Source organism: Phlebotomus papatasi, chromosome 3 (genome assembly GCF_024763615.1).
Source record: "Phlebotomus papatasi isolate M1 chromosome 3, Ppap_2.1, whole genome shotgun sequence".
NCBI classification, from domain to species: Eukaryota; Metazoa; Arthropoda; class Insecta; order Diptera; family Psychodidae; genus Phlebotomus; species Phlebotomus papatasi.
Window position 1 is genome coordinate 65847834 of NC_077224.1, and position 135809 is coordinate 65983642.

General features: G+C 33.6%; 3 protein-coding genes across 6 annotated transcripts; 2 read left to right on the plus strand and 1 right to left on the minus strand.

The window, feature by feature from the left end:
- Positions 1-3084: 3084 nt before the first annotated feature.
- LOC129807631 (nipped-B protein) lies at positions 3085-45902 on the minus strand. 3 transcript variants are annotated; one of them, XM_055857023.1, is made up of 22 exons: positions 45794-45902; positions 45293-45397; positions 45133-45215; positions 44896-45067; positions 44709-44830; positions 36597-37718; positions 33055-33350; positions 32845-32962; positions 32617-32778; positions 29586-30199; positions 25332-26202; positions 23051-23574; positions 19031-19315; positions 18452-18924; positions 14557-15005; positions 14237-14472; positions 14009-14160; positions 13618-13925; positions 9444-9609; positions 9205-9382; positions 8944-9132; positions 3085-4081 (listed from the first exon to the last, which is right to left on the minus strand). In XM_055857023.1, exons 3-22 carry the CDS (start codon positions 45197-45199, stop codon positions 3881-3883), a joined length of 6705 nt encoding a protein of 2234 aa, XP_055712998.1. In that variant the 5' UTR covers positions 45200-45215; positions 45293-45397; positions 45794-45902; the 3' UTR covers positions 3085-3880. The 3 variants fall into 3 exon arrangements, with proteins under 3 accessions (XP_055712998.1, XP_055712999.1, XP_055713000.1); XM_055857024.1 differs by having other exon boundaries at positions 3085-4078; positions 45794-45891; XM_055857025.1 differs by having other exon boundaries at positions 36597-37439; positions 45794-45890.
- Positions 45903-50244: 4342 nt separating this feature from the next.
- Positions 50245-68826, plus strand: LOC129806746 (dynein axonemal heavy chain 8-like). Its single transcript, XM_055855518.1, has 9 exons — positions 50245-50880; positions 51050-51858; positions 52440-53484; positions 53606-55075; positions 55136-59088; positions 59154-60790; positions 61110-63232; positions 63726-64571; positions 68274-68826. Exons 1-9 carry the CDS (start codon positions 50245-50247, stop codon positions 68733-68735), a joined length of 12981 nt encoding a protein of 4326 aa, XP_055711493.1. The 3' UTR covers positions 68736-68826.
- A 150-nt stretch (positions 68827-68976) lies between these two features.
- Positions 68977-95678, plus strand: LOC129807633 (fez family zinc finger protein erm). Of its 2 annotated transcripts, none has more exons than XM_055857029.1 (3): positions 68977-69621; positions 93955-94707; positions 94818-95678. In XM_055857029.1, the coding sequence occupies exons 2-3, from the start codon at positions 93967-93969 to the stop codon at positions 95391-95393; spliced, it is 1317 nt and encodes a 438-aa protein (XP_055713004.1). In that variant the 5' UTR covers positions 68977-69621; positions 93955-93966; the 3' UTR covers positions 95394-95678. The 2 variants fall into 2 exon arrangements, with proteins under 2 accessions (XP_055713004.1, XP_055713003.1); XM_055857028.1 differs by lacking the exon at positions 68977-69621 and adding an exon at positions 87217-87379.
- Positions 95679-135809: the final 40131 nt, after the last annotated feature.

Below are 135809 nucleotides of genomic sequence, written 5' to 3' on the forward strand. Positions count from 1 at the left end.
TGATCGGAGAATGAATTTTTCATATTTTGTTTATTTTATTTTATACAAATTTTTAAAACCTTACTTTAAGACCATTTTTTTGGTAATTCGTAAAGAAACTTCAATTTTACACCCTGAAAGAGTAGTTTTAAAAAGTTTTTTGTTATTATCAAAAATAAAGCATAACTAATAAGCTTACTAACGAACTCACATTTTTTAAGTTCTGTTCTCTAGAACCTGAGATATAACGGATAATGTAAGGCAAAACAGAAAAAATATAAAAGCATTAATAAAAAAAACATTGTCACGCTTGTCACATGATGGAGCAAAACCAAGGTCAGATTCTTAATCAGGGGACTAGACTCTATCAAACGTACCATGTGAGATCTCCGTTAGCAAAAAAAGTTGTGAATCTGTTGCATTGTGTTATTAACTAATATCTATCTCGTCTTTTAATGAATACATCCGCAATTAGGGGAAAGTGCCCATGCTTGATACGATCCAAGCTTGATAATAACTATTTTTTTCCTACGTTAATCAATAACTATGACTCATAGCAATATATTTTAATAGCTGGTGCTAAGCTTCACATTTCCTAAAAAAAATTAGGATCCCAGCTCTTTTTGCCTAGTTTCAGGAAGCAAAAATCAAAAATGGGTCCAAAACTGTAATTTCGATACATGATATTTTATAAGTATTTCTTAATTGATGTCGCTGTTCAGGAAAACTACTATCATAGGTACATAGAGGGTTCATCAGTATTAATATTTATGTAAAAATATTTTTACTTGGGGACACTGTTTTTGATGGTGGTGGCAAATTCATAAATTCTACCTGTGTCCATCCTATATTTTAAGTAGGGTCCACGAATGATAATTTAAATGTGGCAACTCTATCATTAGATGTGATTCTTTCATAACTACACCCTACACCTATTGTAATCCTCCAATTTTATCGACAATTGACATAACCTTCAACCCTATTGCCTGAATTTTAAGATTGCAGAGTGACATTTTCATGGACTCAAAGTGAAAAAATGGTTTTCGCTAGTGCCCTAATGTCATAAAAACATGGCTTAGAAAAATTACATAAAAGTTATTTTAAAACTAACAACCAGTCGTACAAACGATTTAAGCAGATAGATTAGAGTTCCGTCTAAATATTGATGTGCAATTTTTTGTATCCGGTGAATTTTTTGCAGTGAAAATGGGCCTCCGAATTGTCGAATCAATTATTATACAGGAAGGCCCCGGACCCAACTTGTATAAAAATCGCTACTGAATTTCCATTTTCTTCTTGAGGAAAATCTAAGGATTTCCAGGAACTATGTGAGGTAGGACTATGAACCTAATAAGTGAGACATTTTTTTGTCATAGTGGAAGAATCGCTTCGGTTTGTGTGTTAATCAGAATAAAATCACAAACCTTGGACATCATTTTACAGTATCAAGCATGGGTACTTTCCCTTACTGTTAAATAATATTAAAGAAAGCAAAGGTTATTATATTTATTTAAATTTGAAAACCCGTCAATTTCGTAAAGTAAATACTATCAAATGTCACGAGAATTTTATTCAATAGGAAATTGTAATTTTTCTTGGTTATTTGAACCCTTAATAGTGTTATGCAGATGAACAGTTGTAAACAATAAAAGCAGACTATACTGCAGAACTTAGAATGAAATGTGGAAACCTTTCAATTCCACATAATAAATCCTTTCAATTGATATAGATATTTTTGATAGAGTCGGTAGTGTTCTTAAGGTTTGAAACTCAACTCATTTGCAAAAAAGGAAAACAATTAAGTAATGTCTTTAGGATTTGAGCACCTGAGTTTGAACTTATTCTTTTTTTTATTTTGGCGATTATATATTTATTTTAAAACTTTTAAGAGCAAGGCACTTTTGAATAAATCCCTAATAAAATTACAAAAAGCTGAAAAGAATTAAATTGAAAATTGAACTCACCGAAAAGCTGTGATTTTTTTTAAAAGCCCATTAATTTCTTCGAATCCAATCTGCGATATTGTACCTGAAAATTTAATGTCAGTGTTAATGTTTTCTCTTTTTTGAAACTCACACAGAATAGAGACATTAAAATGGTACCCACCTTCTGTTTTTCTTGTGTATAAATCGTCGTCCTGCGAAGAAATGGGGGAAGTTTTGAGCAATAAATTACTCGAAAAAAACTGCTTTAATGCGTTTTTATAAACTTCTCTTCATTGAATATAAAGTCTGTGAGATTTGTTTTAATTTTTCCAGCATCTCTTCCCTTCGTCCCCCTTTTGAGCTGTCCTGCCGAAAGCAAATGAGCATCAAGTCAAATGTGATTTATTGCTGCACGTTAGAAATTCATGAAGTTTCCTCTGCGAATGCAAAAGAACCGAAGAGGAAAATGATGGATCGATTAAAGGGTCATTACCAGATTGAAAAAGAGGTCGATGGTAAGACCTTGTTAATTCATCATCAATTTATATTTCGTCTGTAATTTACATATTTCTCCCCCCACATTTTCCCTCATCGTACAATTACAATATAATTTGTATTTATCCTCACATAAGTCACAATTCATTGAAACTATTTCAATAACTCTTCCTTTTTTTTTTACAAATTGTTACGAAGTTTATGTGTTGATTATTTATCCTCTCCACTCATTTTTTTTTTTATTAATACAGCGGTTTCGCATTTTTTCTCTCTGAATCATTTTTTTTTGTATGTGAAAAGTTCCTATTAAATAAATTATATTTGCTCAGAGGGCTTTATTCTCTCATGTGTTTGTTTCTTTCTCTCTCTCATTTTTTTTAAATATTGATATTATTTTTCATTTTTTTTAATAGTTACCATTTTTCTCTCTAGATTAAATTTTACACATATAAAAATAGAAAACTCATTAATTTCTTTTTAATATTTTCGAAAAGGTTGTTTATCTCTTTTCATTCACTTCATTTTTTTTTAAATCAGTTTTATAGGTTTCTCTAAATTACTCTTTCATAAATATTGTTTTATTTTCTTTTTTTATTTATAATTTTTTAATCAGCGTGATGAAATAAAATTTAATTTCGCAGTGAATTTCACTCCTTTTTTATCATGAGAAAAAATATTTAAAAAAAAAAACACTAAAATAACTAAATAATTAGTTTAAATTTCTACGACTTCCACATATATTTATAATAAAATCTTCTCTCTGATTTTTCTTTCTCTCTCTCTACAAATGTTTTCACGAAGATAGTGAAATATTTATATTAAAAAAAAAGTTTTCATTTTGAAATAAATTAAGTTCCGTATGCCCATTACTTACAAATTTTACCACTAAGCTATATATATATATATAATTATTATTTAGAATAATAAGATTAATATTTCATTTATTTACTAATAAGAAAAATTTTAAATTATCTTGTGGGCGAAATTTCTTTATACATTTCTTATAGTTTAATTTCATTATTAATGAGAGGATTTCATTTCTTTTTTATAATAATAATAGTAATAATATATGTATAAAATCTCTTAAGATCTAATTATTTCTTTTTCTCTATTATATTTAATTCAATTCTTTCTTTTTCTTTAATTAATGAATAATTGGTTGAGTGACCTTCCAGTGATTCATTGTTTTTTTTACAAATCTGTTATTTTTTTAACAAATTAAAAATGTAAAAATAAACTGATAGACTAAATTCCTATATATCTCATTATTTTTTTTTTTAATTTTTACTATATTACACACAAATGGAATACTCACGCTCAGTTTTATCTGTTTTTTTTTTCTTTGTTGTTTTGGAGTCCAGTTGCCTTCAATCTCACTCTGTTTCTTTCTATCATTCATTTCACGGGTAATATTTCTTTTATACACTGTCTTTGTTTTGTTCTTTTCTTTCTTTTTTAGCAACGAAAAGTCCTTGTGCTCTCTACAGATAGTCACTATCACTATTATCGTAATCATCTTCATCACTGGAAGATACCATTTTCTTCTTTTTCTTTGCTGATGCCTTCCTGGCGGGTGGTTTTTTCACGGGTGTTGCCTTTATTGGGGTCTTTGTTGTCACTTGGTTGTGTGGTTGATGCGATGTTGAAAGAGGATCAACACCTGGTTGCGTATAGGATGACTGCTGTTGAAGCAAACACCATACAAAAAAAATTATATTATGCCACTGACTTTTTATCGCTTAACCCTTTAACAACGAGAAAGTTTTCGCTGACCGAAAATCAGCAATAAAAATGAAACCGATAAACAAAATCAGTAAAAGGTCTTATATCTAGCCTTAGAAAATCCAACAGAGTCTGATTTGGTGTATTTTTTGTCTTTATGAACGATAGGGACAGAGATAGCCCAAAAATTTAAGTAATTTTTCTGATGATACCAATGACTGATAATTTTCACTCTAATGAAAAATATTATGTTTGAGTATTGTAGTTTCTTTACCAAAACGGTTTTGCTTAAAAAAAAATGGAAGTATAAAAAAAAAAATTAAAATTAATTTTTAATATGAGAAACTGATTGAGAAACTTATTCTCAATCACAGACATTGAAACCTAAACGGTTTTGACAAATGGGAACCGGTTCAGACTTGTCAGGTATTTTAAGATCTTTACTACGATCCTAAACTTGCTAAAGCACGCTAAAACGTTCTGAAAAATAATGATCCCTACAGTCTTTTTATCCCTTGACTTTAAAACCCATTATGAAGACCGATTCAAGGATATTTAAATGTTTCCAGACTGATTGAAACCAATTCAGACTTTTCGGGAATTTTAAGAAATTTTCAATGAACTAAAAGTGACTTTAACTTTTTAAGGACGATTGGGTCACACGTAAGAAAAATTATTTTTTCCTGACTACCTAAAGTTATTTTTTATTAATGTTTGTACGTATAATCGTAAAGAAGAAGGTTGTAGAAATCCAGAAAATTTTTTGCAAATTTCTAACGAAGAACGATTTTTATTACTTTTTTTATATTTCCATTTTTTAAGGTAAAAGCCTCTTTGCACTAGAAACTATTACAACTATACAAAATATTTTTCATAAGAATGAAAATTATCATTCAATGTCAGAAAATTGGTTTATATTTTTGGGCTATTTTTGTTCTTATCGTCCATAGAGGCAGAAAATATACAGATCCAGGCTCTGTTAAACTTTTCAAAGTTAGATGTAAGACGTTTCCCAATTTTTGTTTATCTTTGCTTAATTTAAAGTGCAATATGTTCTCTATTGTCCTTATAACTTTGATATTGAACCACATTAAATGATTCAAGATAATTCAAACTTAAACAGTTCTTGACCGATTGGAACCGGTTCAAATTTGTCAGGAATTCCAAGACCTTTCTAAAGTACTGAAACATTCGTAAATTAACTTAGAAGTATACTCCTTACAGTCTTTTAAACCTGATCTTGAAAAATCGTTGTTAGAAATGATTCAAGGGCATATTTTCATATGGAGATATTTCATTCAAAAACTGACAAAAAGGAATTTGGGGGAAATTGAAGACAATGTAAACGATGTAAATACCGACTATGATGTGGGTCCTTCAGACATCTAGAATTCCTATTTTTAACTCTTTAGCGTTTAGCCTCTAGATCTGCTTACGACTAAACAGCGTGACATCCTTTTAGAAATCGTATTGATTGAAAGGTGAAAATATCGAGGAGTCAAAAAAATAAAGTGTTCATATACAATGTGTCCCAATTGAACTGCGCAATAAACTTAAGACAGACTTTTTTTTTATCTGTAATGGAACTCAAACGTTATATTTGACCGTAAAATGTCAAATGACTGTTAATTAAAGTGCTTTAACCCTTTAAGGACGATTGGAACACCGGTGTCCCATAAATAAAATAATTTTTCCTGACTACCTAAAGTTATTTTTTTCGTATGGTCTCTACACATTGGGAGCAATTTTTTGACAAAAATTGCTTTTTTGAAGGAAATTCCCTGCAGCGTTGTAGGGGGAAACGTCAAATTTCTGTCAAAAACGCAATTTTTGACGAAAATTGCTCTCAATGTGTAGACACCTTTATGTCTACATAAAATTGTAAAGCAGAAGGTTGAAGGAATCTAAAATATTTTTTGCAAGACTCTAGCTATTTGATTATGTAGTAAATATTTAAGTTCAAAAATGGCGAATTTTTAAATTTTCAAATTCATAGGGGAAACTGGGGCACCACCAAACAGGGGTACCACCAAACACTGCGATTTTTTCAATAGGTATAAGACTTCAGAGAATGAGACTTACATGAAATCATAGATACTATAGGGATGCTTGTCCAGAGAAAGAATGGTCCACATAATTCAAGTAGTTCAGAAATAAGAATCTTTTTTCGCAAAATTGTGAGATTTTGATAATTTTAGTCATTTATATATCTACCTGGAAAATAAAACTGAAATAAGTTACATCAAATTTCACTACACCAGTACTTTCCTACATGTTTCGGGATAATATTTATGTATCTACTAAAGAAATTAATGTTCACATTTTTTTAAAAGAATATAAAATCCATCACAAAACAGAGTTTGGGGCACCAACAAACTGGCAAATTTCTCACAATTGCAGATGTCGCGAGCGTAGCTTGAATGGCAAAATTTTTCCTCTTATCTTTCTTACTCTTCATCTCCCTCTTTGTTCGATTTCAGAAATTTATATCCATTCATGGGATTTTCATTCAAGACTCAAGAGAAATATAGTTTCAAGAACCCAATTTTGCATTAAATGATTCTTAAGTGATTTTAATCAAGGATTGACGAATGATTTCTCGATTTTATTACAAATAATAAGAAGAGCGCGCAAAATTTCAACTTTAGGTATAGTGTTTGCCACGGTTTTAGTGGCGCTGCTTTCCAGTCAGAAGTCGAATGATGTCAAAATGATGAAAAATCTATTGACAAATATGTTCGGTGTGCAGTGCTTTAGTTTTTTGCTATTTTGGTCACTAATTCTAAATTTTGCAGTGCTTTTCTGAGAATTATTTACATTTTCAATACATTCTTTATAATTAGGAATTGTGGTGAATGCCCAAAATAACTTCAATGGGTGAAAAAATGAGGTGTTTTTTGGTGCCCCAGAAAGTGTTTATTGGTACCCCGGGTGGTTGGAAAAAAGCGAAAAATGCATGGTGATACAATTTTCCTTTTTACGGAAAATTGAAGTGCTTCACGTAATCCTTGTATACATTAATATGCAGCCTATACCCAAGAGTATAACATGGGGTAAGCAACATTTTTCTAAAATTCACAGTTTTCTTAGGAAATTCAGTCAAAATCTCATCTTTCAAAAGTGTTTGGTGGTACCCCAGTTTCCCCTAATTGATTTTATTTATTTTTTATTTTCAGTCCGTAAAAAGTGTTTCGTCGTTAAAAGGTTATGAGCTAAAGCGTGTGCACGATAAAGGTCATACGATAATTAAAATCGTTCGTTATGGTTTAGGTTACCGTGAGATAACCGGTTTTTACTGGTATTTTGCACCAGAGCGTCAAAGTAAATGTCAAGGTGTATCGGGTAATTGTTTTGGAAAAAATTCTGAAACCATGGGCACTCAAATATTTTGATGAGAGAGAGTGAACCGAGTGAACGTTCCAACGAGACTCTAATCAGGCGTAGACTAAAGATGTTCTGTTTAAAAAATGGTTGATACTGTTTCCGAATGAAGGAAAAATCCATCAGGCTTCGCACACACTCTGGCTTCAAACTCTTTAATTTTTCCCTATATTCCTTTAATGAATTTGACCTTTTGGTAATGTGTTTTGAAAAAAAATTTTAAGTCAGATCAAAATTAATTATAAGTCAATCCTTCGAAGAAATAAACAGGTATTCCTTAAGTTATTTCTTAAGTCCAATTAACTTAAAAATGGCTTACAGAGAAAAATAATTATAAAATTGTTCGTAAATGTTTGTGAATTCCTACTGAGGACTTACGAAATGCTCGTAAATCGTATAACCTACAAATTCGTAAAATTTCCTACTTTTACAGAAAAATTGTTCGTAAGTTGCTTATCTTTACAAGTATTTCTTGTTCTATTACAAATAGTTGTTCGTAGATATTTGTAAACACACAAAAATGTTCATAAAAATTTAACATTTGTTGGTCTATTTTTGTTAGTTTGGCAAAAATTAACGAACACATAAGAAAACTTTACGAACATTTTTGTGCGTTTACGAAAATTTACGAACAAATGTTTGTAAAAAATACAAAAGAATGCTCGTCAAGTGCTCTTGTCACGAACAATGTCGTTTTTTTACAAACTTTTACAAACTTTTTTGTAGATTATACGATTTTCGAACATTTCGTAAGTGCCCAGTAAAAATTCGCACACATTTACGAACAATTTCAATTTTGTCTGTTTAGCAAAATCAATAATAATATTAAATTATTAAATTTATTTATTGATGAATATTTACTAAATATTCAAAAATACACAATTCCCAAAATTTTGAAGAAAAATATCATAAAGAGGCGTGATCTGTTTTCTCATGGACCAGATTCTTCACGATTTGATTTATTTATTTTTATACATTTGTTTTTGTGGATTGAATACAAATTGAGTAGTCCAATTCATAAGATATTATAATATTTTCTTTTAGGGTAAGATGGGGTAATTTGGAATCATTTCTATTTTGGAATTTTGAGATTTTTCACTATTTCAGATGGTCAAAGAAGAAAAAAAAACCACGAAGAAGTACAAGATCTGTCATTCGAGAGAACTTCTTCGTTGTTTATTCATTTTTCCATCTAAAACTGTTAAGAATTCTCAAAGTTTCAAATTACACATGATTCCAAATTACAAAATTTTACCCTAAATGTTTTCTAAAAATGAAAGAAGTCAAATTTACTTCACCAGATTTTCTGACAGGGGCGTGATGTAGAATTAAGGATAGGGGATTTTTCTTTAATCACTGAAATTTCATAAATTGCTGCCCAAGTTTTCTTCTAAACATTTTCAAAATCAACAAAAAAATAAAATAAAATTAATCAACTTACATTTGTCGAATTAACGACGTTGTTCACTGTGTTTGGCTGAATTGAGTTATTCATCACGTTATTGACATGGGGAGTTGTATTGAAGGTGTCAATTTGTTGTTCAAAATCAACAACCGTTCTCATTGGTGGTTTTGTGTCATCATCATCATCAGAATCCTCAGGATCCAACTTCAGCATCAGCTGCTTGAACTAAAATCCAAAATAAAAATTCTCGTGAAAAAGAAATTATGAAATATTTCAAATAATTGCATCAACACTTACATCCAAATATCTATCAACCAGCTTCTTCTTCACCGTATCATCCAATACTCCATCAATGGATTCCTCCTCTTTGATAATGTCAATCGTTGACTTTGGATTAAATTCTAAGATTGCACGCTTTTGCATTGCTTTCTCATAGATTTTGGCAGGTTCTGACGGTGAATACCGCGAGATTTTACTGCAAAAATATCAATAAAATTATTTTCTGCTCATAATGCTGCAAGATGGATGCTGTTTACCTATCAGTGATCCCATAGCAATCCTTAAGATGTTGCTTCAACAACAGCAGGAGCATACAACCCTGAGCAGCCGTTATACAACTTTGGAGATCACCCAAATCTTCAGGAAGTCGATTCAGAATAGCTTCTTTGTCGTCATCATCATCGTCATCCAAAAGATTTGGTTCTAAAAATTCAAATTTAACAAAAGATATGAAATATTTGAAGCAATCAAAGTGCCTATTTAGGGATTTGGTAACGGAACAAGAAGAATATTGTGAGCCTTATTGCATTGATCTTGCTTACAATAAATTGCAACACTGATAAAGATTAACATTCGGTCGAGATGCTCGAGACATTTCGAAATTCTAACAAAATCCAATTCTGCCGCCTCGCAGATAAAACAAGAAGTAAAAATGTGTTTTCTTTAGCTTTTGAAACCGATTTTCGAATATTATTCTTTTGGGTAGGGTAAGGGCTCATAATTTGGTCCAGTCTGCTTATAAGCATCGATGTTCCAAGTATGAAGTGCGATACTTTCAATAGAGGAGACTGGGGCAAAAAGTCATAAATCAAAAAATTCAAAATTCAATATCTTCCAAGGTAAAAAAAGATAACGGCTCAAATTTTTTTCTATAGATAGCCTCCATAGACCTTCTTCAATGTCGTAAGTTTCTAGGAATTCGAACAAGGAATTTAGAAAATTAAAAATATCGAAATTTTTAGCCCTATTTTTGAAATATTTTCCTTGCAGAAGATAACAATTATTACCTACTTATTTTCCAAAATTGATGCACTGGTGAATATTTTCTAAATAATTTGGATTTTTTGAATACGAATCCGCTATCTATTTTAGAATTTCACAAAAGTTCTTTTCTCCAGAAATCTTTTTTATTAAAAATGGCCACTTGGGGTAAAAAGTAACAAAAGTTATAGAGCAAAAAGTAACAAAAAAGCGAAGCAATTTCTGATGTTTCACGGCGAAAAGAAACGTCATTATTATGTCTCGTCGCTTGTTGTTTACATTGGTCAAACGATTTGCAGTCTTTTGTGTGTTCTTTTTTTTCTAAAATAGCTTGAAAAGCGCTTTTCTCGTTTTCTCACTTTTCTCCCAGAGAAAACGGTGTTTTACAAAGGTGTAGATGAATAAATTTTCTATGAAAATATGTCCTCTAGGTATTTTTTCAAAGGAAGCCCGTAATAAAGCGAATCAAAATATGATAATACCCAATGTCTGGTACTATCTGCCCGAGCATTTTTGAGAATAGTCACAAAATTACCTTTTAGAAAACGTATTTCCTTACAAAATAGAGGAAAATTACTTTCACAAAGTTGTAGAGCGGTAAATTTCCTATAAAACTACGCTAATTAGAAATTTTTGAAGCACTCGAGTACACACAGAAAAATTTTGACTCTAAATTTAAGAATATATAAGATCCTGGGAACTTAAATTGGACGTGAATCCCCGAGGCGTTTAAGTTTAGAAGCTCTGAGCGAAAGAAATGAGCTAGAATCCCTAGCTCTTTCAAATTAAGAGTTCGGGAACTTAAGTTCAGCATTAGCTGGAAAATGAAAAATGTCTACAGATTTGCAAGTAAAACTAAATGATCAAAGGATTTCGAATTAGGGCATTGGCATTCATTGGATGAGATTTGAAATTAAATTCCTGGGTGTTTCTATTTAAGAATTTCCCATTTTTCTGCGTGATTTTTATTAATTTTTGACCATTCTTTGAGGGCTTGGGGCCCTCCCTGGATGATATTCTCTGTATTTCAAAGCCATTTAGTGCGTGAAAATCTTTTTCCAACATTTAAGCCTGCGCCGAGATTTGAATACGCGACCTTTGTGATGAAAGTCGAGCATCTTCCAGCTGCGCCACGAACTCCTATAATGTATTCAAAGCATATCGGGAACCGTTGCATCGGCACACACGATATTCCAAAATGACATTCTAACAGCAGAATGGCAAATTTTACTGGCTTGGATAGTAATTTCAATCGAAATTACTATCCTCCGTTAAAATTTACTGTCTTCCAGTTAAATTCTAATATCTAATATGCGGCCAGTAAAATTTACTACCCGGATATTAGAAAATCCCCGAGGCGTTTAAGTTTAGAAGCTCTGAGCCAAAGAAATGGGCTAGAATCCTTAGCTCTTTCAAGTTAAGAGATCGGGAACTTAAGTTCAGCATTAGCTGAAAAATGAAAAATGTCTACAGATTTACAAATTTCAACTAAAACTAAATGATCAAGGATTTAGAATTACGGCATTGGCATTCATTCGATGTAGCTCGTATCGTAAAAATAAAATATCCGTTTTGTGACTTTTTGCCCCAGTCTCCTCTACTAATTGACTTTCTTTCTGTTACTCTCTTTTCAGAAGGGTTGTTTAGAAACTTGGCAAGGGTTTATTGTCTTTGTTTTTAGTAAAATTAGTCTTAATACGTTAAAAAATGATTTGATATGTAGAGGTGAATTTGACTCGAATTTTGGACAATTTGGTTATTAATTTGGACAACTTGGCTGTAAATTTGGACAGCTAAACCGCCGCAACAGGATGCCCATTGTTCTTCATTTCATGAACCAATCTTACCAAGTTTTCTTCCTGTTCATGTAAGGGAAACGTAGAATGTCACAAAAAGCCCGAAAACTTTCCATATCATTCATTAAAATGAGTTGACTTCGGTACTCCAAGTACTCGCGAACTCGCTCATTTCCTGGCCTTTCCCTGAGCCTTTTAAGGCTTTTCTCACTACATCTCGTTCGAAAAGATAATACTCCTTTGTTTCCCCAGGCATTTGTCCAACCTAGTCATCACAAAAGCTAAAACTTCACGAAATTTCGTAAAAAAAAACACCTGTCCAAAATAAGAAGTATCACCTCACTGGTGAACCTCGCAGAAAATTGCCCATTTTTCACACGAAAAATCTAATTCACAAGGCAAATCTCACTTCAGGGTATGAATTCTGAGATTCGTGAGTTTTTCACGTGAGAAACTCACGGCTTTTAGATTGTTTTCTGTAAGCGTTTTGTGAAGCTTTCACAAAAAGAGTCACGTGAAACACTTACAGCATTTAAGAATTTACATAAAAGCTTTTATAAAAGCCGTGAATTTCTCACGTGAAAAACTCACCATCTCAGAATTCATACTCAGGTCAAATGTACAAATCACTGCTAACGTGAATCAACACAATAATCAATGAATATATAATATCACTGAAAAACAACGAGGAAAGATTGTTAATAGTTCACCACAGCTAAATAACAGTGAAGTAAACACGAAGTTCTGTCATATTTCTCGTAAGCAATTGCTCACACTGAATTTTCAACAAAGCAATTTTAACTCAATACATATTCAAAATTTAACGAATTTAGTGTTAAAATCTTCCAAAAAAAAACAAATATTAAAATAGAATTCATTATTCATCAAATATTGGAATAAAAATTCATAATTTTAATCAATTTATTTTTAGTGTCCAATTTTACCCTCAACGTGTCCAAATTTAGAAACTGTCCAAAATTATGAGCCTTTTTTTCCATATGGCATTGCCAGAGCGTTACAGAATTTCCCTCCATGAGAGCTTATACGACGGACGGATTGGACGTACGACGACCAGGAAAAATCGATTTCTAGCGCATGTGATATTCGTGATCTATGAGTGTCAAAACGTGTCAATCCAAAATTTGGGCCCGATGAGGTCGGATTTCACGTCAGACCCTGATATTGCAAAGAATCTCAGCTAATAGGTATCTAAACTTCAATATTATTTATTTTCTATCTTCTTAAAAGTTTTTTGCAACATTTTGTAAATTTAAGAAGATTCCTGAAGGCTAATTTATAGTTCAGTCTCTTTTATTTTGTAGAATAATGTTTTTTGAAATTTTCCATTTGACAAACTTTGCCCAAGTGTCCTCTACATTAACTTTTGTTTGAAAATTCTTAATGGGCGTGGCCTATATTTTCGGAAAATTATAGAAATTTACCATAACTAAACCATTAGAATTAGGCAGTTCATGGGATATCACAATATCTAAATTTTAAATGTCAAAAAAGAGAAAACATAACTTGAAAAAAATTCTCAAGACTGGGATAAATTTTATGGGCGGAGCCTATTTACCAGGTTATGGGAAATAATGTTAATTTTTTTTTTCTAAAAAAAATGCAATATTTTGAGTGATTTTTTTTTTAAACTTACGTTGCTCTTCTGGATTTTCCGGCTGTATTTGCTTCAGTCCCTCCCGAAAATTACTCAGCAAATTAGTTCCAGTCACAGTAACCACAACGTCAATTTGGTGAATGATGTAGAGTGGTTCATCCTGAACGGCATATGGATAATATGCCAAATTGTCACTAAGGTACAGCATTTGACGCAGATTTACCCTCTGATCATCAAATTGCTTAATTATTGACTGAATCAGTGCCCTCCTCTGTGGTTTGGCATTCCTCAGCAGTGTATACAGGAAGCCCGTTAGTGCCGATGGTGGTTCATCTTTTGATTTCTCTCTGGAAATATTTTATTACATTTTTTTGTTATAGTGCAACTATAGTTTTTTTTCAATTAAAATTGTATCAAAAATATTGTGTACCTAAATCCGCGGACAATGCTGGTCTTCTCATTCAATTGCAGCAACATTTGCAATTCGAAAGACAGCTGAATACCTGCATGAGATTTCATGTTAATAAAGCCAGGATACTGCTTCTCAATCTCCTGCAAATGTCGATCGGCTGAATTTGATACCTAAAAGGTGTTTTTTATTTGTAAAAGGTGAAATTTTCCAGCTGAAAAAAAAATGTCCAAAGGAAAGATAACTTACTGAACCCTCAGGATCTGTGCTTAAGCATATGAGATAAGGTACAATTTGAATAGGATGCACAAGTCCTTGGGTGAGAACAGCATCGACAACTTTCATCGACCAAATGCGCAAATTAATGTCACGATTCAGGAAACACTTCATAATCTCCTTCAGGTACAACTGAATAACTCTCGATGCCATTCCAGCCTTTTGATCACCCATCTCCTTGAGATCCTCCTTTTTGGCCTGAGTCTCCCCTATTAAAGCATAAAAAAATCCCCCAAAAACAATTTTAATAAAGTTTTGTCCCAATCTTTGACAAAAAACCTTTCGAAACCTACATTCTTTCTCACTCTGATCCATCCTCTGATCCTCTTCATTGAGATACAGCAGAATATTCCTCACAACATTCACCTTAATGTCCGTCTGAATAGTTTCCGATGTCAAGAGATCCTTATAGAATTCTTTGAGTTGTGGCATCGTGAGATATTCATAATTTTTGACACAGAAACACCCAAGGGCATTCAGTATCTCCTTCCTTATGTCCAAATTGTTGCACACAACATAGAACATAAATGTATCAAATACTTCATCGCAAATCTTAGCTGGAAGAGCATTTCGACTGCTCTCGCCATAAACTTCAGGCACATTGAAGTCAAAGTATCGCATGAGGAGACCTACAGTAAAAATACTTCGACGGAAGGTGGATGATTTGAATGCTATTTCAAGGGAGAAATTTGGATTCTGCTGAACTTTCTCCCTGTACGCCAGCAGACTTGGGTAGAAAAACCTTTACAAAAACAAAAAAAACAAAGGAATTCAATATTTTTTTGCATAACTTTAAAATTGAGCTAGTTTAAGTTTATGGGTGTAAATTCATTCTGTACACTGAGAAAAGAACGGGAGTGCGATTAACTTTTTTTCCTCATAACTTTAACACTTTTTAGGTGTAAAAATATCTCAACGTTTTTTAATAATAATTTTACACTTTTTAAGGGTAAAATCAACATGAAATAAGGGTAACTTTAACCCATAATACACCTAAAAAGGGTAATATTTACACAGTTTTCGGATCAATACAGAACATTTCCGGAATGTTATTTTGACTTTTTCAGATTTCTCTCAGTGTATAAAACAATCATCCGCTTTTGAGAGTTATACGACAAGTACACTGTGAGAGAAATCCGAAAAAGTTAAAATAACATTCCGGAAATCTTAATTTTACCCTGCAGTATTGATCCAAAATCGGTATAAATATTACCCTTTTTAGGTGTATTAGGGGTTAAAGTTACCCTTTTTTATGTTAATTTTACCCTTAATAAGATGTAAAATTAACATTAAAAAATATTGTTATATTTTTACACCTAAAAAGTGTTAAAGTTTTGAGGAAAAAAAGTTAATCGCACCCCTGTTTTTTTTCTCAGTGTAAGGGAAAGCGCGGTACCTTCGAACGACTCAAGCTTCGGACAACTCATTTTTCTCTACATTATCAATGGATTTGCACCACGACTCTTTTCATGAAATTTTAGACATTTGACTAGCTATTAAAATATGTATAATATTAAAGGGTAAGTGTACCAAATTCCGGACAGTTTTCAATTCCGGCCACATTTTATATTCCTCGAATTTCCTTGAATTTTTAGCTTTTGCATACTTTAGGGACTTATAAAATGCAAAAAATAGCAAAAAATATCTCTTCGACGAACAAGATGATCTGAAAAAGCCATTGGAACAATTCCGGAAGGGCAAGGAACTATAAGAATTAAGGTGGCCGGAATAACGACGATAAAAAATAAAAGACAATAAAGACGATAAACTGTCTACAAGGTTCCAAGCAACACTCCTTATAAAGAAGTAACAAAAAAAATCAATTTGTATTAAAAAGGGACAGATAATCCTAACCGGCTTATGTGGGTGAGATTCTTAACATGAGTTAACTTGGAATGCATGCAAATTCGATTTAGGGCTGAAGTTCTAGGACGCCATTCAGTTATCTTGAATCAAATTCGTGAAATTATACAAATTTTGTATTAAAACCAAAATATCAAGGATTTGGATGGAGTGACAGAAAAGTGATATATGGGTGAAATGTAGACCAGAATATTCTCTATAATTTTGCCGCAAAACATGATCTCATCGATTAATCAGAAACCGAGATAATCGAGGTTGTTTATTTCTGAACTCGTTTTTTCGACCAGATCGTCCCAAGTGTTCATTTGATGAACTTCAACTATATCAAAGAATTGTTGCATTTTGTGAGACTTTCCATTTAAAACCCTATTTTAAGTGTCTTGGTCGAGTAGAAGCAGTCAAATTGGCATCTGAGTGGTTTCAAAGCGTTATTATGGGAAAAATCAATTTTTTCACACTTAAACGACAAAATCGGACAGATCGCATTATCTGATCGAAAAATGATGTATGGACGACATATAGACATAAATGTCCTCTACAACTATATCGAAGTAATCATCAAAATCGGTTCAGCGACAGTCGAGATAATTGAGGTTATGTGATATTGAAATTGGTTTTTCGACTGTGGCGCCCCTGATGTTGGTCCCACGAAGTTCAAATGTTGTAGAAAGTCTCATCAAAATCGGTCAAATAGAACCGGAGATATGATTTTTTGAATTTCGTGAACTATGATCCCTCATATCTCCGGTTCTATTGAAACCACAGCGAACCCACGCCACTTTTTAGAAACGCCATAGACTAGACTACAACACTCTAAAATTTGATTAACTTGCACAATGCCGTTTCGGAGAAAAATGAGTTTGAATTTTGTCGCTATCGCAGCGCCACCTGTGGTGACTTTTTGAACTTCCATCTGAAAGTGCTCATCAAGACGAAACCAAAGACCCAAAATTGAGGTCAATATGTTAATTAGAACCGGAGATAGAGGCCGGTCAATATTCGAACTTTGACCCCTTATAGCTCGGGTCAGGAATTATGGAGCGACTTAAGTATTTTTTTGTTTGATAGGTATAAACAGTGGGTACAACGTACTAAAATTTCAGCCCAATGCACAAAGGAATTTTTGAGTTATTTAATTTGGAAAATTTAAAAGTCTTCTTTTTAACAATAGCGCCCCTGGCGGTTGTTTTATGAACTCGTGATGTTAGAAGGGGAAGTGGCATTTAACGAGAGCTTTCCAAAACGCCCTAACTTTATGGAAATTTTAAGAATTTTTTTTGGACCCTTATAGCTCGGGTCAGGGGTGTCAGGGGACTTTAAGTTTGGTAATTATCGAAAAAGGCCCAGCTACAACATACTAAAATTTGACCCCTATCGATGATATAGGGGCGGAGCTATTGAGAAAATAAAAAGGGTATTCAAAAGGAGGGGTGGGGGGTGGGGGGTCAATGCACCAAGTTGCAATTTTCACCCGATTTTGCCGAAAATCGCAAGTCAATATCTCTCTTAGTTTAGGAGATATTAAGCTCCAAAGACCGGACGGACGGACGGGAACGGTTTTTAGCCATCCATATATTCCTGACTAGGAAGTGGCCAAACATTTTTTGCAAGTTTGAGCAAGGACATGAGATTTTGTCATATTGTTAAGAATCTCACCTAATACCGTTGAATCATTCTTAATATCGTTTCTTTTTTTAATCAACAGTTTGAAAGACTTTTAGAGAGTGTATTTCTTAACCGAATGGCGTCATGTTTAAGTTCGAAGGACTTGGAAATTCTAGTACGTCGGAACCGGTTTTAATCGGTTACGAACCGGTAGTAAACCGAATAAAAACCAATGTCTAATTTTTATTCGTTATTTAGTTGTATTTTGAACTAGTTCTCTAGTCCTTAAAATTGTTTTACTTTTGGATTTTTTTTCAGAAATAAGTAATTCAAGAATATTTTAGCATATGAAAGATAAACGTGCCTTGGTAACTTAATGTGATAGATTGGAGACTTTTAGGGAGTATTTTTCGTATAAGGACAAATTTCAAAAGTGAAATTAAATACTAAAGGGGGCGTGGCTTATTTTTCAGAAGAAGAATCCTTCTGAACTTGAATTTAAATTTGATAGAAATTATTTATTCCAACTATTTTATAATTAATCTTAACTTTGATTGATTTAATGCTCCAAAGGGGCGTGTTCTAAAATTTTATGAGGGCGTGGCCTATTCAGGGGTATATTCTATTTCAATAAAAACATGTAAAAATGTAAAAAAAATAATAAATTAAAAAGGAAAAATCTCGACATTATTTCAAGAAAATAAAAATAAATTGACTCACCTCTTGAAGCAATCTCGAATGAGGGTATAATTCTTTGTCAGCTTATTCACAATGGCCCCCAAACACGATACGCAACTGGTAACCACTGTCTTATTCTGCGTCACAATCAACATGGTCAAATGTGCCTCTAGATCTGCCAAGAAGGAATCACTGGGATGCTCCATGAGTGGTACGACATATTCCAAAATTTCCGCCACACAACTCATAAATTTAATCATGTAGTTGGAATTGCACTTGATATTCAAGTACGGTTCGAGTGTTATGGCGTGCTTCACGAGAAGCTGTGGTCGAATTTTGGCAAATAAATGCAGCATTATGATACAACCCAGCAACTTTCGACTATCTGTTCCCTCCAACTTCATTATTGCATCCACCAACCCATCGGCTATTTGTTCACATGCTGTGACAATTTGCTTTGGTGGTTCTTTTGGTGTCTTAGTTGTATCCTCCTTGTTCTCCTTTGGCTTAAAAATCTGCCAAAAGCATGTTAACAATTAGGAAAAAATCTTCTTTTTTGCCAAAATTCAAAAATAATTCTTGTTCTGTTTCTTTTTAAAAAAAAAGAATAAAAATACTTACGCTTCTTAGAAGTCCATCGAGCCATTGGGTATTTTCCGAGGAGAAGCTCACAACGTCGGTGATTTGTGTGATTTTACGTTCAATTGCATTTTTATCACCGGAAATAACTGGGGAGAACCACATGTTCAGAAACACTTCAGTCACCAGCTTCTGGATGCCCTCCTCATCATTCACCCGTCTAATCATTTTCACGCAAATCTCAGGGATTTTCTCGAAATCCGGGTACTCGAGACAGATATCACGGAGAATTTTTATTACACGCTTGCGTACTGACACTCCAGTGTCCTGCAAAGGTACACAAAGTAACCATTAATTACCTGTATGTAACCCTTATACATCGCGAGTCAAAGAGCTCCTTGCGGAGGACTTTCGGATATTGTTTGTAATCATAATAAAGCGGCATGGCTTATATTTTTTTAAAAATGTGGTCACTAGGAAATGTGGAAATAGAGCAACTTGTTCAATAACATCAAACATTACGTTATTTCCCAAAAATCAAAATGAGAAAATCCATTTGAAATTCTAGGGAAACTGTTTCAAATTTCGGACAGCTTACAATATCGGACACTTCTTTTAATTCTCAAAATTACATTTTTTGCTATTTTCACTTTCTTAGGAGATGAATGCCGAAGAAATATAAAAGTGTCGTCTTTATAAACGAGATACTGTGGAGAAATATTTGGAAGAGTTCTGGAAAAGCAAAGAATTTCAAGAACGTTGCTATCCGATATAGAACAGAAAGTAATATCTATATATTACTGCAGAAGATAACAGAAATCCGCCTTCTTACTGAGATTCTTTAAAATCTCGCCTTCTTTTCGAATTTTTACCGATATGGAGCTTAAGCGGAAAGAGATACTTGTTTTTAGTCTTCGGTGATCAATAAACTCTGTAACCATTCCGGTAATCAATAAGCAATAATAAATTATTATTATCTACAGACGTTTCTCCTTGGCTCTATGATAGAAAAACAAATACCGGATGCATTGGTTTTAATCAGAAATGAATCTGTAGAGTACTTGTAATTAATTAATCTTTCTTTTAAATTTGTTTTTTGTGTCCAAAGATTTATTATGTCATTCTCGCTTGTCCTACCACAATTATGTTTTTTTCCGGTTTATTTCGAAAACGGCTTCATAACGATTTCTTTAATTTTCGGATAAATATGACGGAAAAATATTCGAGATGGAATTTTCGAAGATCGGCTTATTCGAGAGCCTATTTCCTAATCGATTTAAGTAAAATCTGGATGTAATTTGAAAACAACACCTAAACTTACTTTTATTTTTCGGATATGATTTTCGGATAGTGCCTATAGGCGAATACACTCTGTCCCGGCATCAAGCCCTTCGGGATTATGCACCTGACGGAATTATGCACATACAATTATGCAAGTTTGCCTACCATTAGGAGTCAATTTATGAATTTTGAATGTAATCTACTCTGTGATGCGAGAAATTTGAAAACACTGTGCTTCTTTTTCAAAATAAAACTTTAATTTCTTTTATTATGGTAAAATTTTTAAATATTCTAACCATTTATTGAAGAATTCTGGCCAAAAAGTACTCTTTGTTAATGAATTTCTATTAATGAGTGGAATTTTTTGTTTTGACTACTTTTACTCCGCGCGGAATTCGTTCTATGGACGATTTATTCAAAATCGCCGCGTCATTTCGCGCGTTTTTTTCGGTCCCGAAAATGTGCATAATCCCGGGACTGAGTGTATATCGTCTATTTATTTATTTCTTCTACTGATTTTTTAATGTCAAATGTTTAATTATTTCAGAGCCAAAACAGGGTGAGGTTTCTTAAAATTTAAAAGATTTTTTTTTTAAAATAGTACTATCTTTAAAAAATATACTTTTGGGGTGATTTTATGATAATATATAAACCAGTTTAAATCGATAGTAAATCAATATAGATACGGACGATATGGACACAAAAACTTTGCCAAACATATCATTCACTGAGGAGTCTCGGTTGAAATCCCAATTTTCTAAAATCACGAATAGGCCGAAATCTTGAAAAGCCAGAAATCCGAAAGGGCAAAAATCCCGTAAATTGCATTCCATGATTGCACCTGTGCTTGCTGGAAGCAAAGGAACGTTTTCTGTGTTTTGGGAAATTATTATTATAAACATTATATTTCGTGTAATTTCGTCCATTTCAAAATTTTGACCAGTCGGGATTTGGCTTTCGGGACTTTGTTTTTTTTTTCAGCATTTTGTCCCATTCGGAATTTTGGATATATGGGGTTCTGGCTCATTCGGAATTTAGACCCATATTTTGACTCATTTCAGGAATTCAGCGTTCGGAATTTTGGCCTTTCAAGATTTTTTTAGCTTTCGATATTTTTGCTTTTCAGAATTTTGGCGTTAGGGGTTTTGACGTTCAGCATATCGAATTTTCGGGACTTTGGCTATTCGGGGTTATGGTATATTTGGGATTTTGGTTTTTTGGAATTTTAACCCATTCGAGAGTTCGTTTTTTTCGGAATTTTGGCCTTAGGGATATTAGCCCTTTCTTGATTTTGACTTTTCAGAATTTTGGCGTTAAGGGTTAGACGTTTAGACGTTAGATAATCGAATTTTCACGATTTTGGCTATTTGAAGCTTTGCACCATTCGGGATTTTGGCTCTTTGGGATTATAACCCATTCGGGAGTTCGTTTCTTCGGAATTTTGGCCTTAGGAATATTGGCCCTGTCGTAATTTTGGCTTTCGGAATATTGGCTTTTCAGACTTTTGGCGTTAGGGGTTTAGTAGACGTTCAGGTAATTGAATTTTCAGGATTTTGGCTATTCGGGGTTTTAGACTATTCGAGATTATGGCTTTTTGGGATTTTAATGCGTTCAGGAGTTCGTTTCTTCGCAATTTTGGCTTTATGGATATTGACCCTATCGAGATTTTGGTTTTCATAATTTTGGCGTTAGGGGTTTTTTACGTTTGGGAATTCGACTTTTCGGGACTTTGGCTATTCGGTGTTTTAGCCCATTCGGGATTTCGTTTTTTCAGAATTTTGGCTCTCGGAATTTTAGCGTTTCAGGATTTTGACTTTTCGGGACTTTGGCTATTCGGGGTTTTAGGCCATTCGGGATTTTGGCTTTCTGGGATCGTTTTTTCGCAATTTTGGCTTTTCAGAAATTTGGTGTTAGGGGATTTTTAACGTTTGGGTATTTGATTTTTCGGGATTTTGGCTATTCGGTGTTTTAGTCCATTCGGGATTTCGTTTTTTTTTGGAATCTTGGCCTTAGGAATATTGGCTCTTTCAGAATTTTGGCTTTCGGAATTTTGGCTTTTCAGGATTTTGACTTTTCAGGACTTTGGCTATTTAGGGTTTTAGGTCATTCGGGATTTTGGCTTTTTTTAAGATCGTTATTATTAATCTTATCGAGATTTTGGCTTTCAGAAATTTGGCGTTAGGGGTTTTTTAACGTTTGGGTATTCGACTTTTCGAGATTTTGGCTATTCGGTGTTTTAGCCCATTCGGGAATTCCTTTTTTCGGAATATTGGTCTTAGGAATATTGGCCCTTTCAGGATTTTGGCTTTCGGAATTATAGCTTTTCAAGATTTTGACTTTTCGGGACTTTGGCTACACGGGGTTTTAGCCCATTTAAGATTTTAGTTATTCGGGGTTTTGGTCCGATCAGGATTTTGACATATTCGAAATTTCGTTTCTTCGGAATTTTGAGCTTTGGGATATTGGCTCAGGTCAAAGCTTGGTCGCTTTGCCATGTCTTTTTTTTTAATTATTCAGAATTATTTTAGGAAAAACGAAGACGATAAAGTACTTTTTAAAGTCCCAGAAAACACTCATAACAAGGAAGTCGCAAATACAATTCTTATTGAAACTTGTACTATCTCATATTCGATTTTTTTAGGAAACGTACGATTTTTTTCTGAAACGGAGGGGATGCAACTTTTCAAACTTAGGACTATTAAAAAAAAAGTACTGACAAATTTTAAGTTGGAAAAATTCTTTGCAATTAGCTCTTTGAAGAAATAGAAAGATAAAACTTACCAATATCCGATATGATAGCACTTCATAATACTGATTGATCAACTCAGGACTAGTCAACACATATTTTCCTATTAAATCTACAGCAGCCTCTCGTACAGCGATGGATTGGTCGAGACACTTTTGATGTACCCCAATTTGCATATCCTTCCTCCTCAATATCGATGGGTCCACCTCAACAATGTTCCCCAAACATTTGATCGCTTTTGTGCGAATGGCAATTGATTGTTCCCACACAACTTTGATTATTTGCCTCAAATACAGATCAAAACTCTGAGAAAATGACCTGCGACTGCTCAAATATTGTGCAATTAACTGAGCATTGTTGTAATCAATGTACGTCTTGATATCTTGCACCGCCAAATTGTTCAATGAGTATGATTTGATATTGTTGATGAGATAATTTTTTCTCTGATCCAAAATACGAAAAATTTCGAGATTCAATTCCTGATCCACTGATGTCTTTTTCTTCTCTTCAATTATTTCCACATCACTGTCTTCGTCGCTCTCTGAGGATTCTGAGTGGTCTGAAAAGTCAAAAAAAAAATATTGTGCATTTTGCAAATGTTGGAAAAAAACAAAAATAATTGAAAAATAATAATTCTTGCTCTTTTCAACATCACAAAATTTTGAAAGTAAAGTAAGCACCGCCTAAAAAACTTCAGTTAGAAAATAATTTTGACCACGCCCCTTTCAGAACTTATGCTCAATGTACAATAACTTTTGTTTTGTAAACATATTTTTGGCCTTTCAATGAGAGTAAATGAAACAGAGCTCTAGTCATCTCGCTCAATCTTATGCCCAGCGCACAATAACTTTTATGACCAGTGCACAATGACTTTTGTTTGTAAACATGTTTTCTAAATTTTCCATGAGAATGAGCGAGATGACTAGATCTAGATCTCACTCACTCTCATTGAAATGTTAAAAACATGTTTACTAAACAAAAGTTATTGTGCGTTGGACCTTAGTTTGTAATTTTTTTTTTGAAATTTCAATGAGAGTGAATGAAATGTAGATCTAGTCATCTCGCTCTCTCTCATAGGAAATTTTGAAAACATGTTTACAAACAAAAGTTATTGTGCGGTGGTCATTATGCTCAATTTAAGTTGATTTTATTTTCGGAATACAAAAATCGCAGACAATTTATCCTCGTCTAAAAAAACCATGAATAAAGTTCCATGCTCACATTATTGTCACAAATCTGTTGAAGGCGTGGCTTCTTTTTTATTGAACGAAGTCATCCAAAATTTTTCCACAAATTAAACTGGCAAATGCATTGCGACAACTTTAGTAACTTTACCCTTCGAATAACGAGAGAAATATAGCTCGACAGAGATAGAAATACATTTTGTTACATTTTTCTCCCTTCACAAAAAGTTATACGAATTTTCTACACAAAGTTACGCACAGGAATTTTGACATTGCGTCGATTTTGATAATATTTTCCTTTATGTTCTTTTCTAATTATAATTCTGGGCGACAAATTTTCTCCATACACAGTCACACTATAAAAATAAATGGTATTTGTAATGATTTAATGAAAAGTATTTGAATTCAGTGACCATTACGACAGGTGTTTGACCCAATTTTGGAAATTAAATTCTGTTGTGAAAAAAAAATAAAGTAAATGAAAATAACTTCACGGAAAAGTCGATCAAATTTAGCGAAATATTTCTTGGTGTGCCAAATTTCGACATAGTTGCATGCAAGCGTCAAAGTCTCAAGTTTGAAATGTAATATTTTAAATTCAAATTGATTTTTTTTTATTCTTTCTTCTTAAAGAGTGTTGCTTGGAAACTTGTAAAGAATTTACCGTCTTTATTTATTCTAAAATCATTCTTAATACATTTTAAAATGAATAAAAATATAGACATAGCTTTGGTGCCCTATTTCGGTCACCTTCATTTTCATTGTTCTTTGCCCTTCGGGAATTCTTCTAATATCTTTTTCACGTCATCTCGTTTGTCGAAGCTACAGTTTTCGTTATTCTTTTGCATTGTATAATCTCTAGAGTACGTAAAATCTAAAAGTTCATGGAAATTCGAGGAACATAACAGGTGGCCGAAATTGCAAGCTGGCCGGAATTTGGCACACTTACCCCAATTCTCGAATTTTACAAATATTTCGTTTTTTGAATCTCTGAATTTTTCCGATTTTTCAAAGTCTTCTCAATTTCCAGCGTATATTTTCAAAATATTATTTAATTAAAAACAAATTAAAATTTCCAAAGAATTATTTTCTGAAATTGAAAATTGTAAATTATTAAAAAAAATCAACTTACTTCTTCGCTTCTTTTTGGGCGTCTTTCGCGTGGCATAGCCCTTCTTTCCCTCCGCTATCTCCTTCTTTCGATTCATAATATCTCTGTACCATTGCGTGAGGTAGAAGTGCCTCGCATGATCCCAAATATTATCATCATGTGCATTCACAGCCAAAAAGTCAAGTAGAATCTTTTGGAGAAATTCCACTCTCTCTTCATCGGGATCTAGTTGGGCAATTGAATCCACATTTGCCAGATCACCCTCCTTCTCCTGCTCAATCTTGATGTACTTAATCAATTGATCCATCGTGCTAACTTTGCATCGACTCTCAACTGTATCTTTTCTCAGTCTAGCCGTGACCAGACCCAAATACTCCAGAGACACCAACCTAATGGACTGTTCCACGGATTTGTCTGACATATTCCGATACAGCAACATACCCAACAAACTCAGCAGCAATTCAGCTGCTGGCCATTCCGGTTTGTTCACCGTCGTCAGCAGATCCTGAATGAAATTCTCAAAGAGTGGACGGAAGTCTGTTTCACCGGAACGAGGTTTGCACTTGCTCAGAAAAGTCTGCAGAAAATTGCCCCCAATGCATTTGGCCGTCTCGTATTTCTCCGATATAAAGAGATCCTTGTCTGTGCGTGGTTTTTGGTCACTGTTGAAGCGCTTCTTGTGATTCACACCCTCACACATACTATCTGGTAACACAACTGAACACTGAATCAACTGAAGCACCAGCGCAGTAACCATTTGAATGTTGCCGCCATTGTTCACCAATTTGTACGGTCGCAGCATCTTTTTTGATCCGTGCAGACGATCCAACGACGTCAGAATGTCCGCCAGAATATTGTTTCGATGTTTGGAGTATTTTTCATTCTTGAAGATCTGTGAGAAATTGCAAATGGCAATGCTCAACAACAAAACTTTTATATAAAATATTACATGAAAGGGATATGAAATGGAAAAATTTGTTCTTGTTTTTTAGATAGGGGAAATTGGGGCACTTTTGAATTAGGGTATTATCACTGAGAAAAAATGGGGGTGCGATTAACTTTTTTTACTCGTAACTTTAACACTTTTTAGGTGTAAAAATATATGAACATTTTTAATGTTAATTTTATACCTTTTTAAGGGTAAAATTAACATGGAAAAGGGTAACTTTAACCCCTAATACACCTTAAAAGCATAATAACTACACAGATTTCGGATCCAAACTGCAGGGTAAAATAAACATTTTCGGAATGTTATATTAAGTTTTTCGGATTTCTCTGTGTGACGTCCCGTCTCGTCAGAACGGAGAGAGATATCGACAAGCTGTTTTAAGCAAAGGTTAACCCTTTAAGGACGAGAAGATGTAAAATCGGGGGTCAGAAAAAAAATCACTTTCTCTGACTTTTTGGACACTTAGAAAAATAATCGAGTAAAACTTACTCGAATCGATGTTGAATTAACTCTCTTTCGTTGTGATTTTCGATTAACTATATTTTAGAGTTGATTTTACTTCTATTTAGGTGTAATATTCGAAAGAGTTGTTTTAACTTTTTTTTTATAAAATTTACATAAGAGTGTACATAACTCGTTTTAAAAGTTAAAATAACTCGTTTCAAGAGTTAAAAAAAATCTTTTTTAGTGTTAAAATAACTTTCAAATTCCAAAATGGTGAGATTTTGCAATTTTATGTTTTTTTAGATGTGATTCCTTCTAATCACACCTATTTTAATTTTATCATTTTCTTTATTAATATTTTCTTGACCTCATATTCCCTATGTTCCGAGCGAAAAATCACGTATAATGCACGTACATGTCTTCATGAAACACTGTTAGGCATATTTTTCTAGTTTATGTTCCATATGAACTTTGTCACACGAAAATCTTCTTGACTGAATTATATTCTTAAAACTAAAACACTTAAGCATATACTTCAGTCGAGATGAAATTTTACATCGAAAAAGAGTAAATTACATCGATATCCGACAAATTAATCCAATTCGCACGAAGAGTTGTTTCACATCTATTTACTAAAATTTACAACAAAAAAGAGTAACAATTACATCGATATTCGCAGAGTTAATTCAACTCTTCCATAGAATTGTTTTAACTTTTTAGGTTTTTTCTTAGTGGAGCAAAGCATAACTTTAGAATATCGTAGGAAAAATTTCATTTTTGGTCACCGGTGACCCAGTCGTCCTTAAAGGGTTAAATGTCGACAGTTGGCTAAAAGTTGGTGATGTCAGAACCACCTCCTTACGCCATTTTGAAATACCCCCAAATTTTGTTTTTTCAATAACTCAGCCTCTATGGTATCGATCGGGCTTAAATTTTAGTATGTTATAGCTTGATTTAAGACATTTTGATCAGTACTAAACTCAAGGTATCCCGCCCCCCCTGACCCGTGCTAGAAGGGGTCAAAAATCGAATTTTCAAATGGCCATATCTCTGGTTCTAATTATAGGAATTTGAAAGCTTTTGGTGTTTTAGAAAGCTCACGTGGAGTACTACAACTCTACTGTAACCCCAACTTCATCCGATTACTTCGAAAGCCCGATAAATCGAAAGATTGATTTTCGAAAATTCAATTTCGAATATTTCGAAAATTAGACGATACTTTATCCTTAAATTTTAGTGTATTCTAGCTGATATCGAGACCTTTCCAACGGTGGGTCGCAGGTCGCAGCCCCCCTCGATGTTCCCAGACCTGAGCTATACTAAAATGTCTGGACCGTACTGCATTTTCGGTGTTTAACCCTCTAACAGGTAAGACCGTCTCAAGACGGTCTTCACAAAAATCACACTGCGATTACAAAGTTTTTATTTATTTAAAAATGCTATAGTGTCCTCGGTAATAGTCTTACTAACATCTTTTGAAAGTTTGAGCTCATTTTAAATTCGTTTAGTTGCTATCCCCAGTTTTGTGTGACATGTTAGAGAAAAAGCAACAAAAAATATTTGTGCAAAAAAATTCATTTTCAATTTCAAGAGAAATATCGAATATATTGATTTTTTACTGAATGATATGTCATTCTACTTTGTATATTTCATTTAAAAATTTGAAAAAAACTAAAAATGTGAATTTGAGAAGCAAAAAGAGTTCCAACAAAAATTTATATTTTCTGACCTAGCGCCTAAACTAAAAGAGATAATGAAGAATGGATGGTTTTTTCGACCGTATTGGATCATAATTATCCTAGAAAACATTGTTTTAGAACTTTTTTCGCATATTAAAGAAAACACCGTTAGAGGGTTAAAGTGTGTACATTAAAGCGTATATATTTAAAAAATTATTTCACAAATTAGCTCTCTATGGTAGGCAAAAGTGCATAGTCTCGAAGTGCATAATCCCTGGAGTTATTGTAAATGCTTTGCTAAAGCAATCTCCGAATTACTCGCGATGCAATCCGCTTGATCACAGCTGGAGTTTCACAAAGAGAAAATACACAATTTTTTTCGAATTTCTAAGTGTCTCAAATATCAATATATGGTCTCAGTTTCCACTTTGTTGTTGGAAAAACAAAGTAACGACGTTCATAATATTTCAACGACATTTTGTGCAAACAGAGTGTAATTTTTCTTTTAGCGAAGACACTTCTTGAGAATCACTCTTTGGTTGTGAGCGTACCTTAATCGCTCTGCTCTCACCCACATTTTAATTCTACAATAAATTAAATAATTACAATTAATTGTAATTAATTAATTAATTTAATTAATTGTAATTAATTAAATTTATTAATAATTCTACAATTGCATTATACTAAAAGATAAATTAATCTCCTTAATCCCATTTTCATCTAAAGTTTGATTTTTTAATAGTGTTTATAAAAATATTGTTATAACTCGAAAAAATAACACATTTTCGAATTTTCACAACAGGCGAACTGGAGACAAAAACAAAGACTTTGTTGATTTAACTGGCAGAGAACCTCGAAAATATCATTTAGAGACGAATTTTTGGCATTTTAAATCTCATGTCTTTTAACATTTTCTAGCCAGAGTAAAAATTTTGATAATATAATTTCTGCAGCAAAAATAAAAACACTAGAAAAAGTTCGAAAATAAACATCTGATTCGTGTTAAATGGATTTAAATATTTTAAAACCTTCACTAATGCATAAATTTAGGAAAATATTTAAAAGTAAAATTTCGGTATTACATTTTACCCCACATTCCCCTACAATTTTTTTCACGTGTTATAATTTAAAATTTAATGTATTTTAGGAAAAAATCAAAATATTTAAAAATAAAAAAATATGGTAATTGAATAAAGAACTCACCGTTGTCACGAGATCCAGACAGACAAATTGAAGAGTATCAATGTTGTCCACAAAGAAAGGTTCCACCCCAATAGCCGATGCATGGATGACAATGGTATCTTCGAACTGGAACCTTGAGAAAATTGTCACCAGCACCTTTGTGAGATCGACAATCTTGGAATAGATCGCCCCAACTCCCCTAACTTGTCCATAACCCGTTTTTTTCTTCTTGCTATCGCCCTTCTTCTTCGTCTCGACGGAGTAGACAGGATCGTATGATGGGAAGATGGTTTCACGGAGTTGGAATTGCACAAATTTTATGATAAAATCGAGGTTATCCTCCTGCAAGAACTTCACATTCAGACAACTGTAGATGTTACAAACGAGCAGTGATGCTTCCAATGCATTGATAATTTTTTCAGTGTAGGTCCTCGAGACAATTTCTTCCTGCATATCTGGTCCGGCTGTCATATTTTTAGCCACAGCAACACTCCTCATTGCATACGAAATCAAGAGGGACAATTTATTCTGGGGCACCATCTCAAATGAGCCCTTGGCTTTCAATTTTGCCGCTTCTGCACTGATACTGTTCAATAGCGACGTCGAAATGCATTCGAAGTTATCATCACAGTCATCTGAAAATTTTAAAAGTTGCCAGTATATCTACAACTGCTCAAAATTAAGAAAACATTTCGCGGTATGCCTTGATGCGGAACTAATTGAAAGCCTTTCTCACTTTTCCGGAATTCAAAAAATATTTAGAGTAAGTGTGCCAAATTTCGGTATAGTTGCAGGCAAGCGCTAAAGTCTTAATTTTGAAATGTAATATTTTCAATACAAATTGATTTTTTTGTTACTTTTTTATAAGAGTTTTTTCTTGGAACCTTGTAGACAGTTTATCGTCTTTATTTTCTCTAAATTCGTTCTTAATACATTTTAAAATAAATAAAAAAAACATAGACATAGCATTGGTAGCATATTTCGGCCATCTTCATTCTCATAGTTTCTTGCCCTTCAAGAATTCTTCGAATGTCTTTTTCAGATCATCTTGTTCGTCGAAGCGACATTTTTTATTTTTTTGCATTGTATAATCTCTAAAGTATGCAAAAACTAAAAATTAATGGATATTTGAGGAACAAAAAATATGGTCGAAATTAGAAGCTGGCCGGAATTGAGCACACTTACACTAAATGCATTCGAAACATGTCCCAATCAATTAAAAAATATGCTCTTGGCAAATTTTTTATAATCGAATTTTTGAACTCAGTTGGTTCAAAGTTTCGAACATTCTTAGCTCTTCACTGCTCGGAGCTCCACAGAGAAAGAACAGTATATAGGGGAACTGTACCAAATTTCGGCCAGCTTGCAATTTCGATCATTTCTATTGTTCCTCAAATCTCTATGAATCTTTAAAGAAAAAACTAAGAAATGTCGCTTCGACGAACGAGATCATGCGACAAATACTTTGGAAGAATTCCGGAAGGGCAAGAAACTATAAGAATCAAGCTGGCCGAAATATTATCCCTAAGGATTCGCATTGTGGTAGAATTTTGGAAATCTAATATTTTTCCGTTTTTTGACGTCACACTGCTTTTTCTACCGTCTGTCTGAATTCCGCTGGCTCTAGAGGCCCAACGGTGAGAGATAGAAACTTCAGGTCTTCGCCCCCCCCCCCCATAATTTTATCCTGAGAGCATTAACTTCATTTTCCCCTCACCATATTCACCCACCCCGCCATATACGAAAATACCGTTGAATCATTTCTAAAAGCAGTTTCTCAAGGTTAAAGGGGTTAAAAGGCTCCAGATAGCACATTTCTCAATCGAATGGTAAAATATTTGAACTCGTTGGACAGGTCTTGAAATTTCGGATAAAACTGAACAGGTTCTAATCAGTTTTGAACCGGTTCATAACTGATAACTCATTTTTATTTAAAATTCAGTGAAATTACTGTTGAGGTGTACTTTGAGAAATGTTTTGAATGATTTATATCGCATTGTAAACCGCAAACCGACGTAAACGAGATGGGGATTCCGGAAATCGTTGGGAACATACAATTCACTCAGGGAAAATTCATCAACTTTTTCCAGAGCTTTCGGCTTGGTCTCCAAGCCTTCATCAATGTCTTGCAATTGTTCTGTGAGATTCGTTCATTAATTGGGTCAAAATGTTCGCAGGGCATGTAGAGGGAATATGGGCATTTTTTTTTTTTACAATTTTTCAGGTTTTTTGTAACGCCGTTTGTCGTTAACAGTGTTACAAAAAACCTAGAAAATTGTAAAAAAAAGCCCATATTCACAAATTATTGAAATAATTATTAATAGTATTGAAAATAAAAAATGACCAGTGATAAGCCAGATAAGCTTATGGTAGCTGAGATTCTTTACAGGTGACATCGAAATGTGTGCAACTCGGAATGCGTGAAAATTCAATTGTGAGTTGAACTTTGGGAGTAAATTTTCTTCATTTTATTATTATTTTATTATATTTTCATGCAATTTTATTCATTTCGACTGACAAAAACAGATTACTCGACGGAATTCTTTCCCCCAAATTTCAACTTAAAATAGATTTTTTACTGACTCAAGAGAACTCATTTCTTGAACGATTGGGGCAAGTTTGGCTTCAATAAAAAGGTTTTGGGATTTCGGACAAGATATAATCAAGTATCGATTCTTTATAAATCGGTAATGAACTAATTTTTCTGAGAATAAATTCTAAAATATACTTTTCCTTAAAAAAAATTAAAAATCAAAATTTTTGAAAATATTTTTTTTAATTGAAATTCTAATTTTTCTAATTTTCAAAATATATTTAATTAAAAAGTTTATGCTTTTCGAAATTCTAAAAATTTTATAACAAAGAATAAGAGCATTGTAGGGTGATCTAATGATAGTTTTTTTTTAAATTAAATATTACTAATATTTCAAAATTTTTCATTTGGATTTAAGCTTATCAAAATCGAATTTTAAAAATATTTCAAGTTGAATTTCGTTCTTTTAAAAAAAATAATTAATTTTTTGTTAAGGTAAATTTTTTTTCTGAAACTTACCAAAACTTAAATTCGCTTCAGTCTCATCAAGTTGATCGAAAATTTTCTCCATTGTGGTGTTGAAGTGATTGTATGTATTCGAGTTTAGAAGTTCATGGTCATCCAACTTCTTTAGGACAGGCATCAGAACCCTTTCAATTCGCCTCAATTTTGGCTTTGTAACTGCAAGGCAAAGAATATTAAATTATTAAGTCAAAAAACAAGAAAATTTCGAAATTGAAAACTCACTCAATTCTTCATCGGGTTTTTCGCTGTTTTGCGGAACTTTTCGTTTGCGTTCTGTTGCCTTCATCCTGGTAAATAGAGAGTCGTCATCGGTACTACCACCTAATGTCTTTTCCAGATCCTGCAGAAGATTTGAAAAAAACATAAATAAAATAAATCGTCCCTTTAGCATCAACTTAAGAGTCCTTAGAAGAAAAAGCTCAATATTCTCACCTCCTTTGTCAATCGATTGAGACACACTTTGGCCAATCGTCCTCCGAGTGCTTTTGCTGTCTCATCATCCAGCTCCTCCTCAACATTCTCAACCTTGTCATTGTCCGTACAATTCAGCCTGGTATTGTCCTCTGCCTTCTCACTCGGCGTCAGACAATTGCTCGTTAGCTGATCGGGAGATTTCTCTTGTGACTGGTGATTTGTGCTATTCTTAACAATCGGATAGCGTAAATCCGTATTGACACTGGATGATTCGGCCACAGTCAATGCATCAACAGCTTGTGCCGGAGATTGACCTACAAATTTAATAGAAACCACAGCTCACATTGAATTCATCACCATCAAACATTCCACTGTGGATTAACCATGTGGTTCTTTCTTTTTTTTTTAGAGAAAGCTTTTATCTCTCTGAATTGCATTATATTGAAGAATGAAAAATAATTCTATTAAATGTAATTCCCTGAAAATAAGAAATGTTCGAAACCAGAGTCTGTGCGAAGCCTTAACCCTTGAAGGACGACTGGGTCACCCGTGACCCCCGTGACCCATAGAGAAAATAATTTTTCCTGACTACCTGAAGTTATTTCTTTCTAATGTTTGTACCTAATCACGAAGTAGAAAGATGTGGGAATCTAGGATATTTTTTGAAAATCTCCAGCTATTTGCTATATAAAAAATATTTGAGCTCAAAAATAACGAATTTTCAAATTTTCACAGTGGTGCTTGAATTTTAATATTTTTAATATTTCTAATTTTTTTTAAGCAAAAACCTCTTGGGACTAGAAATTGTAATAACTATACATAATATTTCTCAACAAAGTAAACATTATAGTTCATTGGTATTTTCAAAAAAAAGCTTCATAATTTTCATGGGTCATATATGACCCAATCGTCCCTAAAGGTAAAAAACACCAAATTTGGCTCTAGTGGATTTTCGAAGATTTGATGTTAGACTGTTTCATGTTTTTGTGTATGTGTGCGCAAAATAGTTAATTATTCGTGTAATATTGTGTGATATATCAATTAGCTGAGATTTCCCAGTGAAATACTGACTGAAGAAGGTAATATTTTGATAATTTATAAAATACTTCTGCGTATATGTTGTAAATTCATAACTTTTTACTCTTGTAGATGTAAAAAAAAATTCATGATCAATGAACCCGAAATCATCCACATATTATGCCCGGAAGATAGCGATGATGCTGACAATCTTGTCCTGGACGAAAGCGACATAATATATTTGGAACAAGACGTGGATGAAGTGGATTTTGAAATCTTCATCGAAAACACATCAACTCCGGAAGCACTCCCAGATCCACAGCAATGTGCAACTGTACGTCTAAAATTCCCAGAGACAAATAACATTGCACCTACCCATTACCATCAAACATGTTTCGAAGAAAACTGAGGTGCACATGGTGCTATCAGAAAAAAGGATTATAAGACCAATTGTATTTGTGAAGCATGCGACATTTATCTCTGTGTTACCAGTACTCGCAATTGTTTCGATGAATATCATAAAAATTAAAAATGAAGTAAACAATAATGCATTTTTTCATAAAAATTATTGTTTTTGTGTACAAGTCTTCATGAGTCTTTGAGACCAAAAATTGAATGAGATTTTTTTAAATTAATTTTTGATCGTTTTAATTTTTACTCGTACTCTTAATATTTTTTATTATTATTACAAATATATTCAAGTTATTTATCTTTGAAAAATAACAGAGCAAACAAGTAAACTAGTCGTCTGGAAAATTTTGTGCTTTTTTACCTTTAAGGACGATTGGGTCATATATGACCCATAGTTTTCCAGGACTCCTAGGGATGGGAAAATTTGTTTTTGACCGTAAATCTCTTATTTCGGCTAAAATATCGAGGGAAACTTGATTTCATTGAATTTCACTCAGCGGAAAGCTTCTCGTCCTTAAAGGGTTAAGTGAAGTTCAAAACTTGACCAGAGCTGGATTTTCCAGAGCGGTACCCAGCTTGCTCTCCGATCAGCTTGTCCTTTACGGCAGGTACAGTCCTTCTAAATAGCATACTTTCAAACATTTCAAAGAGATGGCACAAAAAAGAAATAGGGCGGTAGCTCCTCGAATCATTGACATATTTTCCGGGCTTCGGAATTGCCACCACATAAGCTTCTCGCCACTCATTCGGTATTTTGCGATGATACAATCAATGATTAAAGAATATAAGGATCCAGTCAACAGTGACAGGTCCAAAATTCTTTATCTGTTCAGCGTACAGGCCCTCAATGCCTGCCGCCTTTCTGTTTTTCATCGCTTTAATAGCCGAAGTGAGCTCGTCCACACAAAAAGGTGCGGACAGGCGATCGACCTCTGAGACGACATTCCGAATTATTTTTGGCTTAGCAGCGGTCATATCAACTTTGCCATTCAAGAGCAATTGATGAGCGATTTGATTCGCAGTGACTTGTGGAAGAGTCTTGTTGATGGTGGGGTCGTTTTCGAGGTGCCGTATCAACCTCCAAGCCTGATGGCCACTGTGATTGAGGTTGAGACCCTCAGCAGTCGACACCCAGCGTTCTCGACGGTTTCTCGCAACAGCATCGGCTAGTGCACTACCAAGCTCTATCGAAGCATCACTAAAAGGATCCTCTTCAAAAACCCAGTAGTACTTCGACATCAAATCAGATGTTTCATGTAGCTAGTGCGACAGCCCCTAGAAATACACAACCTCGACATATTTTTAACTGCTTCCACAAATCGCTCATAATTCTCCGGTTTTGGATCGATGTCTCTCACAGCCAAGTCAACATTCGACGAGAATCTCTGCCAAACTGCTTTGCAGAAGTTGAACCTTCGTCGAAAAGGAACAACTTTGGACTTAGCGGCAGCCCTAACTTGGCACAAGATGGGTCTTTGTCTTCCACAAAGACAAGATCAGGATTGTAACCCTGACGCCATCTTGCGCTGTAAAATGATGCTCATAATTTAGCATCGTGAATTAACGATAAGCCCTTGCTCTCGAACCACTCCTCCAGAACTTCCCCCACCGCGCTTGTTGTACCGTAGCCCCAGAGAATATTCTGAAAGTTAAAGTTACCGAGAACAAAGCGGACAGGAGATATCGCGAAGTTACTCGGCTCCAAGAACTGAAAGTTCTCTTCCGGAGGCTTGTAAACGCATGTTACCGAGAAGTTTTCAAAGTCTACGGTCAAAATCTCTATGTTGTTGGAGCCAGTGAGTGCAACTGATTTCACGTCAATGTCCGATTTTACAAAAATGGCGCTACCATACTTCTCATGGGTCCTCTCAATAACCAACTTCGTGCTATTAATCCTTGATCGACGTTGCACAAGGCCCTTTTGGTCCTCCTGAACACAAAGGCCATCACATTTATATTTTACACAAACATCACAAATAAGATCTTCTTTGCTCGTCGACAGGCGCTCAATATTTAATGAGATACTAAGGGCCGGTCCTGAAAAGGACCTTTTTGTGTTGAGTGTAATCATTACCGCAAGAAATAATAAAAATAAATTAATTAATTTCAGTAATATTCAAAAATTAACTCACCCCTTGCATCAAAGTTCTTATTCTGTTGCTGCTGGGCTAGGTACTCATTATTTCTGGGCGCCAATTTTTGCGTAAGAGGCTCCGGATTGAGTTGTCTGATGACCCCACCAGTTTCACTCTGTTGCTGTACCTGAGCTTGAGGTTGCTGCTGTTGAACCTGTTGCTGTTGAGGTTGCTGTTGTTGCTGCTGCTGTGGCTGCTGTTGCGCTTGCTGTTGTGGTTGAGACTGCGGCTGTTGAATTACTTGAACCGTTTGCTGTTGAATTACCGGTTGCTGTGGTTGCTGGAAAATTGCAGATGTATTCTCCACAATGGCATTGTACGTGGGAAAAGTCTGAGATTGCAGTCCCTGACTCTGTTGATGTATTTGTGTTTTCAGAGCCACATTGGTTTGCCGCTGTGGTTGCGTTACAACAACTGACGTATGTTGTGCTGGTTGTTGATGCTGACTGTGCTGAGTGCCAGCATATTGGCCATCGTAAGGCGATTGCTGTGGTGTCATCACCAACTGCACCGGTTGCGTTTGTGGTGATGCATGAGACTGCTGCACATGCTGCACCGAATGCGTTGATTGCATTGCGTGCGTGGTTTGCGTCACATGCTGAGCCTGCTGCAGCACAGACGCATCGTAGTTCATGGTGCTCTGTATAATATTTGGCTGTTGATAAACTGGGGCTGCCTGTGTTTGCTGTTGCTCCAGAAACATCCCCTGGTGCTGCTGTTGTTGCTGCTGCTGTTGTTGTTGCTGCTGCTGGGATTCTGCTTGGACTGCCGGTACAAAGGGTTGAGTAGGTGCCGACTGTGTAGCCCAATTGAGCACAGAACTGGAACCAGCAGCTGATCCTGTCAATTGTACCGATTGTTGGGAATTGAATGGTGAATTAATGGCAGTGACTTGGGATTGTGGTGTGAAATGTTGCTGCTGCTGATGCACATAATTGTATGGATGCTGTATTATCTGTTGCTGTGACTGTGCTTGACTCATGTGATTTTGTGGCATGTTTGTCTGTAACTGTAGCTGATGGTGATGCATTTGCTGTTGCGGCACAATTTGCTGCTGTACACCACGTCCTCCTAGATGCACTTGTTGCTGTTGGAGGTGTTGTTGGGATTGTTGTTGAACTAAGCAAGAAGCAACAATGATGGGTGACAATTTGTGAGCACACAACACAGAAATGCATGGAAAACAAAATGTGGGCGCATTTGCAAATTTTGTGATCAAGCAATTAAAACACCTTTTCCATCATTACAGTAGAATCATATTAACTGTCAAATCCTTACCCATCACCATACAAAAGCTTCTTCTTTATTTTTTACATTTATGAATTATTTCGAAATTATTATGCCCAGCGCACAATAACTTTTGTTTGTAAACATATTTTCAAAATTTTCTATGAGAGGGAGCGAGATGACTAAGATCTAGATCTCACTCACTCTTATTGTAATGTCAAAGACATGTTTACTAAACAAAAGTTATTGTGCGTTGGGCATTAAACTTGATTATTACATATTTTGTGATGTTTGATGAAATGTAATAGATTATTACATAAAAGAAGTAAGACAAAAACACAATAAATGTTAAGCAAAGGTTGGTGGCTTGGATAAACCTGATAAACGATGCGGCTTTAAACTTGTATGATTTTAATTAATCCTTTTGGATGAGATTGTGATAAAAATGTTCTAAAGAATCTCATATTCACGAAAAATTAACATTCCTGATTCTGTCGTCAAAATTGAGTCCAGCTCGTCGTAGTGCCTTACATGCGGATAGCATTCCCCCTGCTGTTCGTAAGCTTTTCTTTAAGTTTAGCACTTAAAAAGATGATCAACCATCTTTAAGTTTTCCCCAGTAATCATCGTGTTTCAAAACCGTCAAATAGTCGCGATCGGTACCAATAAAAGGAAAAGTCGATTGTTCAAAAGCACATGAGATCAGTAGGGGAATTTTGTAATTTTTATGGCATTGTCACACGTGAGTTAGAAATCTGCCAATGTCAATCGAGCTTTTTCCTCATATATGAGTTCGAAATTGTAATTCAATCATGTGGTAAAGAAATTTCTTTACTTAATGATAAATATTATGCAAATTCAGTCCGCCTTGATTGATTTGCATTAAGAAATTCATTGTCATTTGATTTGGAAGAAATCTCTAATATATGACTTCTGACAATGTCAGATGGCAATGTCACGGTTATAGAATTCCCTTGTTTTGCACTTTTATACTCTACGGCATTTAGAGGATGGGTATCCTCTTCATCATGTGTCGAATATTACATGGAAAATCAGAAACAAGTGGGAATTGTTACACTACACTTGGACTTGAATCAGAACTTTTGTCATAATACACCGAGAAAAATTTGGATGGTATTTTCTACAAATCGTGTCTTTAAATTCTACTATCTCAAAAGATAGTAGAAAATACCATCCTCCATAGAAACTTTCCTTTAGAATCTACCATCTTGACATTTTAAAATTTACTATCCTATGGATAGTAAATTCTAACAGCCGGATGGTAAAATTTACTATCCTCATTTAGATTTTACCTTGACCTCTCTTAGATTCTAATATCCGGGAAGTAAATTTTACTGGCCGCATATTAGATGTTAAAATTTAACTGGAAGACAGTAAATTTTAACGGAGGATAGTAATTTGGATTGAAATTACCATCCAAGCCAGTAAAATTTGCCATCCTGCTGTTAGAATGTCATTTTGGAATATCGTGTGTGCCGATGCAACGGTTCCCGATATGCTTTGAATACATTATAGGAGTTCGTGGCGCAGCTGGAAGATGCTGGACTGTCATCACAAAGGTCGCGTGTTCAAATCTCGGCGCAGTCGTCAATTTTCACGCACCAAAATGGCTTGAAATACAGAGAATATCATCCAAGAAGGGCCCCAAGCCCTCAAACAATGGCCAAAAATCAATGAAAATAAGGAAAAATAAATTTTTCCGACATTTTTCATTCTAATATCCGGCTAGTAAAATTTACTATCCTGCCAGTAAAATTTACCATCCGGCTAGTAAAATCTAACATCCGGGGATATTAGAATTTACCATCCGGTTATTAGAATTTACTATCCATGCAATAGATTCTACAATTTTTGACAGTCCAATTTAATATCGCGTTTGCTGGGTGACTTTTTTACTATCCGGCCATTAGAATTTTGTATGGAGGATGGTAAATTTTACCATCCACATTTTTCTCGGTGTATTCACCATTTGACTGACACGAAAAGTGTCACCTAGGGCAGAAGTTGTGATCTAAGCCCAAGTGCAATGTAGTGATTCCCACTTGTACGTGATTTTCCCTGCAATATTCGAAACGTCACGACGTGGAGAATAAAATTATGAAGATCAAAAGAGGTTTCGTGTTTTCGTCCATCCCCTGTTACATTCCATCGGACCGAAAACATTCTGATTCTGATACATAAGAACATTCAGGTAAAAAAAACCAATCGAGAGAAAGGTTTCCTTTTTTCATTTGTACTGCTCGAACTCAAATAGAAAGCAGTTATATAATCGACTTTTTTTCAACTTGTCACTGTCCTGGGGCATAAACGGGGAGCTTAAAAAAAAACAATATCTAAAGACCCCCAATATCTTTTTCCCCCCACCCCCTCAAACACTATCAAAATCACGTTTCTGGTTTAGTTCGAAAACGGTTCCAATGATTTCTTTTATTTTTGAATACATTTCGGAGGCAATCCAAATGAATGTATGATCTAAAAAAAAATAACATATTGAATTTTTTAAGGAAAAAGTTTAATTACTTTGGAGAGCCTACTTTTCAATCGCGGTTTGGTTAAATTTGGATTTTTTAGAAAAGTCTTAAAATCGGTCATAGTCGGTTTCCAATTGACAAAACAATGTTTTCAACACAATGTTTTCCAACATTGTTTGTGTTGAATCCTTTTGACAAATTTTTAACAAAGGTTTAGTTATCCGCCGATCTATCTTAAGTGTCAAATTTGATTTCATAAATTTATTTCAGAGTAAAGTGAAGTCCCCCATATGCATATAAACTGGAAAATATTGGATTTTCCCATAGCCAAATTGCAATGGAAGAATCACATATACCATAAATTTATACAATCTTACCTCTAGCTCTATCTTTTCATATAATAACTGTTATCTTAAACATTATATTAGAAATTGTGTGAATGTAATATAAAAAAGCTTTAAAATTGCGCAAATACCCTAGAATTCTAAAAAAATACGAAATTATTAAAATAACATTGAGGTGTTGATGGTGACAGTAAGATTTGACGGTTAGTTTGATTCACTATATTACCACTTTATTATACAAAGATCAAGGGGCATAACTTGAAAGAAAATTAGTGGCATAATATTAAAATCATTATACTTTCTCGTAGAAATTTTCTCAAAAGAGTTGTGCCCCTAAAACTTGTAAATAAGCAATATTATTTCCAATTATTTACAAAGGAACATTTTTTTGGACATTTTTACAGGGTTTATATGATACTACTGACAATATGTAGAACTGGTGAAATAAAATGTGTATATAGTTCAAATATAAATTGATACATTGAATAGACAATTTTTTTTAAAATGTTTTTTGCTATATAATTTTAATTACTCTTAAAGAATTTTATTAATTAAGGATCTATATCGTGTTGAATCCTCCGATTAACAAACTTTTCTTACAGAGTAATTTAAAATATACTTTTTCGAATTTTAAATAAAAGGACCTTAATTTGACAATATACATCCTAAGAAATTGTCATTACAAAAAATACAATGATCAGGGAATAGATACAAGATTATTTATCAAAAAGAAAAAAAAATAAATAAAAAAACAAGATAATTCTTCATTATTTTAAAGATTTCTTTTCTTCAAATTATAAATTTACCGCATACTCCGAATAATAACATATTTTTCGAAATTGAATGGGTTAATGTTGCCCCAGTTACCCTTAAACCAAAAGATGGGATGGTGTGATAGATAAGATTGGATGTTAGATGCCCTATACGTGCGATACATTATTCAGATTAGTTTGTAACTTCGTCTTGTTAAAGTTTTCAAGTTGCCAATTTAGACATTACTCACGAGGAACATTAAAATGCATACGTTATGAGTTATTTGATGAGGAGGCATGCATATTATCAAAAGTAATTATAAAGCAACATTCAAAAACAACAAATAAATCACAAAAGAGATAACATTAAAACTTAAAATTGATCTTGAAAATAGTAAACATTTTCAGGTCTTTGCAATTAACCTACATTTTTATGACTTTTTGCAGATATGCAATTATTTTTCTTTTTTTTTTAATGAGATGCATTGCAATATTCTAAATAAGTTTTAAATATTTTTTTTACAAGTCTAATATGCTCATCGTTTTCTACGCCAAATTAAAGGATTTTTAGGAAAATCATCTGAGTTTACGTGAGAATAATAAATAATCATATTAATAAGCAATTGTCGTATCTTATGCCGTATGTGCAATTAATTATTTAATATTTTAAAAATTATATTCTTCTAATTTTTAATTAAGGCACACTTTATTTCGAAAATAAAGTTTCTATATCCCTTAAGTCTAACGCCTCTGGCACACCTTTTATCTCGGTAGAATTTCATGAAATCAAAATTCGCGTTCCTTTCTTTCTCAAAAGATTTGCATAAGTCTTTTGTCACTTTTTCGCACTCAAAATTAGACTGAACTAAATTTAATTTAGTGTGACGTTAAAAGGAAAAAGAAGAGTTCGAAAGAGTATAGGATAATACAGTAGACTCTCGCTAATTCGGCTCTTTTAAGATCGGGCTACTTTTTAATTGAGGCAGCAGTTACATTTGAAAAAAGTTTGTTGTCATTTTTCAAGTTTGGGTATTCTTGTTAAATGAAGCAAATATGTTCGAATTTTTCATGGTTTCTTTTAGTTATGATGTTATTTTGCATTATTACGAGCTTTTATGGAATTGAAGTTAAATATCGGTATGTAAACTTGACATAAGTAGGGTAAATGTCGTAATTCAAAAGCATTTTTAGACGCTTTAACTTTGACAGAAGATTCAACACATTAAGTTCATATTTTTTTCTGAAAAGAATTACATAAATTTGCTCCTTGACTCTTCTAGAATGTTACTGTTTAGTGAAAATTCTTTAGATATAATTTGAAAACTCCTTAAATACAAGAAAAATACGCGAGCGTAAAATGCTTCTATTGGAAACATATTAATCCAAATGGAGACAAGGGAAAGTTTCTAATTGGAGACAAACAGTGTAAGTGAAACCACGACGAAAGGCTTCCAAAACCTTGTTGAGTTGCTCTTTAGTGCAGGATTTGTTCTTATTCCTGGTTTTTTCTCTTTTCCCATCTAAAACAATAAGAAAATCTCTCCAAAAAAAAAATCATATTTCCGGGGTTTTCTATTGAAGCATTTGCAGATACTTCAGAAAACCCTTTTTGTTCATGAAATAAGTAATTATTTCATTTGAAAACTTCACGTACCATTAACAACAAAGATTAGCACTTAATTTAACTAAAATTAGCCAGATATATGACATAAATGTTAAATAAAACGAATAAACAACAATCACTTCATTGCGTTTTTCACTGAAAAACATAGTCGATCGATGAAAAATTCGATGGTGAAAAGGTACACTTTTAATTTTTCTGACAAATTAAAAAAATAAATTTGTGAATATGAATAGATTTTCGCTTTCTTTGGAGCAAAATTAACTAAATAATGAAACTGTAGTATAGAAAATATATAAATATAGTAATTTAGTACTGTATTTATCATGAAAACAGTGGCGTTTCCATTTGGAATAGCGAAAAATTTCCATTTGGAGCAGGTTTTGAATTAGCTTAATTTACCCTATGTAGATGAACAAAGTCGTTGCATTTCAAACATTTTACCGCCCGAATTTCTCTCTAATTCGGGTGACATTTGGGTCCCAAATGTCCCAATTTGAGAGATTCTACTGTAAACTTTTAAGGAAAAAAGGGATGTGAATTTTGATTTCATGAAATTTTTCTGATTTAAAAGGTGTGCCGCAGCCATTAAAAAACTATACTCATAATGTTAATATATTGCTTCCCTTGGTTCCTGATAAAAGCGACGAACCGGACATTTTTTTCAAATTAGCTCTGGCACAACTTTTAGATCAGGAAAATTTCATGTAATCGAAATTGACATTCCATTTTTTCTCAAACGTTTTGCATATCACTATCTTACTCTTTCGGACTCTTCTTCTTCCTTTAAACATCATAACAAATGCAATTTAGCTAAGTCGAATTTGGAGTGCGAAAGAATGAGATAGTCCTACGCAAAACGTGTGAGAAAGGGATGTGAATTTTGATTACATGAAATTTTCCTGACCTAAAAGCTGTGCCAGAGCCAAGCGCTAATTTATTCAAAATTAAATTTAAATATTTGGGGTTGTTCCAAAATTTAAAAAAGGTACTTTAACTTGGATCAAATTATGAACATTATTATGAAAAAAACGGGGGTGGGATTAATTTTTTTCCTCATAACTTTAACACTTTTTAGGTCTAAAAATATATAAACATTTTTTAAAGTTAATTATACACCTTTTTAAGGTTAAAATTAACATGAAAAAGGGTAACTTTAACCCCTAACACACCTAAAAAGAGTAATATTTACACCGATTTCGGATAAATAAAGCAGAGTAAAATTAACATTTCCGGAATGTTATTTTAACTTTTTCGGATTTCTCTCAGTGATATTTCAAAAATTATGCCAATAAATAATTTTAAAAAATTATCTAAAGTTGTGAATACAAGAAAATGAAAAAGCATGCATTTCAAGGAATTAATACAATAAAATGTAGATGATATTTGCATGAGATGATTTTTAAAAACAAATTTAGCTGAACAATCCTTCCCAGAAGATTCTCATGATCACTAAAGCCTCTGAAAAAAATGACTGATTTCCTTCGGGATTCTCTGGGGAGTTTTGCAGAGCATTTTTCAGCTTTGAAGCTAAACTAGAACTTCAAGAATTCTCTTGCGTGGCACTCGCGGGAAATTGGCCTCTAAATGGGGCCACGAACAAAATTACTGGAGTTCTTTGTGTATGAAGAGAATGTGTCTGGATGAAATTCTGGTAAGAAAAATCAACTTACCATAGGATGATCTTCCCTCTTGAAAGACATTTGGCCTGTATTTGTAGATGGCCTGAAGGAGTTCTGGAACATTATTCTGTCCCGAACTCGATTCCTGAACATTGTATTCATCCAGAATTTCTCTGCAATTGCACAAAAGGGAAGTTATTAATGGTTCTATTTGGGAGTTTTGGGCTGATTTCCTTACATGTGATCCGCATTGGTTTGCTCAAGGGCTCGCACGAGCTGCTGGACCCTATTGGCATCCTGCATGGCCAGGAGATTTCTCGCTTCCTCGGCCACGCGCGGATGGAACAGAAGAGATTTGTCCAGGAGCGATGTGACAAGAGCCGGATCAGTTATTGGTAATTCACTGAGTACTGCAAGACAGAGAAAAGTAAAGCAGGTCAAATGCGGATTTTCTTTGTCTCCCAGATATACTCACAGTCAGATAAATCGGTCAATCCGGCCAGTGTTGTAATGGGAACACTGGGAATATCCTTGTCTCCCATTTTCCCGACCGAAAACCTGAAAAAATCCATAAAATAAAATTGTTTTTTGCATCATAAACAGCCTCCTTCGATTTCCGGACTATGAAAACTCACTCTCAGGAATCCGACAATCTTCAGATTAAATCACTATTTTCCACCGTTTGACGTCCGATTGCTTGCATTTTACATTGGTTCTTTGATTTTCAGTCGTGTAACTCGCTTTTTTGGAACGGAGGAAGCCATGAAAAGAGAAAAAAGAAATGGCAAAAATTGGGTTCATATACTTTGATGCTGACACGAACAATAAATCTCAGGTGAAATCTCTCAAATTTCTCATAATCCCGCCAAAGCCCACTATCCGGATGTACATTAAATCCTTCCTCAGTTACCCCAGAAGGCTAATTCATCCCCAAATCATCCTAAAAGTGGTAAAATTCCGTGATATTGAGGTTTTTTTGACAAATATTTTGTTGTGGCCAGAAAATGACATTTGACCGAGAAAATTGCAATTGGATTTTTTCACACAAATCACCCATTTAAACCAAAATCTCCACCACCATGATCAAGAACATAACAAAAACCACCCATTTTACCGCAAGAACACCAAAAAATTACCTGATTTTTCACCAAATTTACGAAAAATTCAATTTTTTACGAGCAACAACAAAAAACTTTAAGAAATGGCCGCCGTACACAAAATTGCCAGATGCCATCAAGCTTGACGGCCATTGACGGGTTTTTTCTCCTGGAGTACTAGATTTGAAAAACCATTAAAATGCATTTAAATAGGAAATTTGAAATCAAATCCTAGGAACCACACTTCAACCGATTTTCAATTGGGAGAAGATTGTTTTATCTTTTTCCTGTAAATTTATCACGAAAAGAGGATGAAAAAATTCCATCAAGGATTTGTGGTCTCAAAAAAAGTACAGAAATGGCTGGGAGTACGGAAGACTACAAGATTTACCGATACATTGGTTAGTAAAGTCTCTATTTACGTTAAAATTTGGCTTGAAGATTCTTTACTGGGAGTTTTTCATATAATAAATTTAATTTAGTAAAGTCTCGAATTGCATTAAAAAAAACTAAACATTTATACATTAATAGTTTAAGAATATTTTACAAAACCAAACTTAACAAAATCATTTAGAGAACAATAGGATAAGCCATGATTATGCACATGAGCTACATAATGTAGGGGACGGTGGGGCTGTATTGAGCTACGAGCCTACATTGATAATATAATTTTTTACATAATCTCCAAAAGAAGCTGGACTTTACAATTATTGTTTTTAGTTCCACAATTGTTTTGCAGATCTAAATTTCATTACGTTAAGGCGTCTACACATTGGGAGCAATTTTCGTCAAAAATTGCGTTTTTGACAGAAATTTGACGTTTCCCCCTACAACGCTGCAGGGAATTTCCTTCAAAAAAGCAATTTTTGACAAAAATTGCTCCCAATGTGTAGAGGCAATTAAAGGCTATAGTTTCCTTTAGTTTAGAAATATAAGTTACAGGGGGTCCCAGGATTATGCATATTTTCGGGCCCGAAAAAATTGGGCGAAACGGCTTTACATGCACACAGAAATTTTGCATACCCCCAGGAAATTTCTTTAGAAGTTAAAAAACCGCAATAAAATATGCAAAATGTTATTGACGCCAATTTTTTGGGCTATTTTCAGCGCCAACTGTTCATAAAACGATTCAACTGTTTAAAAGAAATTCATCAAGAAACAGTATACTATTTGGACAGAGTTCTTGAATAAATGGTTAGAATATTTAAAATTTAAAAGAAATTAAAGTTTTATTCTGAAAAACAGGCATAGGGTAAAGTGATATAAGTTGGATATAGTGTTACAAGTTTGACATGGCTTTTTTTTCTTGATAAATACAGTACAAAATTTGTTTTTAAGCACAAGGAATCAAATTATAAAACTGAGCATTAAAAATATACAAGAAAAATGAAGTACTAAATTTATCAAGAAAAAGGCCCTGTCCAACTTGTACGACTTTACCCTAGTGTTTCCAAATTTCCCGCGTCGCGACATAGTATACATTCAGGCGTATTTCAAGAATAATTTCACAAATTGACCTCCAATGGTAGGCAGAATTGCATAATTGTATGTGCATAATTCCGTCAGGTGCATAATCCCGAAGTGCATAATGCCGGAACTGAGTGTAATAGAAAGCTAAGTCGACTTAGCGTGGTATTGAATGGAGCCGTCGATATGCATAATCCGGGGACCTCCAGTAAATAATATCGTATATCAATATAGTCCCACAACTCAAAATAGACCCACCTCCCCCTACAATTGCTGATCATTGAGAGCTAATTTGCTTAGGGGGAAGTGGGGCTATATTGAACTGTGGGGTTACATTGATATTCGAGTTTTTCTCATATTTCTAAAGGAAACTTTGCCTTTACGTAATATAATTTAGATAGACAAAACAATTGTGAATCCAAATAAAACAATTATAAAGATCAGCTGCCTTTAGAAATATGCGAAAAAATTGTATATCAATTTAGCCCCACAGCTCAATATAACCCCACTTCCCCCTATGTGAAATACCCCTAAATTTATGCAATTTTTAGGGCGGTAAATTCGAAATGCATTTATTTCGAAATATTTATATTTATTTCGAACTACAATTTATGAGTTGACTTCAAACAGAGCACCTTATAAAAAAATAATAAGCCGAGAACTATTAATGAATAGTCAGCTTCGAGAATTAACCGAAAAAATGGACTGAAAAGGTTTTGTATGATACAGCATTTTTGCAAGTCTTTCGAAAGAAATCTTGTGCGTATGCAAAACCTCTGGATATATTATGACGCTATTTCAGTGAAAGATTAAAAGAAAAATCTTTTACCTGAACATTTTTTAAGGCACAGAACTGTTCTCAAGTCTTTCTGCATAATCGACTTTTCTTTTTATTGGTTGTTGTCACGACTGTTTCCCCCAGTCCACGTCGTGTTCCAAAACCATAGAACACGTTATGTAATTTGAAATTTGTAACAGGATAACAGGAACCAAAATAAAAGAAAGTCAATTATGCAGAAGCATTTGAGAACAGTCGTATTAAAAAAATGTTTAGAAAAAAGAATTAGCCTGTCCATTTTTGATTGGAATAGCATACCATAGGGGGAAGTGGGGCACCTTTGAAGGTAGGGCACCTTTGAAATTGGGATTTTTCACCTATTTTTAAATAAAATTGAGCCTCATCGTGATATAATTTAGTTTCTCAATCTGTTTGTGCAGCTAAATTATATCACGATAAGGCTCAATTTTATTTAAAAATAGGTGAAAAATCCCAATTTCAAAGGTGTCCCACTTCCCCCCTACGACAATGGTCGACGCAACAGACGATATAGTCAAAACTTATGAGAAAAAATAATTTTTTACAAGATTAGAAAATTGAACTACATTTATGTAACTTGGAAATTATTATTTCAAAATCATTTAATTATATCTATTTACATAATTTTACAAAAAGACAATTTTCAAGACCTTAAATGTGTTTATTATAATTTGTTCATTTTTTCAAAAAAATTCAAATTAATGTTGGTCTACATTAAGTTACACAGAGAGAAATTTCGATTCGAGAAATGGTTTCTATAATTAATCCTATTGCGGATAAGAGCAGATTTATCTAAATTTAACTTATTTTTAGAAATTATAACTTCTAAAACTCAGATTTATCCTAAACAGGATTAAATTTGTAAATAAAGTTGATTAATTTTAGAAAAATATGGGATTGATTTTAAAAAATCTGAAGATAGAAAAATTTGAAGAGAGTTTTTAGAAACAATGAAGGGGTAGATAACTGTCCCGCTCACGATTTACTCAAATGCCGATCTGTCGATTTCTTCAAAAAATGATGCCGATTTGCCGATCTCTTGTTGATCTGCTGATCTTGTGTCAATCTGACGATTCCATGCCGATCTGCCGATTTCTGGCCAAACTGTGCCAATCTACAGATTTTTAGCTCCTTATCGACACTATTTTTCCGATCGTCGCTTACAGTACACTCTGTGAGAGCTACTTATTCACCCCTTTAAATAATTGATTTTATCTTCCCAAACGGTCAATACTAGAGATCTATTATTAATTTCATAAGTTCTGGATTGATTTTAGAAATTATGTAAGATTTATAGAAACCCTCTGTGTTGATTTTAGAATCAAAGTGCTTAATTTTGGAATTTATCAGATTGATTATAACAGTTTTTCAAAATCCATTCTTAGAAACATTCTGGGTTGACTTTATATATTGAACACTTATTTTTAGAAATGTTGTAGGAGCAATTTAAGATACTTAGGGGAAAGTACTCTCCCTTCGAAAGTTGACGCTTTCGATTAATATGAATTCCTTTTAGTTTTCCTAAGAGATTTATGGCCTCTACATACTACAGAAATTTATGTCCATATTTTAGAGTTTTTCCTACACAAGCGTAGGGAATTTGCTTCAATATGGACATAAATTTCTCTAGTGTGTAGAGGCCATTACACATAATTATTACATAACTATCAATAATTGGTAATAACATAACTAATATTTAATAGAAATGTGTAACTCTCTTAAGAAAAATAAAAGAAAATTCACATTATTCGAAGGTATGAACGTTCGAAGACAGAGTATTTCTCTGCAATTAGATTATTAATATAAGTTTTATTTATTTTTCTAAAATATTTTTATAATTTTTAATTAAAATCTTGGATTTCGTGTAATTTTCTAATTTATTTTATTTTAATTTTCACTTCTTTTTTTATAAATACAGAGAATCTATAGAAATGGTCGCATGAAAAGAGCAAGGACCATCACTCCCTTACACAATATCGTCTTCGAAACCATTGCAGAGCATTTTCATATTGATCCTTCAATTGTTCTAACTGGTTACCTGGATTCTGACCAAAATGTCAACCTTATGAGTAATTTCTTTGCAAAGCATGGGATTTTGGTAATTTATTTTACCTATAGTATATTTCCTCGAGCTCCTGAAGACTCAGGAAGATACAATTCCCTGATGGAATGGCAAGATGCTGAAAAAAGGAGTGAGAGAATCATTATGTCTTACAATGAGCCAAATAATCTTCATCCATCCTGTGTTATGATCTATCGTGTGAATAATGAAGAAGAAATCACCATTAGGAATCATGAGAATATCATTTATTCGAGATTTTTCAAACCCCTTGAAACTGGTGAGACATTGTTGACAAGATTTCTGGACGACTTTCACGGCTATCTGGAGTCTGATCCTCTGAAATCCGTTGAAAATGACATCAGATCCACTCAGGCTTCTTTAGGAAGTGCCAGAGGATCTCTGAATAAGAAATTTCTCAATATTGTGCATGATCTGAGAGCAATAGATGATGCTATTCAAAAGAGACCAATCTGCGAGATTGATGATGAGCTCTTCAATGGCTTTCTGATTGTAGACATTGTGATTGAAGAAACGTCGAATATGCCCAAGAAAGTGGCTGAAATTGAGGAAATTTTTCTGAAATGGTTAAAACAGATTAATACAATTCTCGTAAAATGTCATCAGATTTACAAAGATCCTCCTGGGGCGAGTCCTCTTGATGAACTGAAGCACTGGAGAAGTGTAATCATTGAGTACAGTTTTGTTGAAGATGAAATCAAGAAGAAGGAATTTGTAAATGTTGAAAAATGCCTCACATTGGCAAAATCCAGCCTTATAAAGGTAAAAAAATTGAAAAGATTGATAATTTAATAAAAGTTTTTACATAAATCTTTATTTATTATTATTTTTTTTTATTATTTTAGTAATTTAAAAAAATCAGTCAATAATTTCTGTGATTAGAATGTTTGAAAGTATTAAAAATTGCTGAAAATTTAATTTGGTTTTTTAGGAATGGAAGAAAACTAAAGAAAATTTGCATATTTCTCGCACTAAAGCAGATGATAAATATACCTTTCTCAATTCCATTGCAAAATTCTTCCATAATCTCGATGAGAAGTCTCCATGGGACATTCTGGATCAATTTAGAAGTCTCTTAATAGTGATCAAAAATGTCAATGATATGTCTCTATACTACGGAAAGCCCAAGAGTATTTGTGAATTTGTAAAAATTTTCATAAATCAATTGGTTTTGGCATGTCAAAATTACATTGAGGGTGAAGATGGATCTGTGTGGTCCCAGGACAAATCAAAAGTTTGCGAAAAGATCAGAGTCTCGAGACATTTACTCACAACTTTTGAAGAGAAGTACAATGAAATTGCTGATTGGGAATGTTCACTGCAGAGTATCTTCCATGAGAAGTCTTACATGATGAAGAAGATGCTACACATTGAAGAAATCCTTAATATCATGGAATCCTTTGCGGTTCTTGATCGAATAAGGATGTCTTCCATGGAAGGATATTCTAAGAAAATGAAGAGTAATTTTAAAGAAATGGTTAGTGCTACTCTTTCACCTTTTGACTGCAACAACAGAGACTTTGAAGAACAATATCAGAGGTTCTTGAAGGATACCAAAGAAGTCGAGATGCAAATTTCTCAAATGATGATAGAAAAGATCAAAGAATGTCCCACTTCAAGTTCAATGCTTCTGATTTTGAATCAATATAAAAAATTTAATTTAAAAGCTCTCTGTATCAGGCAACAATATGTCGAAGTCGTGAAGAAGCTCGAAGATGAAATTATGAACCTCTTTGATGTGTAAGGATTCAATGAAGATACCATAAATTAAAATGCATAAGTCTTTTTTTTTGAATATCTTTTAGTTATAACAAGGGGTATCATTCCAAAGAAAACTGTTCTTCTAAAAGAATTGCATGCTTAAGAAGTTTGTTAAGATCCGTTGAAGATCCGATAACAAACGTTCTTGACTACCATTCTGGGAAAATAGCAGGACCATTGATAGATTGTATGCTTCGATTCAAATATTTGAAAGACATCATTTTGATTGAGGAAAAGGATATCTACGAAAAGTGGAAATTGAAGATAACTGAAGAAGTCAATGCAGTCTTAAAGGATCCAGTCTTCATCAGAGATTCAACCGAATCCGAATACTCCGTCAATTTCAATGACAAAATTTACCAAGCAATTTGTGAGTCGGATAAAATGTTGAAAATGGGTTTCGAACTTCCAAAAATTTCAAAAATTCTTCTAAATTCGAAAACCAATCTCTTGACGAACAGAGATGCCCTTTTAGAATGCGTGAAGAAAGATAGGAAATTACGAAGGTAATATTTAGAATTATTTTTTAAATTTACATTAAATCTACTTCAAATTTCCAGATCAATTCCCTTGGTTTTCCTGGACATAATGACTCCTCATCTTAAAAAAATTGACCGAATGTTCATAGAGGGACAAACAGTTCTTTTCTGGATGTCCAATTACCTTCCAATTTTTATCGCTGATCTCAACAAAGTGCTAGACAATGTTGAACACCATGTCAAACAGATTAATGATCGTATACTCATCATTGAAGAAAATCTAAAGGACATATCGGAAATAACTCTAGCTGTGGTTCCAGAAGTTGCGCTAACAGTTGATGAGATCAGAAAAATGAATGTGGATCATTTGAACAATATGAAGAGCGTGATATCTTCAAAATCGAATTTGATCGAAAAGTTGGTAATCGATATGATCAAGAAATTTTGCGATTTAGTAGATTTTCCAGCACTCAATTCAAAGAATGAACCACAATTTCTCATAAAGACAGAAGCGAAAGATTATTCAAAAGATTATTCAAAAGATAGTGATACAACTATACGATTACCAATTGACAAGTATGACTGGATTGACTTTGCTGATCTTCCCAGGAAGGTCATATTGCCATCTGAAGAGGATGAAGCTCTGCTCCTGTACAAAGAATTTGATAAAATCATCTTCAATGTGAGATTCTTCCATAGATCTTGCATGGATGTCTTCAATTTTTTCTTTGATCAATTTTTAACGAGCCTCGTTAATGCTTTTCAAAGTACCCTTACCTTCCTCAGGAAATACTTCATCAAAAGATATGAAGAAAGCGAAACAATTCATCCAATTATTAAAGCTGATTTAATTATGAATTCCTATGAATTTTCCTTGCAACCAACAGTTAAAGAGATTGAAGCTGGAATTCATCAAATTCTCAATAATTTGATATTTTTCTTCAACAATATTGAACCTTGGGGCTTGATGGCAAAAACTAATGAACGGAAGAAGATGCGTCTCAATGAATGGGAAAGATTGTATCCAACAAATGTGTCCCCTTTTATTGCAGAACGTATTGATTTTGCACAGATTTTTGGGGATTTTTATTTGGATCTGGAGAAGGATGTACAAATATTGATCGAGGTAAGTGAATAACGTTTGGAAGTTTTTTTTCAGTTTAGTACTAAGACGGTGGTGGACGTACAAAATTTTGAATTTACTCAAAAGCTTGAATTTTATTTTTTTTTTAAATTTATAAATTTAGGACCTTAAAAATGACTATGAATATCTTTGGACCCTTAATAAGAAAGAGATCAACAATCAAATAATCCAATCAAAACCATCAACCATTGAAGTAGAAAAGATTCTTGATGAACTTTCAGAAGCCGTAGTTGATATTGAAACCCAGAAAACACGTACTTTTGATGCAATCCCTCTTACAATATCAATTGAAAAGGCAATGGATAGCATTTTGTATGAAATCTGGAATTGGAAGAAAGATCTCAATGAAGACATTCTTCGAGGCATCAAGAGGGAAGTTAACAATTTAGATAAGTCTATTCAGAAACATATAACTACTCTCAAAAGACCTCTTAAAGAAATCGATGATGTCCACAGGGTCTTTGAATGCCTGACAATTGTTAGGGAAACCGACATAGAGATAGTTAAACAAAGAGATATGGCATCAGAGATTCTCTATCTTCTAAAGTCCCATGGCTATATCGTTCCTGAGGGTGATTTTGATGCAATATACAAACTTGATCGAAGTCATAGCGAATTGATGATACTAGAAAAGGAGATGAGGAAGCAATTGTTGGAAATTTCAGATCGTATGGAAGCAGATTTGATGCAGAAAACCAAGGATTTTGAAGAGGAATGGGAAAGTTTTGAAGAAGAGTATCACAATTCAGGACCTCTTATACCAGGAATACCTGGAAAAGTTGCATCAGATCGACTTTTCCTGTTTTCAACTCGTTTTGATCAGATCTTCAAGCTCTACGAGACCATTCAGAGTGGTGAGAAGTTGTATGGATTTCCAGTGAGTGAAAATAAGAGTGTTATTGTGAGGAAAAAAGAACTTGAATCTCTCAAAAAACTATACAATCTCTACAATGATATTCAAAATCTGGATACCAAGTACCGTCAAACAAAGTGGTTTGAAGTCAATGTAGAGAAATTAATGGAGGAACTTAAAGAAATCCAGAGTAGATTCACAAGACTACCTTCTAGTCTCAAACAGTGGAAAGCCTATGAAGAGCTCAAAAGGAAACTAACAGAGATGAATGACATTTGTCCGTTGATAGATCTCTTGCGCAACGAAGCAATGAAGGATCATCATTGGAACAATCTCAGTAAATGTCTTAAGATCCCATTGGACATCAACAGTGATCAATTTACTCTTGGCACAATCTTAGAAGCTTCAATTCTTGAAGTCCGAGATGAAATTGAAGATATTGGCATAGCAGCTCTTAAAGAAAAAGAAATTGAGGAAAAATTACGTCAAATTGACGAAACTTGGACTAACATGAATTTCCCCGTTGCAGAATTTAAGGGTCGTGGAAATTTTTTGCTAAAAGGAACAGAAACTCAGGATCTTCTTGCACAACTAGATGACACCCTTTTGGTACTTAATTCATTGGCTGCCAATCGATACAATGAGGTCTTTATGAAACGAACCCGACTTTGGATAGAGAAGCTCACAAAAACCAGCAGTAATCTAGATATGTGGCTTCAGGTCCTTTACAAAAAAACAGTTCTTAAAATTTTCTTTAAGTTAACTCTTTATAAATTTTAGGTTCAAAATCTATGGCTCTATCTTGAAGCGGTATTTATGAGTGGCGATATATCCCGCCAACTTCCCGTTGAAGCAAAACTCTTTTCAAATGTTGATTTGAATTTCTCGAGAATTGTCTACAGAGCACTTGGAATTGATAAAGTTGTAGAATGTTGTACACATCCTGATTTACAAGCAGTCTTTCCCATAATTATGATAGATTTGGAACATTGTCTAAAATCACTGTCGAGTTACTTGGAGAAGAAGAGAAGGTTGTTTCCAAGGTTTTTCTTCATTTCTGATGCCATCTTAATTGAAATCCTTGGTGAATCTACGGATCCTAAAGCTATTCAGCCACATTTAATCAGTCTCTTTGATGGTATATCGAAAGTGAGTTTCAAAGAAGACACCCAAGATCAAATTGAAGCCATTCTGTCGACAAATGGAGAGAAGGTTCCCTTAATAAAACTTGTAGGGTGTGCTGATAGTGTTGAAATTTGGCTTGGAGAATTGCTCAAAGAAATGCAAAATACCATTAAGATTATTGCTGCAGATATGGCTAGAGCAGTTGTCGAGAAGAAATTCAACTTTGTGACGGAATTTGAAAAATATACCGGACAAATGGGAATAATAGGACTTCAAATCCTTTGGACAGAACGATCAGAGTTAGCCCTGAGGAAGAGTAAATATGATTCTTCCATTATGAAGCAAACTAATATATTTTTCCTAGAACTTCTAAATCAACTGATTGATCAAACTGCATCGGAACTTACACCATTGGACAGGATAAAGTATGAAGCTATGATTACTATTCATCTTCATCAAAGGGATATCTTTCAGACGCTTTATAGCATGAAGGTAACCAGTAGTCAGAATTTTGAATGGCAGAAACAACAGAGGTTCTACCTTATTGAAGAAACCGATGTCATTGCTATCAAGATCACAAATGTCAATTTCAACTATCAGAATGAATACCTTGGTGTTACTGATCGTTTGGTAATTACTCCTCTTACCGATCGTTGCTATATAACATTGGCTCAGGCTATTTCTTTGAATATGGGAGGAGCACCTGCTGGTCCAGCTGGAACTGGGAAGACAGAAACTACTAAGGATATGGGAAAGAGTCTTGGGAAGTATGTTGTAGTCTTCAATTGCTCAGATCAAATGGATTTTCGTGGATTGGGACAGATTTTCAAGGGACTTTCTGAATCAGGATCCTGGGGATGTTTCGATGAGTTCAACCGAATTGAATTGTCTGTCCTTTCTGTTGCGGCTCAACAAATAGGTATCCTGCTAAATGCACGAAAGGAAGGTAGACAAAAGTTCACTTTCAGTGATGGTGAATCCTTGAAATTGAACATGGAATTTGGTATATTTATTACAATGAATCCTGGATATGCTGGGCGTCAGGAGTTACCGGAAAACCTTAAAGTCATGTTCAGATCAGTTGCGATGATGGTGCCAGATCGACAGATCATTATACGGGTCAAACTTGCAAGTTGTGGCTTCAAAGAGAACATTATACTGGCTCGGAAGTTCTTCACTCTCTACAAATTATGTGAAAATCAATTATCCACTCAAATTCATTATGATTTTGGATTGAGAAATATCCTGTCAGTTCTTCGTACACTTGGTGTTCAAAAACGTTCTAACGTCAAGGAAAGTGAACAGGCTACTCTTATGAGAGTACTTACAGATATGAACCTATCTAAATTGATTGCCGAAGATAAACCCATATTTCTATCTCTCATCCATGATCTCTTTCCAAATGTAAAGCTGTACAAATCTCAGTACAGTGATCTTCAGAGTTCAATAAAGGAATACACTAAGCGTGAGAACTTGATAAATGCTCCGGATTGGAATCTCAAAGTGCAGCAACTCTATGAGACTTGCTTGGTCAGGCATGGCATAATGGTGATGGGAGAAACATTTACCGGCAAAACTACAGCTATGAAAGCTTTGCTTGAACATTTCGGAAACATTGGACAGAAGTATCAGACCATGAGGATGAATCCAAAATCCATAACATCAGCTCAAATGTTTGGAAGACTCGATGTAGCAACGAATGAATGGACTGACGGTATCTTTTCAATACTCTTTCGTAAGATCAGCAAAGTTAAAGACAATGAATATTTCTGGCTTATTCTGGATGGACCAGTGGATACCATTTGGATTGAAAATCTCAATTCAGTTCTCGATGACAACAAGACCCTTACTCTTGCAAATGGTGATAGGATTGTCATGTCGCCCAATTCAAAGTTAATTTTTGAAGCTGACAATGTTGACAATGCCTCACCAGCCACAGTATCACGACTTGGAATGGTCTACCTCAGTTCGTCAGTTCTTAAGTGGTCCGACATCCTAAAGAGTTGGGAAGTAAAGACTAAGAAACACATTGCTAAACCGGCTAAGAAATGCTTTGATGAAAGTTTCAAAGAACTCTTGGAGTTTGTTACTACAAAGTTATCTCCGAAAATGAAGATTACTGAAAATGCTTATGCTAGACAATGCACAGATATTCTGAATTGCTTGATCAAGTCTCAATCTGGTATCCTAGAAGAGGATGTTGTCCAGAAGCTTGCTCTATACTCAATGATTTGGTCCTTGGGAGCATTACTAGATACAAATGATAGAAAGAAATTGCAGAAGTATATTCAAAATCATCCAGCAAGTCTACCATGGCCAAAAGTCTCTGACGACCAGTCGATTTTTGATTTCTTCATTAATGACATAGGAGAGTGGGAGCACTGGAAAACCAATATTGCAGATTATGTTCAACCAATTGGAGAATCTCTGAGATTTTCCCAAATAATCATTCCTAATGTAGAAAGTATTCAGATGACTTATCTACTAAAACTTCTTTGGAAGGAGAAGAAGTCGGTTTTGTTGATTGGAGAGCAAGGGACTGGAAAAACCATTACAATACAGCAACTGATGAGAACGTTCAATCCTGAGGAATACACAACGAAAACTTTGAACTTCTCTTCCCTAACTACGCCAGATATGTTTCAAAGGACTATTGAGGGCAATGTGGACAAGAGAACTGGAACCACATATGGTCCACCTGGACACAAGAAACTAACTCTCTTCATTGATGATCTGAACATGCCGATGATCAACGAATGGGGTGATCAAACTACAAATGAAATTGTTCGTCAACTTATGGAGTTTGATGGATTTTATTCGTTGACAAGACTTGGGGAGTTCAATAAAATACACGATCTTCAATTCTTAGCTGCAATGATTAATCCCGGTGGCGGACAAAATGATATACCAAATCGTCTGAAGAGACAGTTTACGATTTTCACATGTGCATTACCGAGTGAAAATTCCATCGATAGGATATTTACTGAAATAGCTAAGGGGTACTTCCATCCTAGTCGATTTACAAGTGAAATCGTAGACTTTTACCCGACTTTGGTCAAAATGACGAGAAAACTATGGCAGATTACCAAGGACAACCTACTACCGTCTCCCGCCAAATTCCACTATGTTTTCAATCTTAGGGATATTTCTCGTATTTGGCAAGGAATCCTTCAAATTGAACCAGCTGAATGTCAGACAATTGAGAATTTGCTAAGACTCTGGCTCCATGAAACACGAAGAGTAATGGCAGATCGGTGTATTGTTATTGAGGATCAACAATGGTTTGTTAATGTTCAAAAAGATCTTTGTGGAGAATTTGTGAAAACTTTATCTGAAGAAGCCTTGGATGATGATATCTATTTCGTAAATTTTCTGAGAGACATCCCTGAAGTCGACGAAGCTGATAGCGAGAACATAGATAACGAAGCCTTACTGGAAGTACCTAAGGTCTACGAAGAAGTGAAGAACACTGATAATTGTGTCAAGAAAATAGAAATGTTTATGGGACAATTCAATGAAAGCGTTCGTGGAGGAAAGCTGAATTTGGTTCTGTTTCAAGATGCTCTAAAACATTTAGTTATCATTTCGAGGATCCTCAACATGGAAAGGTAAACTTCTGATTATCTTTAAAAGACAACATAGGAATTTTTATAGAATTAATGTAAATTTTCAGGGGTAATGCTTTGCTTGTTGGCATTGGTGGTTTCGGTAAGAGAAGTCTTACCAAACTAGCTACATTCATTGCGGGATATGAGTTCTATAGCATAACTCTTACAACTGGATATAATACCACAAATCTCCTTGAAGACATAAAGACAGCCTACAAGAGGGCCGGGCTAGGCAATGGTGTCACGTTTCTCTTTACAGATGCTGATGCTGTGGATGAAACTTTTCTGGACTATTTGAACAATCTTCTGACTTCTGGTGAAATTCCCAATCTTTTCTCCAAGGAAGAGTATTCAGATATAGCTAATGAACTGTCAACGGCGTTGATGAAGACAGGTGATCCCAAAGCGGTCTACACTCTTGAGAAATTGATTCAGATCTTTATGTCTTCCGCTAAGAAAAATTTTCATTTAGTCCTTTGCTTTTCACCTGTTGGAACCAACCTAAGGGCATGGACAATAAAATTTCCAGGCTTATTGTCGGGATGCACCATTGATTGGTTTCAAGATTGGCCAGAAAGTGCAAGACTAGCAGTAGCTCAGCATATTTTGAAAGACTTTGATATAATCTGTGATGCCAAAGCTAAGGAAAATCTTATAAAATCTATTACTGATATTCATGGGATTGTTCAAGGAGTTGCAGATGAGTATTTTGAGAGATTCCGACGAAAGGTATACATTATCCCTAAGAAATTTCTAAATTTCCTGGAAAACTACAAGGAACAGTATGTAAAGAAGAAACTTCAGATTGAGACAATGTCCAACAGGATGAAAGGTGGAATTCAGAAACTCCTTGACGCAGCAGATGCAATTAAAATTCTTAAAGTTGAACTCCTAGACAAGGAGAAAGATATCGATCAAGCTACAGCACAAGCAGATAAAGCCCTAAAACTCGTTGAGGAGTCTACAAAAGTGGCAGAAGAAGCTCGTAATAAAGTAATGGTGATCAAAACTGAAGCTGAAGTCTTGGTGGATGAAATTGAGAAAGATAAGGAAGTTGCTGAAAAGAAACTTGAAGATGCTCGACCAGCACTAGAAGAAGCTGCCCAAGCCTTATTGACTATAAAATCAACTGATATCTCAACTGTTCGCAAACTAGCTAAACCTCCTCATTTAGTTACCCTTATCATGGATGCCGTTCTCATATATTTCAATGAAAAAATTGAAAAAGTCTCTCTTGATAAGGAGAAGAAGTTTCTGAATGCTTCGTACAAGACTTCCTTAAAAATCATGGCTAGTACAAAATTCCTTCCGAGACTTTTGAACTTCAATAAAGATCGGATCAATGGTGAAACAATGGATCTCCTTGTACCGTATCTAAGATATAAGAGTTATAATTTTGCTGCGGCAAATTTAGCTTGCGGAAATGTGGCTGGTTTGTTGTCATGGACAATTGCTATGACTAAGTACTATGCCGTTAATCGGGAAGTACTTCCTCTAAAAGCTGCATTAGTTATTCAGGAAGCTAAATATCGAACAGCTTTGAAAGAGTTGGAAAAAGCTGAAACTATGCTTAAAGAAACAGAAAATGAGCTGGCTGTTATACAAAAAGAACTCAACGAAACTATGGCAAGGAAGGAAGTTGTTATGGCAGAAGCTACAGAGTGCAAGAATAAATTGGATGCAGCATCCCAATTGATATCAGGTACTGTGAATCTTTCTTAAGTATGCCAATAGAATAACTGACGAAGAATAAGTTTAATGCAATAGGGAGATGACTTGCTTCCAGGTGCGTCAGGAATGCTGATCTTTTCAGAAACCAAACAACAATGTTTTTTTGCCAAAGCTTTCGACGCGACTGAAGAAGGCACACTGTCGCGTCGAAAGCTTTGGCGAAAAAACATTGTTGTTTGGTCTCTGATAGGATCTGCATTCTTGACGCACCCGGAAAAAGGTCATCTCCCTATTGCATTACACTTCCCTGTTGGTATATTTACGTATTTTTGTTTTTGCCTTAACTTTAGGTCTTGGAGAGGAAAAAGTTCGCTGGAGTGAACGAATTGAACAATTTAAAGATGAAATTCAGATGTTAGTCGGTGATATCTTCTACATTTGTGGCTTCTTATCATATGCCGGAGCTTTCAATGAAGAATTCCGTAGCTTGGTGTTGAATACGCTAAAGAAGAAACTTGAAGAATATCAAGTTCCACATCAGGAATCCTTCAATTTGGTCAACTACTCAGTTGATCGAAGTGTTGTAAGTGAATGGATGCTCTTTGGTCTTCCTGATGATGACTTTTCAATCCAAAATGGCATCTTAGTGACTCAATCGGATAAGTATCCACTTTTGATTGATCCTCAATCTCAAGGAGTATCCTGGATTGAACAGATGGAGAGTAAAAATGGACTGATTATTCTGCAGCAGAATATGAGAAACTTCCAAATGAAGATGGAAAATGCCATTGAAAACGGGCATGTTGTATTACTGAAAGATGTTGATGAAAAAATTGATCCGTGCCTGACGAATGTCCTGGATAAAAATCTCGTAAAGAGTGGTACAACACTTAAAGTTGTCATTGTGGACAAGGAAGTGACTTGGAATGAGAATTTTAGGCTGTACATCACAACTAAGATGGAAAATCCATTCTATAGCCCAGAAATTTCCTCCATAACAACTATTGTTGATTTTACAGTAACAATAAGTGGACTTGAGAACCAACTTCTTGGACGTGTGATTCGTTACGAGAAGGCTGAATTGGAACAAGAACGGGTGAAATTAATTGAAGATATTACGAAGAATGTGAGAATTATGGAGGAGTTAGAGAAGAATCTACTTGAGAAACTATCTTCAATTGAGGGGAGTATATTGGATGATTTAACTCTTCTTGAGATGTTGAATAACAGCAAAGCAACTTCAATTGATATCAAAAAGAAGTTGATCAGTGCGGGGAAGACCGAAGTGAAGATTAACAGTGTAAGAGAAGAGTATCGATCAATTGCCACGAGAGGAAGTATTTTGTACTTCCTTATTTCAACTCTACCGGAAATCAATCATATGTACCGAACATCTTTGGCTCAATTCCTCGTTATAATTGATAAATCCTTAGTACAAGCAAAACCATCGACAAATTTAACAACGAGACTCTTGTCTATCATCAACAAGATGACCATAAACATCTTCAGATATCAAAGTAGGGGTCTATACGAGAAGCATAGATATACTTTTGCTCTTCTTATGGCCTTAAAAATTGATCTTCAATCGGGGAAGGTAGATCCTTTGGAATTTGGATATTTCTTGAAAGGTGGTTCTGCTATTGATCCATCAAGCGTACCAAAAAATCCTTTTAAGTGGCTCCAAGATAACGTTTGGCTCAGTACTATTGAACTGGCTACGTTGGAAAAATTCTCAACAATACTTGATGACATGGTGGCTAGAGAAAATGCCTGGAAGGGTTGGTATTCAAAGGCTAATCCAGAAAAAGCTGTCATTCCTTTTAAATTGAGCAATGGAGAGAATCTCAATAATTTCCATAAGCTTCTATTGATCAAGGCTTTCTGTCCTGATCGCGTTCTCAGTCAAAGTCAGAAATATATTAATGAATCATTGGGCAGTGATTTTCTACAACCGATCCTAATTAGCTTCAATGAGCTTTGTGAAGAAAGTTCGGCTGTAACACCTCTTATTTGTCTCCTATCAATGGGATCTGATCCAACAGCTGACATTACTGAACTGGCAAGGAAACATGAAGTAACTTTGTATAGTGTTTCAATGGGTCAGGGTCAAGAGATTTTAGCCAGAAAGCTCTACGAGAATGTGATGTCAGAGGAAGGTGGATGGTTACTTATTCAAAATTCGCATTTGGCGTTGGATTACATGAATGAACTCTTTCTGGAATTGACTGAGAAAGAGAAACACCAAAATTATCCAGATAATACGAGAATATGGATAACATCTGCTGAAGATGAGAAATACCCGATTAATTTACTTCAGATATCCATTAAGTATTCCAATGATCCCCCTTCTGGACTTAAAGCAGGACTGAAGATGACCTATGGAAACTTAACTCAAGACATGTTGGACTTTTCGAATTCGAAATACTACATTCCCCTTATTTATGCCATATCTTTCATGTATACCGTTGTACAGGTGCATATACATAGGGTAAGTGTGCCAAATTCCGGCCAGCTGGCAATTCCGGCCACCATTTCTGTTCCTCAAATTTCCATGAATTTTTAGTTATTAATCCAGAGATTATACAATGCAAAAGAATAACAAAAGAATGTAGCTTCGACAAACGAGATGACGTGAAAAAGATATTGGAAGAATTCCCGAAGGGCAAGGAACTATGAGAATGAAGGTGGCCGAAATAGGGCACCAAAGCTATGTCTATATTTTTATTCATTTTAAAATGTATTAAGAATGATTTTAAAGTAAATAAAGACGATAAACTGTCTACAAGGTTCTAAGCGACATTCCTTAAATAGAAGGAATGAAAAAAATAATTTCTTTTAAAGATATTACATTTCAAACTTGAGACTTTGGCGCTTGCATGCAACTATGCCAAAATTTGGCACACTTACCCTAGTCCTAAAATTAAAAAAAAAACGGTTTTGATAATTTTCTTTTTTTCAAAAATCAGGAACGAAGAAAATACGGCCCTATTGGATGGAATATCCCCTATGAATTTAATTCAGCTGACTGGCTATCGAGTTGTATGTTTGTTCAGAATCATCTTCAGGAAGTGGAATCAAGAGTCAGTTCACTAAATTGGTCTGCAATTCGATACATGCTGAGTCAGGTTCATTTCGGTGGAAGAGTTACAGACAACATGGATAAGAGACTCCTAACGGCCTTCACGCAAATGTGGTTTGAAAATTCCATCATCCAGGATGACTTTCAACTTCGTCCTGGATATCCTGTGATTAAATTAAAAACCAAAGAAGACTATTTGGATTATTTTGAGAAAATGGATGAGGCAGATGGACCAGAAATATGTGGACTTCATCGAAATATAGAAATTAATTACAATGTTATGGTTGTTGAAAATATTCTCAATACAGCCCTTGCTGTTCAACCAAAAGGTGCTGGTGGAGCTACCAGAGATGGAGAGTCCAGAGAGTCCCAAGTGACACGTCAAACAAAGGAATTACTCCAAAAACTTCCTGCCCAATTTGATATGCATGAGGTTGAATTGAGACTCGTGGAAATGGATATACTGAATCCAATGGCAATATTCCTCAGACAAGAAATTAACTCCATGCAGTACCTTTTGGGAGTTATTGGGAAGAATCTGAAGGATTTACTTTTGGCAATTGATGGGATGATCGTTATGAGTGCTGCCCTGCAAGATACCATGGACACATTGTATGATGGAAAGATTCCCAAGGCGTGGGAGAAATGTAGTTGGCCGACAACTGAGAGACTCGGGTTCTGGTTTGGGGACTTACTCAAGAGAAATGAGTTTCTTCGCTCTTGGTGCTTCAATGTGAGTATTCTCAGTGTTTCTCAACATTTAAGGGATAATTAATTGATTATATTTAACTCTCTGAACATGGAAACAAATTTAATATGGCCATTTTAATAACAGCCTACATCCTTTTTATTTTAATTGTCAATTTAAAATAAAATTTGATGATAAACGTTTAAGGATAGAAACATTAGATTTTTGGAAGATTTTTAGAATACTCGAAACCAATAATGTATTTTTGTTTGAAGAATTTTTTAAATCAATTGTAGGTCGCACAAGAGTATCTCCCCGTAATGTAGAATCTGAATATGTGCACTTAATTTTTTTTTGTTCAAAACCATTTGGGGGAAACTAGGGCATTGCCGAACAATTGCGATTTTTCAGTTAGATATTAGATTTTAAAGGACAAAAGCTGTATGAATTCATAGATACTATAGGGATCCTTGTCCTGTGAAGAAATTGTCGACATAGTCCAATTGATGTAGAATTAAAAATCTATGTTCGATACTACCACACTATCCCATGATCGGTAGTACCCCAGTTTATTCGAGATTTATTATATTTTATCACAAATACAAGATCTTTTCATCGTGCGGGATTCGAAACTTAGAATTTCGAGAGTCGAGATAGGGATCTTTCTGCCAAAGTGCTGACGTTTCAACCACTGGACCACAAGATCCCCAGTTTCGTTAGTAAAAAATATAAAATTTATCAGAAACGATATCTGAGACGTTAAGATAATTCATAAATCCTCAATTTTCAACTAAAAGTACGGTCTGGTAGAGTATAGTGGCTGGATTAAGGCGGATTAAGAATTGAATTGAATTGAATTGAATTTATTTCATCTCATTCTTGACCTTCCCATCTCCCTATGCGTCCACCGCGGTCTTAGCGTTGATTCCAACCACCAGGACTAAACGGTGGAAATGTCCTTTCTCTGGTTGTATGTTTCGGTTTTACAATATGTTTTACATTTTATTGGGGATCTTTCGGTCTCTTTCAATTTTTATTCGTTACTGTTTCAGTGATTCGATGTTCCATTCATCAGGTCTATAAAACGTTTTTGAACAATTTTGGTTCTATTTAAAAAAAAAGGATTTTCAGATGAAGGGGACATTGTATTCCTAAAACGTTAGAAAATCAAATTAATTTAATAAATAATAATAACAATAATGGTGCCACAACGTTCCTTACAGGAACAAGGCCTTCCCACAAGGGGAGTTCGGGACATCCATTATTATTTTTTTCTTATACAGGGATGGGGTTGTCAGTCCCATGTCCCGTGGAATCAAGTGCAGTGAAGCTCACTGGATGCAATTCGAACCTCTTAACGCCAGAAAAATTCCTGGTGACCTAGAGGGAAGTCGAACCCGGGACACTTGCATCATAGAACGAGGGCTCTACCACTTGACCCATTGAGTGCCCTTAATCAAATTAAAAGAAACGAAAAGAGGTCTTTACAATCTTTAATAAGTCCTTAATTTAAATATCAACAATTATTTATTACTATTTTTACATGCAGAAACTGCATTATTTAACATATATGGAAATTAATTACTGACCATTTTTAGCAATCTGCAGACAAATATGCTGAAACCTTTTTTTTTATATTCTGATATAAAAGAGGTTCCAGATTGATTTTTCTCTACCTTGAGCCTCGCTAATAAAAACCTAAATGCTACTTTAGAAATTTTAAATTTTAGTAAGTTTAGAAATGCTAATAGTAAATTTCTAATGCCTAAAATTAGTGGAATATAATTGGAAACAGAAATTTGAGAAATTAAATTAAAAATGCAAAATTTTAAAATAATTTTCTGAGTTTTAGAAATAATGCTTAAAGTCAAAACATAAAAAAAGTGTCTCAAACGTGCCAGTTCTCTCCTAATAGCAAATTTTTAGCGTCACTATAGAACATATTTTTCAAACAATTTAAGCGATATTTATTTTTTAAAGTTTTTTTTTCTATTTTTTTACGAATTTTATTTAATTCCAACCTACCCTTCACTTTTTATAAATTTACTATTTAATGAAATTTTATGCTTTCCTTTAATTCAGTCCCATTCAATCGTTATATTTGTATAATAGGGAAGGAAAAGTAAGCCTGATAGTACCCAAGTAGCTAAAACTGATCTTCACAACGAAAATTTTTATCAAGTCAGCCATAAATTTACTCGGTTTTGGTCATAATTTAAGGGCCTTTAAAGTCATGACTAAAAGCGGGATATCGGAAAAAAGAACTAAGATGTCTGACTTTCTAATCAAGTTCTTTTTCGAATATCGATTTTAGCCAAATTTGCAATAATGTACAAATTGCACTTAGTAAATCGAATACGTCTGCCAATTTTGTCAAGAATCGCATACACTCTGGCTTCGAACACTTCGTATTTTTCTTTTATTCCTTTAATGAATCTGATCTATTTTTTTTCAGAAAATGTGTGACTAGCTATTAAATATATTGCCACTAGGTCACATTTATTAAAATAATATGGGAAAAATATGAAGTGTTCAAAGCCAGAGGATTTGCGAAGCTGAAAGCCTTTCCATACTAACATGTATCCTGTAAAAATAGAAAATAGAAAAACCGAAGTAGAAAAGTATATGTACTAAAACCACTTTCTCATCGTATTAAGATGAAATTTTGGTACTTTATTGCACAAAAAAAATCTTTGATTTTTTTAAATTTAAAATTCTGCTGCTAACGAGCATTAAAGACGTTTAAATTACGTTTTCATGACTGTCGCCTGTAATTATGCAGTGCCACTTGGAATTACTTACGTGTTTTGCGAGATTACGTTGTGAGAAATATTTTAAAATAAACAATTATGAAATTTAACAAAGTTTATCTAAGGTAAAGTACCCTCGCTCGACCGGGTTCCTCGACTCGACCGGTGGGTCAATTTTTGAATGTTTGATGTCAATTTTGTCAATTTCTATGAATTTGTCACTGGATCGTATTATTCATGGAATTATTAACCTAATTATGTTAAATCATACGCAAAATATTATAACAAATATAAATAAATTGAATAAGTAAATCTACCGGTTGAGACGAGGAACAGGTCGAGCAAGGGCACTTTAGCTTACACCACTTCTATTTGTATTTATAGCTTATGGCTTTGTGAACGCTGTAATAACAAACGCGAATTAGGTGAAGTATGTATCGACTTTGAAGGTCGGATGCTCCTCCAAAATGAGTTTTGGAAAATTGTTCGCTATCTCTAACTACGAAATTTTGCAAAATGCGAATGGAACAGATTTATGCCCTAGACACACTTACGACTTAAACCGAGAGACGACTTAGTAGAAAATTATGGAAATGTAATTTAATCATTATTTCGAATATAATTACACTAAGCCGTCTGTCGACTAATCCTCAGGTCTTCGAGGCCCTTAGCCTCTTAAGCCCATTTGACGATCCGACCTTCAGTGTCGATACATGCTTTACTTAACTTAAGACTTATGGCTTCTACACACTAGAGTAATTTATGTCCATATTGAAGCAAATTGTCTACGCTTGTGTAGGAAAAACTCTTCAATATGGACATAAATTTCTCTAGTGTGTAGAGGCTATTATACACTAGAGAACTTTATGTCCATATTGAAGCAAATTGCCTGCGCTTGTGTAGTAAAAAGACTGTCAAATATATGGACATAAATTTCTCTAGTGTATAGAGGCCCTTCTACATTGTCTTTATTTAGAATTGTTTGTTTTTCTTATAGGGACGACCTAACCTTTTTTGGTTTGCTGGCTTATTCAATCCCAATGGCTTCCTAACAGCTATTCGTCAAGAAGGTGTCAAACGTCACAATGATTGGCCCCTGGACAGTGTTATTTTGGATAATAGTGTGCTCAACATGTTTGCCAGTGATTGCAAGAAAGCTGTTAAGGAGGGAGTCCTAGTTCATGGTTTAGTACTCGAAGGAGCTGGTTGGGATCGTAAAAATTCGGCTTTGTGTGACCCTCAGTCAAAATTGATTTATACCCAAATGCCAGTTTTTCACATTTTTGCAATATCTGGCAAAGTACCAAGGGATTATGACTACTATGAGTGTCCAGTTTATAGGACAAGTAGGAGGCAGCATTGTATTACGACATTGAGATTGAGGACTGTGAAGAAGGCAAAGGAGAAGGATACCAATTGGATTCTTAGAGGAACTGCCCTGATCACCAAGTCAAATTGATATGTATGTGTGTGTGTGTTCATGTGAAGAGATGGTGGGGGAATTGTGTAAATATTTACAGGAAAAAATAGCAACTGCCGGCGACAATAAATCATTGAAAAGTTGTGAATTGGGCGGAGTCTGTGAGAAGAGTACAGGGTGGCCACTGAGTGTGTGCGATGGCAGAAAGTGGGGTGCGCCTCGGTCCCAAAATGGCAAACCTCATTTTGTGATATTGTGGACTCGTTCTAGCGCTGCGACATGGCGCACAATACTGAGCAAAGAGTGGACCATTTGAGCGGTGGTGAGAATTTTCTCAAAAGAAGTGAATTGTGTGAGGAGGAGGATGTGATGGCATCTGCTGGAGCGTAAGCGGGATGGAAGGCAAACGCCCCGAAAAAGCGACGGAGAAATTTTCGCAAAACGGGCAGGATATATCGAAATGTCAGTTGTCAGGATGGGTGTTATGTGTGTGAGAGTGTTGGTGGAAAAATGTTCTATTTATCCAGTATTTATTCACATATACATCAGCGATCTGGGTTGAGATTGTTGTCGATGAGCAACGCATCGATGATGATTTCAAAACTACCTTTGAGCGTTTTGTAAATTGTGCCATTTCTTTGCTGGCGTCCTGATGGCTTTTTTGCGCCACGATATAAATTCGTCATTTCGTTCACTTACACCGCCAACAGTGTGCTCAATGTGCTTTGCAGACTTGATCTGAGCAGTGACTGTGCAATTTTTTTGTTTTATTTAAACTTGTGACCACCTTGTGACCATATTGTGACTTTTTTTTTACCAAAAGCAAAAAATTAATTAAAAACCCAATTTTTTGCTTTTGAAAAACAGTGAACATGATTCAAGGATTTTGCCGCAATCATTACTACATATCTGATCTGTGAAAAAGGTAATAATCCCAATGGACATGATTCAGTTACAATTTTCCGTCGGGAAGACCACATAAAAACGAAAAAAAGACCACTCGAGTTGCTCTTCTCATTTGCATCCTTTGTGTTATTTACAAAAGTGGAAATGTACCACTAAAGTGTTCTTTCTGCTGGAAAAGTCTTTGAGTGACAAATAGCCCATGGCATTTTTCTCAAGTGCACATACTCTCATCTTTCCACAACTGGCTTTTCCGGGGATTTTGAGGACGTAGCCAGACGTGATTTTTGCCCAGAAAAATCTCCACAATCGGTATTGTACCCTTGCTTTTGGAGTAATTAGACATTTCTTAAAGGGATGTTTTCGTCATTATTTTTCCAAGTGATGAATTGGGGATAATAAGTGATGTAGGATAAATAAAACACATGAATTTGGAATTGTTCTTTAACACTGTTTTACACAAAAAAAAATAACAGAAGCTTTAAAACTTAGAACCTTCCAATTTGTGCAATTTCTAAGACAGACAAATAGTTTTTTTTTTAACTTAGAATAAGGATAGGATTGAATTACTGTTTAACTTAAAACGCCAAAATGATTTAATACGTTATTTTTCGAAAAAAAGAGTTTTACTTTTATTTCTTTATTGGACATATTTTTGTAAATTTTTGTTAAAAGTTAGTAATTTTGAATGCAAAAGAAATAGGATTTTGAAATGCCAAGAATTCCAAAAACTTTTTTGATTTGATTGCTAAAGCTCTTTTGAACCGGTTTTCAATAGTGGACTAGTTTAAGCTAGCATTTTAAAATTTAAGAAAAAAAAACTGAAAATAGATTTTTGACTTTAATTCGTTCAGAAAAGTTTTATTATTATAAAATAGATTTTCGTTTGATAATTCTGTTTAATATTAAACCACAAGAAACATGAAACAGCCCTCTTATAAATGAAAAATAATGAAAATGAAAATACAACAACATGTGAGAAAAGGAATATTGCTCTAAAATATTTCGTATTCTCTCGAAAAACAAGTAACTAAATTTTAGAAATTAGTATTTTTCATTTTTTCACAATTTAAGGAATTTAGACATTTGAGTAAAATCGTGAATTTTATATCAAATATGACGTTTCAATGGTGTGATTTTTCATATGCTTTGAGGACTCTTGAAAGAATAAATCAGAATAAATAAATTAAACAAAAAATTTCTTAAATTCTTAGTGGATTTTATAAGTTATAAAAATTGACAAAAGAGATCTAAGATGTGATAGAAAGATCAAAATCAATATTAAGAAAATTTTAACATTTTGCTATTTTGAAATCAAAAAATCAAGATCATGATGTAAAATTTGTCAAATGTCTTGACATCTTGAAATCTAAGACACAAATCGTATGGAGTTCAAATTTTGCAATTCTGGAATCAATATTTCAAGACGTAAAATTTCCTATTTTCTTGAAATAAATCCGGGAACCTCTCGGAGGTGCTTGAAATTTTCAAGACTCTACAAATTTAAGAGCTTTAATACGGAAATCGCTCTCGATGAAAAACATTTTTATAAGAATGGGTTCAAAAAGAAAATTACTTTTTAAAATTATAAATTATAAAAAATATTGCGTTTTATCTTGTATTTTTTTCAAAATAGTATATATTTCTAGATGAAAATTTTGAAGTACAACATGATAATAACTACAAAAGAATCACATCTTGCATAAACATTTCAGGGTTTATCACGGGTCCCAAGTTTTTGTTTGCACTTTTTGTATTCAGGATTACGGCCTCTCATATATATTATATTTAATACGTCCTATAATTTTTTTTCTTGATTTATATAACAAAATTTCAACAAATTCAGAAGAGAAATAAAGGTAATTGTCAGAAATTACCTTTTGTTGAGTCACATCGTTAAGTACGGAAAATCTTGAAATTTTGTTTCATAGCTAAGATATTTTATGTTTCAAAAATCTACCGTGTCGTCAGAATATGAAATTTTGATGGAAATATTTGACAGCTTGATATTTTGATCTTCAGCTTGGTCTCATAATTGAGATCATTCTTTACATTTTACATGTAAATACAATTAACCGAATAAATCACAAATCTCTTTAAATTCTACTTTAACTATATTTAAGTTTTTAACCTCTAACAGTTTAATTTATCGATTTTCCTATCTACTGTCCGAATTTAATTTTTATTAACCTAAAAATTCCTAAAACTATTCCAGTCTCACTTCAAGTGTAGCGAAACTCGGTTTCAGTGAATTAATAAAATCAATAAAATGATGTTTTTGATTTTTAAAACGAATACTAATATATGATGAAAAAGGATTTATTTTATAGGAATAATGTTTATTTTATATTTGTATTGGGATTTCGCAGTAATTAGAATGGTTTTATAGGCAACAAAAAGAAATATTCAGTGGGTTAAAAATTTAAATTTTATGAAAAATGGAGAATTTAGTTTAGTCTGATTTATGTTGCCGAAACAAAGGAATTTATGTTTACATTAATAAAATATTTTCTGAAATTTTATTTTCGACTTTTCAAGAAGACAAAACAAAACAAAATATTTTCTCAAAATTCAGCGTAAAGGCTTCTATATACTGTGAGAAATTTCTTTAAAATGCCTTTTTTAAAGAAAATTTCCCCTATCCTTGTAGGCAGAAACGTCAGAATTTTTTTAAAAAGGCAATTATTGACGAAAATTGCTTCTAGTGTGTAGACACCATAACAAAAAAGAATCATTTAATTCAAGCTCCTAGGCACATAAAAGTACAACATAAATCTCCGTTTTATGTTGTAAACTTTCATGTTTTATGTTTTAAACTATATTTTCTGAAATTTTCATTTAAAAATATTCAAAAATAAGCCATTGAGACGTGATTTTTGAAGATTTTCTCTGAAAAAAAGAATCTTTTCAGTGGACAACATTTTTTAGAGTAGGGTTTTCCGTTAGATAACAAGTTAAACTAGTCTTTGAACGAAGGATTTTATATTCACTTGATCACAAACTTGTTCTACAAGACAAAACTTAGTGTGAAATACGTCAAAAATTGTATTTTTTTATAAAATATTCCCAAAATTTCAAATTTATTTTTTTTTCTTAAAAATGTGTTGTTCAAAGACTAGTTCGACTAGTTTAACTAGTCCCATGAACTAAAAATAGGAGGAAAAGGCTTATTTTCGAAGCCGCCCTATTTCAAAGGTGCTCGATTTTCCCCTATGTAATTATTACTAATTTTGTAATGTTTTTGACTTTTTTCTGACCAAATATAATTTTTTATTGGTCATTTTGACCACTCAGAATGTAAGTCGAACAACATGATTTTTTACAATATTCGTTTTATTCGCTGTTTGGATACTACTTTGTACCCTTTACCTTCCTTGTGAATATTATTGAAAGATAATTATTTTCAAAGTTTATGGAGATTTTAAATCTCAAAAATCCTCTACTCTGCATGTAAAATCAAATCGCCCTCCTGTAAAATTTGCCTCTTGCGAGTTATTCGATTTTTAATCGGAGCAGTCGGTTTGATTAAATATTTCTTTTAATATTAAACTTAAAACGAATCAATTTTTATTATAAATTTATTTGGCGTTATGGGTATTAGGGGGGATTGGGATACCTTTGAATTGCGTGAGCTGAAAAATCAGGCTTTTTTTCTTCTATTTTGATATGGTTTTGATATAAAAGTCGGTTTTGAAGTCGCCGGCAGACGCAAAAAATGGGGATTGGCAATAAGAATTAATATTATTAATTATTATTATTATTATTGTGACGTAATTTAGCTTCACGATTAGTTTGTAGAGTTAAATCATAATATTGTATGGTCCAATTCCATTTAAAAATAATAGAAGAAAAAAAGCCCTATACAAAGGTGCCCCAGTTCCCCTTACCGTATAATTCAATCAGAAAGTTTGTCTAGAAGGATATCAATAAATTTTCCTATTTTCCTCAATAAATTGAAATATTTGTGCACAAAATCAATGAAAATTGGAAAATGCAACTGAATAAACATGCCAGGAAAATGCTCATTTTGTATGCAGGTTTAATTTCCTCAACTTCAGCCCCAGGAAATTGCCTAAAAAAGTCCAGAATGAAGCTTTTCGCGTGAGAAGGTAATGCAAAACTTCCTCCATGATGAATTTCGTGTTGGCTAAACGAACAACCATGTTTGCGGGTTTATCAGGGAATTTTCACTTTATTCCTTACTTGTTTTTTTTTTGTTGTTGTTGTTGCAATGATGCTCGTTATTTTCATATGTTATGTACAACAGGAGCAACAACAGTGATTTGTTCTTTTTTCACCCCAAAAAACACTCATTGTTCATGGCAGCTAAATTGATTTATATGTGCATTTTTTCCCATAAAGTTCTGGCGCGTCTGAAATAATCAAAAGGTACACACTATATGGTCGATGCCGAGGGTGAGCCCTCTTGCAGTTCATCCTCTCGAACCGAGGGACAGCTGTGATTTTCCAAATAATAACCCATCACGACTCTTTATATAACATTCAAACACAATAATACACCATGTAGAATCTTATCGCCCAATTTTCTCCCTTTTCGCTCCATGGAAAGGACCACGGATGGAACATTTTGTATCAAAAACTCACATGGATGATGAGGATTGTATAAAATGGAAAACACACAGATTGAGGGTCCAACCCTCCTCTTTTGATTGTTACACATTGAAAATGGTTGTAACATGAGCCTGTGAAGCACGCCCAATTGCGACTTTTTATCCCAAATGACCAACTTTTCTATCCATTTGACACAGGAAGTTAGAAAGGCCCTCGCATGCGACACTTTCAATCAAAACACTCCTTATTTCATTGAATTTAGGCGTTATTTCAATGACGGTTGTATCTTGAAAATTTGAATTTAAATAAAAAGTCCCAATAAGAATAAATGAGTAAATGCCTTTTAAGTTGACTGTGAATAGAGTGAATAGGAGTCACTGATAAATAAATTCAATAAAAAAGTATTCATTAAGAAATCCTTTTAAAAGACAATTTTCTCAATATAATAACTTAAAGTTTTTAAATTTTAATTTTGACTAAATTTATCAGAAGAAAATATCAAGTAGCGGACCTGTGTCAATTTTCGAACTGTTTGCAACATCGGACACATCTTTTTTTCAAAAATTTTATAAATTTTTATTCTATCAATTTCAAGAGGTTGTACAATGTTAGAAAATAAAAAAGCTCCGCTTCTACGAGTAAGATGGTGTAAACAAATACTGAAAGAGTTCCAATAGAGCAAGTGACTTTTAATAATCTTGGTGTCCGATATATCAAATAAGATACAAAATTCAATTTTTTGTTCAATTTTAAATTAATAGAAAAAAAAACAAAAAAAAGCCAAACAACTTTTCATAAAAAAAAAACTTCTTTCGGAAGAAGAAAATTAACTATTTTCTGAAAACACTCGTAAAAAAGAAATAACAAAAACTTATAAATTTATATAAAAAAAAATGTTACATTTCAAACTTTGGACTGTGGATGATACACAACATGTCCGAAATTTAGCATAGCTTTCCATGTTCTAATAAATAAATTTTTAATGATTTCTGTAAGCTGTTAATATTAAACAGTTTTCAGCCGATTCCTTGTTACATTAAAAATTTTATTATTTATAAATGAAATTAAATATTATTGAGAAAATAATTATTTTCTTTAAATCTTATTGGTCGTGTTGTCTAGTTTATTTATACTCATACAAAACTATGCAAGAAAATTAAAATAATAATATATTTTTCTGCAAAATCTTATAGAAATTCAGAAGTGAGACTTTTAGTCTTTAGCGGTCAGTAAATTTATAAAGCTTCTTTGTAAATGAATAGCCGCAAAAGAATCATGTTTAAGTTTAATTGTATGCGTGGATATACGTATACGTATATAAAATAAATTTTATTTTCTATTTTAAGTTTTTTAAATAAAGACAAAAATTTTAAGCAATTAATCAGTCCGCTTACTTTTATATAGTTACTTCCTCCGTCTCAAAAAAGTCGTACGTTTGCTAGTACATTTTATATGAAAGGATGTACGATTTTTTTTTGGGACAGAGGAAGTGGAGGAAGTAATGGTTACGAAAAGAATTAATTGTGCTCTACAAAAGGCTTTAAAAAAATCTATAATTCTGTAATTTCATGCTTAGGGGCAACTGGGGCAGCAGTAAACACGGGGTAATTCCAAACACTGCTTTTTCTTCAATTAAATAGACTTCAGAAGACGAGGCTATACCAATTCAAAGATACTATACGTGATCCTTGTCCACCGAAGAAATGATCGACACAATTCCAAGTAGTCTAGACATAAACATCAGAGTTTCATGTTATCCCATGGTTACTTACTGCTCCACTTTTCTGCAGTCTTCCATATGGATATTTCTACAACACAATAAAGAAGAAGAAACAAAAAAACGGTTTTCGGATTTTTTTTGTGTTGTAAATTACATAGCATTATAATCTTTGGAAATTGACCACAATTTTATTTTTAATATTACAGTGAGAGAAGTCCGAAAAAGTTAAAATAACATTCCGGAAATGTTAATTTTACCCTGCAGTATTGATCCGAAATCGGTGTAAATATTACCCTTATAGGTGTATTATGGGTTAAAGTTACACTTTTTCATGTTAATTTTACCATTAAAAAGGTGTAATTTAACATTAAAATCGTAGATATATTTTTACACCTAAAAAGTGTTAAAGTTCTGAGGAAAAAGAGATAATCGCACCCTCTTTTTTTTTCTCAGTGTACGGATACGTTTTTAACCCCTTAAGGGCAAGAGAATCAAAATTGAAGGCTAGAATTGAAGGCAATAGGGGGAAGTGGGGCAGCTTGGAAATTGGAATTTTTCTCCTATGTTTAAATGGAACTGAGCTATATTATAATGTAATTTAACTTCTCAATCTGTTTGTGCAGCTAAATTATATTACAATGAGCCTAAATTTTATTTAAAAACAGAAGAAAAATTTCAATTTCAAAGGTGTCCCACTTTCAAAGGTGCCCCACTGCCCCCTAACTATACATTTTCAGGCAATGTTAGTTAATGTTATGGCCTATATATTTTCCAAGCATCGATACAGGTAAAAACCATAAGTGGTTATACCACACCGAATCTGTAGAAAAGTAGCACGGAATAGGTTTTAGAAGGAAATGCTATTTCGTTGAATTCCTTGGAGTTAATGACAAACTACACAACACACATTTTTACAAAAATATATCAAATTAAAAAAAAATTAATACAAAGTACTACAACTAACATGGTAAATCTAAAAACGTAAAAAATGAATCTCAGAAGAAATTTCTAACAATGACGATGATATTGAAAGAACAATGCCATGCCACTTAATTGAGCCTCTCGGATGGATTTCAAGGAAGAAAGGGATCTCCTTGAACTCTCTCAAGTTCACAGAGATTATTCTTTCTGGAAACACAGACTAAGGGCACTGACATTAATTGTGTGCTATCACAATTATAAAAGTGATTTGGCACGAGCCAAATGCCATTTGGGCATACACAATATTTTTGTGGAGATTTCCAAACAAGCGTACAATTGTGAAAGAAAAACTGCCACCGTTACGTGAGACAAGAAGCAAAAACAGGGAAGAAGAGGAAATTGAACACGCGTCCTATTTGCAATTTAAAAATACAGACTTCCGGTACATTCATGCAGTTGGCAATTGCTCGCCTCTTTTGGGATCGTAATCTCGACACTCCTGCAATTTTACCTGATTTTTTTTCTCTATCCGGGACTTCGAGTCCTCGAAGGAATCTCGCAGGGGAGGGCTTCTTGTCTCGCAATCACAATAAGAATTGGGTGAGTTGAATGACAATCTGAGTCGCGACAGCTGAATTTTCAACCCTGCAAAAGGCACTCTATAATTGATGTGGACAGAAGCAGAAGGAGTTCTTGCTCGTTTTGGGTTCACAGATGCTCAAACAACAAAAGGGATTTTTTGTAGCATGTATGATTTTCCGTGACATAATTACTATTGCTGATGGCCTAATGAATACATTTAGTCGATTGGTTAGTAGTAATTATTTTACATCATCTAAAATTACATAAATGCTGTTGGGTGTGAAGTTCTTAAATTAACACTAAATCTGTTAGAAAATCTGTCTAGATTTTTTTTATTAAATGGGATAATATTTAAATATAGGGGGAGGTGGGGCTACTTTGAGCTGTGGGGCTACATTGTTATACGATATTTTCGCCTATTTCTAAATGAAGCTAGGCCTTACAATTATTTTATTTATATCCATAATTATTTTGTCTATCCAAATTACATCATGTTAAAACCCAGTTTCCATTAGAAATATGTGAAAAAATCCTATAACAATGTAGCCCCACAGCTCAAAGTAGCCCCACTGCCCCCTAAAGATTGATATTTTAATAGAAAAGTGTCAGCAATTGCCTGTGAAAAAGAGCCAAATGAAATTGATTTTGAAATTGATTTTAATCACTCGTCTGACTTTATAAAAATTAAAAAAGTTTTCAAAACAAAAATTATAGGAGAATGTGGGGCTTCATTGAAAACTTCATTAACTTTTGTTTGTAAACATGTTTTCAAAATTTCCTATGAGAGTGAGCGAGATGACTGAATATAGATTTCACTCCCTCTTATGCCCAACGCACAATAACTTTTGTTTTGTAAATATGTTTTTGACATTTCAATGAGAGTCAATGAAATATACATCTAATCATCTCGTTCTCTCTCATTGCAAATTTTGAAAACATGTTTTCAAACAAAAGTTATTGTGCGCTGGGCATAATGCCCAACGCACAATAACATTTGTTTTGTAAACATGTTTTCGGAACTGCCTATAAGAGTGAGCGAGATGACTAGATTTAGATCTCACTCACTCTCACTGAAATATCAAAAACATGTTTACAAAACAAAAGTTATAGTGCGTTGTGCATAAGTTGTTAAATCTTTTACAAATAAATTTGTACCCCAAACAACACTTCGAATAATATTTCTGAAAATTAAACCTATTCTGTATTATTCCCATGTGCAGTAATTATTCTTCCTGTGATGAACATTCTCCCACAATAATTGTCGACTTTAGAGGCTGTATATCAAAGGAAAAATTCGTCAATTGGAGTAGGAAACAACGTGAAAACCCTTAGCTGAAAGTCCATTGATCATCCCGCAATGAAATATTAATAAGCATGAGGACCACAATGAGGATTCCCCAATTCGCAATTGAGCGTCGGGAAAATATATTTCATGTCTCTTGCAGAGACCACAATTTACTTAATCCTCCAGGGCGAATTCTCAAGAGGGTGTCTCCTGGGTGGGTGAGAAATGTGACAAATTGTTGACATCCCAATTGATCACACGAGTGATTGGGTGGTGTTGTGAGGTCTAAGAGTCAATCAAAAATTAAATACTTTGCCCCTGACACGTTTGGGCTGAGAAGTCGATGGACAATGGGGATTTTTCTGGCTGAATAAATTGGAGCAAGAATGACATTTCCATCTGATTTTCTATATATGGTTAGGGGTGTCAAACAGTTAAATCTGATGTCAAGGAAAAGGGGTGTTATTTCACTTGAACGCCTCAGAATTCATAATCTCGCGATGTGTAACAATTATGCGTTGATTTTCGTGTCACCAGCAAACATTTTGAGGGTGGCACAAATTCCCCTCGAAGACGCGTGCTAAGGATAAAGATTATAAAATATTTTTCAATTATTCGATTTCTATTGTTACCCTTTCTAAAAAAAATCCTTTCACACAGTAGTTGAGTTGCATTTGTGAGAAAAAAAACATGCACCAAACAGTCGATGAAAAAGTATTTTCATTATTTTGAGAATTGTTTGGAAAAAATATTTCATTTGCAGTAAATCATATTTTTCCATCAATTTCTTTCCGTAGGAAAATTTTCCAATATGCTTTTCATGCAAAATCACAATAAATCGACATATAAACCACAAAAAACAATTTTCTCTTTTATGATGAAAAATAGAATTGCATGAAAATATAATAGCAGAAAAATACCCTCTCTTCGACAGCAAAAAAAAATAGAGAAGAATTCTCCGACACAAGAGAAAAATAGTCCAAATGGTCGAGGATCAAAGGTTTAAGAGATTACCGCAGAGGATTAGGAATGTTTTGGGTGGATACAATTCACTTTGGTCCGTCTTCTGTCCCAATAAATTACCGGTCTCTATTACTGATGTTCCATTTCTCAACATTTCTCACAAGTATAAACGGATTTTCTGCCCACATCGATTCACTTTATACTTCCATTTTTTTTGCCGAATGGTCTCTTCCCTTCCTCAGATGAGACATGAAAGGTGAATTGGTTTATTGAACTAATGCGGGAGCCTGGCCAAAATTTGCAGATACAATAGAGACCAAGAATTACGTCGAACATAGAGATTACACATTTTCAATGAGGGAGTCCAGCAGGATCAGAAGAAAAATCAGAAGCAAAGAATTGTTACATATGTTACCCGCATAAATAGTATAATAGTACGTATTTTTGCACAGCAGTATCTTTTATGTTACATAAATTCGCTTAAAATTAGTTAAGGCGAATATTAATACAAGTAATACAATTAAGATTCGCCTAAAAGTAAACTAAACAGTAATTCGCTCAAGAGCAAATTTGATAAAAAAAATTAATTCTATTTAATGTTTACAATGGATAAAATGGTAGGGGAAAGTATTCTACCTTTGAAATTTCTTTTATTTTTCCTAAGAGACTTAGGGGAAACTGGGGTACCATCAAACACGGGGCAGCACCAAACACTGCGATTTTTTTAATCTGATAAACGACTTCAAAGGACAAGACTTATAGAAATTTAAAGAAGCTATAGGGATGCTTGTCCACTGAAGAAATGGTCGGGATAGTTCAAGTAGTTTAGAAATAAAAATTAGTGTTTAGTTCTACCCCGTGTTTGGTGGTGCCCCAGTTTCCAATACACAATTCTATTAAATTTGTTAACTTATTATCAATTTGATAATAATAAATTAAGAATTAATTGATAAGGAATTATTGATAATTAGGAAAAATAAAAGAAATTCAAATTATTCGAAGGCATAAGCGTTCGAAAGGAGAGTTCTTTCCCCTATAGCGCTCGCTCTACTATGCTTGCAGCCCTGGTTCATATCTCGATTAGATCATCAGAAATTTAAACTAATTTATTAATTTATTTATTTATTTAAGTCAAGGGTCTTCCCTTCTTAATTGGTTTGATTAAATAAGGAAGAGAAAGATAGACAAAAGAAAAAGAAATTCAGAAAATTAAAACAAAGAAAAAGGAAAAAATTTTACCTGACCAAGTCTAGTAGAATTTAGCAATGCCGACCAGTGACGATCTTGTATACAAGGGAAGGAAGTTGAATAGGCCCCCGTCAACAAAGATAGTTCGTAGTAGCTGATTAGAATGACCTCTCGCCACCAAGAGTCCCCGCACCCTGACCGAGGCCCCAGGAATCAGAAGTGAGGTCAAGTATAGCGTGGACCTTCTGTTAAAATCAGACGAAACAATAAAGAAACCGCTCTCTGATGGAGGTGTGATAGGAGATCACAATCCACCAGAATGTTGCGGTGCCTACACAGTAAAAATATGAACAATATTATAGTGTGTAATCTTTCACACCACTATTATAGTGTTAAATTTGGAAAAAATGTTTAATTTAAAATTGTTTAATTTAAAGTTGTTGAATTTCAAGTTGTTGAATTCGGAGTTGTTAAATTTAGAGTTGTTGAATTTTCATTTCATTTCTTTTATTTTAGTTTTTTTTGCCTTTTTTCTTGTACTCAGCATCCTCCCTAATGCGAGATAATTACATCTGTGCTCGGATCTTCACGATATATACTTATTATGCATATAAATATTAGATGTTCTGTATGGCTCTTGCCCAATGACAAGCATCTCGACTGAAGTAGTTATATGTCTTAAATGGGAATTCAATAATTCTTACACAACTTTTGTTTAAAAATTCAACAACTTCTGTCTGAAAATTCAACAAATTTTGTTTAAAAATTCAACAACTTTGGTTGAAATACACAAGGCTTCACACAATAATAGTGTGAAAAATTATGATTAAACTATATAATAGTGATCATGTGACGCAAAATACCATAACGTTGTGCATTTTTTCACACTAAAATAATGTAAAAAACTATAATCATACTATAATAGTGGTCATTATAGAATTTTTCAACAGTTTTAAATTACAAAACTTTGTTGAAATTTTTTATGACTGCAATAGTGAGAAATTTTACACAGATCGCAATTAAATAATTAATTTTTCCGATTTCACACTGTTATAGTGTTAAATTTTACACATTTTGAATTAAATAACGTTGTTGAAAATTTTTCAATTATAATAGTGGTAATTTTCAATCACGTGACAATAAATTACCAAATTATTGTGCATTTAAAAAAAAACATTTTTAAATTAAACAACTAAAATGGTCGATTTTGCACTAAATATTACGGTAGTAAAATTTTACACATTTTTTTACTGTATAATTACATATCTAACCAAATTATTGAAGGTTACCGAAATTTAAAAATTATGATATTTTAAATTTCATTTTTAAATTATTTTCATTTTCAATAATTCCATTTTTTATTAATTTTTTGTGTAAAATTATAAAATAAAATTAACATTAAAGTTAACTATCTGCTCTTTTAGTTCCGGTTTGCTATTAATATTTAATAGACTTAAAGCATATTGCACAATGCTTAGAAATTCGTTACGTATATTCATTCGCATGTGTAAAATTACCCCACACTCCCCTATAGCGCTAAGAATTTATTTCTTGAATTTTCTTCTTCCTCTTTACGATATTTCTGATGTAATTTCCCACTTCTTGATTCTCAGACAAGAAATCGTTTAATTTGCTGATTTATTGGAAATTTCCGGATTAATTGGTGAAGCATCATCTTCATATCACTTTCCCTCTCAACATACCACCCTCTCCCAATCATCTGCAACACTTTGGAGGGTAATCCTGCAATCCTGGAGGGAGTTATCCTGGGAACGGGGAATAACAAGCAGAAAGGGAAGATTCCAGAGTATTGTGTGATGTAGGTGTTGACCAATTCCACCCTCTTTGGCAGATGTCTCGTGCAATTGTTGCTGATTTTTCCGTTTTTCTCTTACACACAAAGTGCTGGGAAATTGCCAATAAAATAATAGACTGACACCGCCAATCCAGTCAATTGAACGTGGTTTGAGCACACGGCGCTTGATTGAGTCGCTAGGAGTTCAAATGACTTCATCAATTTCTTATTTCCGGTCACGAACACACTGCTTTGACGGAGGGTGGAAGTCTTTTCCTCAGCAACTTCTCATTTTCCTTATCCGGTTGATCGCTTTTTTCATTAATTCTCCACCCTTTTCGTCTCTGTGAGCACTTATTTTAGCACTTAATGGGAGAGTTGGCTGTGAATTGTTCTTGCAAGAGTCGAACTTGAGATTTTCAATTCAAATTTTCTTATTCTCAAGAAATATTTATAAATGAAAACTAAAGTTTGAGTAGTTCTTAAGATGTTTTTGTTCTTCATGAAAATATTTTGCAAAAATTGAAATGAAGAAATGTCGATAGGTGTTGTAATTGGTTTCAAGTATTCTTATTGGTTCAACTATTTATTCTTTTTTTTTCATAGAATTATAAATTTTTAATACGGTGAATTAACCTCTTTACACCAGCTTGGAACCACTTACCGCCACTTCTAAATTATTCATAAAGAAATAATTGGAGTTGTCAAATAATAAACATTCTTTTGTTCTCTTTAATATTATATAATATTTACAGCAATAGGGGAATGTAGGCATGGTTCGCACAGAGTGAAAATTCAATCAACGCAAATTTTCTCTTTGTTTGCAAAGAGCTAGTTTGTCATTTCTTAGCCATAAGATAGATAATAATTATTAAACTTATAAAACGAGATGAGAAATGGTAAGTCAGCTCTTTGCAAACATAGAAAATTCGCATCGTTTGAAGGTGCGAACCATGCCTACATTACCCTATAATTATTTTGCCTAAATCAATGTACGTTTGTTTAAATTTTAAATAAAATTAGTGAAAATCATATCAATTGGATTAGATATATTGGACGTGCATTCTAATATTTCTTTAATCATTTAAGAAAAACATTTAAAAGTCTATGTTTTACATAAAATTTTTTTAATAACAACCCAAAATTAAGTGAAAAATTCTAAACATTGCAAAAAATTAATTTTCTTTTTTGAAAGTTCCTAAACTTCTTTAAAATTGGAGAATTGTCTTGCCTATATCTCAGCTTTGTAAATGAAAAAAACATTGAAGTCTATTTCATGCGAAATTCAGATTTTTTGTTAATTCTATTTGGAAATCTATTCATTATACAATTTTTTTTTAATTTTAATTAATCCATTTTTCCAGAAACCGTAAGGTCCAAGGGGTAAATCATTCCTGTTTTCACTGACAAAAGTTTCTGGTTTCTCAAGTTCTTTTTAAAGTTTATTTTTAAGTTTTTCGGATTTCGCCATGCAATTCTTTGGTTTCTGGGATCTGCAAGCGTTTCTGGGACAACTGACAAGGGTTTCTCCATTTTTTTCAGTGCATTTATAATGTTATAAAATTAATTTATGAATTTATTTATTGTATTATAACCGAACATTTTTAAATGGTAGTGGAAGGCTTTCAGGCTTCGCACACTACATATTTTTCCCGCACTACTTTAACCCTTTAACGACGAGACAGTTTTCGCGGACAGAAAATCGCATCTATAAGCGATAGGAATAAAAATAGCCCAAAAATTTAATTAATTTTTCTTACAATACCAATGAATGATAATTTTCACTTTAATGAAAAATATTATGTTTGAGTATTGTAGTTTCTTTTTTCCAAAACGGTTTTGCATAAAAAAATTGGAAGTATAAAGAATAATTAAAATTAATTTTTATTATGACTATTTAAAAATTCGTCATTTTTAAGCATAAAAATTTACTATTTAGGAAATATCTGGAGACTTGCAAAAAATATCTTAGATTCCTTCAGCCTTCTACTTTGCAATTACAACCAATAAAAAGTAACTTTAGGTAGTCAGGAAAAATTATTTTCTTTATGGGACATCGGTGTTCCAATCGTCCTTAAAGGGTTAATAAATCTGACTTAATTATTTTCAGGAAATGTGTAACTCTTACTATTTGCTATTGAAATATAGGATTTAAATAAAGTATCGGACCGATATCCTCTTTGCTATAAGCGTAAAAGCTTACAAATTTTTGCTACCTATCATCAAATATATTTTATTAAAAAAATAGTACGATTCTAGCATTTTATTAAAAAAAAATATCGTAATAATAACTGAAAAAACTATAACTCGAAGAATTAACAATATCCTTTTAAAAGATTTCATTGGTAACACTATTCTTTGCCGTATCTGTATTTTGCCAACTTTATAATAAGTCGCACTTCCGCACTTTGAGTGGCACTTTTAACATCTTCATGTTTTGACGACGCAGATCATTCTGGCAGTACCTGAAAACGATTTACATCCTCTTAGCCTCTTGTAACTTGCAATTTTAAATCTAAATTATAAAAAAAAACGAAAAAAACATTATTTTATTGTTATCTATCATCGCTTTTAAATGCTTCAATTGAACATTTGGTAACTTGAAAAATGTGCAAACATTCTATTTGTCTTTATAATGACACAACTTCAAAATAATAATACAAAAAAAAAAGTTTTTTGCAAGTATTTGACCATTTGAGTAACTTTTTTAAATGTGTCAAGAAACTTTTGATCGGTAAAAAAAGATAAAGTTTTAGAAAACAACTATTTTTGATATAAAATAAATTTAATTATTTTTGTGAAATGCATAAATAACATCAAGGGATTACAAGCAATTCATTGGCGGAAATAAGAACTATTTTAAAAAAAAGTTTTTTTTCTATCATATTTTTCACCTTCTTTTTCGAACGTAGATTTGTCAAGAAAGTTTTGGCCGACACTGTGTTTTTTTTTTAATTCTCTATGTTGTTTTCAAGTCAAATGTTGAATATTTCTATGCTATAAAATTTTAGAGAACATTACAAAAAAAAAAGAATTTCTAGAGTTTTGAAAAAGAACTGAACACATTTTCACTTAAAGCAATACGCTACTTTTATTCTTAAAAATTGTCAGTATTAGACTTAAAATTTCTGAGCACTTGTCGTAGATTTTTCACAAAATGCGACACATTGCAAAAATTAATTGAAAAATATTTTTGAAAAATTTATTATTAAAAGAAACTAATTTTTATGCTTAATTTAATTATCTTCTTATTATTATTAGTGCACAAAAATTGTCACTCAGAAAACAAATCAAAATGTATTGTGATAGTACACAAAATTGTCTATATAATTCTGTAACAATATTAAGATCAAAAAACGAAATGCCCGAAATGCCACTCAAATGGTGGGAGACCGAAATGTATTTCTTCTGTTTAATCGTTTTCCTCGAAAAAATAAGCCCATAGAATAGAGTTTGAATATCACTGCAGAAGATTGAACAGTAGATTTGTAATATTTCAAATGTTAAATAATGCATTTTCAGTGCATTGAATTAAAAAAGTATTGTTGGAAAAGGCAAATTTTAAAGTTATGAAAGTGGTTTTGAACTTCCAAAAAGTGTTTAAAGTAATTTCTTATTAATTATAATTAATAACTAAGTCTTCATTTATACTCCAGGGATCATTTCGCTTTATATCATTCTTAACGAGAAATTAAGTTATTTCCTGTAACGAAAATATTATAAAAACATGATTCAAAATTTGTAACTTAATTTTCTTTTTTTGTGGAATATTAAATTTTCAAAAATATTCAATTTGCGATATTTCGCCGCAGTCTTTCGTGCTGTTGAAGTTTTAGCATTTCCTGATTTTTTTTATCTACTGGAAAAGGACGATATTGTAAACTAAAATGAATTATTATCAGTATTATTAAATCGTATTTGTATCACTGTCAGAGTTAGAATAATTTTTAAAATGGAACATTACGAGATTTACATATGCATTTGAAATTCAAAATGTTGATCTTATAAGCTTTTAAAATTATTTTTTAATAGAATATATAACCTTTAAAATTTGTTATTCTGTAGGATAGATGTTTTGCTTCCTGGGTAGCTAATTCATCTTCCAAAACGTCTCTGTACTTAAAATTTCTTGAATAATGGAACTTGAAGACCTTTTTTGTTCACGATAGGAAATTTGCGTGATTTATCATCATATTGAAATCACTTTCTTCAACGTGGACTTTTTGTTTTATTCTTTTACTAGTTTTTCAGGCGTCGCGATTGTGCAAAAGACTTGGGTACCTATCGATAAATTACCGTCGTGATTTCGTGCACTGATAGAGACGTGACATTAACTACTTTTATACTCATGGAAAAATCACTTTGGGCTGAATGTAAACCTTGAGTCCTTACGGAACCCTCTTCTTTCGCCGAGGGGGATTTCTTTTCAACCCTCCGATGCAATGTTGGTGTAGTGCTTGAGATTCAAGAGTCTCTCTCAGGGGCGTTTCCCGAAATGTAGCCTCACACAGAGCAACAATATGTTTCGTCGAGGCCCTAATCTTTCACTCAATGAACTTGTAGTTTGCAGTTCCTCAGCAACTATCGAACAGACCTCATCTAATTGTGACTCAGTTCATCATTTTATTAGAGTGATTGGAAATTGTGTTGGCTTCCTATTCTATCTTTTCTTTACCAAGTTTTTTTCCACGTGAAAAAGTGCTTTGAACAATTTTCCTCAGTGTAGTGAAAATTCCCAAGAAATGGTTTACTTTGTAAGTTTAACGTACTTTTTTCCATTAAACTCTCTCTGTAAAAAAAAACCCTTTCTTATCTCATGAATATGCAATATAAGAATCGGAATTTTAGAACACCAAAATTGAGGCAAAGAGGTATTGTGCAATCGACGGTTTTAATTATTTCTCGCCGTTTGACGGGACTTTTTGGGGGCTGAACCCAATTTGAGTGATTCTGACTGTGAAATAGCGTGATTTCCATACTACAAATATCTCGGATTCGATTGTGGCAGCAAATATCCATCCCTCAGACCATTTTCTCCTAGTTTTTTGATGTCTTTGTTCACTAATCAATCCTTACATGGTGTGTAGAATATGCTGATTTATTCCTTTCAGCCAACACTCCCATATCCACCGCCCTGAAAAATCCGTCGATTGAGGATTTTCCAGTGTGACTAAGAATTACTTGCTACCTTTTGTGGTGAAATGGGCGGGTGATACTTTTTTAAATAAAATCAAAGGCAGAAAAATCAACACATTACACACCCCTTCGCACTCCAATGCATCCTAATATGCATTTCAGATCAATTATACGGGTTCTCTGGTGAAATCTACCCGTTTGTTTGTTTTCCCAATGTCTCATTTTAGTTCAAAAAACCATTCTTTTCAATCGGCAGTAACGGAAAAAGGGACGTTTCCGGCTTTCAGACTTGCTTTCAGATTATTTCTTGATTGATGCACAAATTGTTAACAAAAATTGCTCAATGGGAGTTGAAAAATTTTCAAGCGATTGAGCAGAAGAACTCAAATATTGGAATTTACAAACAAATATGTAGTAGGAATTATTTTGAATAGTTAAAAGTAATTTGATTAATTAATGTGAAGAAAAACTTGAAAACTTTAAATTAAATTTAGAGATTTAAATCTAAATTGAATAATGGTAAAATGAACTAATACATAATATTTTTGGTTAGTCAGTAAAAACAGTAAAGTGTACAATATTTGAGTGAAACAACAATTCGTAATACAATAAGAAAGGGATTTTTATTTATTATTATTTATTAATGGATTCATGTTCCAGTACAATTTTTAAGTACATTGTTGGGGCTGTATAAATTGTAAAATAAAATCTTGGATAAAACAGTTTTAAAATATTTGAAATGTTGCAAGAGGATTTGATATAATCGAGAACTATTTTTATTCCTATTTTTTGTGAATTTAACTAAAATTTCATCAGGAGTTTGATGTCGATTTCAATCCTTTTTCACGGTGCAGCAAATCGTTTATGGCAAGAAAAAAAGAGTAGCAAAATATTTAAATCTTTATGGCGCTGGCACACCTTTTCAATTGAGTGAAATTCAATCGATTGAAATTTTACCTCTGACTCTTTCAAATTGAAATCAGATATAGTTGTCTCTTTCTGCCAAATGAAATTTAAAATTGAAATTGAAAATGAAATTGAAATTTTAATTTACATTTGATAGAAAGAGACAGCTATATTTGATGTCAATTTGAAAGAGTAAGAGAGGTAAAATTTCAATCGATTGAATTTCACTAAATTGAAAACGTGTGCCAGCACGGTTACAAATAAATTAATTTAATTTTTTACTACGCATTTGTAGAGCGAATACTGATTAAAATGTTTTGACTTCCGAAGAAGCAGATAACTTTGGTCTCCCAGACTGCCTTTGCGTTATTCCTATTCGTATTAGATTTTCTTTCATTCAAACATTTAGTTCACTGATCCATGATAGATCGGATCCTTCAGTGCTAGAACTAAAGTAAAACTTACGAGCATTAAGGGGATAAAGTTACCCACGTCCGGAGGCCAAAATCACCCGCGTCTACTGTACTCGAACTGTATGAAATATAGGGTAGAGTCAGCCCTTTTCGCCATGTAAGCACTTTGTCGCCACCTAATATAAAACAACTAATTTAAGGCATTTAAGAATTAGTAGCATTTCAACTCTCATAATATATTCTGTTCTAATATCCCAATACATTATTTCGTCTCTTAATTAATTGAAATTCTTTTTAAAACAGATAGCGAAAAGTACTGAAACGAGCATAATTGGGGAAAATGCATATTTTTCAATGAGATTCTCTAAAATTCTCGAGACGTATCCTAGATATATATTGCTTCAAAGTATCTTTATACAAAAATTCATTTTAGTCTGACAAAAATATCACACCTTACGAGGCCCTTAAAGCTTAATGGTGGATAAAAGTACTGACTCTACCTTATTGTCTAAAATGTGCGGAATGGTCCAGCACATGAGATAGAACTATCTGCAAATATTGTAAACTAATTTTTCTATATATTTTGGCAAATATAGCTTCACTGCCGATTAGGCTCTGATTCATAAGTTATTTATAAGAAAATCATTCTGAAATCCAAATTGCTTAATATAATTTTCTAATACTTTAATCCTTTACTTTCAAGCAATCTTACTTAATTATCAACTGTGCGTGCAATTACTTTAGATGACATAAATATTTGACATTTAAGATCGGTAAGAAGGAATTAACTGAGCTCATTGGCGTGTGAACAAAATATCAGATTAAATAATTTTTAGTTTAATATATATCCGGAAAGGAATTAAATCATTAGACTTGTTTTTGAAATAAATAAAACATAATATGGTTTTAAAAGAGGAAAAATATGTACCTATAGGCAAAACTAGCTTATTGGGTGAAGGGGGGAGGGTCACTGAAGACTGGAAGTCGATATTTCATACCGTATGCCTTTAAGTTCGGTAACAAGCTTACATACAAAAAAGGTGATAATTACAATTTAAGTATTATGAACAATCAATCTGTTACTGCTTGAACTCCACAGAAACAGACGGACATTTCGTTCTTATAGAAAATACAATTGAATCATTTCTAATAATTGCTTTTCAAGGTCTAGAGAGCATATTTCTTAACAGAATAATATCAATGTTTTGGACTTGGTCGAAAGGTCTTGGAATTCTCGACAAGCCTAAACCGACTCCAATCAGTTCTGAACCAGTAATAAACCGGTTCAGAATCCATAATCCTCTCGTTCAGTAATAACCTTCCCGATTTGAGAACTCTCTCCGGTTGAGGTTTTTCCTTTACCGATTCGAAGGTATATCAGAGAGAACTTACCGAAAAACCGTTCGAAGTTCGAACGTTTAAACTGACGAGTTACACAAAAGTGAGTAAGTTCATGAAATGAACATTTATCTTAATAAAATTGCAATTAAAACGTTCTGCCATCCTGAAATTTCACAAATAAAACTACATAAAATTCACTCTTTGCAGCAAACTTTTGCACACTGTTATTGACATTGTTGACGATCGAAGTGTCAAGAATATCGAAGTTCGAAATTGCAGAACAATCAGCGCTAAAGCGGCGAGTACATGAACTTGCACTTTAGGCTTCCGGTAGATTTTCGAATAGGTTTGGCTTGGCTTTCGAGTGGCTTTGTCTCTTCGAAAGGTTATTACTCTTATTACTGAACGGAGCCAATATTACTCCTAAGCTATTTTGGGCAATGTTTTGAGTGATTTATTAGTCGGTTCAAATCGGTTGTGATTCGATAATTAACCAGTTGTGAACCGATAAGTAAATTTTGTCCGAAAATCAATTCTATTACAGTAGACTCTCTCAAATTCGGGCATATAGGACCGAAATGTCAGCCGAATTAGACAGAAATTCGGGCGACATGTGCATATAGATATTGAGTTTACACACTCATATATAACGTAAATTGCATGAAAATCCCTCAATAATGCAAAACCACATCAAAACTAAGACAAACCATGCTAAATTTGAGCATATTTGATTCATTTGATAATCATAATCAAACTTGAAAAATGACAACAAACTTTTTTCAAATGTAACCGCTGCCCGAATTATAAAGCAGCCCGATCTTAAAAGAGCCGAATTTGCGAGAGTCTACTGTACTTTTAAAATGATTTTGGAGGTTTTTTTGAGTGATTTATGAACAGGTTCAATTCAGTTGAGAACCGGTAAACGGTAAATGATTCGAAGGTACTATTGAGATATAGCATTTAAGTCACGAACTCGAGCACTTTGCAAAGCCTGGGACGCTATGTCATCCTTCTTAAGAGAAGAAACAATTTTCATCAATAAATTTATGCAAGTGGGGTTGGTATAGTTTCAGATATTGTTGATTGAATCATTAATTTATGGCAGAACATTGAGAAATTTTGGCGTTGTTTAGATTCAACATATACACAATTTATTTTTTTTGGAACCTAGCTAAGATGACGTCTTGAAGAAATTCATAAAATATAATATCTCAATAAAATCGAAAACCGATGATAAACGCAAATAAGTTTATGATAACTGAGATTCTTTACAGACGACCTCGAAATGCGTGCAACTCAGGGTTCTTGCAACTCGAAATATTTTAAATTTCGTACCGTCGTTGCGGGTGACTGCACGTTTTTTCGCTGTTTTTCAACTTTGCCCTCTAAAAGTGGATAGTTAAAATGAAGGGAGGGGGGTTTTTGAGTAAAATTATTTGTATTCAGTTGTTAATGAATGGATTTTGTGCCACTAGCATTAATTTTAAAAAATTTTACTATGTTTAAAAAAATGAAGAAAAAAGGCTTGCACTGGGGATAAGGTGCGGGTGACTTTGCACTTTTTAATAAATACTAAAAAATCAACAATTTCTGATAATAAACGACAATGAAGATCTTCACATCTAAGGGTAAGATGCACGAGATCTACAAGATGACATGATCGCCATCTTGATTTGACGTTTCTGTCCGCCATTTTGAATAACTGTCAAAATCTAAAACAGGTTCGATTGGGTTGAAATTTTAGTATGTTGTTTCTAATATCAAGACCTTTTCAAAACGTATCTATGTTCCGATCTACGTCAAGTATTTACCTTGATACAGAGGCTCAAAGTTTAAAAATTTGAAATATTCATATTTTGGCGATCTTTATTTTCTAATCCTGAATTTTAAAACCTAAACGAAATGCCTCAGTAACCATTAGAAATGGTTGAGGCTTTTATTTTATATATTTATTTACTCTTACATAATTAAAAAAATAAATGAAAAGTGCATTTATTTTTTATATTTTTTTCATCTTTGCAAAAATTTTGCAGATCTTCAAATAATATGCTGTTATAAAGAAAAATATTACTTTTCTTTTTGTTTGTTATTTAGATCTCACCGACTAACGATAATACTGCCTTTTTTGTGATGGTTTCGATAAAATAAGCTCTCCGTAGTTCTGTATTATTGAAAATGTCAAAATTTTGAACTTAGAGCCCCAGAATCCAGACAATCGCTTGACCTAGGTCGGATTTTATATATGTTCTGAAAAGGTCTTGACATCAGCCAGAACATACTAAAATTTCAGCTCAATCGGATAAGTTTTTTGTTTTGACAGTTATTCAAAATGGCGGACAGAATCGTCAAATCAAGATGGCGATCACACCATCTTGTAGATCTCGGTCATTTTATCTTAAGTTATAAAAAAAATTGGATAATTTTTGGCCAAATACTTCTATAATAAAGCTTAAGAAAGTCCATTATATGCAATTTTATAATATAAATCATGCGTTCTTAGGAAGACTATAGTGAAAAAAAGGAATTTACTAAAAATAATGAACAAAATCGAAGTGGATTATTCTAGCCAGATAAATTTAGAATAGATTTGGGCAATTTACTTCTCTGAAATCGATTTTGGAATTGCACCCTCAGATAACTTTTTCGCGGAGTCGTTTTTTGACAAAATACCTATACTAGGATTTTATTGACTATTACTGAAACTACAAGAATCCTTTTGAGGATCATTGTACCTTACTTGGTACTTAACATATCCCTATATACTTTGACATGGTAGACCAGATCGGCGAAGACTATCAATAAGTCGTAGAATAGTTCAAACTCTCACGAACAGCAGAGTGCAAAGTCACCCCCCGAGTGCAAAGTCACCCGCAACGACGGTAACTTAGATTTTTAAGAACATCATATGAATTAACCTATGGATCCTTAATTCTATATAATTTTAATGTGATTCACGTTAATTGTCTCTTTTGAGCGTACAAATATGTTATTTGTGTCTTTGAGTCACTTAATATTTGGGGTTTTTCTATTTATTGATAAAGAAGTGGACTTGGCCTGCAAAAATAAGTTTAAATTTACCTTAAGCATAAATATTTTTCACATTAAAAAATTAAAGAGAATATCGCATCATTTTTTCGCATTAATGCTATAAATCAATTTATATCAAATTTTGCGGGCCAAGTCTACCTTTTTATCAACATATAGATCAAATTTTGAATATAAAATGATTCAAAAACACAAATTACACATTTGGACTCTCACCAGCGACAATTAATGTGAATCATATTAATATTTTAATGTGCAAGTGTGATAACACAGTTAAACAGATTTTTGTGTCTCAGTTTATTGAATTTTATATTGTAAATCAATTCACGTGAAAAAGCAATTGATTACTGTGTCCCTACCTAACTGTATTCATTCTGTGATCATACCGAAAAATTCTCTTTATGTACAATATTTCTAAAAACGTAAAAATGTTTTAATAGAATGACTCGCGGTCCAATTTCATAACCGTAATTTTTCTCTGTCTTTAGAGCCCACGAGGAATGTACCCTTGCAGCCCACCAGCTACACCCACTGTTCTAAAGAGCCCCCGAATGGAGTCAGCTGCGGCATGCGAACTGAAGCCCTCCCAGAGATCCCCAGGATGCTCCCTCAAATTCTCCATTGCAAAAATCATGGAACCAGACAAGGGTACAACGCGAAAGCCCTCACCACCCCTCACTGTGGACTCGGCTGAGGGCAGTGATACAGAAAGCAATGGCCCAACCTATGACTCGGCCTTTAAGAAGTACGTCCCAGTTCATCAGCTTGTGAGTTCGCGACATCAGGAGCTGCTTAATCAGTACCCTCTGCTCTACTACCCAAACCAATTGATGTGCGCCGCAGCTGCTGCCCAGTATGCAGCTCTAACTCAGCATTCTGGGCTGTTGTCGAATTCCGAAGGAGGTTTTCATGGCCTAACATCCTTGACCGGTACAACGGTTAATCCCTTTGTATCCACTAGTCACTCATTTAAACGTTCCCATCCGCCTACGACTACAGAAAAGTCCCATCATGCTTCGGGTCCTCTTGCTAAGCACGGGTCTAACCTGGCTAGGGAGAAAGATACTGGGATAACATGCAGTGGAGGGGGAGCAGATGCTGGAGCGGGGAAACAGAAAACGTTCTCATGTCAGGAATGTGGGAAGGTCTTCAATGCCATGTACAACTTGACGAGGCATATGCCTGTTCACACAGGAGCAAGGCCATTCGTCTGCAAGATCTGCGGAAAAGGATTTCGGCAGGTAAGGAACTTGACCAGTCTTCTCCCTTGTAATGTATCTATTTCCTTGTGTACACAAAGATTTAATTACGATGGATAGTACCCCTAACAAAAGATCCCTTATCTTGTTAGGCATCGACACTCTGTCGTCATAAAATCATTCACACATCTGAGAAGCCCCATAAATGTCACACGTGCGGTAAGGCCTTCAATCGCTCATCCACCCTGAACACCCATACCCGAATCCATGCAGGGTATAAGCCTTTCGTGTGTGAATTTTGTGGGAAGGGTTTCCATCAGAAGGGCAACTATAAAAATCACAAATTGACACACAGCGGCGATAAAGCATATAAGTGCACCATCTGCAATAAAGCCTTCCATCAGATCTATAACCTCACCTTCCACATGCACACCCACAACGACAAGAAGCCATTCACCTGTAAGATATGCTCTAAGGGCTTCTGCCGCAATTTTGACCTCAAGAAGCACATGCGAAAGCTCCATGAACCTGGCTCTGAGCAGCGTCTTGAACGCTCTGAGAGACAATCTAGTGAAGGTAGTTCGGGTCCACCAACTAGTTGGTCCCTGCCTCCAACATCAGGTACCAATCTACACCATCAGTCGCCTCTAAACTACCCCACTAGCTCCTTTATGCTCTCAGCGGGCGCTCCAAGCCTCGATGCTCCCTTCATAGCCAAGGTCTTTTGACATAAGTACTACAACTTGCACCAGCAAGGAAGCCTCAAGAACTGCCTGGGCAATTGATAGGGACGCAACCATGCAAAGTGAATTGTGCAATAAACCATCCGGGACATGCTTCCACCGTGGAATCTCTAGGTAATTGACTATCTGTGTAGAAAGGACGAAGACGAACCTTAGACATTGTGCTACAATTGATTGTATATAATACTGTAGATATTGTATTTCTTGAGAAGTTTTAGAATGATCCAGGAAGGGGAGAGTGAACATTAAATTTTTATGAATTTCTATTGAAAGAAAACCCTAGATTTCAATTCAATTTATTTAGATTTCAGTCTTGTTGCAGCAAAAATTGCTAAATTTCTTAATTCAAAAACCAGAAGGTAGTGTTTGTCTTTATTTATTTCTTTATTTTTTTTATTAATAAAAAGTTTTGAAACTGTTTAAAAATTTTTTAAAAAAATGAAGAGTTTTCAAGATTCGTATTTTAAAAGTTTTAAGGTAAGGTATTCCCATGATTTATAAACTTATAATGATTCAAAATTCCATATATAAAATATTTTGGATGATATATTTCTAATTAGTAAAAACAAGATTAAATTTAAAAAAAAAACATGAAAACTTTGATATAAAATTTCAAATGGTCAGTAAAATTAAGAATGTCTTTAATTGAATAACCAATGAAAGTTGAAAGCAATAATTTTCCTACACGGTAAAAAATTTCGGCACGTATATGTTCCAAAAATTAGCTCGTCCACGGACACCATAATTTTTGGCACAATCTTGTTCATTTTACGAGACTCAAAAAGATACCCAATATTAGTAACGAATTTGTTTCAAAATGTAGCTCGTCCACGGACACCGAAAATGTTTGGAATAAATTTGTACCTTCTAGGAGGAACAAAAAGATACCCAATATTAGTAACGAATTTGTTCCAAAAAGTAGCTCGTCTAGTATAAAATCGTATCCCTCCTTTCACACGTCACCGAAGCGAGGAGGACGCCAAATCTGTGGCAATTTTCGTGCTACATGGTTCCACTTTTTTAATTCGAGATTCCCTTCCTTTCCTGCTGCCAGCACTCCCATATGATTTCGTCATGCACGCGTCTGTATAAAACACTCTCACGTTGATTTTTATTTGATGTTACCTATGAACTTTCGCCACCGAAATCCATCTCGACTGAAGTATAGGCCTTAACTGTAAGACGAAATCACTTACACGAATTTGTTTCAGACAATGGGAACAAAAAGATTCCCTGTATGAGTAATAATTTCGTTCCAAAAATTACCTCGTCCACGGACACCGAAAATTTTTGGAACAAATATGTTACATATGTAGGAATAATATTGTTATTAAGAAAATGTAGCAATTTGTTCCTGACAGTGGGAACAAAACAGCCGAGTGAAACAAATTCTGTTCCAACTTTCAGGAACAAATTTGTGTAAAACGAAATCAACTCAAATTTGTAGACATTTCACCGTATCAAAACGGTTCCAAAAGAAAACTCCAAAAGAATTGTAATTATATTTCGCAACAAAACTGTAAAGAAAATTTTTTGGAATAAACAAATATCTTCTCTAGGTACAAATTGATTCCAAAAAAAATTGTTTCAATGAAAACTTGTTCCAATACTTTGATCAGTGTCTAAAAGTTTTTACCGTGTATATGGCATTATTGTACCGAAAAAAAGCTCCAGAAAAGCTCTTTTACTTTTATTATTTTTGAATATAAATTTCAGAATATATAGTTTAAAGGGACAGATAATCCTAACCGGCTTATGTAGGTGAGATTCTTAACGTGAGCTAACTCGGAGTGCATGCAAATTCGATTTAGAGCTGCGAAATTGTGAGTCGCCATTCAGTTATCTTGAATGAAATTCGTGAAATTATACAAATTTTGTATTTAAACCAAAATATCAAGGATTTGGATGAACTGGCACAAAAGTGATATATGGGTGAAATGTAGACCAGAATGTACTCTATAATTTTTCCGTAGAACTTGAACTCATCGATTACTCAGAAGCCAAGATAAGCGAGGTTTTTTGTTTCTTAACTTGTTTTTTCATCCAGAGTGCCCCAAGTAGTCATTTGTTGAACTTCAACTATATCAAAGAATTGTTGTATTTTGTGGGACTTTCCATTTAAAACCATATTTTAAGTGTCTTTGTGGAGTAGAGGCAGTCAAATTGGCATCTGAGGGATTTCAAAGCGTTATTATGGGAAAAATCAATTTTTTCACACTTAAACGGCAAAATCGGAGTGATAGCGTAGTCTGAGTGGAAAATGATGTATGGACGAAATGTAGAGACAAATGTCTTCTACAATTATGTCGAAGTAATCATCAAAATCGGTTCAGCAAAAGTCGAGATAATTGAGGTTATGTGATATTGAAATTGGTTTTTCGACTGTGGCGCCCCTGGTGTTGGTCCCACGAAGTTCAAATGTTCTAGAAAGTTGTAGCATTTGGTGAGATCTTTCGTTTAAGCCCTCATTCATCAAAATCGGTCACATAGAACCGGAGATATGATTTTTTGAATTTTGTGAAATTTGACCCCTCATATCTCCGGTTCTATTGAAACCACAGCGCACATACGCACCATTTTGGAAACGTCCTAGACTGGACTACAACATACTAAAATTTGATTAACTTGCACAATGCCGTTTTTGAGAAAAGTGACTTTGAATTTCGATGAATTTTGACGCTATCGCAGCGCCACCTGTGGTGAATTTTTGAACTTCCATCTGAAAGTGCTCATCGAGACGAAACCAAAAAGGTAAAATTTAGGTCGCTATGTTAATTAGAACCGGAGATAAAGGCCGGTCAATGTTCGAACTTTGACCCCTTATAGCTCGGGTCAGAGGTCTTAGATCGACTTAAGGTTTTTTTTGTTTGATAGGTATAATCAACGGCTACAACATACTAAAATTTCAGCCCGATGCACGATGGAATTTTTGAGTTATTCAACTTATAAGATTTAAAAATTTTCTTTTTAATAATAGCGCCCCTAGCGGTGGTTTTATGAACTTGTGATGTTAGAAGGGGAAGTAGCATTTCACGAGAGCTTTCCAAAAAGCCCTCACTTTTTAAATTCTGACAATTAGAACCGGAGTTATGGTCATTGTAAGAAATTTTTTTTGGACCCTTATAGCTCGGGTCAGGGGGGTCGGGGGACCTTAAGTTTGGTATTGATGGAAAGCTCTAAGGCCCAGCTATAACATACTAAAATTTGAGCCCGATCGATGCCATAGGGGCGGAGCCATTAAGAAAACAAAAAAAGGGGGGTCTTCAAAATGGCGGAAGGAGGGTGGGGGGTGGGGGGTCAATGCACCAAGTTGCAATTTTCACCCGATATATAACCTTTGCCGAAAACCGCAAGTCGATATCTTTTTTAGTTTAGAAGCTATTAAGCTCCAAAGAGCGGCCGGCCGGCCGGCCGGGAACGTAAATTAGCCACATATATATTCGTGATCAGGAAGTGACGAAACACATTTTGGCCAAGTTTGAGGTCGATCGGACGACATGAAATTTTGTTAGGATTATAGTAGGTGAGATTGTTAAGAATCTCACCTAATATTGTAGTTATATATGCCAAAGAACTTGAATTAAATAAATTTCTTACTATGTTGAAAAAAATTTAGAGAAAACATGCTATGTTTTTTTTAGTCTTTTTTGACCCACGTAACCCCTTAATAGATTTATGTGCTAGACAGACCTACGGCTTAACGCTGACTAAACCTACCGACCGTTTTTGGTAACTTTTCCTAGCATGCTCGGTCAAATAACAGACCAAGGTAGGGTAGGACGCTTAACAATTTTTTCTTGGACAAATGAAAAAAAGTGAAATTTAAACACTGAAAGAAGAAATTCATAAAGTTTGATAGTGACATTGTACCGTTTAACCCTTTAAGGACGATTGGGTCACCGGTGACCCAAAAATGAAATTTTTCATGCAGTCATCTCAAGTTGTGTATTGCTCTAAAAAGTCATTAAAAGTGATTTTTTCTGACTCTCGATTTTTGACCTTCTTGTCCTTAAAGGGTTAAATATGTGTTAATTTTAAAAAGTTTTTAAACCGGTCAAATTGAGCGGTCTTGTTAGGTTTAGTGGTAAGCCGAGAGACAGCTTAACATAAATTATATTCAAAATATTGATTAAACTACATTCCCATCAGTTTTCTACTAAGTCGCCTCTAGGTTTAATCCATAAGTCTATATAGGGCATTAGATTCATTAAATTACAACGTAATTACATTTTACTGACCATTTCGCATTTTTTTCTGTCTGTTTTAATATTTTTACCCTTTCTACCCGTTTTATCTGTTACATCAAAAATATTTCAATGGGAAAGCTGAACCTTGAAACCAGAAAAGTGCACAACTTTTTCAGAAAAAAAAATGTATTTATGGATACCCTGCTAATCACACTCCTCCTTCCTGGATAAATCATTCCATAAGGAATTTATTGTCGAGAAATGATTTCTTATATCGTATCATCAACTGTGAAGAAATTTCAACAATAAAATCACTACAATAGCATTCAAAAAGTATGATTTTTTTTTATCACACATCCAAAGGCAAATTAGCAAATTCCCTCAACAATTCCCATTCACAAAGAAACTTCCTCTATGTGCTAAATCCATCCTCGAAGCATCAAATCCCAGGGCTCCCATGGTCACGGAAGTGGAACTTTAATCCATACAAATTCAATAAAAGGGAAAACTTTCCAAATGGTGAGGGTGAGGGTGTTTTACATTCAAAAGACATGGGATTTCCTCATGGATCGTCGCACCCTGAAATTCTTACATACAATTGCTTTGGCCCCAAAAATTTTGGCTGAAGGTGTTGATCCAGAAATTATTAAATTCCTCGTGGTATTGCACTTGAGCACAGGAATAATTCATGCAATAAGAGTGGAAAATCACACCTGCGATATCAAAAACGTGTGGAACCCTCTTTCCTCCACAGGACCCATTAAAATCCCAGGAAGGGCTTCGTAGAAGGAATTTTTGCCATTGAGACACTTGAGGGTGAAAAATGTCGGGGTGTAAGTGAACAAAAGGGAACTATTTTGCAGGATTATCCGTTTCTTTGGCCAAGATTAAGATCACCCGAGCACTGAAACATATTCAATGGAACTATTAACCCCCGAAAAAAGAGAGAAGATAATGTGAACCAAATGTATGGGCTTAGCACAAATTAACCGATTAAGGCTTCAAAGTGTGCAAACTCCTTCAAGAAATTCCTTTTCTTCTTTTTTTTTTTGCTTTAGCCTTTCGTCTCACCGCGGGTGGACATAAATTGCATTTAATTAGAAACCCGATTGAGAACTCAGCTGAAATGATCCTGTTTTGAAACTTTAAAAAATTTTCAGTCCGAAAAGGAGTGAATTTACCTGAAAACTTTGCCCGAAAATTGAGCTCAAAATCCACACCCTTCAGAGAATGGGGAAAAAAATATATCTCTGTCAGCCGATAATTCGTCCCATATTAACTCGAGGGTGGACTAAAATGCTCTCTTGCGTGTAACTTTTTTACAACTCTAATAAATTGGGGTTAATTGTTTCAATCGAGAGAGTGTGACAAATTGTGTGAGTGTGACACTTTTCCCCTTGAATTTTCACTCGATTATTTGGAACATGTCCTGGGAATTTCCTGCACTCTTAAGGGTAAGTTTTATTGTAACGAATGCGTACTGAAAAGGTTAAAACTTTATATATTTAATTAGGATATGAAAATTGTGAAATTTTTGTTTTAAAAAAATATCATATTTATATTTTTGCGCCTTATAACATGCATGATATTTATGTTTTTTTTTCATTTCTTAATAATTTCTCTTGATTTATTAAAAAAAATTCAAACCTTCAGTATTAACATCACAAAGCGAGGACTTTAAATGTTTTATATTATTTTTGTCGGTTTGAACGGTTTGAACTATAAATCTTTTTTAGCTTAATACTATAAACACATACTTGAAGTTGAATTAAAACCGAGTAAAATTAAATACTTAATGGATATTATTAATTATTAAAGAAAAAATTCAATATTTTTAATTTTTCAGTTTTTTTATTCCGTTTTCAAAATTTATCATTTCGATTAAAATAATTATTTTTTAGACAAACTTAACAATTTTGGAATGGTTTTAAAATTTATATATAATTTCTTTGGAATAAACAAATTTTCTAAGATCATTACAAAAAAGAAAACGTTTAGATTTTAGATACACCTTTTCGTAAAAAACGGTTAAAATGCATTATTTGTAATACAAAGAAGAAATAATTAATAATAGCTTAAGGAGTTCAGTAGAGCGGTCTTCAGACTAGAGGTTTAGCCCAGTTCCCGAAGATCTTACGGTGCTGTCACACTAGGATTTTCACAATTTAAATTTAAATTCAATTGAGCCAATTGAGCATTGTAAGTTTTCTAGAATTTACTTGAAAATTCTCACAGCCAGGACACATTTTGCAAGAAGTTTGCTCAATTTTAAATACTGCCGCGAGATTTTTAATTATGATTGACTCTGGAAAATGTGTGTACTTAAAATGTCTTATAAGTCGCTTATCTGTTGTTCAGAAGGATCCCCAAAGCCAGAAGAAAGATTTGTAGGGAAAAGGCTGATGAAGCGACTCTCATGCATCTTGTTGAAAATCTGTGTGAAGTCATATAAACAGGAGACTTATTGGCACTATAATGTCTTTGGCGGTACTTAGAAAATTACTCCCGATACTGATGCTTCACTCCCGTACAAGTCTATCACTAAATTCCTGTATTTATCTTATTTTTTGGGCCACAAATAATAATTAATAATGAGTGAATAAATTTAATAAGAACAATTTGGTTTAAAAGGATACTTTGTTTAATTGCAATTAAATTGAAATTATTGAGCAATTTTAGCATTTTAATTTTAATTGAGCAACCACATTTATGCTATTTAAGAATGTTTAAACATGTTTTGGTGGGCCAAGTATTAGATTATATCAATAAATAAGCGAAAATCTATCAATTCAAATTATTTTTAATGCAAAATAACGCATAGGAACAATTCATCTGAAAATTAAATTGAATTTACAAATTGAAAAAATCTTAGTATGATAGCACAAAATCCTAAATATTAAGGAATTTTACTGTTTTTACAAAATCTATTAAGCCATTTGTCAGTAATAATCCAATCCTAAGTTAAATTTTTCCAAAAATCTTCATTAAAGATTTTATAGCACAAAGGCCATATGGCTAAGCCTTAGATCTGAAGCTCGTATAGGTCACGTAGACTAAAGAAACCATAGTTTATTTAAATACAATTTTTTTTAACACAATATATTTTCTGAAAGTTTCATTTCAAAATTTAAAAAATTTACCTATTGGGATCTGATGCTCGGAGAATTTTGAGAAAAAAAATACTTTCGGTGAACAAAATTTTTCAGAGTATAGATTTATTGAAAGTCCAAAAACAAAATATTTCCTGTTATCGGATAAGTTAAACTCGTACTTGAAAGAACGATTTTCACTTGCTTTGACTATAATTTATTTTATAAGACAAAAGTGGTGTAAAATGTGTCGAAAATGATGATGTTTGGTTTAAAATTCTACCAAAAATACTAATTTCTATTTATTCAAAAAGCATTCGTTCAAGTACGAATTTAACTCATCTGCTAATAGGAAATATTTTGTTTTCTGACTTTTTATAAATCTACTCTGAGGTACCTTGTTCACTGTAAAGTATTTCCAAAAAGTGTATCTGAAAATCCATTCCTAATGGCTGAATTTTAAAAATTTTAAAATGAAAATTTCAGAAAATATATTTAAAATTTTATAGGGTAAGAGGAACACCTATTGGCACTTTAAGAACTCATGTCAGGACCTTTTGACACCTTACTTTGTACCATTTAGAATACGAAATTTAAACACTTATCCTTATCGAAAAATGTAGATTAATGATAAAACGCCATATTGCCTACATATTATTAGATACATTAAATAAATTTCGACATTTTGAGAAAAGTGTCAATATGGGTTCCCTGTCAAAGAGGTATTCATTCGACCCTACTGTTATTTGGATTTTGAAATTTGGATTTTTGGCAGAATTTTATACAAAAAATATAATTTCTAGCGTATATTACAGCACGTTTTCTCTTATAAAATAAGTTGTAATAAGGGTAAAACAAATGTACCGTTCAAGTGCAAGTTTGACTCATCAGCTAACATGAAATATTTAAGTTTTTGACTTTTGAATCGTAATTTTTTTTTAATCAAAAACCGTCTCTAAAAATCACGTCCCAACGGCTGAATATATAAAATTTTGTAATGAAAATTTCAAAAAATATAGTTAAAATGTTGCACATTTGTATGATTAAGAGCTCACATGAACTTTATTCTAATATTATTTAAAAAAAAAAAGTTGTCAAAGAAATATGGAATTTGTTTTAGTCAGCGTGACCCACATAACCCCTTAAATGAGAAGTTAACAAAAGTTCTATACATTTTAAAATATTTTAAATTAATCAAACCAATACTATGAAAGCTTAAGGCAATACAAGTAAAATGTTCGAATAACTCATGTTAAAATAATTATCTTGAATCGTTTTGAACGATATTACAAACCGTAGGCCTAATTAATTTTTTTTAGTGAAAAACAACTTTTGTAAGACGTTTGAAGTAATTTTTTGACAATTTTTCTTGATATTCATAGATTTGAGAGTTAATTAAATAAAGTTAATGATACTTAGGGGAAGGTGTGGCAGTTTCAGACAGTTAATTTTTAAGGCTCGTTTGTATACTCTATTTAATCTAGCTAATCTATCAAGTTTCTCTTAGGTAGACTATTTTAAAGTAAAAAGTATACATTTCACATAATATATTGATAAAATTTAATATTTTGAAAAGTCATGCATGTCTGAAATTGCCTCGTGCTTCCACCTATTTTTCATATTCTATCAAAGTTTTAATTAATTTTTTTATCCAGAACACTATAAATATTTTTAACTTTTCAGTTCGCATACGTTGATATTTTATATCCACTTTCAATCTTGGTTGTTTAATTTAATAAGTAGCTGAGGAAGAGGCTGTTGGAGGCGTTTGGTGTTAAATATTCATTAGATAACAACCACAAATTACACTCAAGGGCCATAGGAAGCAACATAGAAATGTGCAGCGTGTTAATATATGTGTTACTTGGTTGGGATTTGAGTGGTTTAGAGAAGGAACTGGATGCTCCATGAATTGCTATTTGGTTGGAGGACCCTTCATTGGGAAGAAGGGAACGGGAGATTTGTAGCAAATCCAAAATCTTCATGATGGAACCTCATGGGCTGAAGGATGTGATGGATTAAGGCCAAACACAATAATTGGATATCAGAGTGGATTGGGATGATTGTCGAGAGAGAGGAAACTACAAATTTATGTCAGAATCACTCATCATAGAAGACTCCCGGGTCTCATTGACGATGCTCTGTGATCTGGAAAATTGAACATCTTCACATTGTTTACATCTCTATCAATTTATTCCTTTCGCTTCCTTTGACTCTCTCTGGGCATCTCTTTTCTTTTTTTTTTCTTTGGCGAAATAAGCCACTTGAGTTCGATCAAAATAGATCATTTTTTTTACCTGTATTTGTATTATCCTTTTCAATAACCAGTCCTTTACATTTTTATAAATCCATCTCTTTAGCACAAAAAAATAAAAAAAATTTTTAGTGAAGATAAAGGATAGCAAAATGTAGGAACGCCATAGTTACGGCATTATTAGAAGGTGTGAATAAGAATCGCCCAAATGTTAATTCTCTCTTTGGGATGACATGAACCGACGCAGGAGTTACATGCATTAGGAGTTGATACCCAACGAACCGAACACTGATCCTCATTACTTCCAATACGTCGAACGCATCCCATTGTCTCCGGTGGGAGTTCTTTTACACGAAAACAGATGCTGAACATATCTCATGCAATTTAAAAGAGTTTTCATACACAATTTTAGTGGATATTATTCATTTGCTAATAGAAGGCTTCTAAAGTCATCTTTAGATAGTTCTTAGAACACAAGTTTTAAATAAAATTCATATTATTAACAAGAAAGTCGCGTCGCGTATTTAAAGGGTTATATTGGTCAAGAAACACAAAAAACAACATAATTTATGTATTTTTTTCAAATCATAATAAAAATATTATTTAAATATTTTTATAATAAAATATTTAAATATAATAAAAATATTATTTAAATATTTTTATTAGCTGGGAGTTTATTTTCGTGGACCTTAAAAAAGTCAGATGATCAGGTCTCAACGGTTGATTTTTTTAAATTTTGATTGAAAATTTCAGAAAATATAGTTTAAATGTTATGTTATTATTTAATTAAGAGGTAGAATTAAATATTCCTCAAATTTTTAATTTTTATTTTTTTTACTCATGATCCACTAACCCCTTAATATGACTACACTCAGTCCCAGGATTTTGCATATTTTTGAGACAAAAAAATAAAATTTGCATACACGCAGGCGATTTCTTTTAAATGAAACAGCCGTAGACCGAATTTTGCGCGGAGTAAAAGTAGACGGAACAAAAAAATTCGATTTTTTGAAAGAAATTCATCAACAAACTGTACTCTATGGCCAGAGCTCTTCAATAAATTGTTCGAATATTAAAAAAAAAATTTTACTTTAAGAAAAGAAATTAAAGTTTTATTCTGAAAAATAAACATAGTGTTTTCAAATTTCCCGCGTCATAAAATAGTAGGGGAGACTGGGGCAAAAAGTCACAAAACGGATATTTTATTTTTTTAAAAGCTATTCGAGCGCTTCAAAAATTTATGATCCACATAACCCCTTAATATGGCTACACTCAGTCCCGGGATTATGCACATTTTCGGGACCCAAAAAAACGCGCGGAATGGCTTTATGCATCAACTTTTGTCGTTTCGAAAATTATGTACACCTGAACTGCCCTAACCTCCTCTACGTTATCTGTAAAGTAAACACACTAGGAGCAATTTCTTTAAAAAATTTCGTTTTAAAGAAAATTTTCCCTATCTTTGTAAGCAGAAACGTCAGAAATTTTTAAAAAGAGGCAATTTTTGACGAAAATTGCTTCTAGTGTGTAGACACCATAAAACCGAAAAAGGATTTAACTCTATTTTGTATCATAATGAAAAATTTATTTCATTTAAAATTTTAAGTAATTATGAGGGGCAAGTATTGAGCTATATTTTTGGAAATTCTATTTAAAAGTTCTGAAAATGAAACTTTTAGAAACTGGTCTTCAAACAAGGGATTATTGAGGTTATTTATAAGAAATTACAGTGACTCGAGTTCCCGGTTCTACGAAAAATACATGGGTTCCCTGAGTTCTCTGAGATCCCCATTGCCTGAGAAAATATATGGATCCCCGTGAGTTTTCTAAAAAATGTACGGGTTCCCCGGGTTCCCGGAGAGTTTCCTCAACAATGTATGAGTTCCCCATGCTTCCAGAAAAATGTCTGAGTTCCCCGTGAGTTTCCTGAAAAATATATGAGTTCCCTGGGTTCCCGGAGAGTACCCAGAGAAAAAATGCATGGGTTCTTCGAGTTCCTGGAAAATTCCCTGAAAAATGTATGGATTCCCTAAAAAAATATATCAGTTCCCCATGAATTTCCAACTCAAATTGGTTCCAGTTCCCAGAAATGAGTTACCTCTTGTTATCGAAACACTCTTTAAAAAGTTTTTTTGCAGTTTCCACGATAGCCTTTGATAGATTTTATCTGAAATCGAAAATTCAAATATACTTTCAGATATCGGTCGCGAATACCTTGTTACTCAAATGAAGGATTTTTGAAAAAATAAAATAAAAATTCAATTTTTTGAGTTTTACACCAAAAAGAATAAATTGCTGTGCTTTATAAAATCAGTTGTTATTATCTGAAAAAAAAATCAATTAAGTTCTGTTCAAGTCAATCCTCGCTATAAGAATTGTGCGAAATTCACTTAAATCGGCACAAAAATTTATGAAAAATCGTGACCATACTAAATTCAAAGATAGAAAATTAAAAAAAAAATGCAACTAAAGTTGATGATTCTGACTACTCGAACTTGTTTTTTAGAATTTATTTCGACTAACATCAAATCTGTAAGAAAATATTTTTATCATATCAAATTATTAAACTAAGAAGAAAAGCAACAGAGTAAAATTCGAAATGAAATATTTGAGGCGTAAGATTAATTAATTTTGTCCCTCTAAACAGCCTCTTATTTCCGAGATTTAAGAAACATTTCGTAAAATATATTTTCTCAAACAATACTATCTACTTATGCTTGAATTCCCTGGCCAATTTGCAAACCTGAACCAACTTATACTAACAAAAAAAAATCCTTTTGACGTATTGTGTGGAACTTAATCCCACTTCTGAGTATAAAAATTCCTTCTGAATTCCACAATTACTGGTATACTGAGCACTATGATGGGAAATTTGTACAAATCCAACAAAATAATTTCCCCTGATGATTTTCTCAAACGGAGAAAATCCAATCAAGTACCACTCGACCCCCAAAGTCAAAGAACGCCCTCCAATCAGCGGGTTGTAGGCGTGTCATGCATTTTCCACCCCTGAAACAAGGCTATTTTCCGTAGTTCGTGGAAAAGCTCCATGGATTTTTTTTAACATCATCGAGCTCCAACGGCAAATACCTTGGCGCTCTTTTGCGCGCTTTTTTCTCCAATGCAAAGGCATGACAAAAAAAACTCCACAAAGTACTCAACCCCATTTCTCATCCACTCGAAGACAAATGCTGCGAAGAAGGATGTGTAGAGGTGCAGAGAAAAAATGCAGGGAAAGTTGCGTGGAAGTGTTGTAAATAATGGAAGGGAAGGAAAGGCATTTGCAATCACACAGCACGTGTCTGGTTTATTTTGTAGTGAAATGCACATGCAAACATTTTAATCGACGACATCAGATAATCACTGTGAGCCACCCCCATACCTTAGCTTTTCGCATAAATTAAATGGGTATCCGAGGGAGAGTTTCCATGCGCAAACACCCCAGAATACCAAATGAACGCCTTCCTCTGGCAGCAAATTGCAGAGCGCACCTGACACAGCAACGAGTTGACCAGCAAAATGGGTTTTCCACTCTGGAAATTTATTTACCGCCACGCGTGTAACAAGATCGATTGCTCGTCCACCTTCCTCATACCCCAAAAAAAAAGGAAACTTTTCTATACTGAGAAAAAAAAGGATAAGGAAATTTACGTATTTCCATAAATAATTCTACTAAAAGACTAATTTAAATATCACCCTAAAATTGATTTTTAAATTACAAAGCTTTATAAGACAAATTTTATATTCTACCATTTCTCTAAGTTATCAACAAAATTACTATAATTATAACTGAGAAGCAATTTTACCTAGATATATACATGCATTTTTACGTTAATTTTACTAACCAAGCGAAAATTTGCTGACCATCTTAAGGATCATTTAATAATCTATTTTGCTTATGAATTTTAAAAAATCTGGATTAGAATTCACTGTATCATAAAATAAGGAAAGATTTTACTATTTAGATATTAGAATCTACTCTGCTTTATTTATGTTACTCACCTGGATCAGAATTTAGTAGTCATTGTTTAGGATAATTTAGCTATCGGTATATTTAAATCAACTTTGCGTACTTCACTATACAAACCTGGTTTAAAATTGTATTATAATCATGACTGTGCAGTCATTGTACTATTTATATATTAGAATCTACTATGTTTTATTTACCTGCTAACATTTATGCTAACTTTAAGTGGAGAAAAGTAATATGCCCGAAAAACACTACCGTTTAGATATAATTACTAAACCTACCGACCGTTTTTGATAGTTTTTCCTAGCACTACTAGTAGTAGCATACTCAACGATTTTTTCTTGAAAAAGAAAAAAAATTAAAACTAAAACACTGAAAAATACTTTTTATGGACATTTTAAGAACTTCATAAAGTTTTATAGCGAACTTGTACCATTTAAATACGTCTTAATTTAAAAAAAAAAATTGAACCGGTTAATTTGAACGGTCTTGGTAGGTTTAGTGTTAAATGAGGAGCTCAGAGCAATAAAAAAAGCTATTTTAATAGGGAAATGCATACGACTTAGAGTTTTTTTTGCTCCGAGCGCCTCAGATCTAATTAGCATTATTCACTAATCAGAGTCCTTCAAGATTGTCCATAAACTGAATTTGCAATTGAAAGAATCACACCTCCGTTAAGGGATCTAGACTTACCACTGGCTCTTGATTCAGTATTTACTAATTGTATTCTAATGATAATTAAATTGTCTGGATATTATAACTTAGAGATGATTTATTCAGTTGTATATTAGAGCCAAATTTGTTTCGATCATTTTACTAAAAACGTTTAAAATTGAATAATATAAAAGAATACTAATGAATAATTTATTCTATATGAATACAAGAATCTACTAACACAGCAAATAAAAAGATTAAAACGATATTCGTTGGATTGCTGAATACTGAAATATTCACGAAACTGTGGAAAGCCCTTGGTAACCCTGGAAATTCTAGAAAATTAGCGTAATGAAAAATAATTAAGCCTGGTTCTGAAACCGTCGTAAACTATGGGTTTGCCAAGAATCCTTGGTAAGCTGGGGATCCCTTGCAAAACTGAAGAACTTTCACGAATTTAGGAAAAACAAGAAGTATTCGTAAACTCTGAAAGAACTTGGAATATCTCGAAACGTTGGTTAACCCTGTAGGGGAATTCTGTAATTTTCGTGGCATTGTCACGCGTGAGTTCGAAACCTGACAATGCCATTCGAGCTTTTTTTGTCATATCATATGAGTTCGAAAATGCAATTCATTGATTTTTTAATGAAATCCCTTTACAGAATGATTTTATGAAAATACAATTCGTTTTGTTCAATAAAATTCATTGTCATTTGAATTTTCAGAAATCTCAAATAATATGTGACTTCTGACAATGCCACGTCAACTGAAATGGCACTGTCATGGCTACAGAATCGCATTTTCGAAAAAGCTCTCCTAAGATTCGAGCCCAATTTGTCATATGGAATTGCCAGAGCGTTACAGAATTCCCCTCCTGGTGAGTATTCTTTTACGTTTTCGTGATAAGGGTCCATCCCGTCCCTTTTTTCTGTGTAGCAAAAAAATATTACGAGGGAAAGCAGGCACCTATCAATTTGGACTCTTTTGAAATATTTATTGACTTTACCATGATAAAATTTAGCTATACAAATAAATTACATTTTTTTGTATTTTGTTTTAAATTTTACACAGGTATATTTTTTTAACCGGAGCTTTAGTTTTGTATCAAATTGGTACGTTTTTAAACAACTTTATTGCGTTTTTGATCTCTGCATAATTGTCAACTGGCTCTTATTTATTGTTATACATCTCAAGCATTTCAATTTTTACAAGTTCCGCTTTTTAAGAATATTATATTTACTCTACCTGTTTAAATATGTTTTTTATCACAATGATAGTTTATAAATTTTATTACTTTTATATGACATTCCAAAATGTGGGACAAATATTACAAAATCCTGAAAATCTGAATGAGTTAGATTTAAAATCCTATAAGAGCTCACGATAGTAGTTTCCAAAAATACTAACAAAAGTTTGTAATATCTGCTATAAATTTTAGAAACCACTAAACAATTTTTTCTCAGTGTACTACCCACCAGCATAGCCATTTGAACTTATACTGTTTGGTGAAACTCGAATAAATTACCAGCTGAATCATTTGTCTTGTGAGATATCTTCATCAACACTTCGTGACCGACTATGAGCGGTTTTATTGAATCTAAATTCTGGAACGGGCATTTGTTCATTTTGCAATGCACTACATTTGTAAGAAATGTTGCTCACTGGCATTGTGCGAAATCGATTGAAGGGGTTGCATTGATTTACGAGCCGGAAAGTGTGAGTCAACAAGGAACAAGGAGAATAATTTAGTGATATACCTAGTTGATCAATAGCTGGTTATAAAGTTCGCTCAAGTTCTGAATAAAGCAGAAAAATGCAGATTTGCTATATAAGAACATTATTGTTTATTGTATTTAAATTAAACCCGAAGCAAAATAATGAAATCAAATTTTACTTCTTTCGGCTGCTTGAATTGAGATATGGAGTGTCGAAATTTAAATTATAAAATAACTATATAACTCATATTCTATTGTCTGAATTAATCACTATTGATGCAGATGAAAGGTCTCGTGAAATAAAACAAATCTTCAAAATATCATGATCAACTCTAAAGACTTTTTTTAAAAACTTTAAGGACGATTGGAACACCGGTGTCCCATAAAGAAAACAATTTTTCCTGGCTACCTAAAGTTATTTTGTAATTACAAAGTAGAAGGTTGAAGTAATCTAGGATATTTTTTGCAAGTCTCCAGTTATTTTTTATACAGTAAATTTTAAAGCTAAAAAATGACGAATTTTTAAATTTTTGTATCGAAAATTTATTTTAATTATTTTTTATACTTCCAATCTTTTTTAAGCAAAACAGTTTTGGTAAAAGAAACTACAGTACTCAAACATAATATTTTTCATCAGAGTGAAAAGTATCAGTCATTAGTATCATCAGAAAAATTACTTATATTTTTGGACTATTTTTGTCTATATCGTTCATAGAGTCAAAAAATACACCAAATTAGACTTCGTTGAACTTTGTAAGGTTAGATGTAAGACCTTTTACGGATTTTATATATCAATTTGATTTTTATTGCTGAGTTTCTGTCAGCGAAAACTGTCTCGTCGTTAAAGGGTTAAAACAACAAATTCGATTTTCGAAATGCCGATGTCGAATATTCTGAATGTCATTTCTAATATCGTTGAAATTTTAATATGGAAAGTTAGGGCTGAGGCTTTACAAACAATAATCGTTTAAGGTCTTTCTGACTATGAATGGCTATGAGTTGTTAAAATTAATTAACTTGAATGATATTCACGACGACAAGAAATCGATTTCGATTAACTTTCTTTTTAATTACAAGTCTTAGTTGTGTTCTTTTATTATTTACATATGTGTTCTAATTCTATTAAATTTAGATTGAAAATATTTAAAAGATCTCTGAAGAAGATTTATACTGAGCGCTCACAGCCAGAGTTTTCTCAAGGAGGAAGACATTCGAAGACGGGTTCAACAGCCAAAGAAAAAGATTTTTGCTTGTCGTTTTGTCTGTGTGGTGGCTGATATGTTTCCTGTTCGAATTTCGTAATGTATTGGCGAGCCTGTCGGTCTTTACTTGATTGTGAAGAATATCAAAGTTACGAGGCTCACAATATTCATGTCAGCTTATCAAATTCCTTCATAATCACTGAGTAACTTACAGTAGACTCTCGCTAATTCGGCTCTTTTAGGATCGGGATACTTTTTAATTCGGGCGGCAGATAAATTCGAAAAATGTTTGTTGACATTTTTCAAGTTTGGTTATGATTATCGAATGAAGCAAATATCATTAAATTTACCATGGTTTGTTTTAGTTTTGATGTGATTTTGCATTATAAAGGGATTTCGGATTTCATGAAATTTACAACAAATATGAGTATGTAAACTAAATATGTGCGTGCAGAAAACAAAAAAAAATCATTGCATTTCAAAAAGTTTGTTGCCCGAATTTCTCCCTAATTCTGGTGACATTTCGGTCCCAAATGCCCGAATTTGAGAGAGAGTCTACTGTAATTCGAAATTTCGAAATTCAGTTTGATACTTTTGGAGAATCAAGCTTCGACTGCGAGTGCACAGATAGATCAATCCATAAGTCAATATTATGCATATAATAATATTATAATTAATAACCTAAAATTGATTTAAAATTCCTTAAAAAATAGAAAAAGCGAATTTGTAGCAGAAATTTTTGAAAAACTTACAAAAGAAAATTTTCTTATTATTTTTACATCTTCAGAAATTTTTTATAAATCATTGAGTTTATAGGGTGGAATCTACACTTATGGATGTTATATACGTTCGTGGACAACGCAAAAATCTTAAGTTATTACACTAAAAAGATTTCGAAAAATAAAAAAAAGTGTTAATTACAACATAAACTAATAATTTTATAACTTTTCCAAATCTGTTTCACGTAACAACTTAAGATTTTTTCACGCTGTCCATAAGTGTATAGCATCCATAAGTGTAGAGGTAGACTCCACCCTATTGAATCTTAAATTATGTTTATTTCTCAATATTGAATACGCAAATAAGACAGTAACATATTTTCTAAAAATCATAGGAAAATCTCCCTTTGGAGACACGAATTTCAGTGTTTTCCCTGGAATTATTAAAATCATCCCTCCGTGAAAAATGTACACAGAGCAATGAGAAATCTTCCAACCACTTGCTTTGTTGTCTAGTGGTGGTTCACACAAAAGGAAGAAAATATATGAGAGCTTTTCACGATTGTGCAACCCTCATTCCCATGTGCCAGGATGCTTCTTGAAAAATTGGTGATGTTTAAATTTACATCTTGGAGTGTTATTTCATCTGACTCTCTCTGCCTTTTCCTTTAAATTAATTCACACATTATTTTGTATTCGTACTCCAATTATCTGATTTCTTTGATGTTGTTCCAAAACGCAGAATTTTGAGTGTCGCAGAGATCTCTTGCAGAGATGGTTCAAGTAGTGAGAAAAGTCTTGATTAAATTGCGATAATGATGAGCAGAAAAAAAACTTTGATAGAGAAAGTCATTTTCTCCAAAGAGGAAAAAGAGATATGGAAGAGTGTTTTATCTTTAAAAGGACCTCTGCTTTCTGCATTGAGTCTTTTTTAATTAAATACTACACGGAAAATACGTTTGTGGAAAATGAGTTCAACCCTTAGAATTTATATATAAAAAGTTACAAATTAAAGTAGAAGGTGTTTAGGATGTCCAAATTCGTTTTACTCTCTACTCCACAATCAATATTTAATATTAAATCAATATCATCATCATCTCTCGACACTAAGACGGCGATGGACGCACTGTGCTGGATTAGAAGAAAGAGATGAAATAAATTCTATTCTATTACTATCATCCTCAATTTTCAACCGCTTATCCCTTTTGATGTCGCGAGCTTAGGACATCCAGTTAAGCAGCTCACACCTGTCCGACCCTCTGCCACATCAGGAAGATGTTCGCTTTCGATTGATCTCAAAACGTTCCAAGGCAAAATACTGACTTGATTCAGATATCTTGTCTTAGATCTGCTTTCAAGTCGAGGTTCTTCCACAATGGGTTACATAGCTTTTTTGGGGAATCTTTCTCTGTTCATACGTTGAATATGGGAATATCATCGAAGTAGGGTGGTTTCACCACTTCTCGCCAGTGACCCACTTTTCGCCACCTATAGCTAAATCGAAGAAAAATCATATAATACAAATAATAAAAAGGATATCGGGAAGAAAAAGCAACACTGAATATATTTTTTAATAATATTGTCCAAAATAATTAAGTTTGGGACTTTTCAAGTAGGTGGCGAGAAGTGGTTATTTTTGAATTTTTAATAAAAATATATTTTTTTTAAGTAATCCACCGTTAATTTCAGGGACTATTAGTTTGATATATCTATAGACAACATATCTAAGTAACTTTGTGTCAAATTTAAGTTACTTTAAAATAAGGGTTTAAAAAATTATAATTAAATTAATTTCAGTTTTTCTTAAAAGTGGCGATAAGTGGTTACTCCACCCTAGTGGTCTCTCAACTTGAAGCTTAGCTCTTCATGAACGGCTACGTTTCTTACTTTATCTCGACGAGCACGAACCGCACGAAGGTATCTCATCTCGGCAGCTTGTACTCATGATCTTATACTTTCGGGTATTACCCAAATCTTATGACCATAGGTGAAAATAGGAATGAATACAGCCTTCAAAACCGATAATTCAGCCGAACGACTAAGCTCGGCTTTCCCTACCACATATTGGTAAAAATAAAATAAATTTATCCAAATTTGATCCTTTCGCAAAGGATGGATCAAATTTCGAACTCTGAATGCACATTTCTCGTGATAGAACATGTTAATTTGATTCATCCTTTGCAAAATGATCAAATTTGATCCTTTTATTTTAACCAGTGTACGCTTCTGTCAATATCCCTTATAATTGCAGAAGCTTGACCTATTCGCGACGAGAATTTTGTGTCTATTCTACTATTACTCGTGAATAATAAGGGAAAGTACTCTCCCTTCGAACGTTCATGCCTTCGAATAATGTGAATTTTCTTTCATTTTCCTAAGAGATTTCCACATGATTTTAACATAATTATCAATAATTGATAATAAGCTAAATAATATTTATTAGAAATGTTTAATTATCTTAGCAAAACTTAAAGAAAATTCACATTATTCGAAGGCATGAACATTCGAAGGGGGAGCACTTTCCCCTACACCGAGATACTTGAACTTTTCCACCTGTTTCAATGGGACTGTATTAAAATATAAGATATTAAGATTAAGGAAGATTTCCTTCCTTGGATGTTACTCTTTGGATGGAATTACTCTTCTTCCCTCTGAATCTCTAGACTGTTTGACAGAGAGTTTTGTTTGCCATCCTGAAGTCAAGCTTCAGCTGAACTTTTTCCAAGCCTCTTCTCTAGCGATTTTAACTGCGAACTTTGCTGCCTTTTGCGCTTCAACGTAACGGTCACGAGAATTAGAATCCTTACGTTGTATGAACAATTTTGTAAACCTTTTTTCTCCAATGGCTTCTGTTAGTCCCGGTGTTTTAAACTAAGATGACCGTTTCACATTGTTCGTCACATTAACTCGCTTAACACAAGCTTCAAATTATTCAGAGACCAAAATGACTATTTAAAGGCAGTCCTATTCAGCCATTTAGTCTTAATGTAAGGCCCTCGCCAGACCTGAGGATTAGCCGAGAGACGGCCTAGCGTAATTATATTCGAAATAATGATTAAACTACATTTCCATAATTTTCCACTAAGTCGTCTCTCGGCTTAAGTCGTAAGTGTGTCTAGGGCATAAGAAGGACATTCTGGAATTTATTCAGATCTTTCCTGTATGTTCTTCATATTAATATTACATTAAATATTAATTACATCAAATTAAATAAAATATGGAATCCGCTCCAAACGGAAATTTTTCACAGAATAGTGTATTTTTTATTAATTCTTTGTGCTACAGATAAATTGAGAATTTTTTCTTATTGATAAATTTTAACACAAGAAGTTCCATTTGGCGTACGTTTAGAATTAGGCTAGTTTGTCCTAGTTACTAGGTATTTAATCCCATTACTTATTTCAGTCGTATTGCGTTCTCTGGCTGGCTGATAGAGCCATTGATACTTTCAATCTCTAGTCAAGGATTAAAATATTTATGCGATTAAATATTTAATCACGTGCAGACGATGTTTAACTAAATCAAATTATTAAGCCATTGAAATACACATAATAAAATTGTTACTTCTAAAATTGTTTACGTTAATTAATCCTTAGAAAAATTTTTCGACAATTGAAAATTTGAAAAATACTTCATATTTCATTAAGGTAAAATGTTTACCCTTGAGGCAACAATCAACCTAATATGCTATCAAATAAAATCAACTTTGAGAAGGCCACTTAGCTACGAAAAAATATGAAATATTTTCCAGAGGGTTGCAATAAATTCCAATATTTCCCTCGTTGAGCCTCATTGCAAAAGGGTTTCCAAGTGTTTTAATTCTTCATCTTAAGGACATGCAAAAACACAATGACATGCAATAATAAAATAAAAATTACAAGAAAAAAAGGGGCAAAGAGATGAAGAAAAAAATCCAAAATTCTCGTCAATAGACACTTAATTGTTGACATAAAGTGGTTGAGGATTAGGGTGTTTATTCATTTCTTTAACTATCCCACTAAGTACATTTGGCAATGTGTTTATTTTGCTATTTGAATCCAGAGAAATGCTCAGAGAGGAAATTGTAATCCACCCTATAACACATTCAAATAAATTTCTGGTTGATTTAAGTCCACAATCCGCAAGCTGTCACCCTGAATTTTCGTCCCCAGCATCATTATTCATCTCCCTCTCAATCGGAATAATTGCGTTTTTGGTTGTTTGTTGTCATACAAAAAGCGATATATAAATGCAGAAATACGTCACGGTGAAAACTCTTGTCTGGATAACGTTGTCTGTAAACTATATATACAGCAAGATATAGGGATTTTCCATAAGAGATGGGCATAGAGTGTCATCAATTAAATGAGATCTTCCTTTCCATTGCGGTTTAATAAAAATATTTTTTTTTGATTAATAAGGGCCTTGACAGACTTGAAGATTAGCTGAGAGATGGCTTAGCTTATTCGAAATAATGATTAAACTACATTTCCATAATTTTCCACTATAAGTCGTCTCTCGACTTAAGTCGTAAGTGTGTCTAGGGCATAAGCCATGCAAGCCATTGTGAGGAAGTGTCGACCTCGAGGAAGACCTAGGACAAGATGGCTAAATCAGATTCAGAATCTGGCCTTGGGACACCTTGACATCGAACCTGAACATCTTCCTGAATTAGTGGAGAATTGACAAGCGTAAGGTTCTAAACTAGATGTCATAGGCCAGCTACCCCAACAGGGATAAACGGTTGAAAATTATGATGATTTTTCTTTTTAATTTATTATCGAATCGAGTATCTCGTGGAGCAATTGGTACAAAAACCCAAATTGAATCAGACCGATCCTCGAGAATATTTAGCCTGTAAAATGTGGCAGTAAATGATTAGGTAAAAGTAATTTATACAAAGGTCCTTTAATCGATGATCCTAAGTCCTAAATTTGAGATAAATTTTTACTACCATTTACAAGATTCTCGATTATAATCCTAAGTCTATTTTGTTTATTTAGGCCCTAACACCAACACCCCAGTTAATTCTTTGGCAGTGAGATCCCTGGTTGGAGTTGTAAGTTCAAGTTCCGCCCAGCGCAAAGAACTGAATGTCTAAAATGCGATGATTTTAAATGTGACAAAACGTAATAAAATACGTCGCCTTTGTCTAACAAAAAGGACAGATAATCCTAACCGGCTTATGTAGGTGAGATTCTTAACGTGAGCTAACTCGGAGTGCATGCAAATTCGATTTGATGCTGAAGTAGGGAGACGCCATTCAGTTATCTTGAATAAAATTCGTGAAATTATACAAATTTTGTATTTAAACCAAAATATCAAGGATTTGGATGAACTGACAGAAAAGTGTTATATGGGTGAAATGTAGACCAGAATGTTCTCTATAATTTTTCCATAGAACATGATCTCATCGATTACTCAGAAGCCAAGATAATCGAGGTTTTTTGTTTCTTAACTCGTTTTTTCATCCATCAGAGTGCCCCAAGTAGTCATTTGTTGAACTTCAACTATATCAAAGAATTGTTGTATTCTGTGGGATTTTCCATTTAAAACCCTATTTTAAGTGTCTTGGTGGAGTAGAGGCAGTCAAATTGGCATCTGAGTGATTTCAAAGCGTTATTATATGAAAAAATCAATTTTTTCACACTTAAACGGCAAAATCGGAGTGATAGCGTAGTCTGACCGGAAAATGATGTATGGACGAAATGTAGAGACAAATGTGCTCTACAATTATGTTGAAGTAATCATCAAAATCGGTTCAGCGACAGTCGAGATAATTGAGGTTATGTGATATTGAAATTCGTTTTTTGACTGTGGCGCCCCTGGTGTTGGTCCCACGAAGTTCAAATGTTCTAGAAAGTTGTAGTATTTGGTGAGATCTTTCGTTTAAGCCCTCATTCATCAAAATCGGTCACATAGAACCGGAGATATGATTTTTTGAATTTTGTGAACTTTGACCCCTCATATCTCCGGTTCTATTGAAACCACAGCGCGCATACGCACCATTTTGGAAACGTCCTAGACTGGACTACAACATACTAAAATTTCATTAACTTGCACAATGCCGTTTTTGAGAAAAGTGACTTTGAATTTCGCTGAATTTTGACGCTATCACAGCGCCACCTGTAGTGACTTTTTGAACTTCCATCTGAAAGTGCTCATCGAGACGAAACCAAAAAGGTAAAATTTATGTCGATATGTTAATTAGAACCGGAGATAGAGGCCGGTCAATGTTCGAACTTTGACCCCTTATAGCTCGGGTCAGGGGTTATGGATCGACTTAAGGTTTTTTTTGTTTGATAGGTATAATCAACGGCTACAACATACTAAAATTTCAGCCCGATTGCATAAGGAATTTTTGAGTTATTTAACTTTTAAGATTTAAAAATTTTCTTTTTAATAATAGCGCCCCTAGCGGTGGTTTTATGAACTTGCGATTTTAGAAGGGGAAGTGGCATTTCACGAGAGCTTTCCAAAAAGCCCTCACTTTTTAAATTCTGACAATTAGAACCGGAGTTATGGCCATTTTAAGAAAATTTTTTTGGACCCTTATAGCTCGGGTCAGGGGGGTCGGGGGACCTTAAGTTTGGTATTGATGGAAAGCTCTAAGGCCCAGCTATAACATACTAAAATTTGAGCCCGCTCGATGCCATAGGGCCGGAGCTATTGAGAAAACAAAAAAAGGGGGTCTTCAAAATGGCGGAAGGAGGGGTGGGGGGTGGGGGGTCAATGCACCAAGTTGCAATTTTCACCCGATATATAACCTTTGCCGAAAACCGCAAGTCGATATCTTTTTTAGTTTAGGAGCTATTAAGCTCCAAAGAGCGGCCGGCCGGGAACGTAAAATAGCCACATATATATTCGTGATCAGGAAGTGGCGAAACACATTTTGGCCAAGTTTGAGCGCGATCGGAGGACATGAAATTTTGTTAGGATTATAGTAGGTGAGATTGTTAAGAATCTCACCTAATAAGGCGGCACTGAAGAAGGATCCACATTGCGAAGAGACGTTCCAGATCAATTTAATAGACTTAATAAATTCTTACATGTAGGGGAAAGTGACCATGCTTGATACTGTAAAATTATGTCCAAGGTTTGTGATTATTTTCTGATTAACACACAAACCGAAGCGATTCTTGCACTATGACAAAAAAATGTCTCACTTATTAGGTTCATAATCCAATCTCAAATAGTTCCTGGAAATCCTTAGATTTTCCTCAAGAAGAAAATGGAAATTCAGTAGCGATTTTTATACAAGTTGGGTCCGGGGCCTTCCTGTATAATAATTGATTCGACAATTCGGAGGCCCATTTTCACTGCAAAAAATTAACCGGATACAAAAAAATGCACATCAATATTTAGACGGAACTCTAATCTATCTGCTTTAATCGTTTATATGACTGGTTATTAGTTTTAAAATCACTTTTATGTAATTTTTCTAAGCTATGTTTTTATGACATTAGGGCGCTAGCGAAAACCATTTTTTCAATTTGAGTCCATGAAAATGTCATTCTGCAACCTTAAAATTCAGGCAACAGGGTTGAAGATTATGTCAATTGTCGATAAAATTGGCGGATTGCAATATGTGTAATTATGAAATAATCACATCTAATGATATAGTTGCCACATTAAAATTATCATTCATGGACCCTTCTTAAAATATAGGATGGACACAAGTAGAATTTATGAATTTGTTACCACCCACAAAAACAGTGTCCACCAAGTAAAAATATTTTTACATAAATATTAGTACTGATGACCCCTCTATGTGCCTATGATAGTAGTTTTCGTGAACAGCGACATTAATTAAGAAATACTTATGAAATATCATGTATCAAAATTACAGTTTTGGGCCTATTTTTGATTTTTTCTTCCTGAAACTAGGAAAAAAGAGCTAGGATCCTAATTTTTTTTAGGAAATGTGAGGCTTAGCACTAGCTATTGAAATATATTGCGATGAGTCATAACTATTGATTAACATAGGAAAAAAATATTTATTATCAAGCTTGGATCGCATCAAGCATGGTCACTTTCCCCTACGGCTTTTCGGAACGACTTTTTAAAAATAATCACCTTGTAAGTAATATCTCAAAACTTAAAAAAAAATTAACCGATGCGCCTAGTTGATAACTAAATTAAAATTTGAAAGTCTATCCAAATATTTTATTACAATCTCAAACATAACGTTAAATTTCAGTTTTTTTTTTTTAAATGAATTTAATTCTAGTCCAAATAAGCTTAGATAAACGTCCGTTAAGCGGTCTTTAGACTAGAGGTTCAGTTCTCTTCCCGAAGGTCTCAAAATCATAATAGTCCAACCCTAAATCAATATTCTGGAAAAAAAACACTTGACTGATGAGGAATTTGAGAAGTGGAGTCATATGGCTAAGCCTTAGGTCTGAAGCCCGTATTGGAAAGGATACCACTTTCTCTACTCAATCCTGAACACAATACCTGTCTTTGTCTTAACCTTCTAAAATAAGATAATTATAAAATAAATCGTAGTATCAATTCTTAATAGATCATACCGGGGCGCAATAGTCAAGAGCGTTGGACTTGGGCGGATGAGATCTCTGATTCGACTCTCACAGTTGTGAGTTCGAGTTCTTCCCGGTGCAAACAACTGAATGTTTAGAAAAAGATATTTTCACATAAATTAAAACTTAATAAAAATGCACCGCCTCTGCCCAACAACTCCAGAGGCATGGAACAAGCATCTACAATGCGCGGAAGACACTCCTGGGCTAGCCCTCAAACAGGTCTAACACGGGACAGAAAAATAGTAATATAGGGTAAGTGCTCATAATTTTGGACAGTTTCTAAATTTGGACACTTTGAGGGTAAAATTGGACACTGAAAATAAATTGATTAAAATGATGGATTTTTATTCCAATATTTGATGAAAAATGAATTCTATCTAAATATTTGTTCTTTTTGGAAGATTTAGACACTAAATACATTAAATTTTGAATATGATTTGAGTTAAAATTGCTTTGTTGAAAATTCAGTGTGAGCAATTGCTTACGAGAAATATGACAGAACTTCGTGGCTTACTTCAGTCTTATTTAGTTTTGGTGAAGTACTAACAAAGTTTGTTCGCTGTTTTTGAGTGATATTATTGAATATTCATTGAATATTGTGTTGATTCACGTTACTGATGATTTGTACATTTGACTTGAAGTGAGATTTGCCTTGTGAATTATATCTTTCGTGTGAAAAATGGGAAATTTTTTAAGACATTCACCAGTGAGGTGATGATTCTTATTTTGGACAGGTGTTTTTCTCACGAAATTTCGTGAAGTTTTAGCTTTTGTGATGACTAGGTTGGACAAATGCCTGGAGAAACAAAGGAGCATCATCTCTACGAAAGAGATGTAGCGAGAAATGCCTTGAAAGGCTCCCGGAAAGGTCAGGGAATGAGCGAATCCGCACGTACTTGGAGTACCGAAGTCAACTCACTTTAATGAATGATATGGAAAGTTTCTGGGCTTCTGTGACATTCTACGTTTCCCTTACATGAACAGGAAGAGGACTTGGTAAGATTGGTTCATCAAATGAAGAACAATGGGCATCCTATTGAGGCGGATTAGCTGTCCAAATTTACAGACAAGTTGTAAAAATTAATAACCAAGTTGTCCAAAATAAGAGTCAAATTCACCTCTACATATCAATGCATTTTTAAACGTATTAAAACTAATTTTAGTACAAATGAGATGATAAATAGCTTGCTAAGTTTCTAAACAACCCTTCTGAAAAGAGAGTAACAAGAAATGTCAATTAGTATAGAAAATATCGCACTTCAAACTTGGAACTTCGATGCTTATAAGCAGACTGTCCAAAATTATAAGCACTTCCCCTATAACATGATTACATTGTAACAAATATTCCGATACGACTAATAATAATAGATCATACTGAAAATATAAAAAAAAATAAATCAAAGATAATTTTCTGTAGATAACTGAAGAAAAAAAATAAAGATAAAAAATTGCACTTGCAGCAAAGGTCAATTTATGGGAGGGGTCACCGAAGACAAGAAGTTGATATCTCAGAACGCTTAGGCCCTATTATATTTGCAGAATGACAAATAAAATTGTCAATTATCTATTTCAAAAGAACTAAGACTTTTACCCTTTTTACTGAAATTGTATTCGGGGTATTCTTGCTTAAAATTTTTGCAGTAAAACAAGTTAAATGTTTTTTTTTATCAATGAATGGCTTAATCTGAGCAGAGGTTTAGTCAGATGTTTTACTCATGTTAATTTTACTACAAGCGGATTTTTTTTTTGAAAAAAAAAACAGTTTGACTTATATGGGCTTTAGATCAAGACTTAGCCTTCTTCTATAATATCTTATCAGACAAGATTTTTTGGAAAAATTATATAGGGTAAGTGTGCCAAATTCCGGCCAGCTCGCAATTTCGACCACCTTTTTTATTCCATGAACTTTTAGATTTTAGAATAATAAGAAACACGAATTTGACCTAGATCCTTCTCCTCCTTTATTACTCGGACAACGTTTCGGAGCTTGTCTATATTTTTATTCATTTTAAAATGTATTAAGAATGATTTTAAAGTAAATAAAGGCGGTAAACTCTTCACAAGGTTCCAAGCAACACTCTTACAAAAGAAGAATAAAAAAATCAATTTGTATTTAAAATATTACATTTCAAACTTGAGACTTTAACGCTTGCATACGACTATGCCGAAATTTGGCACACTTACCCTAGTATTAAATTATTAAGGGTATAACATTTATTAGATTTTGAAAAACCAATAAAATTTGTTGCTATTTAGAATTTTAAGATCTTCGGGAACTGAGGTAAACCTGTAGTCTGAGGATCGTTTTATTTTATCAATCAATTTATTTAATTAATACCAATAGGGTCCGAATCTCTTACATGGTTTGAAAAAGAAAGATAGAAAAAGAAAAGAATATCCAAAATCAGAATTTAATCTCACCCAACCTGGTAGAATCTAACGATGCCAGTCAGTGATGATCTCGCTTGCGATTAATTAACTATGGCAAGTGTGCCAAGCCAAATTTCGGCATTGCATGCAAGCGCCAAAATCTTAAGTATGAAATATAATATTTTTAATACAAGTTGATTTTTTTTTGTTATTTCTTTTTTAAAAGTGTTGCTTGGAACCTTTTAGACAGCTTATCATGTTTATTTACTCTAAAATCATTCTCAATACATTTTAAAATTAATAAAAATGTAGACATAGCTTTGGTGCCCTATTTCAGCCACCTTCATTCTCATAGTTCATTGGCCTTCAGGAATTCTTCTAAAATCTTTTTCACGTCATCTCGTTTGTCGAAGCTACATTTTTTATTATTCTTTTGCATTGTATAATCTCTAGAGTATGTAAAAACTAAAAATTTATGGAAATACAAGAAACAGAAAAGGTGGTCGGAATTGTAAGCTGGCCGGAATTTGGCACACTTACCCTAGATTTTTTACTAACCCAATTTAATTTTTATTTGTACAAAATGACATCATAAATATAATTTCAGTTATTAATTTTGTGGAAATCATTCACTGGGTGCTTTTGAAATTCTTACACGTAGCCTTTGGATTGTCTACAAATTCCCTGCACATCCCTGTTTCTTTCAGATACCCTGGATTCTAGCAGAACAAAATAGGGATGAAGGTAAGTGTATGAATTTACAGAAGAGGAAGAATGACGAAATGGAACTCCGAGTGGGGAAATATTAAAATGAATTATGAATTTATCATTGCATATCACATACGTTCCTCAAATCCCATAACCAGTAGCATGCACTTCATTCCCAAATGAATGTATAATTTCTGCATACGTAAATATTCCCTCTCGAAATTCTGCAAAAGTACTCAAGCTTGGTGAGATTTTTTTCTGCACCAAGTCCCCCGCAGGAAAATTGCCTCCCTCGCGAAATGAAATTCTTCGGGGCGCAAAATCCCAGTCTATTCCCCTTCGTCCTTGTTGCTGGGTGCTCAGCTCTTTTGGGAAAATAGTTAACATTTATAAATATTTGCTCGGGATAATTGATCTCAAACCCTCCAGGAATTTTTTGGTGGCTAAGCTTTTCAGTCAACTTGTTCCTCTCAAGAGCTCATAGCCAATAAATGCCGCTTTTTCACCCTCTTCCACTTCCTTCTCAAATATGGTCGGCTTACCGATGCAATATATCCCAAAGTATCAATTTATTTACTTTGAATTTATACTGCATATGGATTTTTTGATTTATAAGAGGTAAGAGAGGAAACCGTATATTGAATTTCTATGGGAATTCTTTTGCAGCCCCTGAGATATTTGAGTAAAATTATCGATTGTTACGCGAGTTTGATAAAGTTTTAGCACATATCAAATTGTTGTAGTTATTTATGAAAAACTATATTATGGTAATTTGAATTGTGATAGTGAGGCTTATGATAAATCACCTGACCAATTTGATTATAAGCTATATTATAGCAACTATTACAATTCACATTGATTATTTCTGGCACTATTTCACTCAATGCAAAAGTTTTCTGTTAACTGGCCAAATTATAACGATGGACGATAAAAAAAATTATGTAAGAAATTTTGAGATTGATAAAATGTGCATGGTAATAGTTATTTGTTATGAGTACACGACCAATAAATATAGCACCTGTTATAATGTGTATTACAGAATTCACTATATGGCAAGAAAAATATTACAACTTAGAGATAAATAATAGTTATGTGGAACTTGATAAAGTACTCGCGGAATATCCCTTAGTTAGGGTGGAATCACCAGCCCTCGCCAGTGCCCCATTTTTCGCCATTTATATTAAAATCGCTATTTTTCACTATTTGTGAAAAAATGAGCCGCAAAGTTATTTGTATTTTTACTGCTGTTACACATAGAGTCGAAAAATAATAATTATTCGTTTTGGATTGACGATTTTGAGCATTTTTTAGAATGCTCAAATATTTTAAGCAAGTGCATTGAATTCAATATTTCTTACCAAATATACTAAGTGTCATCAAATTTTCATCAAGCAAAATATACCTTTCTGGATAAAAAATTTGTCTATTGAATATTTAATTACATTTGTAGAATATATAAAATTTGTATTTCGTTAATTAATATTTCATTTTATGTTATTTTTATATAAAAATGAGGCATGGCGAAAACTGGTAATACTATGGAATTGATTTTACCACCTGTCGCCATCTCTTTTCAATAGGCAACGCTAACTTCACTTCGCAGATTTTCAGTTGTTAAATCTGCATTGTTTACTTTCTGCGCTTTCTGCAATACACATATACAGTAGGGCTCTCGCTAATCCGTCGACTCTTTTTCCGGGTGACATAAAAAATCCGTGAGACAGTTGAATTTTAAAAATTTTGTTGACATTATTGTCCTCGTTTTAGGGTTTTTTGTTAAAGCAAATGTGCTCTATCTACGGAAGTTCTTTCTCACTGTAACTTTTTTGGACACTAGGGTAATTTGTCTAAAGCGAGACAGTTTTGAAAGTTGGAAAAAGCAGTGTGGAATGTGAGACACCTCCTTAAAAACTTGATAATAAATCAATTAAATATTTCAATTTTCGATAAAAAGATTTATTAAACCTAATTTTGTGATTATTTGAGAAGTTAAAAATGCAAAAGTCGTTATTAAACAATCAAAGAGTGACTTGCAAGAAGAATTTAAAAAACGTATTGCATGCGTGATATTCATATCCGTGACACAGTAGTTGTCATTTTCTCCGTTTCTTATGGAAGTTGCTAGGAAAATATCAAAGTGTTTTGTTTGATTTTTCGGCATAATTTGTGAAAGATTATTAAGTCCGTAGTTAAAATCGAAGAACATACATTCATTTAAAAGGTGAATAAAAAATATTTGTGAAATATTACATTTAAAAAGGATAGAAAAGTGATTTAATTTCGTGTTGATTTCAAAAGAAGTTTTATGAAATCTTGGACAAGTTGATTTTGTGAATGAATTGTGTGGTTTTGTGCAGTGAAAGCATGTTAACAAAGACGACAAAGATCCTTAAGTACCCGGAGAAATAGTTGCAACAGCAATTAGCTAGCAGCTGATAAGGAGAAAATCTCCTGGAAAAGTCTGCAAGGATTTCCAGATTCCGAAGACCACTTTTTCTGACAGAATGGATAGTAAATATCGCAAAAACACCTGGAGAAAGGCAAATAGGAGCCTCTACAGAACTCCCAAAGCAAGTGGAAAAGGATTTGGGCGGATGGGCAATTGAAAAGTGCTAAACATTGCATCCGATTTAAAGCTATAACTGCTGGACAGCGGGAGGCGTCTGTGAAATTTACAGAACCTCTTTTTGGTTGGACGTTCAGGAAGTTCTTGGTAATTAGCGTTCCTCAACTGTTACCCGGACATAAAGGAGGGATTAACATAACCATCCAATGTGCAAGTATACGCAGAAAACCCCCAACTATTAATTTTCTACATATTTCGTACAATATTTTGTCATTAATATCACTATGTCCAACTTTTCAAAAGTTTTTGTCCAACTTTCCAAAATTTTGTCCATATTTTCAAAATGTCTTGTTTTTTAATTTGATGGAATATTCCAATTAATTGGTTGAAATATCTATTAAAAACTGTTTAGATTCTGTTAGAATATTTCACAATCAATCTCATGATGCAAAGAAAATGAAAAAAAAAAATTATTCAACTTAAAAATGAATATGAAATTGAACTCTTTCTTAAGTGTCTCCCTTTCCACAATCCACCCTACGCATGTTTAGAGACAAGGTCAATTTAGTCAGGTCAGGATTTACTCCACAAATTTTCTAATGTAAAACAAAAAAAAATCGTTGTGTTTCAAACAATTTGATGTGTATCAATCGCAAAATCCGAGTGACATTTTGGTCCCGCTTTCATGGATAAGCGAAAGTCTACTGTAATTTGATTTCTAAGATAAAAGGGAAGAAAAATCATTTAAAGTGAGTTGTAATAAGGTGATCATGAGGAAAAAGAAATGCTGAATGTATTCTTTTTATAACATTGCCTGAAATATTCGAATTTGGACCTTTCAAGTGGGTGGCGAGAAGTGGTTACAAAACCGGCGAAAAGTAGTGAAAAGTGGCGACGAAGTGTTTATTTTTGCATTGTTAAATAAAATCAGCTTTTTTTTAAGTTGTCCAGTGTTAAATAGGACTATTATTTTCACGAACCTAGAGCCAATAAATCTAAGTAATTTTGTGTCAAATTTGAGTTATCTTGTAATAAGAGTACAAAAGTTATAATAAAACTAATCCCTGGCGATAAGTGGTTACTGCACCCTACGCTTTTTTTAGGACAACCTATCCTTTCGGTAAGCGTCGAAATCTGTTAATCATATCCTCAAACTTACAATTTCACTAGAACTTTCAACACCTATCGTGTCTTCCTCAGTGATTCTTTGTCGGTGTTTTCTTTAGCAGTCTTATCACTATTTCCTTAATTTTCTTATGCATTAGTTTTTGAATTTAGTTAGTTAGTGTAGTTTTTGCACAGTGAACGAACTGTTACTTGACTGGTACTTGAGTAGTTAATAAATGACAAACTAGGGGAAAGTGCCCATGCTTGATGCTATAGGAAGCTTCGTAATGATTAAATTTTCTATTTTTCACAATATATATATGACTCATCGCAACCATATTTTAAAAACTATGGGAAAGTGGCCAGTTTTTAAAATATATTGAGGAGTCATGTTTATTGAAAAACATAGGAAAAAATTAATCATTACGAAGCTTCCAATGGTATCAATCATGGGAATTTTCCCCTAGTTCTTTGCAACCAAAGAACCATAGAGAAAATTCGCATCGATTGAAGATTCACTGTGTGCGAACCATGCCTACATTGCCCTATAGAGAATTAGGACAAGTAGAACTTGTATTTTTATTAGTTTCGTATTTTATGAATATCGATAGCAATTCACTTTTCAAATCTCTCTAATTACCTTTAAAAAAGAACTTCATCAGGAGATGAAATCCTTATCTAGTGTCACCCCAAACACCCTAAAACAGCTTCAATAGCTAAATCGTTCGATAGATTAACCCCTTGGTAGGATTTTGGGCAGAACGAGGGTGTGAATGAGGTGTATGTGACAGCTCATGTCACATTTGTGGGTGAATCCCTGGTGAATAATTCGGGGCTGGAAAATTGAAAGACAGACCCCGAAAGTGAATGAGGAGTCACCCCTTGGCCCTTTGTGCGGGAATCCCTTGAGCACTTGCCGAGATTCACACTCATGGCCGATCATCCTTTGCCCCATTCTACCCCTTTTGGAAATCACCCTGAAAACTTGATAGGGTTGCGCCACTTGAAAATCCGTTTCTCCAAGAGAGCACAAACAAGAGTGGCTGTTCATCTCTGGTTAGAAAGCTTCCATCGAATGTGTTGGCTTTTGTATGCTCGAGGGGGGGAGGGTGCAAAATTCATTCACTCTCTGCTCCCAATCTCTTGTGATGCTCTATTTGATTTGATGGCAAAAAGAGATTTCTACGGCCATTCTGACCAGTCTTGAACTTGCCTCTCCAACCATTTGCACAACCTTTCATCTCATTGAACGTTTTGGATGAGTGTGAATCCCTGTCATCTTCATCACACGGCAAAAACCATCCACAAAAGCCGTTAGAATCGGGTAGACTAAATTTAAGAGAACGACATTCAATCGTCTACAAAAGACTTCCCCCCAACATCCCATGGATTTGGTGAGAATGACTATGATTGAGTGATTTTCCACCCCCATTAAATGACTTCCCAACTCAACCCTCACCACCTCAGCAAGACACCCTCCGCACCAAGGCCCCCTCTTGAAATAATTAGCAAATGTCCACTCTCGGCAGGACACGTGTCGGTGTTGTTTTAACAAAACTTCATAAATTCATCCCAAACATTAATATCGCAATAATTGCCGTCATAAACGGACACGAACCTCTTTCCTCTCTCTCACCAAATGGTCCCACGCACACTGGGCGGAAATTGTCGTGGTAATATTTTCCCTTCAGCATAACTACCCATCATAATTGGCAACTTCCGAATGTTGACTCTGCAACACGCGCGTGTAGTGAACTTTTAGCGCCTCATACCTTTCGTTGAGGGTTGGGGTTCCCATGCACCCGCCTTTTCTTGAATATTTCGAGAGTCGGTGTTTACAGAGTGCCTCTATAAATTTCTGAACACTTTGAATTTATGACCAAAAGAAGGATGTTATTGGAGTTTGGACAGTTCATAAATTTTCAATAAATTTGAGGTGAGTTTGAATAAACTTTGACCAGTTTCTTAGTTCGATTTTATTAGCAAAAGCTAGAAATTTTTCCTTTGCACTTGTGACAATAATAATAATTTGACCTTTAATGCCTATAGCAAAGTTTTTTTTTTTAATTCATACTTCAAATTATTTATTTATTGTTGACTGAGTTTAAATGGTACCCTCGGTAAGTTATGTCAGTATTTTAGTGTTATTTGTGCAGATAAATAATTGAATTTCATCGGAAAATATTTGTATAAAAATTATTTAGAATATATCTTAGAATATGTAGTAGGGGGAACTGGGGTAGTTGTAAACACTGTGATTTTTTTCATTAATTTTAAGACTCCAGAGGATAAAACCCATAAGCATTCATAGATACCATGGGGATGTATGTCCACAGAAGAATTGGTCAATAAAATCCTAATACTTTAAAAATAAAAATCATTTTTCCCGAAAATGTTGATATTTCAATTATTTTGGTCATTTGGATTTCCACCTGGAAATTAAAAACTGTGTAAAATAATCGAAATGTAGCAATACCAGTTCTTTCCTACATCTTTTAGGATTATATTAATGCATTTACTAGAGAAATTGAGATTCTCATTATTTCAAAAGAATTAATAATTGGTCAGAAAACAGCATTTGGGATAGATGTAATCAGGCAATTTCAATTACACAAAATGAGTAGGTAAAAGAGCGGGAAATTGACCTTCATGAGAAATATCTATAATTCATAGATTACGAAAAAAATTGGTGGCGCTGTGTTCAATAAAAAGTCACATGATGTCAAAATATGGGGAAAATCCATTGAAAAATGTCTTTGATATGCATGCTTTTAGGTTTTTTGCTATTTTAATTATTCTTTGTAAAAAGTGTCATGATTTTTTGAAAAATATACAGTCTTTATATATCTCTTAAGTAATTAAAATAATCGAGAGTGGTGCAAAGTTAATTTCAAGGGTGGGAAAAAAGGTGTTTACATCCTCCCCAGAAAGTGGTTACTTCTACCCCAGGTATTTTGTGAAAAGAGAAAAATGCACAGTGACACAAATTTTATTTTTATGGAAAACTCAATTGTTTTCCAGCATCCGCATTACCCTCGACGAATTGCCTATACCCAAGGGTAAAACATGAGCTAAGAAATATTTTTCAAAAAATCACGGTGTCCTTGGAAAATCACCTCAAATTCGCATCTATCGAAAATGGTTACATGTGCCCCAGTCTCCCCTATGTTGAATTAAAAAAAAACAGTGAAATATTCATTTGTAATTACAACATTAAGATAATGTACATGTACATGTACATGTACAGCGGTGTTCATATTCATTTTCTAAATGACTCTTCTTATATTAATAAAAAAAACTATAAAAATATTTTAATCATGCAGAAATAATATATGTACTTTCAGCATGAATTAGGCCGGATACAAAATTTCTTGTGATTGTTGTTGTTGATTTGATGTTACACTGACTGAGAGAAATCCGAAAAAGTTAAAATAACATTCCGGAAATGTTAATTTTAACCTGCAGTAGTGATCCGAAATCGGTGTAAATATTACCCTTTTTAGGTGTATTATGGGCTAAAGTTACTCTTTCTTCATGTTGATTTTACCCTTAAAAAGGTGTAAAATTAACATTAAGAAATGTTGATATATTTTTACACCTAAAAAGTGTTAAAGTTATGAGGAAAAAAAGTTAATCGCACCCTCTTTTTTTCTCAAAAATATTTTGTAAAAATTATTATTTTGTAGAAAAAAAATATTTTGTAAAATTGTTCGTAAATGCTTGTGAAGCCCTATGGAGGACTTACGAAATGCTCGTGAATCATCTAGCTCACAAACAAGTTCGTAAAATTTTGTACTTTTTTCACAAACATTTTTCGTAAAATGATCATTTCACAAACATTTTTTGTACTTTTACAAATATTTGTTCGTAAATGTTCGTAAACACACAAAAATGTTCGTAAAATTTTGTCATTTGTTCGTAAATTTTTGTTTGTTACAAACATTTACGAACAATTTTACAAAATATTTTTTTCTGTGCATGGGACACGGGTGACCCAATCGTCCTTAAAGTGTTAAACGGCAAGAGATATCAACTTCCGGTCTTGTGTGACCCCGTTTGTGTTCCTTTTCCGTCATCCCCTCCAATCCCCAGACCCAAACCACGTTTTTTCAGTTTAATAAATTATTGAGGTGTAAGGTCAATCACTATGGAGGGCTCAGTTTTTAACCGATTTGGTTGAATTTGGCTTTTTTGGAAAGGTATTGAAATTTCGAACCCGGCTATATCAGTTCCAAACGGTAATAAATTGTGACCCTTTCTATTTGCACGTAAGCATGTTACTAATGACAAGATCATTCTGAATTGCGCACTTCTTAGCCAATTTCTTAGTTGAGAAGGTTTAGATTTGTCTTGAGTCTCTTGAGTTGTCCAAAGGTAGCGTGCTTTACCCTACTGAAAATTGGTCTGCTGGGACTCCTTGTAAAATCATTCAATCGCAATGGGAAGATTTTGCTAAAAGGAGATGCCGGAAATTGTAGTCCTCTTCTCTGAGAGATTTTTTTCCCTCTCGCTGAACAATGGGGACGGCAAAAGCAATGGACAAGGGTGAATTCGGGCATATTCAATTGGTGGGATGGATAATCTATTTAGAAGCCGTGAGAACAACAAAACGAGCACGTAAAATCTCCAAATTACCTACAAGTAAACATCGGTAATCCATGTAATCTGCTTAATCTTACAAATTATTTCCTTCGGATGCTCCCACAAAGCACTAACCACAAACATTTCACCCAGGGGCATCCTCTTCAGGTCAATTCTCTTTCTATGGCAAGTTGCAAATTGCAACATCTCCAAATGCATCGCATTTTCGCAAGAGTTCAAAGTGATTTTGTGAACTGATTTGGAGGAGATTAAGCAGGAAAATCGTCTTTTCTGTCTCGGCCTTATAGTCTCTCTCCTCTGTCTCGTTCCTTTTTTGGGCATCTGACAAAATAGATGTCTGTCGCTTTTGCCATCAAATTAAATGTGTTAATTTCTTTATTGGTTTTTATTGCAATCCACAGCGACATGTGCTGAATGCCAATAAGTTTAATTCAAACAGCTGTTTTAGTGCGCACTTTTCCTCCTATTTTACTGAAGATTGAAATTCAGGGGGCGATTGTAATCAAATTTTGAGGGTGACATTTAAAAAAGACAATTTTAGGTGAGATTTTATGGATTGTTCTGCGTTAAAAATCAGGCAAACTCTATGTATACTAAACTATATGTATTAAAAGTGGTATTAATGTGGTGGTACATATAATATTAAAAATCACATTATAGTGTAGTGCCAAATCCTGATTTCCTTGATATGAGTCTTCTTTAGTAAGCGCTGGTTTTTTCAAAATCATTTAACTAAGTAGTAATTAACAAAAATACAATTTCTAAGGTGTTAATTGTAGTAAAAGACGAAAACAATACACTGAGAAAAAAGAGGGTGCGATTAATTTTTTTCCTCGCTACTTTAACACTTTTTAGGTGTAAAAATATATCAACATTTCTTAATGTTAATTTTAAACCTTTTTAAGGGTAAAATTAACATGAAAAAGGTTAACTTTAACCCCCAATACACCTAAAAAGGGTAATATTTACACCGATTTCAGATCAATACTTCAGGGTAAAATAAACATTTCCGGAATGTTATTTTAACTTTTTCCGATTTTTCTCAGTGTAGAGTTAAGGAATGAGCAGGGCGTTACCAGAGTGATTACATGGCAGAAAAATGCTCCGTGATACGTAGAAATCGGAATAATCCGTGTGATGAATATTGAAAAAGGAGCTTAATGTGAAGCTTTACAAATTTTACAAAAGCCAAAGCTTCACTGCATTAATGCAATAATAAACTAATAAACCAATTTTTGCAAGCTAAGTCTACCTTTTTATCCAATAAATAGTTCGAATTTTAATTAATTTAAAAAGCATTCAAGAATTTAAAAGAATTTTTAAAGTGGCATTTAAAAAAAAAATTATTGAGTGATTCAAAGATGCAAATCATTTGAATGCTTATTAGCGACAATCGCGACAATGATTAATATTATTCGTAGAAAAATTTTAATAAGCGAGTACGATAACACCGTAAAGTTTTAATGGAATTAAAAAGACCTTCATTTTGTATTGGTCTACTACGAGAAAAAAGGGTGGTTCATGTAACTCTCATTTGCATGATCGTAAACCTTTCCTGACTTTCTATCCCATGTTAACTTTTAGCTCTCTGTCTTTTCTCAAAAGGAGAAAGGATAGGAGCTAAAAACTAAAAAAAAACATGTTTCTTTTTGGTTTATTTTGAAAACAGCTCCTAGAATTTCCTATTTTATGGTCAAGGCGAATATTGCTTGCTTAGACACTAATGTTCGAAAAGCATTTCGATAACAAATTTGCGAAGATCAAAGTCAAATCAATTTTGGGGGGCGGGGACCTATTTTTCAATTAATTTGCTGAAATTTGGATTTTTTTGAAAGAACTTGAAATTTCCAACCCGACTGCATTAGCAGGGTTGTGCCTTTACATCGTAAAAAATATTTTTTACATTTTACATGTAAAAATTATGTAAAAATGTAAAAAATATATGCAAAATATGTATTTTGAACATTTCCTGTAAGCAATACCAATATCATGTCTAATATCAATGAGAAATATCAAGGAATCATTTTTGGGAAAACCATGAACTAAAATTCGTTTTAAAACCCATAGATGTGAAGTAATTGAACGATTTTGTACACATAAAACATCCATCTTTCATAGATAGATATTTCAGAATGTTTTCTATATTAAATCCTCAACATGTTGAATTTTTAATCGTTAACGAAAAATAGAATCAAAATTAATATTAATAGTAATTATGTAAAGCAATGAAACATAAAAAATATGATTTTTTTCACTATTTGTAAATATGCAAATGACATGACTTAATCAATCAATTTTTAAAATCTAAAAAATACTTTTTAATAATGTTTCATAGTAATTATATAGATTATTTTTAATAGACTTTGATATAATGATACATAAAAGAACTTGCAATTTGGTATATTTGCAATAATTGCAATGTAAATATATTACAGTGATATATTTTCTATATTTTTTATCATCATTTAATCAGAAATTAGAGTTAAAAGAAAGTGTTTCAAATCGAAGAGTTGACGAAGAATGATTTAGCTGTTTCTGTATATTTAAGAAGTCAATAAAAACTCCAGAAGTGCAGGAAAAATTAAGGATTTTATGTTCTTAATACACAGGGATTAAACACACTACGCAAAGAACAAAGTCAAAAAAAATATATTTTTAAATCAATCTTCAGTAAAAGCGATCATAATTTAGCATAAAACCCGCACAGCTTAATTTAAAAAAAAGGTTGTCACAGAA

Bases quoted from the DNA above. Each gene is read 5' to 3' on its own strand.
- LOC129807633 (XM_055857028.1), top strand. The intron at 94,708-94,817 runs GTAAGGAACTTG...TTATCTTGTTAG, and splicing joins GCGGAAAAGGATTTCGGCAG to GCATCGACACTCTGTCGTCA.
- LOC129807631 (XM_055857023.1), bottom strand. From the start codon at position 45,199: ATGGGAGACAAGGATATTCCCAGTGTTCCCATTACAACACTGGCCGGA. The intron at 23,575-25,331 runs GTAAGTTGATTT...TTGACTTTTCAG, and splicing joins GCCCAAAAAGAAGCGAAGAA to ACCACTCAGAATCCTCAGAG. The intron at 9,610-13,617 runs GTAAGTTTAAAA...TTGAATTTTTAG, and splicing joins GGAAAATCCAGAAGAGCAAC to AACCAAATCTTTTGGATGAC.
- LOC129806746 (XM_055855518.1), top strand. From the start codon at position 50,245: ATGTCTTACAATGAGCCAAATAATCTTCATCCATCCTGTGTTATGATC. The intron at 59,089-59,153 runs GTAAACTTCTGA...GTAAATTTTCAG, and splicing joins AGGATCCTCAACATGGAAAG to GGGTAATGCTTTGCTTGTTG. The intron at 63,233-63,725 runs GTGCATATACAT...TTCAAAAATCAG, and splicing joins TCATGTATACCGTTGTACAG to GAACGAAGAAAATACGGCCC.